At 38.9% G+C, this 137,892-nt stretch overlaps 4 protein-coding genes and 2 pseudogenes across 7 annotated transcripts; 5 read left to right on the top strand and 1 right to left on the bottom strand.

The window, feature by feature from the left end:
* The first annotated feature begins 47,897 nt into the window (after nucleotides 1–47,897).
* On the top strand, nucleotides 47,898–52,591 carry LOC143621147 (uncharacterized). Of its 3 annotated transcripts, XM_077092660.1 has the most exons (3): nucleotides 47,898–48,043; nucleotides 49,129–49,192; nucleotides 50,777–52,591. In XM_077092660.1, exon 3 carries the CDS (start codon nucleotides 50,837–50,839, stop codon nucleotides 52,475–52,477), a length of 1,641 nt encoding a protein of 546 aa, XP_076948775.1. In that variant the 5' UTR covers nucleotides 47,898–48,043; nucleotides 49,129–49,192; nucleotides 50,777–50,836; the 3' UTR covers nucleotides 52,478–52,591. The 3 variants fall into 3 exon arrangements, with proteins under 3 accessions (XP_076948775.1, XP_076948776.1, XP_076948777.1); XM_077092661.1 differs by lacking the exons at nucleotides 47,898–48,043; nucleotides 49,129–49,192 and adding an exon at nucleotides 50,070–50,177; XM_077092662.1 differs by lacking the exons at nucleotides 47,898–48,043; nucleotides 49,129–49,192 and adding an exon at nucleotides 50,076–50,157.
* Nucleotides 52,592–73,530: 20,939 nt separating this feature from the next.
* On the top strand, nucleotides 73,531–77,217 carry LOC143621048 (peroxisomal membrane protein 11D-like). The gene is made up of 8 exons (XM_077092581.1): nucleotides 73,531–73,668; nucleotides 75,331–75,532; nucleotides 75,619–75,693; nucleotides 75,783–75,857; nucleotides 75,968–76,048; nucleotides 76,542–76,616; nucleotides 76,721–76,894; nucleotides 76,980–77,217. Exons 2-8 carry the CDS (start codon nucleotides 75,341–75,343, stop codon nucleotides 77,013–77,015), a joined length of 708 nt encoding a protein of 235 aa, XP_076948696.1. The 5' UTR covers nucleotides 73,531–73,668; nucleotides 75,331–75,340; the 3' UTR covers nucleotides 77,016–77,217.
* Nucleotides 77,218–77,738: 521 nt separating this feature from the next.
* On the bottom strand, nucleotides 77,739–80,338 carry LOC143621047 (F-box protein PP2-A13-like). The gene is made up of 3 exons (XM_077092580.1): nucleotides 79,931–80,338; nucleotides 78,355–78,473; nucleotides 77,739–78,280 (listed from the first exon to the last, which is right to left on the bottom strand). Exons 1-3 carry the CDS (start codon nucleotides 80,282–80,284, stop codon nucleotides 77,863–77,865), a joined length of 891 nt encoding a protein of 296 aa, XP_076948695.1. The 5' UTR covers nucleotides 80,285–80,338; the 3' UTR covers nucleotides 77,739–77,862.
* A 13,379-nt stretch (nucleotides 80,339–93,717) lies between these two features.
* LOC143621204 (putative methyltransferase PMT16) lies at nucleotides 93,718–126,585 on the top strand (annotated as a pseudogene). The gene is made up of 7 exons (XR_013151473.1): nucleotides 93,718–93,761; nucleotides 121,228–121,865; nucleotides 124,801–125,011; nucleotides 125,112–125,409; nucleotides 125,502–125,899; nucleotides 126,025–126,106; nucleotides 126,184–126,585. The product of XR_013151473.1 is annotated as a putative methyltransferase PMT16 (transcript).
* A 1,832-nt stretch (nucleotides 126,586–128,417) lies between these two features.
* Nucleotides 128,418–132,163, top strand: LOC143621203 (uncharacterized). Its single transcript, XM_077092715.1, has 3 exons — nucleotides 128,418–129,286; nucleotides 129,435–131,001; nucleotides 131,936–132,163. Exons 1-3 carry the CDS (start codon nucleotides 128,418–128,420, stop codon nucleotides 131,960–131,962), a joined length of 2,463 nt encoding a protein of 820 aa, XP_076948830.1. The 3' UTR covers nucleotides 131,963–132,163.
* Nucleotides 132,164–134,009: 1,846 nt separating this feature from the next.
* LOC143621045 (zinc finger protein ZAT3 pseudogene) lies at nucleotides 134,010–134,746 on the top strand (annotated as a pseudogene).
* The last annotated feature ends 3,146 nt before the right edge of the window (nucleotides 134,747–137,892 follow it).

The following is a 137,892-nucleotide window of genomic DNA, read 5'->3' as shown; positions in this document are numbered from 1 at the left end:
ATGCACAGTTCTATTTTAAATTAAAAGTCCAGCTATCATTCATTCAAACACACAACACCATTTTCCCAAGTCCTTCACGAAGCACCAATTTTCTTCATTTACCTGAAAAGTATGTTAAACTAATTTTGTCAACACGAATGTTGGTGAGTTTCTCAATTAAAAGCCGAGATGTAACAGTTCTTGACTTTACTCTCATTTATTCATCATTCTTATCAATGATAAATTTCATTATTCACCATTCTTATCAATGGGAATTTAATTGTCCACATTTTCAAACATAGTTATATATTTCTTAAACAAAACGCGTTAGTTGATACGAGCAAATAGTACAACACATGTATGACTATCATTTATGATAAACCTGATGCATACCAAAATCAAAATATTCCCGCCTTTTCAACCAGAGCGACTGGAAGAGCGGTGGGGCGTCGCCCCGATAGATCTACCAATATTTTTAGGCCCTTTCTCCCTGTGTTAACGGTTTTTCCTTTCATAATGACTCATCCTGTTTAACACAATTTGTAAAATATATAGCCTAATCTTTACATACTTTTCCCCAAAAAACATTTATAAATCATTAAAATATTTAAAAGTGGGGATTTTACGAGAAAACTCACATTTGCCTCAGCTAAACAAAAAATCAAGTGTGATAATATGCCAATCGACGTCAAGATCTTATTAACAGTAATCCAAATGATTGCCGGATTCATATGTTTAATACCAAATATATTAATACATAAACATCGATACAATATAATCTTATCATAACTTAATTTATTTATCCTCATGTGCCTTATTTATGATAATTCTAATAATTAAATTACAAACTTTTATTGTTTAAACAAAATTGTAACTGAATTGAACGTTTCAGAATATCCTAATATATATATTGGAACATCATAGTTTCAAATAACAGTTGTAAAACTAATAAATGTTTCCGAAACTAAACTTTGACGTTATATATATATATTGTAGATTATAATAACCTTTTATTAACCTATTATTTGAATAAAGTATTTTGTCCAATTATCATATATATATTTTTATATCATAAATTTACACGAATTCGTCCAGTCTCGATTGTACTATTTTTATCACTCGATATTATCTAGCGGTTTTCTAAATAATTATTAACAACATTTTGTCCAAGTTATTTCCGATAACAATATTTTTACTAATATCTTGTTATCTATCTTTTTCAACACTTAAAGATATATACCTCCTCGCGTACGGTTCGAGTCTAAAAATCTGCTCAAAATCCGCATGAAATGCGTTCTGGATATACTTACGCGTTCTTTTTTGCAGCACGAATGTTTCTCTGATCTCAGATCGTCCGCACGACACATCAAAACCTACACGTAACTCGTTTTAATAAACTATTTTCATTCAAGAATCTGACCAGTAAATTATGGAGCTTATAACTCACCATCCAGACATCTGATCATCGATTCCTTTGGTAGAATCAAAGATCTGCATTTTAGGAAGATTCACCGAAAATTTCAGCTGGATCCGACGGTAAGATCTTCGGCAATCTGCATTTCTTTAAAGCTGTGTTTCCAAAATCCGCCCAGGGAGATGAACACGAAAAATGGTTTAGAAACCCAACTTAAACAACTCCGATCTTCATCTCCACCACTCAAATAATTATCTATGGGTTATGTACCCTCTGTATAAAAATAAAGATGATCGGACCGTTAGATCGTTATAAACTGCTCTTTGCGGACATGAAAGACTAATACAATATGTCAAGATTTTAAAACATGTTTTTAACAAACTTAAGCTCATATTTAGGACAAACAGAGCTTACCATCGTGTTCGGAATGTCGAAAAATGTTTCTGGGTAGAAGATGGGTTTCGGCCACCAACGGACCACCACGCCGGACCACCGCCGGCCACCGGCCATCTTGCCGTTATCCTCTAACCTCTCTCTAACTTTCTCTCTCTAAAATGTAGAAATATGAAGTAAAAATGAATGTAAAGTGCGGGTAGGCCCACTTATATAGGGCGGTTTTAAACGCATTTTGCAATCGCGTTTCGGTCTCACTCCAACGAACCGCTACTTCAAGTAACGTTATATTTTCGAAATATATTTTGTCAAAACATTTATTTCAATCTCGACTTAAAATTGTCTCGCTAGCTTATGATTTCCGCTAAAAATTGGTGCCGGTTCTGTGTTATTCCGAACTTAATAAAACTTGTGTAGTTGTTTTTCCCAAAAACAACCCATCCAAACTTATGGTGTCTACTTGATTTATTTTATCTAAATAATAAACCTCAAATACGGAGATAATATCAACATTTACAAGCTCATCGGTACATGTGCTTTAACAACCGTATTCGAAAATATTAATTTGCATTTTCCCGCTTTGTTATAACTCATAATTGAGCCACGTTTTCGCTTGCGTTCTCGATTTTCGATCCTCTAAAATATTCAAATGGATACACCGCTGGACACTTTCTCGAATATCAGGTTGAATATTCACACGTTTAACCGAATACGTTCGTTTATCCATTACTTATCACCGAAATTTCTTTATCTCGTCTCACTTCTCACGTGTTTTACAATGTATATATTCCGTTCATTCTTAGCTTAAAATATTATAGTTAACTTATGGGTCTTAATCTTCACTTAACTTTTATAACTCACAAATTATATAATCTAAAAGAAGTAATAGCCAAATACATGAAAATTAAAACCCAGACACTCTTTATATTAAAAAAAAAACCCTAAATTTAAATTGATAACATACAAAAAAAAAATTATTTGTGTGTTGTCACTGTAGTGTAGTATAAAGCTATCCTCATTCACTTTATTCGGTACTCACAAGCATGTCTTGAAAACAAACAATGAACTATCTTCATTTTTTGAAAACAATACAACATACATTAAACACCAGCTAGCGGAATAAGTTATTTGTCTATGTTTTCTTATATTTCTAATCTCAGGCCAGGTCGAGATTTTGCCGAGTCGATCCTGGTTTTCCTAAATGATCAGCCTTAGTTTGTAGACAAGCCGAATAAGTCAAACAAGGTTTATAAAATTATTCTTTTAGTGAGTTTCTTATAAATATATATTATATGTATAATAAATGTCTTACATGTCAAAGGACAGTAAAATAATAATAATAATAATAATAATAATAATAATATTTCGTTTTTTTGTTTCTTATGCTGTACTAGCTTTCACCATAATGGTGTTGATAGTATATGAGGATAAAAGTATTTGTTAACCTTACCCCTTCCACTTAGTTTAATTTTGGAATATTTGATTTTAATAATCCCTATTGAACAGTATTAACCGATAATAATCCCTGTTTATTTTATCGTCACTGGCGATCCCAAATTTAAAAAAATTGGTACCCAATGGTCCCCCGTTAAAAAGGACTTAACGACGTTATACTTTTTTCAGAATTTCAAACCAATGTTTTAGGGCTTTTGATCGTTAGGAGGATATGAGTCGATTGGTGTAAAACTTAGTTCGAAACAGTGCTTTAAAATGACAAAACAATGCTTCAATTCGGGTGTTGGAACTTACAATTAACCAAAATCAAGTCGTTTGGATCATTGTTTGGAGCTAAGTTTTATATCATTCGACTCGTATCTTCTTTCCGATTAATAGCCCTAAAAAGTTAGTTTGAAATTCAGAAAAAACTATAACGTCGTTAAGTCATATTTAACAGGGGACCATTAGGGGGCAACTTTTTTGAATATGGGACCGCCGGTGGTAATAAAATGAATAGGGATTATTATCGGCCAATACCATTCAATATGGATTATTAAAATCCAATATTCCTTTACTTTTTGGTCTTTTTAAACCATCCAGATTGCAAACACAGCTCTAAGCTGAGTCCAGACCCTGATTGTTCCTACTGAAACATGCAAGTTTGTTTCCTTACTTTTTTATTATTATTATTATCTTTTTAAATAAATAACTATATACTGAATAAAAGGATTAAATTACAATAAAGTGGTTGGTAAGCGAGTAACAGGTTGCATCGCCGCCCCCTTTTGAATAACAAAACTGATCCTACTGAAAACAAAATTATCGTTCTTCGACGCCATTGAACAGCAAGCAAGCATCGATCATCAGTTGAAACAACAAAATAAGAAATCATGGATTTCCATGAATTATATATTATTATTTAATTGGTTAAACTCTCTTACTTTATAAAAATGGTTAACGGGCAATATTATAAGAAAAAAATATAGGAATATTGGATTTTAATAATCCCTATTAAATAATATTGGTCGGTAATAATCCATATTCATTTTATCGCCACTGGCGGTCCTAAATTCAAAAAAGTTGGCCCCCCATGGTCCCCCGTTAAAAATGACTTAACGGCGTTATAGTTTTTTCTGAATTTCAAATCAATGCTTTAGGGCTTTTGATCGTTAGGAGGATACGAGTCGATTGGTGTAAAACTTAGTTTGATATAGTGATTCAAAATGACGAAACAATGCTTCAATTCGGGTGTTTGAACTTACAATTAACGAAAATTAAGTCGTTTGGATCATTGTTTCGAGCTAAGTTTTACACCAATCGACTCGTATCCTCCTCACGATCAAAAGCCCTAAAACATTGGTTTGAAATTTAGAAAAAACTATAACGCCGTTAAGTCATTTTTAACGGGGGACCATTGGGGCCAACTTTTTTGAATTTGGGACCATTAGTGGCGATAAAACGAATAGGGATTAATATCGGCCAAAACCATTTGATAGGGATTATTAAAATCCAATATTCCAAAAATATATTATTCGTTTATTACACATGAAGTTAATATGAACCGTTTCAGTTGCGAAACGCCAAACTCGTTTTCAGAACATATTTAAAAAATTGGTACGCTTATAGGATTTTTAATTTTTAGGTTCAAAACCCAATTAAGTGAAACTGACTATTAAGAATCATAAAAATGAACGCCAAAACACATACCTCAAACTAGTTTTCAAACTTGAAAATACGAAGCTTAGCTCGTGGCTTAGAAAAAACTCGTTAGAAATTGGTTCGGTCTGAAACCGAAACAAGTCTATTCATTTAGTCAAACACGATACATTTAAAGCTCGTCTACCAAAACGCATAAACCTATTTTTCCAAAGGGGTGAGTAGTAAAGTGTCTCTTGAAAGAGAAAGACCGTAGAATCCATAGGTATGTTTCCGTTCATTGAAAACTATTACAGATATACATAAATGGTGATTTTTTTATATATGTGCGTATTCGTCTGTATAGTTTCATATCGAGGATAGACAGGTTTATAAGACATAAAACACTTCATGAAAGAAAAAGAGTTATAGTACCTTAACTATGATTTGATGAATTTTTTTTTGTCATTTCCGTATTATATCTATTTTAACGTTTATAGGTTAATGTCTTAAGTTTCATCAAATTCAACATATGGTGATCATTGTAACTTTGTAAGATTTTTATTCTCTTGAGAAATTACAAGTTACACACCTCCCTATGGACGTATCAATCCAAGCTTGTTATCAGCGTCGGTTTCGAGAAAACAAAAAAAAATTGGGTCGAAGGAGAATAATTTTTTAGACCTTAAGTAAAATGAGTTTTTTTGTTAGGTTGAAACAATTTAATTTTTATATGAGTTTACTTGGTTATAATTGGGTTGTGTAAAAAACTTTTGTATAAAAATATAATTAAATATGCTTCAACTGAGAGTAGAACACATAACCTTTGGGTTGGGAGTAGTACCACTTTTGCCACTAAATGAAGCTAATAGTTATGTAATTGAGTTTAAACACTAAATATACATATTATTTTTATAAAAATACATAGATTTTTTTTTTTAAAAAAAATTTATAGGCCTAGCGGGGTGTCGGGCCTATGGCCGTCGACTACTCGGCCACACCTTATGGCCGGCCTGCATGTTGCATTTGTAAATCAATGAGTTTTAATTTCGATTAACGATTTCAGCTATTTTTAAAATAGTTTTGAATGGCTAATTACCTTTTCATGATCATTAGTTTTGTCGATTGGAATGACAAGCTATCATTGTTTAAGAGATATGGTCCGACCCAAACCGAAAAGTAAAACATCAAGTTAAGAAATAAAATTAAAATGAAACCATAGTTACGACCAATTAATAAATAAATACTTGTAAAACGGTTATAAAATAATTACTAAAAATAATGTTATATGTCAATGAGATGGTGGTGAAGTGGTAAAAGAGAAACTTGGTGTTTCATATGACCCACGTTTGATTCTTGTCATCATCATTATCATTTAGTTTCGGCTGCAATGGGTGATGATTGGAGACTTGGCGAGTAGGTGACGCTCATTTGTTGGATCCTTGAACTGAACGAGCTTTATCTCACCACATTATCGTGCCTTCTGGTGAGTGTTCGCAAGCGTTAGCCTTAGGTGAAGGTTTTATCCGAATCGAAAGACGAGTGTATTTCAATGTTGTTAATTTAGTCAGTAGCCCAATTTAGAGGTGCACAAAAAACACGGACTTGGAACCGGACCCGAAATAAAAACCCGGAACTTGTTTTTTTATACCCGAACCCGTACCCGACCCTACCCATAGGGTACGGATAGGGTATGCATTTCGGTACTAACACCTCAACCCGAATCGGACCCGATTTGTAGCCGGTAATACCCGAAAACCCGAACCGGTTCCATATCCGGAATCGGGTTTTTCCAATACCTGAAACCAGGTATTTCAAATACCCGATCTATACCTGAAAAATACCTTAAAAACCCCTAGAAAGTCCAACCTTTTTAAAAATACAATTTATACCCGAAACATACCCCGGAAAAACCCGAAAAAACCCGAAAATAGGTTTTTTTTCAATACCCAAAAATAAGGTATTCAAATACCCGGTTTTAGAAAACCTGATTCTATACCTGACCCGAACCCGATGCATAAACCCGACCCAGATATTACCAATATCCGATCATACCCGAACCCGATTCTATACCCGAAACCTGGTATTTGAAAAACCCGATTTATACACCTCTAGCCCAATTGAAGAATTCTTTTGACAAAAAATAAATAAATAAAATAATGTATTAATGGATTTTATTTATTTAAACCAAATAAAACAGATGGGCCTGGGCCTGGGCCGGTAGGGGCTTAAAATCAGCATATAAATAGGCATATAGCCAACCATTTTACTTATACTTTGTTTCGTCACTCAAAATTAGGCTTGCGCGATGGTTCTTATTCGTTCCACCAAGGTACTTACTTTATCATCATGCATCACGTGTTTGTGTTTAATAGATTAATTGATTGATTACAAATAAACACGGACACAAAATTTTCTTCGGTTATGTGTCCGATAAAAGCTTAATGAATGAACATGAACCAAACTTTATTCGATTCGTCTACAGTCCTAGTTTTGATATATAGTTGTTGGTTTCTAAAATGCGTTTTGATCCCAAAATCCGATGCACAAAACGACACATTATTTCTCCCAAAAAAAATTACAAATAAATTAGTTATACATAACAAATTTTATACTGTTAATAAGTAATCATAAAAACATACTTAGTCTTAAAACATAAAAACACATTACTTATAAAACCTACATAGTCTTAAAACATAAAAACACGCATTGTTTACAATGTGGGCATATAATGTATATATGTGTGGGCTCTCGGGGGGCAAAAGTGAAAGTGCACTAATTTTGACGTTATTTTATTAATTTCGTGAAAATAACGTTAAAAGTGACGGAAGGTTAAGACCATCTCCAATGGTTAGTTTTTATATGTTTGAACCAAGCTAAATACCATCTAAACCATTGGAGTGGTTGGTTCAAACCAAAAAACAAGGTTTGAGGTTTGATTTTTCAAACCAGCAAAAACATTGTGAGTCCCAAACATCACATCTTTCATTCCACACACACACACATACACACACACACACACCCATATTTATATTTATAAAATAATTAAAATATTATACATATATACATATTTTTTATATTTATTTCAAAAATCATGTCTTTTTGTTTGTGTATTACTAGTTTAACGGTTATATTTTTTAACGGCTAGTTTTTTAACGATTTTATTATCGATTTATTAATTGGCATTTTAAATTATGTAATTTTTTTGTTTATCTATTTGTTATATTTTAGTTAATCTACTTTTCCCTAAAATTTTATTATATTGCTATTTATTTAAATAAAAATTATAAAAATAAATATTATATAGTATTATGAAATTCTTATTTAAAATAAATGTAAAAGTAAGTGATAATGTGGATATGTAAAGATGGTTTGAGAAGATGTATTGTTGGAGTAAAAAAGATAGTTTTTAAGAAAGCTGATGTGGCAGTGATGTGGCTGGTTTGAACCAAAAACTGCTGGAGATGGTCTAATCAGGCATCATGTGGTGACATTGATGGTCGAAAGACAAAGGTACATGCACCAATCAGCCAGTGTCCGAATGGTTGAGTGTTATGCGCCTTATATCCAAGGCTTGATGCAAAACTACTATCGAGCCCGGGGTCTCACTGGAAGCAGCCTCTTTATTCTTAAAGGGTAGAGGTAAGGCTGTCTACATCTTACACTCCTTAGACCCTACCATAGCTTTGCTGCTGGTGGGATTTACTGAGTACGATGATAATGATATGATGATGATTAATCCCAGACATCTTAACAAAATTATTATTGTTATTATTATTTTTAAGTGTTTGTGTTTTGGTTTATAATTAACTGTTATTTGCCAATTTCTATTGCAGCTAGAGGGCAAGTTTGCCAAACTGCGTCTTACACCACCCGAAAGTGATGTTATGGGGATCAGTTGGAAGGCGAAAAAGAAGAGGAGTCGAAAAATCGCATCCATGGATATCGTAACACACTTTTTATTTTCATATTTATTCGTTAACCGATTCCATCTAAGTATGCATGTTATGTTTTTACAGGATAAGTCTGCTGCTAAGCCAAGTGATGATAATATTTCAATTTCATTTCTTTTACCTAAAGTTTAAATAATAATGCATGCTGCAACATGAATAAATTTTCTAATTGTCTATGCATAATATATATATGTATATATATGCAGTGTTTCCTCTCCCAATTCCACTTGATCTGTATAAGTTTGTTAAGGAGGCAGTAGAAATCTTGAACCGTCCTGACTGGTGCAATGACATGCGCTCTTATATTAATTTGGGTTCAGCTGAGTATAAAATTGGTGTCTTATCTCGCTGCTTCCGCAAGCGTCTGTCACCTGGCTGGAAATAGTATGTTCCTGTTTTGAAACTAAATCTTTTTTATTATTGAATAATTAATCAACTTCAAGCTTTTTTTTTTTTTTTTTTTTTTTGCGAACGTGAGAATGCCAGCTCCCTTATTGCCGGTCGTAACAAGGTTTTCAGAGAGAATGGGATAAAATACATTGTGTAGAGTAGTTTTATATAGTTACATATTATTGTTTGCTATATCAAAGATTGTATGAAAGATTACTTGTGATTGTAGAGTCACCCAACATTGTTATATGCAATGTTTTCAAAACCGGTATTTTACCTGTACCGGATTGGGCTAAAAAATCGTACAACCGGTTGAACCGAGTTATATACTGGGAGGTTCAACGGTTGAATAGCGAGAACATACATGGTTTCTCTTGGGGTTTTGTTTTTAATACTCGTATATGTTTTCGAGTTTTAAAAGTGGTGTCCAATGATCCAATGTTATAAAGATAGTAAAATAACTAGCATGGAGTTTTCCAGTTATAGGTTACCATGTGTTCATCTATGCCACATGTTCAGTAAAATTCACAACTAGATTTATTAGTTAGACGTTTCAAAATTTTAAACGTCGGTCAGTGTATTGGACGAAAAGATTGACAGCATACGAACTTTAGCGACGTGCATTGTACTTATGGAATTTAAAAGACATGATTCATAGAGCATAATCTTTATTGTAAAAATCAGTTTAATCATGAAAAATAATGTAAAAAAATCTATATAGGGGTGTAAACGAGCCAAGACGAGGCGGCTCATTTTGATTTACGAGGGCTTGCTAGTTTTTTTTCAAGATCGGGCTCGACTCGTTTATTAATTATGAATTGATTTATATAAATGTTTTTATATTTTGAGAAAAACCTTAAACGAGCCTAAGCTCGTTTCGAACTCATTTAGTACATTAAAAGTCAAATCTAAGACTTCACATTATAAACATGCCGTGAAAGTTTAAAGAGGTAAAACTTAAAATACAAAATGCTCGTTAAGGCTTGACGAGCCTAAATAAGCTTTCCATCAAGGAAGACTGGAGCTCGAAAAGCTCGGCCCATTTGCACCCCTATGTTTAAGGCTGTTTGAGAGGATTTACTGTAACCCTAAGTGCAAAATATGTTGTTATTTACAAAAACTTACTGGATTATTCAGCATGAAACAACAATTAAAGTACATAACTACAGACTAGGAACCCAATGTAACGTAGTACTTATTTTATATTTGTTAATCACAATACTTATTTTAATATTTGTTAATCACAATTTTGGTTGATTTTTGCACTTTGGATTTGATTACTACCTTGGTTTAAATGAATTTTATATCTAAATCTTAATTCAAGTTAACAAATCTTAATAGACTATTATGTGCATGAAGAATCCTTGGAGATTTAATTGGTCATATTTCAAGGATTTTTATGTTGCAGATTACTAAATGATGTTGTAATATATTTACATTATATGCAACTATTTGAGTATTTAAAGATCTATTGGGCTCTAATATCAGTTTTAGATATAAGCATAAGTGCTGTAAAAATCGGTCTAGGCGTTAGGCCGAGTACTAGCAACTCCCTAGTCAACTGACTTGGCAGCACCTAGCGACTTCTGCAACCATGATTGTAAGATCAAGCTCAAGTTAAGCTTGTGTTCATCTTGAAATTGAATTATAAGAAAAATAATTAGTATTACGCTCTTCGTTCCATGATGTTTATTATTTGGCTAATCTACGAGTAATAATTAAAATGAACTCTAATACCTCTCTTTTTTTAGGATATTTTATACATTCTAGATTTATATCATAGTATGCTTATAGTAAGAAAAACCGCTATATATATGTGTGTGTGTGTGTGTGTGTGTGTGTGATTTTTTGTTATATTATAATTATATGCATAGCTTAAGCTGCCATTTTTTTTCTAGTTGTAATTAGGCATGTAAACGAACCAAACGCTCAATGAACTGTTCGGCTGGAAGTCATTTTATGTTCACTTATTTTTACTAAACGAACGAACATGAACAGTGTTTGTTTAACTAAACGAATGAACGTGAACACATGCTTTGTTCATTCATTTATGTTCCTGAACGTTTGTGTAATGTTTGTTCATCTAAAAGCGTTTATTTACGTTTTATATTTGTTTATTTGTGTTCGTTTATGTACTTAAATATTTTATTTTTGTTTCTTTGTGCTCATTGAAATGTGTTCATTTATGTTTGCTTATGTCCGTTTTCATTTGCTCATATACATTCGTTTAAGTTTGTTCAATTATGTTCGTGAACTGTTCGTTTAAATTTTTACAAACAAACATTAACAAATACAAACATGCTCATTTCTTAAATGAACGAACATGAACACAAATATTCGTTCGATTAACTCTTCGTTTTCGTTTAAAGCTAAATGAACAAATACAAACAAGCCATTTGTTCATGTTCGTTAGGTTCGTTCACAAGGCTAATCATGATACACTCACCTGGATTAATATTTGGTACACAAATTCTTTTTTTGTCAAAATTAAAAAAATTTCTAAAAATGCATTTGCATTTGCATTCACATTGTTAATTGCTAGTCTTTCTCTCTATCCTAATCAGCCTTGTTATAAATGTTGCACCTTATATCACAGCAGTATGCTTATATATATATGAACTTAAGGAAACAAAATGACAACCATCATATCTCTTAATATTTCACAAAGCATGCCCTGTGTATCCTCTGCCTCCAAATCAATATAATCTTCATTTTACATTCTCGTTACCGTTTTCTTTAAACATAAAATGAGCAGAAGAGATTTACTTGGAAACTACACTCACACTCAATCTACTCGAGTCAAAGATATATGCATATTACTTGTGAATGATGATTATCTTTGTCAAAGTATTGTTGCAGATATGCTTGATCACTGTCGTTACGAAGTTTCACGTATATGCTTCGATCTGTTTTATCAAGATATGAAAAATATCAACTTTGTTATTTTATTTATTTATTTTGTTTATTTCATTTTTTTTTACAGATTTTCCTTATGAAGAGAAATGGATGCAGTGAATAAGATATGGGAAAGAAAAGATATGACAGAATTGGTTTTAACAAATGTTCACAGAACATATGCAAAGCGACACGGGATTATCGAGCATATAGAAAAACAAATTCAACTGAAAGTCCTTTGTAAGTTTAATATTTTTTTTATAGTCTAATATAAAGTTACAATCTTTTTGGTCCAAGATCCATTTTTTCATTAGTTTTTTTTTTATGAAATAGTGATGCCTTGGGGTGTTGATGATACTAATGTTTCTACGCTTGGTGGGAACGGATTTGCGGTGTATTATATGAAATGTAGTGTGAATGAAACGGACAATCTATGGGCAAATGCATTGGCACGAGAAAAAAATAAACGAGAATCGTCGTCTGGGAAACTTTTACTTCAAGAAAATTCAGGGAGTAATAAAAGAATGTTGGATGATAATGATCAACTTGGAAATATAGAAAAGAAACCGCGGGTTAATTGGTCTCAAGAAATGCATCAAAAGTTCTTGGAAGCCATTGCACAATTAGGAGATGATAGTAAGATAATTATTGATTCTTATTTGGTTGCAAAATAAAAATAAGTATTATTATTTTTCCTTTTAAGAGTTTGTTTTCTGTTAATTTGTGTCCAAATTTGATTATATTTGTTTTCTTGTTTTGGGAGTCAGAGGCTTTTCCAAAGAAAATAGTCGAACTCATGAACGTCCCAGGATTAACGAGAGCGAACGTGGCTAGTCATTTGCAGGTTTGTTGATTTTCGACGTTAATATTATCGCGTGGTGCGTTTTTTTGAAAGATTTATTTGGAAATAAAAGGAGGAAAAGGAATAATATTAAGCATGCTTCATGATGATACCTTCTAGTGATCAATTAAAATGAATATATTTTTTATTAATTAGTTTACCATTTAGACAATCATGAAATATACGCATTTAATACGAATTAAAAATCAAGATTTCGAAGTAATTAGTCGCGTGATTAACATTTTGGGAATGTCGTTTGTACACGTAATCGATTATAATGTATATTTTTAAATTTTTTTATTTTTTTATTTTTTTGTTGTTGCAGAAGTACCGAATGTGTATGAAACGGGCTCAAGAAGGATTAACGAGTTCTTCATATGATTATACTAACAAGTTCGGTTACAAGAAAGTTTCCAACAATCCCGTTGGAACCCGTTTCAAATGGGATTAAGAAACACAAGTATACCACATTATAATTTTGATTATTTAAAAGCAAGATCAAGACCACATCATCATAGTCTATCGCTTTTAAAGACCATCCGTTATAAACCTTCGCATAATTTTAGCGTGTACGGTGATCAAACGAAAAACATTCTTTTAAGAAGCATTGAAGACACCAGGATGCAACCAAACAAAAAGTTTTGCTGGTTTTAGATTAGCCCGTGACGGGAAATCAGTCGTGTTTGGGCAAGATAGTCATTTAACACCATCAGTTCAGCAACAGTTTAATTTTCCCGAAATGAGAAATGACGATTCTACCCTTTTCTCGCCTCTTTTAGGCGGCTTTACTCAACAATCATCGGTTAGCATGTCCAGCCAGCTGCCGTCTTTAGCCGATCTTCTAGCAGTTGATGATCCAGTGCCAGCCACCATGACTCAACCGCAGCCTTCTGCAGCACCGCTAGAGTTCGAGTGGAACAAGGTGAAAGCTCAGCCGTCGTCACCTGTTGTCCCAACATGGGCTGGTTTGGATGAGCAGCTTAAGTTCACATGTGAACCAAAGCAAGAGCCAGTTGCTGCAGGACCACAGTGGACCGAGTGGCATGAGCCGCAAGCGTTTTCACCTCAGCAGCCGATATCTGGAAACACGGGCAATGCTGGTTCTGATATTTTGAGTGATTTTGCATCATCTGTTGTGCTTCCAGAATATTGTGAACTCGGGGCGATCGCGGACGACATCGGTGGTGTTGATGCAACTGGATTATCTGATTTTTATGCTTCACTCTTTGATAATTAAGAGTTTAATTAAGGGAGTTAAACATGTAAATAGTAAACTATATATATATCATATATACATTATATCATGTTTCCCAACATTTCTTTTTATTAAGTTTGGGGTATGCACTGTGCAGTGAAAAAACTCAAAAAGTATGCAAGTCATAGATTCATAGTAGAATAAAGTTATGAAATTATATTTAAGGTCTTGAAGGTCAAATGTTTGACCCCTTTGACTTTTCTATGTATGTAGTCAAACTACAAGTTTGTCCAATTTACCACTTTATCCATCAAAGGTTTATGCTTTCAATATTTCCTTTAGTTCTGTTTTGTTTTAGAACTATGGTCATTAGTTTTGTTTTATGCCCTGGTTGCGGTGCGTGCATATAATATATATATATGCGTGGGCCCTCGGGTGGGCAAAAGTGAAATTGCACTAACTTTGACGTTATTTTACTAATTTTGTGAAAAATAACGTTAAAAGTGGCGAAAGGTAAATCAGGCATCATGTGGTGGCGTTGATGGCCGAAAGACAAAGGTACATGCACCAATCAGCCAGTGTCCAAATGGTTGAGTGTTATGTGTCTTATGTCCAAGGTTTGATGCAAAACTATTATCGAGTCAGGGGTCTCATCGGAACTCAGAAGCAGTCTCTCTATTCCTAGGTGGTAAAGGTAAGGCTGTCTACACAAAATAAAAATTAGATTCATTTTATTCCGAGTATTTGTTTACATTGTCTTATATTTTTCGTTATCCTCACAAGGCATTAAGGTCCGACATGTTTTTCTTTTGTGCACATGAGATTATCATTGCTATATACAAAGGCTTTTCGGGAAAACATACAATAATGCTTGAGATTTAAAAACATCATCATCATCATCATCATCGTACTCAGTATATCCCACCAATAGCAATGCTATGGTAGGGTCTGAGGAGGGTAAGATGTAGACAGCCTTACCTCTATCCCATAGGGATAGAGAGGCTGCTTCCGGTGAGACCCCCGGCTCGATAGTAGTTTTGCATCAAGCCTTGGACATAAGGCACATAGCACTCAATCATCGGGACACCGGCTGATCGGTGCATGTGCCCTTGTCTTTCGGCTATCAACGCCACCACATGATGCCTGATTAACCTTCCGCCACTTTTAACGTTATTTTCACGAGATTAGTAAAATAACGTCAAAATTAGTGCAATTTTACTTTTGCCCACCCGAGGGTTCACACATATATACATTATATGCGCGCACCGCAAGCAGGGCGTTGAGATTTAAAAACATTTGTTATAATAAATGTACCTATAAAATGAACAATTGTAATATGATTTCAATAATAGTCACATTTTACTAACTTGTTATACTATCAATCTTAATTTAATACCTCTACTAGTAAAAAATTTTTGAAACAATTTCATACATGGAGATTTGACGAAGAGACGCATAATGCAGCGAAATTATGAAATACAGGGATGCAAGTTGACTCCGCCCATAAACCAGAGGACGCAAATAGCAGTTTACTCTTCTTATTTATATACAAACTAAAAGAAACTGGAGAACCAGTAATCAACTAATCATGATGTTCATGATTTTAGCAACTGATTACATGCTCCCATAACAAGTATTCATTGTGTTAAATTGGAGAAATATAAATATGTCAAGCAATAATATAAAAAAACAAAAGGCAACCATATACACACTCCAACCCAATGCCATCAAGAATGATGATATAACATCCCTAAATGTGTCATCTTCCTGCTTGATATGATCCTGATTCTACACCTCCCATGGCTGAATCTTCTCTTTGACTTTGACTTTGACTTTGACTACTTCCTTGACCGGGGTGCGGTAGCAGCCACTGGCGTGACTGCCCAATTGAGAGCTCCCTTGAAATCTCAGGGCTGCCTGTGGCCACAACCGATAGACGACACACTGGGCAAGTTGATTGCCTTCTTAGCCATAAATCTCTACATGAAAGATGATAACTATGCCCGCATTTTGGCATGATTCTTAACACCTCTTTCTCTTGGTATTCACCTAAACATATTGTGCACCTGTAAATGTTTCAAAAGAAGTTAAAAAAATGTCACCTTTTGGTGGTTCTAACTTCTAACATCTAAAGATATTAACTTGTGATCTCGGCTGGCAGTTATGACACGGGTCGTTTACATGACACAACGCAAAACGGAGCTGAACGTGCTAGTGTTTTGGGAAACAGGTTCGGGTCATAAACAGGTCGACACGTTAATGACATGTTTAAAAACATGTCTAAACGGGTTCAACCCGCTTAACATGTTTGTGACACGCATAACACATTTAAGTTATCGTGTTAAGAAAATAGGTAGGCACGACATGCTTATGGCTCGTTTATCAAACACATATGTTACAACGACATATTGATTGTGATATTTGGTAATGTTCATATTATCATGTTAAATGTGCCTTACTATTTCTTATAACAAAGAATTGTGCTAAGCGTGTCGTGTTATTGAACTGTTTACCTTTAGTCATTTTAAACGTGTCGCGTTATTGAGCTGTTACCTTTAATCATGTTAAACGTGTCGTGTTTTTAAACTGTTTACCTTAAATCGTGTTAAATGAGTCATGTAGCCAGCTTATTAAAACATGTCCGTGTCAATGTTAAAATGACGCGTACGCTTAGTTAAATGTGTTGTTTTCAGGTTCATTAGTTGTGTTAAACGTGTCTTGTTCAACACGTTTAACACAGCATGACACGTTCACCATTATATAATTTTTTGAAGTTTTTTTACACTGCAAATTATTACAGCCTTGGTAGCTAACTATTCGCAACTTGCAATTTAAAAACATATTTTTATACAATTCAATAAAATGAAATTTGGTTGTGCAGTGAGTTATTAGGACCAAACTTACTGAGCATCCTCCATGGAACCGAAGGCTTCGCGGTCAAATTTCATAGTGGGAATGGCTGCAACCACGGCTGGTTCAAGGCCTACAACCCGGTGCTCTTGCTGTCATTATGTTTCCAAAATGGTTAGGTTATAATAAAATTAATAATAACACACAAACACAATTACAAGTTCCAATAAATGAACCAATCTTAAGCAAGAAATCAGTTAGTTCTTTATTCTAGTTGATCAAAAATCAGACTCTAATTCAAGTAAATATCAAACAACCTTAATAACTTCAAACATCCATGGTTATTTGGAAGCACATGTTCATTAGTTCATGTGACATAGAAATCTGGGTGAGGTTACTGTATAATAATTGCTCAACAAATGATAGGTACGCGACACGCTCAAATGCAAAAAACAAAAACGCTCAGCCAAAAACCTAAAACGCTTAAAAACGGTTTTCGTGAAGAAAATTAAAAAAATGATCGATTAACGATCCAAAACTGTTTAAATAAATATATTACCCAAAATCTAATTTTCTTTATTTTTATCATGTCCGAGTACTCCCCGAGTACTCCCTCCAAGGGGGTTGGCCCCATACGGTTTTAGTCTAATAGTTATAAATTTGTGATTTTCGTCCCTTTGGTTTCATTTTACTTGCAATTAAACTCGAATTCACTAATACAGTTAAGTCTGGTCATTAAACTCATCAGCGTACCCCTCACGTGAGGGGCAGTTTTGTCCTTTTTTACCCCGGATAAACCCCAATCATAATTCGCAAGCCCCCTCATCTGAGGGGCTGGGGTGTATTTTGGGGGGAAAAGACAAAACTGCCCCTCACGTGATGGGCATGCTAATAGGTATAACGACCAGACTTAATGGTATTAGTGAATTCGGGTTTAATTGCAAGTGAAATAAAATCACAGGGTCGAAAATCACAAATTTGAAACTACTGAACTAAAACCGCATATATAAACAAACCACATGAACAAAGATCACAGTTCACTCTTTTATATATAATTGTTTTGATACTAACAAAATCGTATATGAGTAATTTTCAAAATCATTTTATGATCTCAAATTATATTCTTAAACTTGGTCAGTATTTTTAGTACTGTACTATATAGAAAAGACCCAACTCGAGTAATTGTCCTTCCGTCTTAGTGAGATGGAAACCTTTGTTTGGGCATTGTTGTCTCGATCGTAATCATAAAAAATGCAAAGCTATGCCGATGTATGGTCTCAATCGTCACGGGAACTCCTTTTCAATATTGTTCAATGTAAATAATATTCATATAATAATATATTACAGTATATTGTATGAACAATATAATATATTATATTGTATAAACGATATAACAATTCTATAACTAATAGGTTCATTTAGGATCGCACGCCTAATAATGCTCGAAGAGTAAAGTTTGGGTTTGAACTCGTCTATAAATCTAGTTGACCATATGTTTAAACATGACATAACATACATTCTTTAACATGTTGATATCAACTATCAAGTAATTTGCTAGTAGCTCAACTCATTTAGATCCCTCGTATTAAATGATATTATTTGAAAGTTTATATAATTTGTAAATAATAGGGGTACAATATAATTAAAAGTAGTGTCCGTGCAGAGTGCACGGCTTTCAGCCGACATCGTATATGCACCGTCACCCAATATCCGAAGTCCCTAGAAACTCACGTACATTTATAAACCCACGCGCCATCAATATTATTAGTTTTTGACTTTGTTGTCTTTTTTTACCTCGTATTAATTAAAATATTAAAATTCATACGAAAATATTTAAAAATAAAATGAAAAGTGTAAGGCTAAGGCTATAATAAGTAGTAGTGTGGTGATAAGCGAGATTTGGTGTTTCATGGATTAATGTTCAATTTCTATCCCTATCATTTAGTTTTGATGGCACAGGTGATGATATGAGACTAGGCAAGTATGTTGAAGAAACACTAAGTGAACCCTGGACAGATTATAGATAATCTGGGGGTTAAGTAATGTTTCCCACGGATGAGATCTAGCTGAGAAGGCTGTTCTTCAGGAGACCTGCAAAACAAACACCGTAAGCTCGTCACTGAGAAGGGGGGGGTTCCTCCTTGTGACCACCCTCCGGCGTGAGAATCAGACTAGGTTGCTCTGAATATAAGAGTATATTAAGAGATTGCTAGATAACTGGATAGCAGATGATCTTACCATTCCAAGATGTTGGAGTATTTATAGCCGAAGGTAGGTTTCCAAGCAGGTACAGCCGGCTGAATAGTATTCCTGTTCTACCAACAGTGGATTATGCACAGGCCATACTGGTTGGTGGATAAGTTACGGCCAACAGTAACAAAGTCGGCTGCACTATTCCACCAACTGTAGATTATGCACGTCCCACCTACTGTGGATTATACGCAGGCCATACTGGTTGGTGAATAGGTTACGGCGAACAGTAACACTATTCTACCAACTGTAGGCTACGCACGCCCGTCAGTAAGAGTTGGTGAGTAGGCAGCGGCTAATAGTGACAAACAGTACTAGAGGGTGCTCCTCCTCGTACTGTTGTCGGTGAGCTGTCACCCTGTGATTGGCTCATGGGTTGTTCTGGTCAGATCGTCTGTCCTATCCATACCTTGGTAGGTATAGTACAAAAGATCTTTCAGAATCATACAGACTGGCTCATTTTGGCGGGATTGTTCCCGCCTTGCTCATTCCTTCATGTGACTACTGAAGTAGCTATTGCCTTGTGCGTGTAGCCCTGCTGTCTGCGGGTAGCCTTCCCTGATGGCTTGTATCCGCAACTGCGGGAACAGGCGGGATACTTCACCACTGGGAGGCTTTCCCTGCGTGTACAGCTTGCGTACTGCGCGTAAGATTCTATGAGCACGGTGGGTCCTGCGGGAGCAGATGGCCTTTGCGCAGACGTCCCTATTCAAGGTGAGTCTTGCGGGACCAACTGGTCTCTGCTGGGACCTACCTCTTCAAGTCCCCCCAGTCCAATGTTCTTCTCATGAATGTTTAATAAAGTGAGGTGAACTTTTGGACTTTAAGCAAGGGGTTTTGAAAAGGGTTTTTAGTTTTAAGGTTCTCCGTGGGGATTCTTCCCGCGGGTTTCCTAATGTCACTTGCAAAAATTCCCGATTTTTTTTGCTTGATCTTTGGGTATGATGCGGGTAGGTATGTAACCTTCTTGCAAGTCAGGAGCGTTGAGTCTCACTTGTGTGGATTCTCCTTGAGGTTTTAGTGGTTTTGAACATAGTGATCAATTATGTTTAAACCACCAATTCCATCCTGGAGCCTCAAACAATGTAGTTCTCGACGTTCCCGCTATGCGGGGATGTTACTTCCGTTTCCGCAAGCATTGCCCAGAAGATCCTTCTTGGTTTCAATTCCCTGCGGAGCGCTAGGTATGTGAAGGGTTTTGCCTTAACACTGTACCCGCGCTCGTCTTACGGTTACTTTACTTTCAAGGTACCCTTGGCGTCAATTCCCTGTGGGTGCTAGGTATGTGAAGGGTTTTGCCTTAACACTGTACCCGCACCCGCCTTATAGTTACTTTGTTGCCGGGGTATTCTTGGCTTCAATTCCCTGCGGGTGCTAGGTATGTGAAGGGTTTTGCCTTAACACTGTACCCGCATCCGTCTTATGGTTACTTGGTTGCCAAGGTAAGGGGTATTTTCCCGCTTATTTTTGAATATTTTTGAATTTTGAATTTTGAAATTCGAAAGGTTGGTGAGGATAAGAACAGTCCAAACATCTGAAACGTCGTGCGACGGTTTCTTCTGACTGTCAGGACGTGCAGGAAGTTATGGTGACGTGACAGTACATGGTCATTCCAGACGCTTTTTCAGGCGCGTGGGCGCGATTTTTCGGGCGCGTGGCCGCGAAATTTTTGGCACGCGTACTTTTTACAGCTGTTGCCAACTTGCTTTTTGCCACGCGTCATAGTTTCATTGCACCCTCGATTTCTCTCTCCTCCGCATTAAATTCACCGCATTAATTGCGATTAGTATATAAAGGGGGAGAGGGTCCTTTTTAATTCACACCTTCACCCTTCTCTTCCTCTTCTTAGCGATTTCCGGCAAATACTCCCCTTTTCAGGCAAGCATTTTCCCGAAATCGCTTTCTTTCTGCAAGATGTCTTCACATGATCTCGAGTCTACCACCGATGACAGGAGTACTGCTGGTGAGTGCCAGTGTGCTCTGCCCGGCGATCAGTACCGGTATGTTGTTAGGAAGTTCATGCTCGATCCTTTCGAGCCTGAGTTTCCTGAACCCCATCAGACCGTGTACGATGCCCCCACAGGCAAGATCGGGGTTTATGCAGCATTCTTTGTCTATGGGAATCTTAGGTTCCCATTGACAAAGTTTGTTTACCGTGTCCTTGAGAGGCACGGTGTTCATCTGACCGAGTTGCACCCCATGGCGATCGCCAAGATTCGCCATTTCGAGTGGGTGTGCCGGATTCTGGGCATTGAGCCCTATGTGGACCGCCTGATGACCTTCTATACTTGGAGGTGCATCCAGGGGTGGTACACCCTGACAACCCGGATCAAAGGTTTGAAGATTTGCGCGACCGAGCGCAGTCTCCGATCGTGGAAGCGGGAGTTCTTCTACATTTCTGCCCGCGCCATCCCCATTGCCATGAAGTTTAAAAATGGCCAAGCAATTCCGAGCCACCACGCCACCAACTACCAGGAGGCGGAATGGTTTGCAAAGATATCCCGGGTCCAATCTCCGGTTTACCGGTTTGCGGAGTCCGGGATGGTGATGCTGGGGATGAGCCGGGTATGGAAGGATGCGTCTCAGGTTCCCATCCTTCTCGAATACGGTTTGAACTCTACTCCTTATGGTATGTCTTGTCTTTCTTGCTGATATGAGTTTGTCTTCTAACTGTTTCTTTTCTTTCAGAGGGGAACAATTTGGAGTCGCTCCTGTACCCGCGGGAAGCTGACGATCCTGTGCGGGTGGGTACTCGTGCTCTTGACGAGAATGAGTTGCCCATCCTGGAGCAAACAGCGGATCGGTTTGTGGAGGTCTATTCGCTGGGCCACGAGATCCTGAGCCACCGGCGGCCAGGTAAGGCATTATTCTCTCCTCCACCCCTCAGTGCTGTACCCGCTGCTGGAATTCCTTACATCCTGTCTTCTTCTGAGGAATCCGCAGATGGTCCTCCGTTAGTGCGGAAGAAGAGGGCTGCCGGCGGGAAAGGGAAGGAGAAGGCGGCCTCCACAGCCGATCTAGTGCTCCTATCTGACACTGAGTCAGATAGTGAAGAAGTGGCGGGGAACCCCGGTGGTGAGAAGACCACTGTTCCGGAGGCTACGACTGTTACCTCCGGAGAACCAATGACGACGACGGTGACCGGCATCAAGAGACCGGCTCCATCGGGTTCGTCCCCGCCCGTCCGTACGTTCAAGCTCAAGAAAACCCGTAAGTACGACTCTCTTAGCTTTTATCTTCGTAGTTTAATCTTCAAGTCTTTTTAACACTTTTCTTCTTTACGCAGGTGTGGATGTTGGCGCATTCCAGGGTGAGGGGCCGAGTACAACCTCTCCGCCAATGACGGTAGGCTTGGTCAGCCTACCTGAGGCGTCGACCCAGGCGCCTGCGCCTGCTTCCGCTGGTTCAGTTGCTCATTCTGAGCCGACTGTTCCAGCCGAGATGACGTCACCGCCGGCTGTGAGTGCGATTTTTACAGCATCCTTCACAGAGCCGGCGGTTACTTTTGCTGCTGAATCTTCGGCGGCGACCGCGGCGGACCCCATGCCTCCGCCATCATCTGCGGCGGAAACCATGCCGCCCCCGCCATCGGCCTCGACGGCCGAACCTTCAGGTACGCGCGGGGCTTCTTGCCACTCTTTGTTACCTTCCCATCTGCCTGACCTTTTGGATGGATTTCCTTTAGGCTTAGGTGATGGGTTCGGTGGTTATCGGCCTGTGATCGACCCTACAGGTGCGTAGGGTTCTTTTGGCCTTTTTGTATTTTTTATCATCTTTTCCTAACTGCTTTGTTTCTTTTGCAGTGTCGGATTCCAATGAAGTGTATGTTCCAAGATGGAACATACGCCGAGGAACAACCCTCCGTACCCCTGTGGAGTGCGTGGAATGGGCTCGCCACGCTGCTCCCCATGGTGCGTTGGGGGAAGCCATGGCTAGCTACCAGGAGGGTAGGCTAACCAACGAGCTTCGGGTTCTCCAAGCCCGGATGCAGCCGCGCGTCGAGCTGCTTTGTCGTGAAAACGACAAGTTGAAAGCAGCTCGCGCCAAAGAATTATCTCAAGCGCGGGCTCTTCGGGAGGAGAACCAAAAGCTGTCCGCAGCTTTTACGGAGAAGGAGAAGGCCTTCAAGGCCCTCGAGGTTGAGGTTCAAGCGCGACTCGAGGCCCGCTCCAAGGCTGCCCAAGCTGTTAACGAACAGCTGCGGCTAGCTAAGGAGACTGCGAGGAACGCGACCGAGAGGGCCACCAAGGCTGAGGCCGTTGCTGAGCCTTTACGCATGGAGAACGAGGAGCTCAAGGCCAAATTAGAGGCTCTCCAACGCGCTCATGATGCCTTGGCGATGGAAGATGCCAAGAAGCTCCAGGAGATCTTGGACCAGAGGGGCGTGCTTGACCATACCGAGCGGAAGCTTAAGGGCGTCGAAGAGGCTGCCGCAAAGGAAGTTCTACTTGCCAACCTTAACAAAAGCGAAGCCGAACGCGCCTGCACCCAAGCTCAAGCCGCCCTTAAAGAAGCTCTGGTTGCCAAGGAATGGCTTCTTCGGGAAGCGTTGTCTCAGGTATGTCTATCTTCATGTCTTCACGCTTTTCTTTGTAGATAGGGTGCTGACACTTGTATATTTTCTTATGTAGGTTGTGCATCGGGTCTTCTCAGAGACATCCTACGACGATGCAATGAGCGCAGCCCTCAACGCTTCTCACGAGGATGGGGAACGGGTCGGCTTTCTGCTTGGTCTAGGGTTTGTTGAGAAAGGCGTCCCGCCATCCAACTTCCCTTTGTACAATGTAGATACCGAAGCCATATATGACCAAGCAGTAAATCAATACGCCGCCTTCCCGCATCCGGTGGTGGAGAAGGTGAATGAAATTGCTGCTGCTGATGACGGGCTACCTATCCTTAAGGCTTACCTTGAACAGCCACGCTCTACTGACGGCGCTGGTCCAAGTGGAAGTGGCCCTGAAGCCTGATCCTGAAGATCCCTTCCCGCTACTAGGATAGATTTAGTTTGTATAGATTTACTTTCTTGTAGGCGGGTAGTTACCCGGCCATTCTTGTAACGAATATTTATGAAATGTAAATCTTTGCGCGGCTAAGACCGCTTGATTCATTGGATTCCTTGCTTTATAAACGTTATATCACTTACATACTTAAGTTTAAATTAGCAATTTTCCAAGTGTTTAGAATAAGTTATCCTTTGAACGTGGTAGATAGGTGTGAAGTTTTGTTTCCTCTTCCGTGATTGTGCGGGTAGGACCGTCACTTGCACGTAGTAGGATGGCTAAACTTTACCATCTGACCTGCGTGTAGGTTTACCTTATTTGAGGATAAGTTAACCTTTGAACGTGGTAGATAATAGGTGTGAAGTTTTGCTTTCTCTTTCGTGATTGTGCTGGTATGACCGTCACTTGCACTTAGTAGGATGGTTAAACTTTACCCATATCTGACCTGCGTGTAGGTTTTCCTCATTTTTTTTTTTTTTTTTTTTTTTTTTTTTTTTTTAGGATAACCTTTGAACGTGGTAGATGATAGGTTGAAGTTTTGCTTCCTTGTTCGTGATTGTGCGGGTAAGACCGTCACTTGCACTTACAAGGGTGGCTAAACTTTACTTACATCATACCTGCGTGTAGGTTTCCCTTATTTTTAACGTTGTGTTTATGCGGGTTTTGCCGCCTTCCACACGTAACGACTTACTTCTTCCCGTTTATGCGGTAAATACCGACCAGTGGGAAGTTCATAAGTATAAAGGTAAACACATTATGAAAGGAGAATCATTTCCATTAGAAGTGGCTCTAGGCCTTTTCTTTACAAGTTTTGGAATTGATCTACATATAACATTTGCGTAATTGAGCTCCATTCCATGTTCTTGGGATGGGAGTGCCATCGAGCCTTTCGAGCCGGTATGCGCCCTTTCCCAGGACTTCTTTGATAATGTATGGCCCTTCCCAAACCGGGGCCAGCTTTCCCGGGCGCTCTTGGTTTGAAGCCTCGTTGTTACGCAGTATGTAGTCTCCTATCTTGAAGTTGCAGAGTTTTACCCGCGTGTTGTAGTACTTTTGCATTTGTCGTTTGTAGTTCTCTTCACGCACTGCGGCTAAGTCTCTGCGTTCCTCGGTTAGCATAAGATCCAACCGTCTTTCCGCATCATTGTCTTCTGGCTGAATCAAGACTCTTGGTGAGGGTAGACCAATTTCGACCGGGACCATGGCTTCAGTGCCATAAGTGAGGCTGAACGGGGTTTCTCCCGTACTGGCCTTCTTCAGCGTTCTGTTTGCCCAAAGGACGTGCGGAAGCTCGTCCACCCAGCCGGATCTGTGTTCCGATAGTCTCTTCTTGATGCCTTCGACGATGCCCTTATTTGCTCTTTCCACCTCACCATTACCTTGCGGGTGTGCCACTGAGGTAAAGGTGTGGGTGATTTGAAGTTCTTTTAGCCACTGTTGTAGCTTCTTTTCAGCAAAGTTGGTGCCGTTATCGCTCACCAAATTCTGTGGAAGTCCAAAACGACAAATAATAAATTCCCAAATAAATTTTTTGATATGTTTCGCGGTTGTTTGGGCTAAAGGTTTTGCTTCTATCCACTTGGTGAAGTAGTCGATGGCTACCACTAGGAACTGAACATTTCCTGCTGCTGTAGGAAATGGGCCTGTCACATCGATGGCCCACTTCTGAAATGACCATGAAGAAGTGACTGGGACAAGTTCATTCTTCGGGCGGTGCGTGTTGGGTGCGTAAAGCTGGCAAGACCTGCATTTTCTGATGTATGCCAGTGCATCCGTATGCATCCCCGGCCAAAAGTATCCCGCGTTGTTTAGCTTGGCTACAACAGCGCGAGGACCTGCGTGTACTCCACAGATGCCTTCGTGTACCTCCCTTAGGAGGTAGTCAGCATCTTGTTTGTCCATGCATCTCAAGAGTGGGCCAAGAAAGTTACGTCTGTAAAGGATGTCATTGACGAGCTGATAATTCAGTGCTTTACAGCGTAGTTTTCTTGCTTGTGTTTTTGATTCTGGTAGTATTCCTGCTGCAAGGTAATTTATTATTGGTGTCATCCACGTTTCTGTACCAGTTTGGATGACACAAATTTCCTTGTGCGGGACTGATGGTGCTTCGAGGAGTTCAATGCGGATGTCCTTTTCCAAGTGGGTGAAGGCTAGTGATGCAAGCTTGCTTAACGCATCCGCAGATTTGTTTTCGCTGCGCTTGACGTGTATGACTTTACAATCACTAAAATCACGCATAAGGGTTTTTGCCTGGGCGAGGTACAGGGCCATTGTGTCGTTCACAGCCGTGTACGTCCCATTTATTTGGTTGGCCACCAGCATGGAATCCACGTGGGCTTCCAAGTTTTTCACTCCCATCTTACGCGCAATTCTCAAACCGGCCAAGAATGCTTCATATTCGGCTTCGTTATTCGTACTTGGAAAATCCAACCGAATAGCGTAAGTATATTCTTGGCCTGCTGGGTTGGTTAATTTTAACCCTGCGCCTGAACCCTCGTTACTGGCTGCTCCATCAGTGTAGAGTCGCCAGACATCATTGATGTCCTGTGCTGGGGAGGGTTGAGCCTCCTCCTGGCACTCTTTCTCCCGCGAAGCGGGGACTTCTGCAATAAAATCGGCCAGGACCTGGCCCTTTATGGCTGGTCTTGGCTTGTACTTAATTGCATATTCTCCCAATTCAATTGCCCATTTGGCTAGACGTCTCGATAATTCGGGTTTGCCTAGAACGTTTGAGAGTTTGAAGTTGGTGAGAATGGTGATTGGGTGGCCCTAGAAATATCGTCTTAACCTGCGTGAAGCGTGTATGAGTGCTAAGACCAATTTTTCGAGGGTAGAGTACCGGGTTTCTACGTCTGTTAGTACACGGCTAACATAATAGATTGGCATCTGGATGCCTTTTCGTTCTATTAGCAGGACTGCTCCGGTTGCTCTATCTGTTGCGGAAAGGTATAGGATTAACTCCTCTCCCGCTTGTGGTGCTGTAAGTGTTGGGAGTTCGATCAGGCGTGACCGAATCTCCTGAAAAGCTGCTTCCGCTTCTGGTGTCCAGGGGAAGTGCGTTTTCTTTAAGCAGTTTCTCAATGTTGACACGAAAGGAAACGACTTATCCGCATGGTTTGCCAAAAAGCGATTAAGTGCGACTAGTCGTCCATTCAGTGTCTGAGCCTGTTTGATGGTGGTAGGTGATTCCATTTTAATAATGGCTTCGACCTTTTCAGGGTTCGCTCTGAAGCCATCTTTAGTAACAATGACTCCCAAGAACTTCCCTTCTTCCATCCCAAATGAACACTTGCTCGGGTTAAGCTTCATGTTTATCTTTCTGAGCGTGTTGAAAGTTTCTTCAATGTCTTTCAACATCGCTTCTGGCTCGGGGCTTTTGATGACCAAATCATCCATATAGACTTCCAAGTTTCTCCCGATTTGGGCATGAAACTCTTTGTCCATCAGTCGTTGGTACGTGGACCCTGCATTCTTAAGTCCGAATGGCATCATTTTATAACAAAATGTACCATCGGGCGTCCGAAATGCGGTTTTGTCCTGATCATCTACGGCCATGTGGATTTGATGGTACCCCTTATACGCATCCAAGAAGCATTTAAGGCGAAATGGTACCAACGAATCCACCTTAAGATCAATTTCTGGTAACGGATAACAATCTTTGGGGCATGCTTTGTTCAAATCTTTGAAATCTATGCACATGCGCCATTGTTTGTCATTCTTCGGTACCATTACGGGATTTGCAACCCATGTTTGATATCTGCTAACGCGTACGATGCCTGCATCAAGGAGTTCCTTGACTTGGGTTCTACACGCGTTAGTTTGTTCAGGCCCCATTACTCTGCGCTTTTGTACGACTGGCGTAACAGCCGGATCGCACTTGAGCTTATGCTCCGCCTTACTTCTGGGTACACCAATCATGTCAGCTGGTGCCCACGCAAAGATGTCAGCGTTTTTCTGCAGTAAGCGTTTGAGTAAGGTGCGGGTGGGATCAACGATTGTTGGTCCAATGGTAACGGCCTGGTCGGGGTATTTGCCATTGAAGGCCCATTTTTCCGGTTCGGTGATGGTTGGTTTAGCCATTTTGGGTTTGGGTTTAGATGAGACAGATGCGATGCATACCTGGGGAATGCCCGTGATCATCGCCACACCCTCAGCTGTTGGCCATCCCATCATGCCGTGGACTGAAGATACCACGGCGTTGAATCTTGCCATCCCGTCTCTCCCGAAGAGGATGTCGTACGTGTGGTATGGCTTCCTCATCACGACAAAGTCCACATCCTCTGTGCGGGAGTGTTTTCCATCTGTAAGAGTGACGGGGAAAGATAGGATACCCAGGGGGGTTTCTGTACTGCCGTCAAACCCTTCCATTGAAGCGTAGACCGTTTCCAGGCGTTCTTTGTCTTCATCATCCAGCTTGTCAAAGAACTGTCTGTACATCACTGTTGACGAAGCGCCGTTGTCAACAAGAGTGCGGGAAGTGATGTAATGCCCCAGCTGGCTTTTGATGACGATGGGGCCTTCTTTGCTGGGGCCTCCTGGCACTCGCGGGAAGCGCACCTCAGCTTCCTTCCACGCGCATGGTTCTGTCATTCGTCTTTTTCTTCCTCCGACCTTGCCATAAACCATGTTGATGCTGATGTCGACGGGCTTTCGTCCGTTACCTCTGTACCGGTTGTCATTCCTTCCTCCCTTCCTGATTGATGCCACGAGATGTGCAAGTCTTCCATCCTTGACAAATGTCTCAATAATATCCTTCAAGGATGTGCACTCTTCAGTACCATGACCCTTTGTCCCGTGGAAATCACAGGATTTGCTTTGATCCGCATTAGGTTTCTGCCGGATCAATGGGGCTTTTGGCCATGGCAATTTTTCCGTGGCAAATATCTCCGTGACGCTCTTCGTGAGTGGCGTCCACCGGTGTTTTCGGTTTGAAGGGTGTGTGTTGTCCCTTCCGCCAACAAGAGGGCGAGAGCTGGATGAGGTGTCAAAGTTTACCCTTGACTGCCAAACACCTAGCCTCCTCTTTTTGTTCTGCCGGGCGATCCGGACATTGTTCTCTCTTGTCCTCTGCGTGTAGAGGTGTGTACTCTGGGGAAGATCCCTTCCCAGTTGCTTTTCCGTCTCGGCAAAGCGTTTTGCCGCTGTCATGATGGCATCCCAAGTTGATGGCATGCCATCCTTACCCGTCAATGTGCGGATAAGTTCTGGGTATTCGGCGCCTTGGATGAAGGCGGCGCGAACCAGATCCTCACTTATGTTGCCGAGACTTAGCTTTTTGGAGTTGAAGCGAGTGATGAAGTCTAGTAAAGATTCATCCTCCTCTCTCACGCAGTTGAGGATCGTCCACTGCTCTTCAGTGTACTTCCTCTGTTGGCTGAAGTGCTGGCTGAACTTGTTCTGAAAGTCCGCCCAGTCATATATGTGGTGGATCGGTAAACGATCGAACCATGCCCTGGCCGCTCCGACCAGAGTCATCTGGAACATGTAGCACCACGTGGGTTCCGTCCAGTTGCTGACGGTAGCCCCCGCAATGAACCTGTTCAAATGGTCGTCTGGGTCGGATAGACCATCATAAGTGCCAATGTTGGACATTTGTTTGGCACTTCTCGGGGCGATTGCTTCCGCAATGTCCCTTGCGAATTTTGACTTTCCTGCATTTGTAGCAGTTGGTCTAAAGGTTTTGGAGAAGTCACGCGGGTTTCTCTCCGCGATTGGTTTAAAAGCTTCCCCAAAATTCCTTTTTGGTTGGACGTCCGTTTCCTTACGCTTCCCTTTCGCCTTATGGCGAGGGTTTGCGTCGGTATCGGACTCCAACTCGTCGTCCGAGTACTCGCAGTCACTGCTCATATTGAGGTGTTGGCGAGTACTGGCGAATTCGTCAGCCTGTTGAGCTGAACGCAAGCGTTCATCCAATTCGGCTTGGAATTCTCTTTGCCGTGCTTCGGCCCACGCCTTCACTTGATCTAGTGTTTGGCGAGGGACCCTCGTTCGTTTTTCCAGCTGGGTATCGGTGAACCCCAGTGGAATATTTACTGCACTTGCCCCGGCTTGGGTAGTCGGGGTAGTGTTCGTAAGGATTGTATAACCGCCGGTGTTCCCCCCAATTGCTGGGGTTGTTACCGGGGTTTCCTGGTCGGTTACTGGCCTTTGGACCGAAGTAACGTTAACCATTTCTTCAGAAATTGTGAAAAAACTAAAATAGTTCTAGCTTTTATGCACGGATGGCGCCAATGAAGAAACACTAAGTGAACCCTGGACAGATTATAGATAATCTGGGGGTTAAGTAATGTTTCCCACGGATGAGATCTAGCTGAGAAGGCTGTTCTTCAGGAGACCTGCAAAACAAACACCGTAAGCTCGTCACTGAGAAGGGGGGGTTCCTCCTTGTGACCACCCTCCGGCGTGAGAATCAGACTAGGTTGCTCTGAATATAAGAGTATATTAAGAGATTGCTAGATAACTGGATAGCAGATGATCTTACCATTCCAAGATGTTGGAGTATTTATAGCCGAAGGTAGGTTTCCAAGCAGGTACAGCCGGCTGAATAGTATTCCTGTTCTACCAACAGTGGATTATGCACAGGCCATACTGGTTGGTGGATAAGTTACGGCCAACAGTAACAAAGTCGGCTGCACTATTCCACCAACTGTAGATTATGCACGTCCCACCTACTGTGGATTATACGCAGGCCATACTGGTTGGTGAATAGGTTACGGCGAACAGTACCACTATTCTACCAACTGTAGGCTACGCACGCCCGTCAGTAAGAGTTGGTGAGTAGGCAGCGGCTAATAGTGACAAACAGTACTAGAGGGTGCTCCTCCTCGTACTGTTGTCGGTGAGCTGTCACCCTGTGATTGGCTCATGGGTTGTTCTGGTCAGATCGTCTGTCCTATCCATACCTTGGTAGGTATAGTACAAAAGATCTTTCAGAATCATACAGACTGGCTCATTTTGGCGGGATTGTTCCCGCCTTGCTCATTCCTTCATGTGACTACTGAAGTAGCTATTGCCTTGTGCGTGTAGCCCTGCTGTCTGCGGGTAGCCTTCCCTGATGGCTTGTATCCGCAACTGCGGGAACAGGCGGGGTACTTCACCACTGGGAGGCTTTCCCTGCGTGTACAGCTTGCGTACTGCGCGTAAGATTCTATGAGCATGGTGGGTCCTGCGGGAGCAGATGGCCTTTGCGCAGACGTCCCTATTCAAGGTGAGTCTTGCGGGACCAACTGGTCTCTGCTGGGACCTACCTCTTCATATGTGACGTTCACTAATTGAATCATTGAACTAAACATGTTTTATCTCACCATAGCACCATGCCTTCGAGACAACTATTTACATATACTGGCCTTAGATGATGGTTTCCCGAATCAAATAATCCACCCATCCATCCAAGTGGAGAAGAGGGATATCAACTTTCTCCACAACACTGCTGGATCTAAAAATATACAAACTGTATTTTATTTTAAAAGTAAAAAAAATACATGTTATAGCCACGTATGTAGATAAGGTTTGAAACAACTATTTGACAATCTGTAGTGGGGGTGCAGATTTGGGCGAAAAGGGGCGACATCTTGGTGGAACACCTCCCCCCCCCCCCCCCCCCGGCGATTTTTGGGCGAAAAGGGGCAGGGGCGGGATGTTTTTATCGCCCGGAAGAAGAAGAAAATTGTTATTATTTTGTTAATATGTGTGTTATACATACACACACACACATATATATATATTATATTACTATTGTAGCCCCTACACCATTACACCCAAAAATAAATTCTCACCCCTTACTGACTGGGCGCCACACGACGCAAAATGCCCAATTTATTGCCCCTCCACTACGCATAGCTTAACTTTGACTTTAAAAAACACACTTTAATTTATTCTATATTTCTGAAGTTGTGCCTCTTTAAAAATAATTTAGATTACTTTCTTGCAAAACTAAACTTAATAAATATATACTAAACATAATAAATAGTCGACAAATAACGACAGCTAGTACCCAACCACAAGTTAAAACTTTCAAAACCCGAGCAAGACAAAAAAATAAAGCATCTTCAAGCTCACCCCTCGGTTAGGCCATGTATAGTGGGGCTACAATTGGAGTGATTTTGGGCACGAACACCGCCCCCCTGGGCGATTTTGGGGCGAAAAGGGGCGGGGGCGAGGTATTTTTGTCGCCTGGAAGAAGGGGGTGGTGGGGCCGGATGTATGGATGTGTGTGTTATATACATATATATATATTTATATTATTATTATATATATATATATATATTATATTACTAGTTGTAGCCCCTACACCATTACATCCAAAAACAAATTTTCACCCCTTACTGACTAGGCGCCACACGGCGCAAAACGCCCCAAATTGTAGCCCCTCCACTACGCATAGCCTTATTGACACATGTTTCAGAAGAAACAAAGAAACTAATATAAATATATAAATTTAAATTTTAACTTGCTCCATTCATTTGAGTCGACTTGTAGAACACTAGAAAGTTGAATGATAATAGGTCTCTAACAAGATTTAAGACAAATGTTCTATAACTGTAGTACATGATCATTTAATGGGAAATCAAGAAGACATAAGCATAAAGCATGAAAGTTGAAGGTTGTATAGATGGGGTGTTGGGTTGGATGTGTGGCACACGAGGTTAAGGTTGGATCGGATTAGAAAAAAGTTTGTACGAGGCATTTTAGGGATTACACGATTTTCAGATAAGACAAGAGAGGAAAGGTTTAAATGATCTGGACATACGTTGAGCAGTCAGGTGACCACACCATTAGACTACTCACTATGGGGCTCCGTTGGGTGATGTGGCGGGCGCCGTTGGACGTGGAACACCATAGGGGGCTCTGTTGGACCATGGGCGCAGAAGATTTGGCCATTGCAATGGCTGGCGCGGTTAAGGGAATTTGGTGGGGCCCCTCACTTTCCTCTCTCAACCTCTATCTCTCTCTCTCACACACACACACACACATATATATATATAGCGGGACATTATTGGTTGGGGCTTCGAAGCCCCCGGTGGTTACGTGGCGCTGACGTGGCACTGGGGAGGGGCTTCGAAGCCCCTCACCATAGAGGATAGCCTTAAGAACTATGAAAATTCTCACAGTGGAGTGGATAAATAGCTGAGACATGCCCAAACTAACACTGAATGAGCATGTTAGACATGATTTGTTAGCATTAAATCTCTATGTGGACATGAAAAGATTTTTAAAACGACTTTAGATTTATTTTATGGTGGCTAGTGATCTTTTCCTTTTCAATTATTTATTTCTTTTACTCGTATCACCAGTATTACTGCTTGTTATCACTATATTTTGTTATCAATAGTCGAATACTTCTATTAACACCTTTTATGTGTTTCCTGGCTTCCTGCTTATATACGATGTATGTTATTTACATCTTTATACTTTTTATACTTTGAATGTTGATGTTTTGTAAACGGTGTGTCACTAAGGGAAGCCTCTTTATTTCCGTAATAAATAAAATATTTACTCATATCTCACTCTTCATGAGTCATACTATGAGTGGGATCTTATGTATGTTTGCTTGTTTGCAAGTTACAATATAATTTATTACTAAAAAATCTAGTTTGGTAACCAGTCCGACTATAAAAACATTGAGGACTAATGCTAAGGTGATTGTTACTACCACTATCACAACTACTACTATTATTGTATTATTTTTAAATTTTCATTTTGTAACAACATACCTAATCGATGGTTTTGGGTTTTATATTTAGGTTCGCTTATTATAATTCGTTTATAGGCATGTTTAACCGCTTGAATTGTATATTGCATAGAACATTTACATTGTCTTCTCTATCTCTGTGTATATAGTTTAATAAAAAAACACATTTTCCTCTCAAATTTATTTATTTTTTAAAAGCCCTCTCATATGTTTTTGTCGTACTCACATATGTTTATTTTTCTTTTTTCCTTTTTCAAACATTCACAATAATTTATAGAGTTTAATTTTTTTTTCCATATAAACCACTATTTTAGAAATTGAGATGTGAAAGTAAATTAAGTGTTTTTTTTTGTTGTAATTTGAAGATAAATCATTTTTAACAAATGAGATGTGAATGCTCTTACATAATAATCTTTTGAGTAAATTACATGAATCTTCTAAATAGTTTATTTCAGGTTTTTCACTTTAGGATTGTTATATGAGTCTATTTTTAAATGTTAATATGTACTTTTTTATATTTTCAACACATATTTAATATCAACATATGAAAGATTTTCTATTTTTCTTGTTTTAATATATAAAAGCAGCTAAATAATACTAATTTATTAAACATTTAAATACCAGCCTCCCTTGAGGAATTTAAAAGATGTTCAAAATAATATTATTTAATAAACATTTAATATTTAATAATTTTTAAACATTTTAAATTAAGTTGAGTGGTCCCTACACCTTGTCATTGACTCAGAGTCTTAGAGGTGAATTTTGAAAAGTCTCAACTCTCAACTATCACGATTAAACAACCATGTCCAACGGTCTGATATCCTATTTGTCACTCATTATTGACCGTACGATCATTTTATGAAACACAACTAATTACCAACTATTGTTTACCCCTTCAACTTTTTTAGAACTACCCTAAAAGTTGAAACCTTTTAGGTAAAATCATGTGACTTCTTATTGCTAAATTACATTATTACATTGTTCAAATAAGAACTTTTATAAGTGTAAGTAAATTAATTATTTTTGGTATATTGATAACAAAACTGGATGAAGCAATAGACTTTTTTAAATCAATCATATAGTAATAAATGTTACAAAAACCAATTAACAAACATGTAAGAAAAGGTAACTACTAGTAAATTCACTAATAAAGTAGTTGTTAATTAGTTGATACATTTAAATTAATGTTTCAGAAAGTAATTAACAAACAAACAAGCAGTCGTGCAATAATTAGTAAAATCTCACTAATATAGTAGGAAATGAGAAATGAACATGAGAACATCCATTTTCTATATCCCAAGTTAGAAATACTGCTTCACATAAGAATACACTGAACTTCAAAAACACCTTTTAATAGTATAGAACATAACATTAATTTCTTACTAAGAAAAAATATACACAAATGATAGTAGTAAACTACTATTAATTAGCACTAATAGTAAAACTATTAGTATTAATAACAGTAACAATAGTAAAGGAGAAAGAAAAAAAACATAAATATTTCAAAAATCATCTAGAATGTAACTGTTCAGTAAAAAAATATTTAATTAAATTCGTATAATCATATCAGATCATATTATGTAGGTTCCCAGCCGGAACTACACGGAATATCACGTTCTACGTAGGTGCGGAATCCCTACGTAAGACGATACGAGCGTAGAAGTCGATACACGTTAACACGATCAAACACACGTTACAATAAACAAAGACACGTTGTATTGCAACTGGAAACACGTGATTCACTGATCACCGATTACACGAAACTGAAGTAAAACTAATGATTAATCGATTACCAACCTAGCCGTATATAACAGACGACAACTTCGCCTAACATGTTTAGGCGAAGTTGTTCCTAACTTCGCTTGTTCCACAAGTTCGCCTATATCAGCAAACTTGTGAGAACTTCGCTTAAAACCAAATACAAATCCAACTAACTCGATTACAGACACTAGACACTGAACTACTGACATCATGTACCAACAGACTCCCCCTTGGCAGTAGCTTCATATCTCTATCTTCAAGCACGTGTCTTGTAATCTCAACAATCTTGTATCTTTCATCTTTAAGCATGAACGTCTTCTCGTACACAAACTGAAACAACTCTTTGATATTTCTTCGCTTCTTCTTTCCAAGCAGGAATATAAAATATCTTTTTCTTGTTCAGCACCTGCAGATCAGCTTGAGACAAGTTCACTAAATGCATAGGATCATATACTCTCATCAGCTATTGTTCATATTCATCCTCCATTACTGCTTCAGCTGTTTCACAATCAACGTACCACCACTTCAGATCTTTGAGCACATCCTTGGGCATTTGTTTCATCGGCACTTCTTTTAAACACCGGATTGGCTTATACTTCATTATCATCCAAGGCTTGTCATCTGCTCTCATTCCTCTGTCTTTGTCTTCAATGAGTTTTCCTTTCTGTGGTTTCAACAGCTCGAACTTTTTCTCCTTTATACTTTCCTTCCAGACAATCTTCCCAATGACCCTAGCCATGTTATCATCACTCCTGTTTATCAACCCCAACCAGGCTAAGTCCTTCACTTCACATTCAGGCAATGTATTCAACGATCTCAACAGCCTCTTGAAATACTGAACCCCATCATACCTTTTAATCACAAAGAGCCTCAACTGTTCATCATATAACCAGCATATAATCCCCTTTTTCGATTCAGCATAACCTCTAATGTTGTAACTTTTCTTGAACATAGTAGGGACCGCCGGTTTCTTAGTCTTTACGAACCACTGAGCGTAGCCTTCTTTCCATCTTGGCTGCTCCTCCCATTCGGTCTCATCGCTTCCCATATCTTGAGCCATATCTGACTTATGAACTTCCGGAATCTCGTGCTCAACATTCTCCTCTACAATCTCTCCCTCTTCAATCTCACTATCAATAACAATCTCAGCCCCAATCTTCTCTATCTCTTCAACCGGTAACACATCGTCATCACCTATAACATCATCATCCATCATCTCCTCAACATCCACAACTACCACATCATCACCGCCAGCTGCACTCGTTGACTCCCCCTGAGATGTGGAAGTCCCAAGAGCTTGTTCAGTTATTGGCAACTCTCCACCTGCACCTTTCGATGCATTGGGACTCGTTGACCCCCCCTGAGATGCCAAGAACTGTTTCAAGGCATCAATTATTTTACCATGCTCGATCAGGAGGGACGACTGAATCTGATTCTCCGCTACGAGGCGCTGAATAGCATGGGTCTGGATAAGATTTACCCTTGATTGTTCTGCCACGACCCTTTCTAGCGCTGCTATTCTCTCCGAATCGGATAAGGTTGCATCGAAATCAAACCTCAGATGTGTTATGTCCTGAGCGTACGGAGGAGGAATTCCCAATGTAACCGGCACCTCAGAAGTAGGTTGAAACGTAACCGCAGGTGGTATCGTAACCGACAACCCTGCAGTAGCCACAACTGTCGACTCAATAAATCTTGCCACGACCTCCGTTGGAGTAAGAGTTGGAGGTGGCAAAGATACAATCTCCGTAGCCGAAAGCTGGAATGAAGTGGGTGGGATGCCAAACGAGGATGAAGTAGTCACCACGGGAACATCCGTGGCACTTGGCCCTGTAACTAGTAATGGTGGAGGGACTATCGTCATACCAGACAGTGCGGGTGGAGTGAAACTAACCACCCTTGAGCTTTCACCAGCTCCCGAACCTGCACCTGCCCGTTCCCTTCTTGATCTACGGACCAACTGATGTAGATCTTCTTCAAAATCTGAATCACTGTCATCATCGTCTCTCTTTCTCTTCCATTGAACCCTTTCTTGTGTAACTAAGATCCGTCTAGCTTCAGCCACATCATCGTCTGAAGAATCAGAACCAGCCACCGTCGTAGCTGCCCTAGCAACATTCACACTAGTAACCCGTGCAGCCGAGACTTGCACATTTTCCTTAGGATCAACACGCTCCATATCAAAAAATCCTTGACCGCCAAACGCAGCATCAAGGTCTACATTTTCCTCCGGTGCCACAACAGGAGCAGCAGGTAAAGCTGGTTGAGGTGCTTCAGCCTGTTGTGGTGACGGATCCCGAAACTCGTCCCCACGAGCTGGAACATACTCTGGGTTGATCAGGTACCCGAATAATGGAGTATGTCGAGGACGGAGCTCAGGTTTACTCCTCGCACTGGATGATCTGCACTGGGCGAAGATTCTCTTGCTTACACTCTCCACATATCTGATCGGGCGGCGCTGAGGTAACGTGGGAGCAACGTGATTCAAGATCATCTGAAGGAATCTTGGATACATAAGAAATCTCTCACGCGCCACCGCTCGTCTTTGACGATCTATCTCGTAGAATACCATCTGACGAAATCTGTCGAATCGTCTCTCGTTTCATCCCCAAACTGCAACGCCACCCTGATCTGTTCAGACGAGAACTGTACTATCTGATTGTTGACCATTGCACGCATAACCGGGGGCTCGACTCGACAGTCATATTCCACTGTCTGCCATAAATCTTCAATGTTTGGCAAAGATATCGGCAGTGTTGTGGTAATAGCGTGGAAGATACGCGAGCGAAGTAGAAACGTGATGATTTCGCGGAAATCATCAACACCGCTCGCATCCGGGTCCAATGTGATGTACATGTTATGCCCCGGGAAAAACTGTCGGTTGTTGTCTCCTCCTTCGTCACCACCTGCACCACCTGCTCCAGCTACAACTGCCATTTCTGCAACACAAACAGTCTAAGTTAGAGAAACGTCAAGGCAAAACACAAGTTCGCCTGTTACCATGAGCGAAGTTATGATTCATTCTGTATAGGCGAAGTTAGAGGTGGGGCGAAGTTGGGAACAACTTCGCCTCAACTTGAACTTCGCCTAATAAATGTTAAATAAAAAGGGCCAGGCGAAGTTAATGATAACTTCGCCTAACGACAACTTCGCCTCATATACTGTTACATAATTAATTATCAGGCGAAGTTAAACCTAAAGCGAAGTTAAGAATAACTACGCCTAAACTGTAACTTCGCCTGAATATGAATCGGCAACAGTTAGACGTTCAATACGACGTGTAGTTGGTGAATTTGGAGATTGAGGATCTCGTAAAACATGTTTTTAAGACGATCTAGACGATCAAGTTGATTACGACCACGTGATAACAAGTTTGAAAATCGGGTGGTGAGGTTTCGAAAGAACGAGGTCATGAAACGGATCGAAACGACCTTAGATTTACATCAATGAAAGTGAATATACTTTATATCGACACTACACACCTTGAAATCGGATTAGTATTGAGAAAAATAACATAGATTGGATTCGAGAGATAAGTTCGCTTAGGGTTAACTGAGAATATAAGTTCGCCTGGTTTGAAAATAATGAAAAGCTTTGACCAAGAATTTCTTTATATAGGGTCAGAGTTATACAGGCGAAGTTATGGATAACTTCGCCTATTGCAGGCGAAGTTATGGATAAGTTCGCCGATATTAAACTTTAAAAAACAAACCTCTATAATTTGAACAATTTGCACTTAAGTTATAAAACATCCTATAAAGAGTTAAATGATACGATCAAGACCAAGTAACCAGGTATAAAATCATACAACTGCATAAGTAAAATAAATTTTAACAATAAAGTACACGGGGATCAAATTTCAGTCTCGACAGGGACTACCACGTTGTAGAAAAGATCCGAACAGGAATCATACTAATTACGTGACTGTCACACAGATCCATGTTCAGCTGTATTATGACATAAAGAAACAGGTTGTAAGCAGGTAAATAACTTGAAATGGTTTTCATCGCTTCTGTGATACGGGTTAGGTTCAATTAAACTCAAAACTTAAATGGGCAACACATCAGAGATTGTGATGCCTCCTATCTATTCTCAAAGCATATTTGGCTTTCCCCATGTCACCCCGAGTTGACCTCGACCTGTAGTGTCTGATTAAATAGAAAGTTCTCTTCGATCTTTAGACTCTTCTTCCCGTTCTCTTTCTTACATCTTGATTGAGAAGTATTAACATTATAAGCTCTAGAATGTCTCAGTAACACATAATTTTTTTTTAAGTATTTACATAGTTTCAGAGTCGTAAACAACTGCAAGTCCCGAATCTGGATCACTGCAGTTTCTTGACACGCTATCTTCACGGGAATCAGAACACTCACGGGCTCGTGTATGACTGGGTAATCGCTTTTCTGCCTATCATTCAGAAAGATATATATGGAGACATGCACAACTCTTAAGAAGTTTCCACGTAAAATCGAGGAGATTTAGTTAGTATCACTTCTACTTTTACGCACCATAAAAAGCTACCATGACATACAATGACTGTTCTAAAGTCTTTTAGGCCTAATAACTTCACTAGTTAAGCACACAGAATCAGTATATCTATCACTTTCCAAGGTTGGATCAATTTTCTGTTAAACATAGTAAAGGAACTTCTTACGAAGAAGTAGACTTGAAAAATAATTTCATCTCCCGAAAAATTTTTTTTAACTTCTATCGCCCCGATCAAGTCGAAGTCTTCAGGTAAACGGCTATCCGGAAGATCCAATGGATCAGCTGGACCGACCACATACGAGTATGTGTCCTTCTAACTAAGTATGAACGACTAATTTTCAGCGAAAGAATAAAAATACATCATAAACCGCCCCGGTCACTTTCAGTCATCTGGTTAATGGCTATCCTCATATTCTACAAGTAGAAATGAGGACCAAACATATCCGAAGATATGTCCTTCAAACTGTGGCAACCGACATAATTCTAAGCGATAGTGACGTTTTTTTTTTAAACAAAAATGAAAAACACAGTTACTCGGGATTGATCATTTCATTCAGCTCAACAAGGTTTTGAAAACGAGTTTTGTCAAACGCTTTAGTAAACAAATCAGCGAAATTATCTAACGTATCAACCTTTTCGAGCACAATCAATTTCTTCTCAGCACAATCCCGTATAAAATGATGACGGATGTCAATGTGTTTAGTTTTGCTATGCTTTACGGGATTGTTAGTTACTGAGATAGCAGCGGTGTTATCTATGCAAATAGGAGTATGAGTGAAATTCAGACCATAATCGCGCAATTGCTGTTGTATCCAAAGAACCTGGGAGCAGCAGTTGGATGCTGCCATGTATTCTGCTTCACAGGTAGAAATGGCGACTGAGGTCTGCTTCTTGCACTGCCATGACACTAATCTGCCTCTAAGAAACTGACATCCACCTGTTGTTGACTTCCGATTCTGATTGCATCCTCCATAATCAGAATCCGTGTAGGCGACTAACTCCAAGTCTCCTCCCTTCGTGTACCACAACCCTAGCTTAGGTTTGCCTTTGAGATACCGCAATATCCTCTTCGCACCCTTCAAGTGAGATTCCTTTGGGTTTGCCTGAAAGCGAGCACAAAGACAAACTGCAAACATAATATCAGGTCTAGAAGCAGTTAAGTACATTAAAGAACCTATTATTGCCCGATATTGGGTGGGGTCCACGTCTGCATCGCTGTCTGAATCAGCACCCAATTTATGGTTGACGCAAACTGGAGTATCAAATGGAGTGCTGTCCTCCATCTTGAAGCGTTTGAGAACGTCATGGACATATTTAGTCTGATGAATGAACATCCCATCTTTCTTCTGATCAACCTGCAGTCCTAAAAAGAAAGTTAGTTCACCCATAGCACTCATTTCAAACCTCTTTTTCATGACGGCCTCAAATTCTTGACACATGGCGACTTTTGATGCAGCAAAGATGATGTCGTCCACGTAGACTTGCACCAGAAGAAAGTCGCTTCCTTTTCTCTTAAAGAACAGTGTGCTATCGATCTTTCCACTTTCAAATTCATTCTCAAGCAAGTAATCGGATAGAGTTGAGTACCAGGCACGAGGGGCCTGATGTAGCCCATATAGCGCTTTACTTAGCTTGTACACGTGATCAGGAAAGTCTGGGTCAGGAAAACCCGGAGGTTGCTCAACGTACACTACCTCATCGACTTTACCGTTAAGAAACGCACTTTTCACGTCTAACTGGAACACCTTCATCTCCTTGTATGCAGCAAATGCCAAAAACAATCGAATCGCTTCCAATCTCGCCACAGGAGCAAACACTTCATTGTAGTCGATCCCCTCTTGCTGATTAAAACCTTTTAAAACCAGCCTCGCCTTGTTCCTGATAATTATCCCTTTTTCATCTCTCTTGCATTTGAAAACCCATTTTGTGCCAATCGCATGCACATTTTTCGGTTTTGCAACCAAATTCCATACCTCCATCTTCTTGAACTGGGCTAACTCTTCTTGCATGGCTTCGACCCACGAGCTGTCCTTGAGAGCCATTTGATAGTTCTTTGGTTCAATCTGGCTAATGAAGCAGGTGTACAAGCATTCGTTAATGATGCCTGTATCTTTAATGCTTGTGTAAACACAGGTGTGCTCATTCAAGCTTTGTCTTGTTTGTACACCGTCGGACAGATCACCTATCACGTTCTCCAAAGGGTGATTTTTGTGAACTCTCGTAGTCGGAACCGAACTGACTTGCAGATTGTCTTCCAGGTTCGAAGGTAGCTCATCAATGGGTGATTGTTGTTGAGAGTGAAACGGATTGAAGAATTCCTCTTCTGTAGAGGCAGCAGGGGTATCGACAGCATTTGACGAGGAAGGTTGACATTCATCGTACTGCGGTCGTTGCACAAAGTTGTCTTCCTCATCATAAAGCATCTTCGTAGCAATTCTCTCTTCTACTTCTGCACAATCCAAGTAAGGCATGTTAAAAGATTTAAAAAGCCTATCATAGTCGAAAGCCCCAGCGGGTCCCGTGCTTGGTTTTGGTGATTTGTAACTTGTGATATCAGTGTTACACACCACCTCAACCTTGCTGGTCGATATATTAAAGACTCGCCTGTTGGGAGTCCCAACAACATATCCGACTAAAATACATTCGTCGGCTATTTCACCAAATTTTGAGTTTGTCTTTAATATCGAACACGGGGACCCGAATGGTTCGAGACCACTCAAGTTAGGCTTTCTCCCATGCATAAATTCATAACATGTTTTATTCAATCTTTTAACAGTTAAAACTCTATTAAGGATATAACAGGCTGTTGCAACAGCTTCAGCCCAGAACACCACAAGAAGTTTAGAATCAGCCAGCATGGTTCTGGCTCCTTCAATTAACGTTCTGTTCTTCCTCTCAGCCACCCCATTTTGTTGCGGAGTATACGGAGCGCTGTACTGGTGGTCTATCCCTTTCTGTAAGCAGAAAATCTCCATCTGATAGTTTTTGAACTCTGTCCCATTGTCACTTCTGATGTATTTAACCTTTTTCCCCATAATATTCTCAACCTTGGTAATCAAATTTATTACCATCTGAACCGTTTCATCCTTTGACTTCAGGAAATATACCCAAGAATATCGAGAGAAATCATCAATTATCACCAAGCAGTATGATGTTCCACCTAGGCTTTTTACATTCACGGGACCGAAGAGATCCATGTGAAGTAGGTCTAGGGTACTGACTATTGAATTAACCTTCTTGGTGTGATGGGATTTCTTGTGTTGCTTTCCCTTTTTGCACGATAAGCATTGGTCTTCAAAGTTGAAATTCTTCAAGGGAACACCCAACACCAGCTCATTCTTGACAATGTAGTTCATTTTTTGAAGATGAATATGCCCCATTCTTCGATGCCATAACTCGGACTCCGATTCAGTTGCTTTTGATAGAAGACAAGATTCTTCTGTTGCCATCTCAGTCGACCTCATGTCCATAACGTACGTATTCTTTTCCCTTGGAGCCTTCATTACTATCCAATCCTCTGGTATCTTGAAACCAGGATACAGTACGATCGCTTCATTCTTGGTAAAGTGCACCGTGTAATCTTTGTCACAGATCTGAGATACACTCAGCAGATTATGCTTCAGTTCTTCAACGAAATTCACCTTCTCTAACTTCATTTTACCATTAGTCACCGTCCCAATTCCAGTAATCCTTCCACCACTCTCTCCAGCAAAACTTACTCTTCCTCCCTGAACAGGTTTCCATTCGTGTAACAAATTCTTGTTACCCGTCATGTGCCGGGAACAGCCGCTATCCACAACCCATAGATTGTTTGCAGCCCTGTTCAACTGTTCCTGCACGATTAAAGCAGAGGATTAAAATCTGGGGACCCAAGACCTATTGGTCTTGGGTCGATACATCCCGTACTTTGGCTGTCCAAAGCTAGTATTAGAATGATTTCTGTAAGTTCTAAAAGGATACCTTCTTGTAGATTGACTATGAGGCCATCCAAACCATCGTGAATTAAATGAATTATTACTAATGATTTGTTTGTTAACAGGGAAAACCTGAGATTGATTTCTTTGAAAACCTGGATTAGTCCAATGCCTGAACTTTGATGAGTTTTCATTTTTACCATTATAGTAATTACTGTTAGTTCTATTCTCAGTTTTCGAAGGCCTCATACCTTTGAATCTCTGCTTCAGAGGGCAATCAGCAATCAGGTGTCCTATTTGATTGCATCTGAAACAACTCCTGTGTTCAACTTTCGTCTCAATAGTTGTTTTAGATGTTGAGGCTACGTTACTGCCCGTTTGTCTAACATATGGTGGGACTACGGGTTTAGTGGATAATTCTTTTCAGTTGGTTTATGTTCCTCTCCACGTTTTAGTAACACAGCCTCTTCTTTTGTCTTACTAGACTCGGATGCCTTGTCCGAATTTGATGAGACAGGACTAGGAACAGACATCTTAACATTAGAAACAGGCTTACTCGTTTCGCCTTTACTAACTTCTGGATCTTTAATTGTAACCTTAACAGGAACCGTCTGACCAATTTCAGCATCAACAGATTTCTGATTACTAGGATCATAAGTATAGTTATGATTATAAGGTGGTGGAACTTCATTATATCCAATTCCTCCCCTTTTAACTGGGGAACGTTGATCACTAACGAGGTGATCAAGTATAGCGGAGGAGTTTCTAAATTGCTCAAGTTTTCTGTTTAGTTCCACCACTTTCACCTGGTGATCAGCTATCTGTTTATCCCTTTCAGCTATTAGTTTGGTTTTCTCTTCTAACACTTCATAGCTAAGATCAATTACTTGTATTTTTTCAGCTAGACTGGCTTTAAGACTTCTGATATCTTTCTCACTAGCTTTTATTTTTACTTTGTAACTGTTTTCTCTAGCTTTAGTGTAATGATGATCTTCTTTTAATGTTTTAAATTGAGCATCCAAAATAACAAACTGATCAGTTATTGTTTTCAATTGTTCAGACAGGTTTTCACATTTCGTACAAGGGAGTTTAGTACTTACCTCAGAGAGCTGATCTGTCACTTCTGCCATGTAAGCTTGATTTTCTCCAGTTACTTTCTCACTTCCTGCAGTTTCGATGTTCGCCAAATTGGCCTGTTCAAACACTTCCTCAACATACAGATTCCAATTGTATTCCCCGTTCTGTCTGGATATCATCGCCCTATTCTCACTACTTCCACCACTCTGTTGTGTAGACCTGTTCTGACTGCGTTCTACACGTTCATTTGTGCACTCTTTAGCAAAGTGTCCATTCTGTTGACAGTTATAACACCGCACCTTTGACTTATCAAAACCTGGTCTTTCACCAACAAACTTTCTACCAGTCTTCTTCATAAACCTTTTAACTCTTCTTACAATCATCGCCATCTGCCACTGTAGATCCATCTCCTCCAGATCATCAGCATCGATCTGATCATAGTCTTCGTCTAAAGTTGCAGGGTCAACAATTTTACCTTTAATGTAGTTTTCGTAAGAAGCAATGAAAGATGCATAGAGAGCAAACTGCTGTTCAGCAGATTTAACACTCATGGGCATCTGAGAGTAGTTGGTGTTCGGAACACTTGAAGAAAAGCTACCCTTTGTTGTTTGAGGTTTAGAAGTGTTTGTTCCACCAGATACGAAACACACATCACCATCCATGTTGAGAGACACGTGACCTTCATGTGTTGAGTTAGCGCCCGAGTCTCCCTTTGAGTAGTAAGCAGATGATTCTGGCTTCGAACTTGAACTTGAATTAACTTTCTCACCATACATTCCCGGATCCTGAACCTGATCAGTTGGTGTCTCTTTTCGAACCATGTTAAGTTCAAAAGTTCATAGTTTGTTGACTGCTGTTTCCAAGTCATAGTCGGCAAACTCTTTGTCTTCTCTCATCAAGACAGTGTACATCTCCCATTTCGGTGGGAGAGCATCAAGGAGTTTTTCTACGATCTACTCTTCTTTGTAAGCAATGGAATAATTGCTGAGTTCGGTCATCAGGCGATAATATCTCGTGATGATATCATCAAGTGATTCATTCTTCAAATACTTGAACACCGAGAATTGGGTTTTGAGTAGTTTAATCTTGGATGCACGTATCCCCACATTACCTTCAAATCGGTTTTCAAGTGCTTCCCATAGCTCTCTGGCGGTTTTATACTTCCTGAAGGTGTGAAGAATCTCTTGTGGAAGAGCTATTGTTATCGCAGCATGAGCTTTGCTTTCAGCCTCATACATCTTCTTTTCTTCCTCTTCCATCTTGTTGTATTTCTTAATCTGTTCACGACCCTCATACAAAGCAGTTGGTGGAATGTATCCATCTTGAATGCACACCCACATCTTAGCATCTTGATATTTAACATACTGTTCAAACCGATCTTTCCAAGCCACAAAATCGGTACCCTTAAGCATTTTCGGTGCCTTAGTAGCTGAACCTGCTTCCACTTCCATCTTCACCAGTTCCGTAATATTTATCGAAGTCATCTTTTACGAAACGAAAACACAAAGAAACCCGAAAAATAAAAAATTTATCCTTAACAGTACTGTAGGCGAAGTTGTGGATAACTTCGCTTAAGTCTTAACTTCGCTTGAATTCTTAACTTCGCTCTCCTTTTTAAATTCGCCTGATTTGGCGAAGTTGTGGATAACTTCGCTTAACCTTATATCTTCGCCTAAACCCTACAAACAGTAGCGGCAACTTCGCCTGATGAACACGATGATTTTGCAGGTTTGATTTTGACGTTTTGCGAGGTATGCTAAGGTGTAATGGGTTGTTTTTGATGGGGGGAGGTGAGTAGGACACAAAAACTCGGTAAACTCGTCCTGCGAATAGTCGAACGGAACGATTTCTACACCCGCGTGATAATCCCGAACCACACAATCACGAGCAAATGCTCTGATACCAATTGTAGGTTCCCAGCCGGATCTACACGGAATATCACGTTCTACGTAGGTGCGGAATCCTACGTAAGACGATACGAGCGTAGAAGTCGATACACGTTAACATGATCAAACACACGTTACAATAAACAAAGACACGTTGTATTGCAACTGGAAACACGTGATTCACTGATCACCGATTACACGAAACTGAACAACTCGTAAAACTAATGATTAATCGATTACCAACCTAGCCGTATATAACAGACGACAACTTCGCCTAACATGTTTAGGCGAAGTTGTTCCTAACTTCGCTTGTTCCACAAGTTCGCCTATATCAGCGAACTTGTGAGAACTTCGCTTAAAACCAAATACAAATCCAACTAACTCGATTACAGACACTAGACACTGAACTACTGACATCATATACCAACATATTACACTCACTCATCACTCATCCAATCGATTACCATGTGAACACAATGTTTAACCAATCAAAATTCTCATACTATTGAATTGCATTCATATGATGGGATTAGATTACACTCATTCATCCAATTGATTACCATATGAACACAATCTTGATTTTTGAATTGCAAGTTGAGGGTAAATAATACAAGTCTCATACCATCAAGGACTAATATTGACCACTTATTAATCATAAAGGATCTAAACATTAAGTTATCACTTACTCCACACTTATAATCACACATATCAAAATCCCATGCATTAACGACTCGTACACTATGCATTAAAACTTGTACAATCACCTAAAACTCAATATTTTACTCTTGTTATTATAATTATTAATATTATTATTATCACAATCCTTTCATAAAGTGAATGTTGGAGCTTGTGACTTGCTTCTGACATCAGAGAGGTATTCGAAGCAGAAGAAAGAAGCATTTTTTTTTCTTTTAATAATAGTAATAATATTATTAATATTTGAATGCAATAATCCTTCACTCAGTTGATAGCTTCAAGATTGATCATCTTGCTGGTAAAAATCCAAACTTTTTTAATTTTAACTTCAATTTTCTTCATGATTCATGACTGGTTTTGGTTTTCTTGATTACCCATTTTGAATTTTGCATTTGACTGTTGTGTTTTTTATTTATTCTGCATTTAATGGTGAAATTTATTGTTTTCAAAATTATTTTTTTGGTGGGTGTTTTTAAAAAAAAAAAAAAATTGTTGCAGATAATCAGATTCATCTTTATTTGTTTAAAAATGGTCGTTTTAGATCAAATCTTTGGGGAAAAATTATTTCTTGATGTGTTTTAAGATCAAATATTTTGTGGGAATTTGACTGTCTTTCTTGCAAGATTTTACATGTAGTTAGTAGTTGTGCTTTAATTTGGGGGTTTTAATTTTAATTCAAATCTTTGATGGTATTCCCTAAATTCCAAATTTGCTTGAAACTAGTTTTTTTTTTTAACATTTTTTAGGAAAAATATTGTTTAATTTATCAAACACCTGGTGGGTATCTTTCAATTTGCTTAAAACCAGTTTTTTTTTCTTTTTTTAAATATTTTTTGGGGAAAATGTTGTTTTATTTATCAAACACCTAGTGGGCATCTTTAAAATTATTGTTTTGAAAAAAATAGTGTTTAGTGTTTAAAAGCTGTAATAATTTATATTATTTAGTCTTTGATTATACTCTGTAAAGTAGAAAAACTGTGTTTTGAAGCTTAAAAATGGTATTTCTTTAGTACAAAGCAACAATTTTCAAATTCTGTTCATTATGCATTAAGAACTTGTATATTATTCTGTGGAATATAAGGGCTAACCTTAAATCTTTGATGAGTTTGCATTATTATGTTTGAAATTGGTAGTTGAATCAAGTTTATGCTTTCTTTATTGGGAAAGTATTGTTTTTTAGCATAAAGTTCAAATTTTTTGGAGTGAATATGAGTTTAATAAACATCTTTTATATTAAAGATTTGTGCTTGAAGTGTTTCTAGTTCAAGAATCATCAACAACCTATTACTTTTGCCAAAAAATAAATAAATAAATTATTTTTTAATTCAAGTTTACCTTAGTTACATGTTAAATGTTACTTAATCATTGGTGTTATTATTGCAGAAACAACAGCTTTGAATGAATTTTGGAGCATTTGAAATGGTGGTAGGAGACTAGTCACAATCAGGTATAGAATTGTTCTTGTATTAATTGTCAAGAAGCTTAATCTTCATTTTATGGGTCCTTTAGTAGTTTAACTTGGCATATGTGTTATTAATGAAATTATGATATAGGACCCATAAAATATATAAAAAGTGGAATAAAAGAATGAGCTTTTAATTGCTTGAAAAATACATTGATAGTTTGGTGACATTTCAATTTGTAAAATACTTGTATTGTAGTGAAGGTAGATGAAGACTTCTTTAAGTCATCACTTCAAAGTAAAGTCTCACTTAAATTTCTTCACTTTTAAATAATCCACTACGAATATTTACGATTTTAAAACCGATATTACTATTTGAAATTTTGCAGCCTGTCGCGTATTTATAATGTAATAATCAATTTTTGAGCTCGAAATGTTTTTAACGCATTTGAAAAAACGAGTACTATTTCACAAATGCATAATGCATATATAACTTTTGGATAATCTTTTGAATAGTTTCAAAGTAAAGTCTCCCTTAAACTTCTTTACTTCTAAACAATTTACTTAGCATATTTACGATTTTTAATGCACATAACTATATGAATTTGGCATTCCCGTCGCATATTTATAGCGTAATCATCGAATTTAGAGCTCGAAGTGCTCTAACACGTTTAAAAAAACGAGTTCTAAAAGATTTCACAAATACATGTCTAATTTTTGGGAAGAAATTACCCTTTTTTTATTTTTTTTCACAAAATGAAAAATTGGCATTCATGAATATGTCATTTTCATAATCTAAAAGGTGATAACTTTCTTGATGATAGCCTTAAATGGGCGGCTATTTCATAGCCATTGAAAGGTTTTCCTTTCACTTTCATCATCTATACATCTAAAAATACATAAAAAAGGAACTACGGATGCATTTTTTTGTGTATATATAATATATCATATATGTATGTATTTTCTGCATATTACTACTTTACCAGCACTTGATGGAGCATTATATACATGTGGGGTTTCCATCTCATTTGTAATAACTTTGTCTCTCTTATATAATCATGCAAGATTCTTCAATGTTTTAAAATCTTGTCCCTTTTTCTTTATTTATTTTACTATTTTATTTTATTATTTGATAAATAAAAGTTGGGTTCTGCCAAGTGCCAACTTTTCTTTATTTTAATAAAAAAAAGTAGGTATTTTTCAATTTTTAATCTCAACTTAACTTGAAGATAATGGCTTCTTAAAGCTTCAAGAATCAAAATTTGATTTTGGTTTTGATTTCTTTATTTTTCTTGATCTTGGTCTCATTTTCTTCATATTTATGTTGGTTTCTTTAACCTTAAAGATTGAGATTTAAACGGAAAAAAACGCCTAGAAATTCAGTTTTTTGATCTATAAATACCTTATAAATCGATTCGTGCATCGTTTAATTCTTAAAGTTTCAATTTTTATCAATTTTTTTACTCTCTTTAACTTCAAAGTTTTAAACTTGATCTCAGATTAGTCAAATTCAAGTTATTTGATCCTTTGATATATTATATATATTTATATATCATTCACTCTACTCTTTGATCATTTTAGTCTAAAAATTTTAAAATAATGTTGGTGTTTTGTTTAATTCTTTTACAGATTAGACTTGTCTGAATTCAAGCTAGTCAAAAAGTTTGGTCAAAACTAGAAAAAAAGTCAATGGCTGACTTCCAAACAGCTGAAGAATGGCTTTCGTACGCCAAAGATCTCGTTCCAGTGGCTTTAGAAAAGGCCCGAGAGGTTAAAGAGTTCCCAGGAAGATGGAAAATGATTATAGCCCGATTAGAACAAATCCCGTCTCGTTTATCAGACCTATCAAGTCACCCATGCTTCTCAAAGAACACACTATGCACCGAGCAGTTAGAAGCGATTTCCAAGACTTTAAACGACTCAATAAAGCTGGCGGAAATATGTTCAAAGGGAAAGTATGACGGGAAGCTGCAAATGCAAAGCGATCTTGATTCGTTATCGGGAAAGATAGATTTGAACTTGAGAGATTGCGGGCTTTTGATCAAAACCGGGGTTCTTGGTGAGGTTACGATGTCGTCGGATGCTGAAGGTTCGAGTCATCGAAGTAGTGATATTCGGGAGTTATTAGCTCGTCTGCAAATCGGTCATTTGGAAAGTAAACATAAAGCTCTTGACACCCTTGTTGATGTAATGAAAGAAGACGAAAAGACGGTTTTGTCCATCGTTGGACGGAGTAATATCGGGGCTTTGGTTCAGCTCCTTACTGCTACTTCTCCGAGAATCCGGGAAAAAACCGTAACGTTAATATGTTCTTTAGCCGAATCCGGTGGCTGCGAAAGTTGGCTTGTATCCAAAGGCGTTCTCCCACCTTTAATACGGTTACTAGAATCCGGAAGCTCGGTTGGTAGAGAAAAAGCAGCCATTACTCTCCAAAGACTGTCTATGTCGGAAGAAACCGCTCGGTCGATAGCGGGCCACGGCGGTGTGGCGCCACTTATCGACATATGTCGAACCGGTGACTCGGTTTCTCAAGCTTCTGCCACTTGTACGTTGAAAAACTTATCGGTTATTCCCGAGCTTCGTCAAACGCTAGCCGAAGAAGGGATTGTGAAAATCATGATTAGCGTGCTCGATAGCGGGATATTGTTAGGTTCGAAGGAATACGCAGCCGAATGCTTACAAAATATGACCTTGAGTAATGACGAACTTAAACGGGCCGTGATTAACGAAGGTGGGGCCCGAAGTCTTTTGAATTACCTCGATGGCCCGTTACCGCAAGAGCCCGCGGTCGCAGCATTACGGAATTTAGTCGGGTTGGTCTCGGTGGAAACATTGATCTCACTCGGGCTACTCCCGAGACTAGTCCATGTACTAAAGTTTGGATCACTCGGGGCGCAAAAGACCGCCACGTCATCGATATGTCGTATATGCAACACGGTGGAAGTTAAAAAGCTCGTGGGTGAAAGCGGGTGCATACCGTTATTAATCAAGTTACTCGAAGCTCAATCAAACGGTGTGCGTGAGGTGGCGGCTCAAGCCGTTGCGAGTCTAATGACGGTTCAACATAACCGTCGGGTGGTTAGAAAGGACGATAAGAGTGTCCCGAACTTGGTTCAGTTGCTTGACCCGAGCCCACAAAACACGGGTAAGAAATATGCGATTTCTTGTTTGGGTTTGCTGTCGTCGAGCAAACAGTGTAGGAAACTGATGGTCTCCTACGGGGCGATCGGGTATCTCAAGAAACTCACGGAGTCCGAGATACCCGGTTCGGGTAAGTTGTTAGAGAAGTTGGAAAGAGGGAGGTTGAAAAGTTTGTTTGGGAAAAAATAGATTGTATTGTTTCATTGTCATGTATGAAACACTAGCTGTCAAATGTATGAATGTATTAACTTTGGATGTTTTCATAAATTTCTGAAAAATAAATAATTTTTACTTTTTTTTAAATCGTGTCGGGTTAAAAACGAGTCGAATTGGAGATCGATAAAAAGCTTGGAAGGGGTGAAAAACAAGCTGAGCCGCTTGCCTCAAACAAAAACTCGTTTAGTTATAGTCTAAGCTCGAGTGCTGTATTGTAAGAACGTTTAACGAGCCTACTATATTTTTTTAGTTTTAAGTTATTTGGGGATTCTATGTATTAATTTCAGATTGCATAGTTGATCTCGAGCCGAGCTTTAGCTTGTTTAAGGTAGTGGACACGAGCTCGGGTTGACGAGGTTAGCCTTGATTATGGTTTTTCTAAAAATGATATAAACTAATTAAAGTGTATATAAGTTAGTAAATAATAAACGGGCCAGGTCCGATCCCAAGTTTGAAAAAATGATTCAAAAACCAAACTTGAGCTTAAAAAAAATCTCAAAACAAGCTGAGCTCGAAATTTAGTGACTCAAAAAGAACTGATTTCAAGCCTTGTTGAACTCGGTCTTGACTCGACTCGTTTATACACCACTTATGTTTTTAAAAGATTGGAGATGCCTTTAATGACTTATGACAAAAATAAAAATTAATAACGTTCCTATCATTTTCGTCACGGATTTTTTTTACAAATTATTGTATTATTAGTATCACGTAATCAAATTAATTAAGTAATTTAAATGCTCTTATTTTTTGTATTATAATTTTAAATTAATTAGTCTTATAAAAAATAATGTATCCAACTTGTTGGTTGTTTGTGGGTTAACTTCATTATGGGTTATCTACTCATTATTATATGTTTCTACGAAGTTTATATATAAGACTACAACCATTGGCATTCTCAAGATTGCAATTTTGAAATTTTAAGAATAAAAAAAAAGAAAAAAGGAGTAAAGGTGGCAATCTCGATCGGAATGGCAAATCAGATTACAAACCCAATTTGTTTGTCTCATTCACACATGTCACATTTTCATTGGTTACTTTTTATTTTGATTTTTTCTTTTTAATTCATAACAATTATTTATCTATATATTTTGGTTTTTGTTTTATAACTTATTATATTTGACTTTTTAAAAAAATCTAAAAACACAGTCTTACTTAGTTTTTTTTGTGAGCATTCTGGTATAAATTTCGTTAAAGAAAATCTAAAAACACAGTCTTACTTAATTTTGTATTTCATGCTACTATTGTAATTTATTTTTATCTATTTTATAAAATGTGTTTGATTAATATATATATTTAAAGTTTTTTATATTTAAAAAAAATATAATTACTTAATTATATTTATATAGTTAATCAAAACTAATTATAAATTGAATTTATTTAATAAAAAAATGATGAGATTGGGTTGTTAATGGGAGTAAAAGATTGGAGTGGGTTAAATTTTGTAGATTGAAGAGTGAGAAATTAATTTTATAACGTAAGATTGAGATTGTGAGATTGTTGATGGGGATAGTCTAACTAGTATTTTACCCGGCGCGTTGCGCCGGGCTTGTTAGTAAAACTCAGGCGTTGGTAAAACCCAAACATTATAGGTCTCACTTTGAGGCGATAAGTCGACGCGAATTCAGTCAGTTTTGGTTATGTGAGCTATGACATCAGAACTAAATCAAAAACAATTTAAAAACTGAGGTGGACCAATGAGGTGACGTCGGTCAGTAAAGCTCGGGCTTTGGTAAAACCCGAGCGTTGAGGCGACAAGTCTACACAAATTTGGCCAGTTTTCATCACGTTTGTTACGATACCGAAACTAAAAAACAAAAATAAAAACAATATTGGTATCCTGTCAATTATCGTTACTGTACCGATGCTAAAACAAAATACGGTGATTGTACGCAAAATCGATCGGTTTCACCTAACAACACAACTATTCGGTCCACTGCAAAGTTAATATTGAAAGATAAACCATTCTACCATAAAAAAGACATAAATAACACAATTAAAAACATAAAACATTAATTTGTGGCATCAATGATTCAAACTTGGGCAACAAACCGGAACAAACACTCTTATTTACCAACATAACCACCCAACCAACACAATGTTTATGTCATCTTTCAAAATCATTAATACATATACAAAAACATAAAGAGGCCACTTTGTGGCATCAAACTCTTCTTTTATACTATAGTTATAATTATAATAATTTATAAAATTAAGACAGAATTACAAATTTTGTCGTTTAAAAATAGCCAAAAACCGGTTCGTGTCCTTTTCTAAGTTTCCTTGCAGGCGGTGTACTTTAAACTTTTTTTTCCTACAAGTTTTGTCCTTTACGCTAACTGGGTTAGAAAAAGTCAGTTAAATGCCCTCACGTGAGACGCATGTGAGGGCATTTTTGTCTTTTTGCCTACCCTTCTTCTTCTTCTTCTGTATCTATTAACACATTGATATAAACTCTCTCTCTCTCCTCTCTCTCCCTCTCCCCCTGTTACACTCCGGCAGCCACCGCCATCTTCACTCTCTCTCACACTTCTTTCTCTCTCTCTGGCCACCACCAGGTCCACCGCCATCACAGCATCCGGCGACCACCCACACCACCGGACATTCAATCTCCATCTCTATTCTCTCTCTACTCTAGCTGCAACCTCCATAACCATGGCCGGATTGATGAAACTGGCCGCTGGAAAACACACACCTATATCACCTACCTTGTTCATCCACCCATCCCCACCATTGCTCCACATCATCTTCATCATCGTCATCCAATCTATCACCACCACAACATCGACCACCATCTAAAGGATTTCATCAACCAAAAAAAATCGATGAATCTGTGAGCTTTGGTCTAGGTCGCTACCGCCGCGGCTTGTTGCCGACTGCCACCACTACCCACCACCTACCGCCGCCACCATCACCTTCAATCTCACCCACAAAATCAAACCATCATCATCCCAATCCAAATTCATTTCAATTCAATCGAAAACCCTAAAAATGATCGGTTCCGATCACCACAAACAACAACCCTCAATCTACAACCGATCTTACACCATCAATTCAACCTCAGCCATCGATTACCCACTAAAACCCTCACCTAATTCCACCCTTAATCGCTCCGAATCCGTCAAGAAACCCTCCGATTCAATTTCAACCTGAAACCTGTTTTGACCTGGAAAAAAGAAAGAAAGAAGAAAACCCTAAAATCACAACCGTCTTGTAACCGCAACAATCGAAATCAGAACCACAATCGGACTACTGCCACCGTCACACCGCCGCCTAGGGTTTCCCAAAGATACCCGGCAACAGTAGATCAGATGGAAAATAGGCGATAATAGCCAGGCAAGATAACAGTGGTGGCTAGAGGTGCAAGATGACGGTACGGGGGACAAATACAGTTGTAACCCGGCATCAGTAGAATCGAAATCGATTAGGGTTTGTATGTTAAAACCATGCGATAGTAGAACCGGCGATGGTGGAGGCATCGATTAAGGTGATGGAGAAGAAGAGTGGGAGGTATGGTGATGAAATGTGTGTGTGTGTTAATAGATACAGAAGAAGAAGAAGAAGAAGAAGAAGAAGAAGAAGAAGAAGAAGAAGAAGAAGGGTAGGCAAAAAGACAAAAATGCCCTCACATGCGTCTCACGTGAGGGCATTTAACTGACTTTTTCTAACCCAGTTAGCGTAAAGGACATAATGTGTAGAAAAAAAAAGTTTAAAGGACACCGCCTGCAAGGAAAGGACACGAACCGTAATTTGGCTTTTTTTAAAGGACAAAATTTGTAATTGGGTAATAAAAAATGAATATGACGGTGTTTAGTTTTTTTGGTTGAACAAGCATAGTGATGAATCAATGTTAGGTTTACGTATTGACATTTAAATCCAAAGAAGCTAATAAATATATGTAGACGGTTAGCTCAGGGTTCGGCGAGTTTATAACAAAGTTAAGTATTGTTTGTGCCCCTCGGTGAATGGACGGATATAGATTGTGACCAAATTTTGTAAGTAGCTCACTTGACTACTTGACGTCTGCATTACCCTATACTTCGTGTCCAATCGTTAGTTCCCTGTTTTACCATACGTTAGAGAAAAGGGTATTGATATACATACTTATAATGTTTTTTTCTTTATTTTAAAAATATTTAGTTGTGTATATGCATTATAATCATACACAGTCATTGTTGTTTTAATGCCTTTAATACAAAGTAATGATCTTGAAAACTAAAATCGTGCAACCTTTAAAAATCACAAAACGAGCTTGTCCACCGAAGGGTAGGCGACAGTGTTACCGAGAACCCGATGAAACTAACCACTACCCATATACCCCGAAAGGAGATTTATGCCTCCAATTCAAACTTTTACTTTTCCCAATGAGTTTTGTAAAAATCCCTAGTCGGTAGTCTGGCGGTGAGGTGGGGACTAGCGATTAAAAGATTATTCGAGATTAATCGGGATTAATCGGATCGGATTTTAATGTATAATTTTCAGTTTTATACACACGCAAACATATTTTGGCCGGAAATTGGTTGAAATCTCATTGAAAATCGCTGGTTTTGCTAGGATATCGTCAGAAACCGCTGATTTCCTACAGAATCTAGCCGAAAACCACTGATATTGGTCGGAATCTCGTTGGAAATCGCTGATTTTGGTCGTAATCTCGTAGGAAACCACCGATTTTGGCCATGTTTGACCGTTGACCGACTAATTAGCCGACTAGTCCAAAATTAATCAATAAAGTATGGACTATCAATTAATCAGGGATTAATCAGTGCCTAACCGAGATTTATGCAACACCGTTCTCAAGTCATTCAAGATATTTAAAAGAAACTGTTTTAGAAAATAATTTAAATACTATGTGTAAAGTTGAACTTTTGGTAGTTAAATAATAGGTTGTGGTTAGCTAGCAACATCATCATATCACAATGTGGGTTCGAGGACCACATAATTTTGCATGATTAATTTTTTATCATTGCATTAATAATTATTATTATTATTGCAATGGAGAGATCATTATTTGAAATTCTAGTTAAAACCATAGTAATAGTTACAATAATCAATAATGTCTATAAATTTAGCAACGACGTTGGTGTCCATTGATAATTACAAAACCTTTAAAACATCAAATGATTAGGAGAGCTTGAATTTAAGTCTTCTAGATAGAAAAAAAATTAGTAATTTTAAAAAAATAATATATACTTTCAATGTTAAATAGTTATTATTTTACAACAAATATTAAATATTAGCTTACAACATAGATGGATGCTGTCTAACTATTTAACTTTTTATATATTAAAGTCACCAAACTATTAAATTTATTTTAGATCACAATCATCACACTATAAATATATGTTTAGTTTTGCTTATAAAAAATAAGCAAAAATACAAGTTTTGGACTACGTATTACAAAACTTCCTTAATCGTGTATAACACTTATAAATCAAAATAATTATAAGATTTAAAAAATTTTGAATAGCTAATCTAGTTAAGTTAAACATTTGGAAAAACAAAGATGTAGAGATATCGTTTATATCAATATAAAACATACCACGTGTTCTTGTAGTTTTGTGTTTTCAATATTGTTGTTTTTGACTTGTCATTTACCATTATCAAAATGTCAAACGGTTAAGAGAGTGAAATTCAAAATCTAAGGTATAATTTATTTACTCGAACATCCAAAACTGATTTGACTTGTATATAAATTTAAACCGTAATAACTTAGATGTTTATAATTTTTCAAAAATTTAACTTATCTGTCATAATTTAGTAAAAAAATCACGTGTTTGAATAACAATTTATTCTACTTAGTATTATTGTATTATATCAGTGTATTAGCGCTCAAACACCCAATTTTTTTAAAAATGGAAACCACTTTACAAAAATCCTGGATACTAATACGCCAAAGACCATTGGGTGTCGAAAAGTCGTTATTAGGTATAAAATATTATCTTTTAGAAATCTTACACGTGTTTCCTTTTATTTATCGTAAGAAAATGGTCTATAAAACTAAAATAAAACAACTATATATTCTATACAAATTATCATGAAAGAAGTGTTGTAAGTTATTAAGTGAATACAACTTTCAATATACTATATTTGCAAGAACAAGAAGAAAACACAGTAGGTAAGCTCGGATTTATGTTCAAATTGCAAGTTAGTATAAATTAAATATTCCACATTGGACTAACAATTGAAACAATTTGTACTATTTGCAAGTTAGTGAAAACCGAATTATACCTTGAAACTAACAATAGGATGATCAAAAGAATTATATAATGTTTCTTGTGTTTTTATGAGAATTATAGTGTCTTCTTCTTAACTAATGAGCATCATAGTTTAGAGTAGAGGTGTACAAAACCGGTTTCAAACCCAAACCGAACCGGTTTGGTCAACGGTTGGTCAAAACCGGTTAGGTTTATAACCGATTTAAAAGCAAGATAGTTCGGCCTGGTCACGTCGGTTTGGTCCGGTTTTTCTTAAACCGGTTCGGTTTTACAACCGATTTGGTAGGTCTTAAGAGGAACCGGTCCTGAAACTGACTGTTTGAGTCGGTTTGGGTGAAACCGGTTTTAAACTCAAACCAATTTAATTCGGTTAGCCTAAAACTGTTCCCAACCCGGTTTTTTTTACACCTCTAGTTTTGAGTGAGGTGAAATTGAAAAACTCAAGGCCAATAATTAAATAATCAAAAGAAAATATGTTATACTAGCCTGAATTAGTGTGCATTTGAGCCCAATAGATAAAAGCCCAACAGGCCGACATAGTCAATCAATCAATCAATCAATCATGCCCAGTAAAATCCCACCGACAGCAAAGCTATAGGTAGGGTCTGGGGAGGGTGGGATGTAGGCACACCGTACCTCCATCCAAAGGAATGAAGAGGTGGCTTCCAGAGAGACCCTCGGCTCTAAGTACATGTGTATGAAGCAAAATAAAGGAAATCAAAGTTAACAGTTATATACAAACTACTACTAATTATAATAATATTAATAATAAGATCACAGTTTAACAGCTATATAAAAGCTAATAATAATTATAATAATAATAATATATGTAAGGGAACTACCATTATGGTATGCGACCTAAATAAGTTAAGTCTAAGCCATAAGGTATTCAATTCTCTCTAAAAATCCTTAACTTTAATTCTACTTCTCCACGAATTCCTATCCTCAACCATGTCCTCGGAGAGGTTTAGGTCTATCAACTCATGCCTAATCCTCTTAACCCAAGTCAATTTCGGTCGTCCTCTACCCCTCCTCCCCTCTATAATAATGTTTTCTACGGATCTAACAGGATTCGTCGTCTGTCTTCTCTTTACATGTCCAAACCATCTCAATCTCCACTCTCTTATCTTGTCTGCTATGTTCGCCACCCCTAATCTCTCGCGAAACACAACGTTTTTTATTCGGTCTAGCCTTGTGTGCCCACACATCCAACGTAGCATTCTCATTTCTGCTACCTCCATCTTCCGCACTTGTGCCTTCTTGATGGCCCAACACTCTGTTCCATATAGCATTGCAGGTCTAACTGCCACCCTATATAATTTTCCCTTTAGTTTAGTCGGGAAACTCTTGTCGCACAATATACATGTGGCTGCTTTCCATCTACACCATCCTACCTGAACTCGGTGGGTGACATCACTGTCTAATTCCCTATCTCTCTGTACAAATGATCCTAAATACTTGAACTTCGTTACCTGCGGGACCACCTGCCCTTCAATTGTGATCTGTGCGTCTTCATTGTTGTTTATCCCACCAAAATCACAGTGGAGGTACTCCGTCTTAGATCGGCTAATCTTTAAACCTTTTGTCTCTAAGGTTGTTCGCCACTCCTCAAGCCTCATGTTTAGATCTTGTTTTTTCTCAGCAAGTAACACAATATCGTCTGCGAACATCATGTACCACGGGAGAGTCCCCTGAATCGACTTTGACAACTCATCTGTAACATCCTAAAATTTTTATATTGATAAATAAAAGAAAGTTATGTTTAGTAAATTCACGTTTTAGTTATTTAATGTCGAGTAAGGAACGGGTCTTGGGCTTAGTCATTTTATGAACTCGGCCTGTCTCGACCCGTAGGAAGCCAACCCGAGCCTAACCAAACCCGTAGTATATAAACGAAAGTTCTTGACACTTCCACCATTTTCACCATCTTCCTTCACTTACACCCACCCAAACACTCTCATTTCTAGAGAGAGAAGCTAGAGAGAGAAAGTTCTCAAATCACAAATCCGAGTCCACAATCTTGTTCCTAATCGTTTTTGGTAAGTCCCTCTCGAAAATCATCCGTTTTCATAACCATTTCGGCCTCAAATCGAGCAAAAACGTAACTTGAGTTTTCGGGTCAAAAACCGCCTTGTTTTGGTGTCAAAATGCAAGCTTTTGTGTTTAAAAGTACTAGGAATCGATAGCCCTTTCAATCCCGAGCATTTCCATGTCAAAAACTTCGATTTTGGGTCAAAAAAATCTGGAAAATCTGGAAAACCCGTGGGTTTCTCCGTCGCCCAGCTTGAAGGAGTCGAATCAGACTCATTCGATCGAACCAGTCGATCGAATCAGTCCATTCGATCGAATGCGTAGATCGAACAAGTCCAGTCGACCGAATAGGGAAGCAACCGAATGGTCTCCAACTCATTCGATCGAATGAGTTTTGTATTCGATCGAATGAGTGTTGTATTCGATCGAACGTGTTGTATTCGATCGAACGTGTTCCTGTTTGATCGAACGTGTTCCTATTCGATCGAACGTGTTCCTATTCGATCGAATCAAGCCAGAACCAAGTTGTTTCCAAGATTCGCCTGAAGTGAAGTTCGTTTATGAAATAAATTAAAAACCTAATGGAAAATGTGTTAAGGCGGTTATCGAAAATGAGTAGTAGTAATAGTAGTAGTAGTAATTGATATGTGTAAATATTATACAGTTAGCCGAGCCCAGTTAAAGAAAGGAATTACAATCAACGGCGAGCGTAACAGGATCCAGGTGAGTTTCTAGCCCCATTCCTTGTTATGTTTTCGGGGCTGTGTGCATACTTGATGTGTTGTTAATACATTTATCCTAAGTGATAAGTGTATGCCATATGTGATATATGTGATATGTATGAATGATTGCTTGATGGTACGTGAACGATCTTCGGATATTGCACGTACTGTCAGGTTGTAACGTTATAAATATGGTAAGTATGATATGTATGAATGATTGCTTGATGGTACGTGAACGATCTTCGGATATTGCACGTACTGTCAGGTTGTAACGTTATAAATATGGTAAGTATGATATGTATGAATGATTGCTTGATGGTACGTGAACGATCTTCGGATATTGCACGTACTGTCAGGTTGTAACGTTATAAATATGGCAAGTATGATATGTATGTTTATGTGTATGAACGTAATAAAGTTAATAAAAAAAGGAAATAACGGTTGTATGGTTGTATGGTTACGAAAAGGGTACCGAGCCCTAATAATACTCGAGGTATGATGTATGGTTGTATGGTAACGAAGAGGGAATCGAACCCTACTAATATTCGAAAACAAGGGACCAGACCCTAATAATATCTGTGATGTTAGGGACCAGACCCTAATAATATCTGTGATGTTAGGGACCAGACCCTCATAATATCTGTGATGTTAGGGACCAGACCCTTATAATATCTGTGATGTTAGGGACCAGACCCTTATAATATCTGTGATGTTAGGGACCAGACCCTTATAATATCTGTGAGGTTATAGGGCGAAAGGCTCTTTAAAACGTATGATTATGAATGTAAAGAAAGTATGTAAGTAAGAATGAAGGTATGAGTACTTATGTGTGTATGAAAGAAAGTTATGAGGTTAAGTACGTATGTATGTAACAAGGTATTGTATGGTAGTGTATGATTAACTAGAACTCACTCAGCGTAGCTGACTTTTAGTATGCACGCAGGTGAGTAGGATGAGACAGCTGGCTTGAGTGGAGGACACATGGCAGAAGACTAAAGCCTGGCATCTGAAGATCTGATATGTTTATTAAGTTATGTTTTGATTTTGAAAGACAAGAGGAATGTTTTAAGACATGATTATGAATTGATATGTAATGTTTTATGAAAGTTTTATATTCCGCGTAAAGTTTTTAATTAACTCTGATATTTAGAACTGTGTTTATGAGTAAATCCAACACGAAAGTAGGGTTACCGGTAACGGGGCCTTACAAGTTGGTATCAGAGCAAAGTTCAAGAGATTTAAGCATCCTACATGCTTAGACTTGAACAGAGAATGGGATTTAAGTAAGAAAAGAAAGAAGATGCCAGTTCAAGAATGCCATGTGTCGCTCAAGCAAGATCAGTAAAGGTGAAAGGTATGATTAAATGATATATGTTAATGAGAAAGAAAAGATATGAGAATGGTACGGATAGGAATAATTGATTGTTTGAATTGACTAACTACTTAAGTAGAACCAGCACAAATAGACTCATAAAAGGAAGTGTATAGGACACGGAAAGTAACGTGATCAGCTAATCACAACTGGCCACTGTTATTACCTGTTAGCCTTACTATCCTTGTACTAGATAGTTCCTTGAGTGATGATGTTTGTGTTTTCCCCTTTAGAATACTAATGGCTGGAGCTGGAGAATTTGTTGAAACTGGGGGTCGCGCTGGGCGTCGTGGCAGGCCTCGTCTTGTCCGGCAACCCTCGGTGGAAGAAGCTTCCCACACCGAAGATGAAGGAAGCGCAGCTGGAGGAGACCAGAACAACAACGAGGAAGTTCAACTTAGCCCTGCAGTTCAAGCAGCCATCGTTCAGGCTGTAGTTGCTGCTGTGAAGAACCTGAATCCCGAAGGATCTGCTGGAAGCCGTGAGCGAACTGCTGAAGGGGCGGGTGGTGATGGTAGAAGGGATGGGGAAGGTGAAAGAGGGGCCTCGAGTGGGGATAAGTCTGTGAAAGTCGATGATAGGAGAGGAGGACAAGGTGGGTGCAGCTATAAGTCCTTTAAAGGTTGTGACCCGCCAAAGCTGACTGGTTTAGGAGACGCAATCGCTACTCTCCAGTGGATAACCGCTATGGACAAGGTTATCCGCATTAGCGAATGCCGTCCCGACCAAGCTGTGGGTTATGCTACTCAGTCATTCGTAGATGAGGCTATGTATTGGTGGGAAAGTGTGGAGCAGAGAAAGACTAAGGATGAGATTGGAGCAATGAAGTGGGAAGATTTGAAAGAGTTGGTAATGAAGAAGTTCTGTGCAGATGCCGAGGTTGAAAGAACGGAGATGAAGTTCCAGAATTTAAAAGCCGGTATGATGACGCATCGTGAGTACACCACCGAGTTCAATCGAATGTCTAGGTTGGTGCCTGATATGGTCAACACCGAGGCTAAAAGGATCAAGTGTTACGTGAGGGGATTACCACAGAGAGTCCGCATGCTAGTCAGGACAAGTAAACCTGCTACTTTCGATTCTGCTGTCGAACTCGCAGAAATGGTCTATGCAGACTTAACTGCGGATGATGTGGTGGTGGGAGATGAGAAGAAAGAAAAGAAATGGGTCGCTCCTGCTAAACGACCCGGTACCCAGATGTGGAACCCTAAGAACAAGCAGCCGAGAGTTTGGGAGAACAGGTCGTGCAAGACCTGTGGCAAGGCACACAATGGTGAGTGTAGATGGGGAAAGGGTTCGGATACATGTCATAAGTGTGGAAAGATGCATGCTGGAGAGTGTAGAGTTGGGTCGAATGTTTGCTATAAGTGTGGGAAGGTAGGACATTATGCCAATGAGTGCAGTGCAAAACCAGCATGTTACAAATGTGGCAAGACAGGCCACATGGCGAGGGAATGCACCGATGGTGAGGCTGGAGGTAGCGGGAAGAAGGATGCTGGTCAAGCTAGGCAAAGAACCAGAGCCTACATGCTGACTCAAGAACAAGCCAAGCAGATTCCGGATGTTGTCACAGGTACGTTTCTAGTGAACGGTGTTTCCGCTACTGTATTATTTGATTCGGGCGCAAACAAAAGTTTCGTAGCCACACCATTTAGTAAACTAGCTAAAATGATATGTTGCCGAGTGTCTGAGACCCTGATAGTAGAAACCGCTAGTGACACTTCGGTTAAAATAACGAATATGGTTAAGAACTGTAAAATAGAATTGGAAGGGCATGAGTTCCCGGTTACCTTGTACGTTATGACCTTGGGAGGGTTCGACGTAGTTTTGGGTATGGATTGGTTGTCTGAGTTTGAGGCTCAGATAGTATGTAAAAGTAAGATGATAAGGTTAAAGTCATTGGATGGTAGTGCGGTGACGGTTTATGGTGATAAGGAGAGTTGTGGGCTTAATGTCATTTCGATGATAAAAGCCGAGGGTTTGTTAAGGCGGGGGTGCGGAGCCTACCTGGCGTATGTTGTCAACGCTACGGCCGAGACGAAAGAAATGAAGAATGTTCCTATTGTGCGCGACTACCCAGAAGTATTCCCTGAGGATCTTCCGGGGTTGCCACCTGAGCGAGAGATAGAATTTCAGATAGATCTAGTACCAGGAGCCCAGCCCGTCGCAAAAGCGCCTTACCGTCTAGCACCGTCCGAGATGAAGGAATTGATGTCACAACTGCAAGAACTCCTCGACAAAGGTTTCATAAGACCGAGTGTTTCTCCGTGGGGCGCACCGGTTTTGTTTGTGAAAAAGAAGGATGGAAGTATGAGAATGTGCATAGACTATCGTGAGTTGAATAAGCTTACGGTAAAGAATAGATATCCTTTGCCAAGGATCGATGATCTGTTTGACCAACTGCAAGGTTCAAGTTGGTTCTCACGAATAGATCTCAGATCAGGCTACCATCAGCTGAAGGTGAAGGAGGCAGACATCCCTAAGACAGCGTTCCGAACGCGGTATGGACACTACGAGTTCCTCGTAATGTCATTCGGTCTAACAAATGCTCCTGCAGCATTTATGGACATGATGAATAGGGTGTGTCGGCCGATGTTGGATAAGTCGGTTATCGTCTTCATTGACGATATATTGATTTATTCAAAGAACGAGTCTGACCATGCTGAGCATCTGAGAGAGGTATTGGAGACACTGAAGAAAGAGAAGTTGTACGCCAAGTTTTCGAAGTGCGCGTTCTGGCTAAGAGAAGTGCAATTTTTAGGTCACGTGATTAATCCTGAAGGGATTACCGTGGACCCAGCTAAGATTGAAGCGATAACGAATTGGAAGACTCCGCAAAATCCGACTGATATACGAAGTTTCCTAGGGTTAGCCGGCTACTACAGGAGATTCATCGAAGGTTTCTCCAAGATAGCCGCACCGCTGACCGGTATGACCCGAAGGTCGATAGTATTCAGCTGGGGAAAATTTCAAGAAGAAGCCTTTGAAGAATTGAAGAAGAGACTCACGCAAGCTCCAATCCTTACTCTACCCGATGGTGACGAGGATTTCGTTGTTTGTGCTGATGCTTCGCATCAAGGATTAGGTTGCGTGTTGATGCAACGAGGGAAGGTGATAGCTTACGCGTCCAGACAGTTGAAGGTCCATGAAAGTACTTATCCGACGCATGATTTGGAGTTAGCAGCTGTAGTGCATGCTCTTAAGATATGGAGGCACTATCTGTACGGCACTAAGTGTACTATCTATACCGATCATAAGAGTTTAAAGTACTTCTTCGAGCAGAAAGAATTGAACATGAGGCAGAGAAGATGGTTAGAATTGATAAAGGATTACGACTGTGAGATTAAGTATTACCCCGGTAAAGCTAACGTGGTTGCTGATGCGCTAAGTCGTAAGAATGAGGAAGTCCTTGCAACAGTGAAGTCATACAAGCTGATTGTGAACTCAAGTCTTTTTGAAGAAATCATCAAAGTGCAGTCGGAGGTGTTAGTAGATGAAGGGTTAGTAAAGAAAGAAAGGATTTATGGCCAGCAAGATGAGTTGGTGGAAAACACTCATGGAGTTAAAACTAGGTTCGACCGTATGTGGATCCCACGCCATGGTGATCTTAGAAGTCGAATCTTAGATGAAGCTCATAAGTCAAGGTACTCAATCCATCCTGGAGCTACAAAGATGTACCAAGACCTGAAGAGAGATTACTGGTGGCCAGGAATGAAGAATGATGTAGTGGATTATGTTAGTAAGTGCTTAACTTGCTTACAAGTCAAAGCCGAGCATCAGAAGCCTTATGGGAAGATGCAACCGCTAGAGATACCTGAGTGGAAATGGGAACACATCACCATGGATTTCATAACTAAGCTACCTCGTACGGCTAAGCAACATGATACCATCTGGGTGATTGTGGACCGTTTGACCAAGAGTGCTCACGTTCTGCCCACACGAGAGGCCATCTCGTCAGAAACGTTAGCAAGCTTGTTCATCAAGGAAGTGGTAACCAAGCATGGAGTACCGTTATCGATCGTGTCTGATAGGGATACACGGTTTACTTCGAGGTTCTGGAAGAAATTTCATGAAGCTTTGGGGACGAGGTTGAACATCGGTACGGCGTATCATCCTCAAACTGATGGACAGTCCGAACGGACGATCCAAACCCTTGAGGATATGCTACGTGCTTGTGTTTTAGATTTTGGTGGAAGTTGGGATGATCATCTGCATCTGGCAGAGTTCTCCTATAACAACAGTTACCATTCAAGTATCGGTATGCCACCGTTTGAGATGTTGTACGGTAGACGATGTAGAACCCCGGTGTGTTGGGGTGAGATTGGTCAGAAAGAAATGGGAAGCCTAGAAGTGGTTCAAGAAACGTCTTCAAAGTTCGATCAGATCAAAGCAAGAATGAAAGCCGCTCAAGACAGACAAAAGTCTTATGCAGATAAGCGGCGACGACCAATTGAGTTTGACGTTGGTGACAATGTGATGCTTAAGGTCTCGCCTTGGAAGGGGATTATCCGTTTTAGGAAAAGAGGAAAGTTGAGTCCGAGGTACATTGGACCGTTCAAGATTGTAAAACGTGTGGGTGAAGTAGCTTACAAACTGGACTTACCCGATGAGTTAGAAGGAATTCATTCAACCTTCCATGTCTCTCATCTGAGGAAGTGTCTAGCTGATGACAAGTCTCACGTGCCATTAATGGACATCGAGGTTGATGAACAATTGAACTACATCGAGCAACCGATAAAGATCGTTGATCGCAAGGAGAAGCAGCTTCGTCATAAGGTTATACCCTTGGTCAAAGTGATATGGAAACACCGCAAGGGATCAGATGCTACTTGGGAAGTTGAGGATGAGATGCGCAAGTTTTACCCTAGTTTGTTTATGTAATAGTTAGGTTTCGGGGACGAAACCTCTTTAAGGGAGGAAGACTTGTAACATCCTAAAATTTTTATATTGATAAATAAAAGAAAGTTATGTTTAGTAAATTCACGTTTTAGTTATTTAATGTCGAGTAAGGAACGGGTCTTGGGCTTAGTCATTTTATGAACTCGGCCTGTCTCGACCCGTAGGAAGCCAACCCGAGCCTAACCAAACCCGTAGTATATAAACTAAAGTTCTTGACACTTCCACCATTTTCACCATCTTCCTTCACTTACACCCACCCAAACACTCTCATTTCTAGAGAGAGAAGCTAGAGAGAGAAAGTTCTCAAATCACAAATCCGAGTCCACAATCTTGTTCCTAATCGTTTTTGGTAAGTCCCTCTCGAAAATCATCCGTTTTCATAACCATTTCGGCCTCAAATCGAGCAAAAACGTAACTTGAGTTTTCGGGTCAAAAACCGCCTTGTTTTGGTGTCAAAATGCAAGCTTTTGTGTTTAAAAATACTAGGAATCGATAGCCCTTTCAATCCCGAGCATTTCCATGTCAAAAACTTCGATTTTGGGTCAAAAAAATCTGGAAAATCTGGAAAACCCGTGGGTTTCTCCGTCGCCCAGCTTGAAGGAGTCGAATCAGACTCATTCGATCGAACCAGTCGATCGAATCAGTCCATTCGATCGAATGCGTAGATCGAACAAGTCCAGTCGACCGAATAGGGAAGCAACCGAATGGTCTCCAACTCATTCGATCGAATGAGTTTTGTATTCGATCGAATGAGTGTTGTATTCGATCGAACGTGTTGTATTCGATCGAACGTGTTCCTGTTTGATCGAACGTGTTCCTATTCGATCGAACGTGTTCCTATTCGATCGAATCAAGCCAGAACCAAGTTGTTTCCAAGATTCGCCTGAAGTGAAGTTCGTTTATGAAATAAATTAAAAACCTAATGGAAAATGTGTTAAGGCGGTTATCGAAAATGAGTAGTAGTAATAGTAGTAGTAGTAATTGATATGTGTAAATATTATACAGTTAGCCGAGCCCAGTTAAAGAAAGGAATTACAATCAACGGCGAGCGTAACAGGATCCAGGTGAGTTTCTAGCCCCATTCCTTGTTATGTTTTCGGGGCTGTGTGCATACTTGATGTGTTGTTAATACATTTATCCTAAGTGATAAGTGTATGCCATATGTGATATATGTGATATGTATGAATGATTGCTTGATGGTACGTGAACGATCTTCGGATATTGCACGTACTGTCAGGTTGTAACGTTATAAATATGGTAAGTATGATATGTATGAATGATTGCTTGATGGTACGTGAACGATCTTCGGATATTGCACGTACTGTCAGGTTGTAACGTTATAAATATGGTAAGTATGATATGTATGAATGATTGCTTGATGGTACGTGAACGATCTTCGGATATTGCACGTACTGTCAGGTTGTAACGTTATAAATATGGCAAGTATGATATGTATGTTTATGTGTATGAACGTAATAAAGTTAATAAAAAAAGGAAATAACGGTTGTATGGTTGTATGGTTACGAAAAGGGTACCGAGCCCTAATAATACTCGAGGTATGATGTATGGTTGTATGGTAACGAAGAGGGAATCGAACCCTACTAATATTCGAAAACAAGGGACCAGACCCTAATAATATCTGTGATGTTAGGGACCAGACCCTAATAATATCTGTGATGTTAGGGACCAGACCCTCATAATATCTGTGATGTTAGGGACCAGACCCTTATAATATCTGTGATGTTAGGGACCAGACCCTTATAATATCTGTGATGTTAGGGACCAGACCCTTATAATATCTGTGAGGTTATAGGGCGAAAGGCTCTTTAAAACGTATGATTATGAATGTAAAGAAAGTATGTAAGTAAGAATGAAGGTATGAGTACTTATGTGTGTATGAAAGAAAGTTATGAGGTTAAGTACGTATGTATGTAACAAGGTATTGTATGGTAGTGTATGATTAACTAGAACTCACTCAGCGTAGCTGACTTTTAGTATGCACGCAGGTGAGTAGGATGAGACAGCTGGCTTGAGTGGAGGACACATGGCAGAAGACTAAAGCCTGGCATCTGAAGATCTGATATGTTTATTAAGTTATGTTTTGATTTTGAAAGACAAGAGGAATGTTTTAAGACATGATTATGAATTGATATGTAATGTTTTATGAAAGTTTTATATTCCGCGTAAAGTTTTTAATTAACTCTGATATTTAGAACTGTGTTTATGAGTAAATCCAACACGAAAGTAGGGTTACCGGTAACGGGGCCTTACATCATCCAAGACTACTGCAAAAAGAAAAGGGCTCAACGCTGACCCCTGGTGAAGACCTACCTCTACAGGAAAGAAATCAGTATCCCCCACTGGCGCACGGACACTTGTTTCACTCCTGGTATACATATCCATAATTATCTCTATGTATTTCCTGGGCACTCTTGTACCCTCCAAGCACTCCCAGAGCACCTGTCGTGGCACACTGTCGTAGGCCTAATTCCCCATGAGGCCATGACCCATGGAATTTAAGTTATAACCAGGCTTTTCGGCCTTTTTTACGTTTATGAAAAATGATTCTAGTAATAATTTACAACATATTTGATATTTCCATCCAATTTTTTTTCATTATTGACAAAATGTAAACTTGGTGGATGGAATGGATCGGACCGGATCAAGTTGGACAGGGAACAATTCTGGTGAGGTTCCGGTGTTCGGCGTAAAACATAAGATTCAAGAGTTAACCCTTAATGCACCAAACTGCATCAAACTACACCAAACTATAAGTTCGTGTGAAATAATTGGAGTGGCTAAAAGAAGCATTGAAGTAGCATCGTTGGTTTGCCCGACTTGTGGAGAAATGAAGGTTTCGGCCGAATATCTCTCTGTCTTGCGGATTGACACAATCGGTATGGTACATTGACAGGTGGTATGGTTGTGGTGCAAGATCCCACATATATTCGCCTTTAGTATTTGTGATCTATAAGTCATAGGACCTTCACAAAGACAATAAATTCCAAAAAAGAAAAGCGAATGTATTTTACGCCAGCTGTCTTGTTTCGTTCCGGTGCTATGGAAGACGAGAAATGATATGGTGTTTAATGAAAAGATGATTATGGTGATAGTGTAGTGGGATATATTAAAGCACTTAGTTACCTTTTGATAAAAATAGGCCGGGGTGTCATTATCATTGAAAGATTGGTGTGGTTTCAAAGTGTATTCGTTTAAGCTAATAAAATTTTTCGTCGGTTTTTTATTGAAAAACATAAAAATCGAGTAAAGTTTTAAACATTTTAAAACTGCAATAAATCTAAAAAAGAAAATTACTGTTTGTGTCCCTGTGGTTTCAGGGAGGAGGCACAATGAGTCCCCAAAAGAAAATTTGAACTGGTTAGGTCCCTGTGGTTTAAAAAATGAACCATTTGAGTCCCTGTCAAATGTGGAATTACTAGTTTACCATTTTTTATGATCCATATGAGTCCCTGTGGTTAAGTGATTGCTCAGTTTTAGTCACTCTTTAAAAATTACCTCTAAATTACATAATTTTTTTTAACAAAAATAAGAAAACGAAACTTTTTTTTAACGAAAATAAACGGACTGAACTAATTTTTTTAACAAAAATTGATGAACCATACTTTTTTAACAAAAATACGAACCGAATTATTTTTTACAAAAATAAACGACTCGAACTACTTTTTAATACAAATAAACGAACCATACTACTTTTTTTAACAAAAATAAATGATCGAACTACCTTTTTAGCGAAAATAAATGAACTATTCTTTTACTAAACTAAATGAATGCAACTACTTATAAAATACGCAATCAAATCGCACTCCACCTTAGCACAAGCTACGACGATATTTTCGTTAAAAGATAAGTTTGGTTTGTTTATTTTTATTAAAAAGAAGTTTGGTTAAAAGATAAGCTTTGGTTTGTTTATTTGTGTTAAAAAACAAGTTTGATTCGTTTATTTTTTGTAAGAAAGATAGTTTGATTCGTTTATTTTTGTTATAAAAAGTTTCGTTTTCTTATTTTTGTTAAAAAAATTATGTAATTTAGAGACAATTTTTAAAGAGGGACTAAAACTGAACAATTACTTAACCACAGGGACTCATATGTATCACAAAAAAAGGTAAACTAGTAATTCCATATTTGACAGGGATTCAAATGATTCATTTTTAAAATCACAGGGACCCAACCAGTTCAAATTTTCTTTTGAGAACTAATATGCCTCCTCCCTGAAATCGCACAAACAGTAATTTTCTCAATCCAAAATATATTTTGAAAATCAATAATGTAGATAATTTACCTTGGATAATGGATTAGTAGCAATAATTGAGTATATTGGACAATGAGACATTTGTTGATTGGCCATTTTGCCTTTTCCTTTTTTTTCCCTAACGAAATATGTTTTGGCTCTGTGTCGTCAGAAACACGCACTGGTTAATTAATGTCCACGTTGCATTATAAAAAGATTATGATATAACTTTAGGTTTACTTTTATTTCAAACAGCTATATAATACTTTTAACGACAGAATTACAGAAATTGTCCTTTATATTTACGTTGTTGTTCTTTATTTTTCAAAGTAACATATATTGTACTTTACGTTTTCAAATGCGACACCGTTAGATTTTTGCCCCAACCCAGTTATTTTTCTCGTTAAGTCAGCTCATGTGTCTTGTACATGAGGGCGGTCTTCAAAATATATACGTGCATGCATAACATAAAATACTTATAAATGTTTGATTGAAAAATTCCCTGTGAATATTAAACGTTTAATAGTTGTTTGGTAGCCTCGGGCTATATCTGCATCGGTTAATATCAAAGTATATTTGAAGGCTCTGATCTGTCATGGAGATAGTACTCTGAATCGATCAGATTTATAAACATTTGAATAAAGCATTTAAAGCGATCGGATTTATAAGTATGTTTATCATTATAATCATAACCACAACCGTCACACAACATGTTATAAATTTTGATGTCTATTGTTAAAAAAAAAATGAATTACAACTCCATTTAGTTGATGCTTTTGCTATTTTAGTATCCTTTTTAAACCCAAAACAAATGAGCTAATAAAAAAATCAAACGTGATAAAAAACAAAATCTCTTAAACTCAATATACAAACATAAAGAATCAACATTTTTCCGAACGAAAAACAAACCATTTATACCTGCATTTTGCAAGATTTAAACTCTTAACCTCTAAAATATAGAGAAGATACGTTACCACCACACCTAAAGGCAAATTCGATTCGGTTTTGTTAATTAAAAACATAACCTTTTCGAAAATCCAAAGTATAACGTTTAAAGCTGAAGTATTTCACGAATCGAAAACTAGGTGAACATAAACCAGTTAACGCCTTATACACCCCGACCGATAACACCAGTTATATAACCAGGTCCTGAGAATACAATTAACCATGTCCGACCCGAATATGACGGGTAAGATCCACAAGACCCTATACACCCGGTTATATTACAACATGATCGGCTTTTGTGTACTGAATAATATTAACCGAGTTCAGGTCAAGTATGTTAGGTAAAACCCGTTCGCGACTTTGCTCCCTCTACCATAACCCTTTTTTTTCATTTGCTATTTTTTATCTATTTGTAGTATAGAAAATAGAGGACCAAACATAACCTTATCAATCATCATCTATCTTTTCTTTTTGTTTGATAAAAAAATATATTATTATTAATAAATAACAAAATGAAAAAAAAAACAATTTAATAATTATATTATAACTTTTATTATGTAACGTTACAAGGATAAACGTCTAGGCACAGTCGCCAATACAAATACATAACAAATTCCTCTTTCATACACTGACTGTGTGCTCTTTATAATTTTAACGGCGATGATTTTTTGATTTTGATTCATAATAATAATAAACCTTCTGCCTGTGCTCTTCATCTAAATCTAACCTTACAAGTAAGTAATTCAATTTCTATCTATACTTCATTATTATTATTATTATTATTATTATTGTTGTTGTTGTTGTTGTTGTTGTGTTGTTCAGTGTTAAGTTTGTTGTAATTAGTGATTAACTGATTATGTTTGTGCGTGTTCTACTTTCGGATTTGAGTTTATTTATTGATTTGATAGGTTATGTTAATATTATGTGACGTTTTGAGTGTTGATTTATTGAAGTTTTATTTGAATAATAAGTGGTTAATCATCTGTTGACCTTAGTTTGTTCAATTTTGACTTTAATTGATTGTGTCGATTTTCGATGAAACCTTAGCTGGCAAGTGACATGTCACATGTGCCATTTTAAGGGTGTGAGCAAGCCAAGCCTGAGCTCGGCTCGTTTTGACTTACGAGAGCTCTTTTTTAAGCTCAAGCCTGACTCATGCTCAACTCGTTAAACAATTACTAGTTAATTTATATGCATTGGAGCTCGTGTACAGTACCTTAGACGTGCCAAAGCTCGGCTAGTGTCGATGCCTTTTTTAAAGTTCGGGCCCAGTGGATGCTAGGCTCGAGTTCGACTCATTTTTTATTTACTATTTAGTTTATATACGTTTTAATTATCTATATATTTTGAAAAACAAACCTTAAACGAGCCTGAGCTCGGTTCGAGCTTGTGTTTAGTACCTTAAATGAGTCAAAGCTCGGCTAGTGTCGATGCCTTTTTAAAGTTCGGGCCCGGATTGTTTTGGTGTCTTTTCTTAAAGCGGATGCTAGGCTCGAGTTCGACTCATTTTTTTTTTCTATTTAGTTTATATACGTTTTAATTATCTATATATTTTGAAAAACAAACCTTAAACGAGCCTTAGCTCGGTTCAAGCTTGTGTTTAGTACCTTAAATGAGTCAAAGCTCGGCTAGTGTCGATGCCTTTTTTAAAGTTCGGGCCCGGATTGTTTTGGTGTCTTTTCTTAAAGCGGATGCTAGGCTCGAGTTCGACTCATTTTTATTTAATATTTAGTTTATATTTACTATTTAGTTTATATACGTTTTATTTATCTATATATTTTGTAAAAGAAACCTTACACGAGCCTAAGCTCGGTTCGAGCTTTTGTTTAGTACCTTAAATGAGCCAAAGCTCGGCTCGAGCTCGGCTCGTTCCGATATCTTTTTTTAGAGTTTAAAGCTGGAGCGGTTCGTGAGTCGTGTTTTCAAGCTCGAGCTTGGCTCATTTATTATTTACTAATTCGTTTATATGCATTTTAATTATTTTTATATTTTGAAAAAAGAAAAAAAAAACCTTAAACGAGCCCGAGCTCAGGTTGAGGCGTTGAGCTCTTGTGAAATACCTTAAACGAACCAAAGCTCGGCTTGCGCTCGGTTGTGCAGTTTGGAACTAATACATAGAAGAGGTCAAACTTACAAATACTGTAGGCTTGTTATTTTCCCATACAATGCTCCAGCTCGGGCTCGATAACTAAACAAGCTTTATTTGAGGCTCGGGCTCGATAAGTCTCGGCTCATTTTGAGCGTTTTGTCTATCCGATCTCAACTCGTTTGCACCCGTACTGTGCATATTGCTACTTCCGGCGCTTGATTTTTACATATTGTATAATTATCATAGTTACACTTGAAAGCCTTGTTATCTTATTTGATTGATGATTTGATTTATGGGAACAATACAGAATATAAAAAATGAGTACACTAGATGTTGCCCGAACCGAACTTGCTCTAGCTGTTCTGTATTTGAACAAAGCCGAAGCCAGGGACAAGATATGCAGAGCAATACAATACGGGTCTAAGTTCGTGAGTAATGGCGAGCCAGGCACCGCTTCAAACGTTGACAAGTCAACGAGTTTGGCTAGGAAAGTTTTCCGTCTTTTCAAGGTGTCATTTTTGTTTTTGTAAAAAATAATCAAATTTTCTGCATATAATGAAATGAATTTGATTTTAGTTTTGAATCGTATTTGCAGTTTGTCAATGATTTGCATGCTCTTATCAGTCCTACCGCTCCAGGAACTCCCCTTTCAATTGTTTTACTCGGGAAGGTATGTTTTTCTATAATTAATAACCGTTAACCAATACATCAATTTTATATTTTCATTTCAAATATACTGATCTCGGTATTTTGTCACAGTCGAAAAATGCATTAGTGTCGACTTTCTTGTTTCTTGACCAAATAGTTTGGCTTCATAGATCAGGCATCTACAAGGTATGTGCATGAGTGCATCATCGGTGTCAAGATTTTATTCATTTACCTACAAAATGTAAAATGATTTAGAACAAATACAATATTTATAAGTTTTGTTTTGGTTTCTTTAGAACAAAGAGCGTGCAGAAATTATTGGCAGGGTGTCGCTCTTCTGCTGGATGGGCTCTTCAATATGCACTACTTTAGTTGAGGTAAGTACTTCTTGACTCGGATGTTGAATGTATGCATAGGGGTGCAAATGAGCAGAGCTTGAGCCTAAAATAAAGTTCGTTCAATTAACGAGCCTGAGCTCGAACCTTGTATGGGCAACTCGTTTAGGCTCGTCGAGCCTTGTGTAGTTTTATGTTTGACCTCTTTTGGACTTCTATATATTAATTTACACTTCATAGCCGAGCTGTAACACGTTTAAGACTTTAAGGTATACTACACGAGCTTGGACCGAGCTTAGGCTCGTTTAAGGTTTTTCTCAAAGTATGTAACAATAATTAATAATGTATAAATATTAATTAATAAATAGTAAACGAGCCAGGCCCGAGCTTGAAAAGACAACTCACGAGAGGAGCACGAGCTTTAGAAAAAGATCTCGAAATGAGCCGAGCTCTGCCTAGTCAAGCTCAGGCTCGGCTCGGCTAGTTTACACACCTACATATATACATGGTTGATTATTAAATTTGTGTTTTTCAGATAGGAGAGCTCGGAAGGCTTTCAAAATCAATTAAGAAATTGGATAAGGAACTCAAGGGTAGCGATAAATACAAGGTTAGTGACTTAGTGTACATCACTATACCATCAACCTTTTTTAAACAAGTTTATAATTTGTTTATGTCGATATTTATTCGGTTATTTGACTGTTCCAATTGCAGAATGAACAATATTGTGCTAAACTTAAAATATCAAACGAGAGGTCATTGGCTTTGATCAAAGCAGCTATGGATGTAGTGGTTGCAGCCGGGCTGCTTCAGTTGGCGCCCAAAAAGGTCACTCCTCGTGTTACAGGAGCATTTGGATTCACCACCTCACTCATATCTTGTTATCAGGTGCATTCGGTTACCACTGTCTCAATATTTTTTCTTCATGAATTATTTAAAAACAGTAAATTAATATTTGATTTGTTTCTTGCAGTTGCTTCCATCAGCACCCAAGTCAAAAACATCTTGAAGCCGACGATGCCGGTTACTACAAAACCTAGCTTTCGATGTCGTTAAATAAGTATAAATATATATATTAATATATTATGTTTACATACGTTGTCGGTTTTTCGTCTATGATTTTTTATTTGCAGTAAACAATTGCAGTAATGTATGCATCAAACTCTTTCATTTTAATAGATGTGTATGTCTCAATTATGTTTTGTGTTTCGGTTTTGCCTGTTTACACATTTAGATTTGTCACACAGTTGAACACGGTTATTAAACGAGCTCACATTTATGCTCAAATTTGTTTAAGCTCGACTCGATCAAGCTTTTTCACTAGAGCCGAGCCGGTCGTTAGCTAACCTTGATCGGATCAATAAAAATCTCGAGATCGGATCAATAAACCTCGAACGAGCTGATCCTTAACGGGCCCGGGCCCAATCCTAAAAAAACTCGTTTATTAATTGAACATTTGAACTTGAGCCCGAATCCATTATATATTTAACAACTATGAATAATCCGGAGACTCCAGATTATTCATACCTAGGGGGGGGGGGAGGAGTTAGGTTTGATGACTTAAATAAGTCATAAGTTACAAATTAGACTTTTTATCAGTCAACATAACAAATTCAAAGATCAACAAATAATCAAACCTTGCTTAATTCAGTAACCTCAAGTCTACATAAAATACATGCCGAAAACAACCACATTATAACTTGTAGACGAACACGGAACCCCAAAACACATATTTCGGTCAAAACTCAACTCGGGTATCTTACAGCGTTTACAACATCAAACAACGCCATTGCGGCAATGCTTACACTAGAAACTACTGCATTCACTAAGGTCTAAAATCACACAAATTATGCCTATCATAACAGAGCTTTAAAATCTTTAACCAAGTTACTAGGACATATAAGAACCGAGTCAACGCTCAGACCACCTTTCGTGTGCGTACAATCGATCTGCGTCAAAGAGTACTTAACATTAGTCGGTACGGACGAATCATCAACCATGAAATCTCCCACATGGTGATATTCCCATATCCCATTTTTCTCCAAGAAACATTTTGAAACTGCGTGTTGACCTTCGGGTGTGCTGAGCTGGAACTGGGCCGGTTTTATGTCCCACCCATGAACATGGTTAGACAATTGACGGTTAGATGTCTTGGTGAACCTCCCGAGCCGAAGCTTGAACAACAAGGAATACGTCCCGGCTGGAAAGCGAAACTCTATGTCGCCTCCCACCTCAAGCCACCAAATTTGATGAAGGTATGCAATTGTACGAAATCTAGTCAAAATTAAGAAATTATTAATCATCTAAAGAGGTCAAACCCTTAAACACAATTGTTAAAAGAAGTTTACCTCGATTCGTTGGTCGGGATAATATTCCAGTATCTCCGATCATCGATTCCGGTGATATTCATTGCCATGGAAGAAATTGACAAACACATCCCTCCTGTTCTTTTATCCAGCCAAAATTCCTGTAATAAAATGCCTCAAGATTAGGGGTGCAAATAGGAGTGTTAGCGGGCTCGGATCATTTAATTTACACAAAGCTCGAGCCCGGCTCGTTTCAAGCTTTATTTTTAAAGCTCGAGATTGGCTCATGAGCAGTTTTTCATGCTCGATATTGGCCCGTGAGTAGTTTTTTAAGATGGAGCGCGGCTCGGTTAACTTACATAGAGCTTGAGCTTGGCTTGCTTAACTGACACAGAGCCGTAGCTCGGCTCGTTTAAAGCTTAAGATTAGCTCGTGAGCAGTTTTTCAAGCTCAAGCTCATTTACTATTAATTAAATAATTTTTATATATTTAAAAATATTTATTTACCCATTTTTCAATAGTAAATTTATGTCTAACATAATATATATTATATTAGCTATTTTCTCATAACTTTCGAAAACAATAATAACAATTATTAAAAATATAAGCATTAAATAAAAGTTATATAAATAACAAGCTCGTCAAGGCTCGCGAGCCGGCTCAAGCTCGATAACTAAAGCTCCACCTTCTTCATTAAACGAGCCTACTTTTAAGCTCAAGCTCATTTAAGCTCGACTCGATCAACCTTTTTCACAAGAGTCGAGCCGCTCGTGAGCTACTCAAGCTCTGATCAACCTCGAACTAGCTAATCCTTCACGGGCCCGGGCCCGATCCTCAAAGAAAGTTCATTTATTAATCGAGCCCAAGCCCGAGCCTAAGCCTATTATTATATATATATTTAATAACTATGAATAATCCGGAGAGTCCAGATTATTCATACTTTCATAGTATTCATAGTTACAAATTTGACTTTTAATTTATTAAATAACTTTCTACTTTTATACATTAGTAACTCTTTTTATAGATACATTTTCAATTATAATTTATTAATTTTATATATAACATAATAAATATCATTTAGTAATTTTTCTCGTAAGTCATAAACTCATAACCTTATAAACAATTAATAATAACTATTAAAAATATAAGTATTAAATAAATATTATAAAATAATAGGCTCGTTAAGGATTGCTAATCCGCTAAACCTTGATAACTGAAGCTCATGCTCAAGCTCAGCCTGCTTATTAAACAAGCTTATTTTTACCTTTTTAGGTTCAAACTCATTTAAGCCCGACCCGATCAAGCTTTTTCACAGGAGCCGAGCCCTCGAGCTCTGATTAATAAAAAGTAAAACCACCGAACTAGCCGGTCCTTAACGACCCGGGCCCAATCTTAAATAAACAGCTCATTTATTAATCGAGCCCGAGGCCGATCTTAAAAAAATAGCTCATTTAATCGAGTCCGAGCACGAGCCTATTATATTTTTAAGTATTTAACAACTCCGAGTAATCTGATGACCAGATTATTCATAGTATTCATACTCATAGTTACAAATTTGACTTATTTAATTAGTCAACAAAACGAATTCAAAGATCAACAAATTAATAATCAAACCAACCTTATTTCCGTCGTCAAATCGAACCGGCTTCGTCAACCGTGAATAAATTTCACTTTTACCCAACTTACTACAACACCCACTACGGTTATTATTATTATTATTATTATTAATCAGATACCCATCAACCAAAGAGCGGTAATTAACCGGCAATTTATCTTCCCATATGAAATCAGCCGAAGAAGCAGCTCTAAATGACCGATTTAGCCTGGCCAGTTTACAAATCTCCGGCGGATCTAAATACGATAACACCAGAGCGATACAGGATTCTGGGATGTCACCCAGTTTCAGCTTTGATGGGTGAGTTGACCCGTCTGAGGATTCGGGTGATAATATGAGTGATGAGCTGGCACCCATATGGTGGTGGTTGTACGGTGGTGTTTGGATATGGATATAGAGAGAGTGATGATGATGATAATGTGTTATCTGGTTATATTGAAATGGTGACGTGGATGTTTTAATATTTTATAATGTTGTATTTGGGGTTTGGTGGTGGAAAGAAAGTGTGTGTGTCAGTTTGACGCGCGAATGTGGACTTTATGGTTTTGGTCCTTTGAGAATATTTTTTTGTTGTTTGTTTCTTTTTTGAACTGCAAATTTCATTTAACAAAAATCAGAAGTTTTTCTATCGAGACGTTAGCAAGGGCCGGTACTAAAAAAAAACTGTAAACAATTACACAACAAAATATTTTCACTTATTCCAATCTAGATTGATGCAATTCGTCCTATTTTTAATTCACAAGGAACTCAAAATCTTTATGTCTCTAAACACTTTAGCGATCTTTACCGGCTTGTTTTCGACAATAAAATCATTTCGGACCTTCCATAAACACCAAATGGCCACCATAACATTGGAGTGAACCAATTTTCTTTTACGCCCCACCGAATATTTGTTGTTTTAAAACTAGATATTAGCTTTTTATTATTATTATTATTTTGAATTTGAAAATGAGACTGGCTTAGAGGTAGGATTCTTGGGGGTTTTTAGTGGAGACTCAAGTTCAAACCCTGTTAGTGTCACTTTTGGTGGATTATGACAATGAGTGATTTGAGTTAAGCCTTGGCTAGGTTGTCGGTTCGAATCCTGAACTCACCCAGGTTTCTGTTCAATTGTGTATTATGCTAGAGAGTTCTGTTCTTGTAAAGGCGTAACGACTGTCAAGTACCAGCCAGTGGTATGGTTTCCCGAGGGAACAATCAAGCAAAACTTTGAAGCAGCGTTGGCCCTATTAAGACAACATTGTTTGGCGAGAGGAATTGAACACAAGAAAGTCTTTGCTCTATAAACAAGTTGATTTTTGAAAAAGTGTCAATATATGTACAAACTATGTTAGGTTAAGTGTGATTGAAGGTATAATCTAGTATATGTTATTTGAAACTATTATCTAACTTTTAGATCTATCTACTTGTTGTTGATAAATCTAAGCATGAAATTTCGGTAGAACATGTCAACTTATTTGGTAAATGATGATACCGACTTTACAATTTGGCAAAAACTCAAAATTACAATCGACGTATTCAAACTTCAAAGTATAGAAATAAAACAAGAAAAAGATAAATATTGTGACATAATAAGAGGGTCATTATGCAACTTTAAATATCTAAACTTAAAAGAAAAAGTGCTCCACGCGCTCTTAACTATATACTTCCGGATAAAGTGATGAAAATATCAAGATTTTTGATATTTTGTTTCATCTATTTATTTTACTATCATTTCTCATTTAATTACATACTTTATATCATCACCAATGAATCAATGATCCATGGATTAAAGTTTTGAGTCACTGAGTTTCCTCACTTAAGACGGGTTTTCTTTTGAGTTTTGAGAGAGTCAGGAAATACTTAAGGCAGGCCCGGTTCCGAGAAGTCAAAAAAATTTTTGGGCCGAAGGCGAAAATTTCTTTGGCCATTAAGTTAAATGAGTATTTTGTTAGCTTGAAACAATTAATTTTTTAAATGGTCATACTTGGTTATGATTTGAGTTGTGTAAAAAAGTTTTATATAAAAATAAACTTAAAGATGTTCCAAATGGGACTAAAACCCACAACCTTTTTGTTGAGAATAATATCTCTTTGTCTCTAAGCCAAACTAGTTGTTATGTAACTGAATTTAAACATTAAATATACATCTTGTTATTCATAAAAATGCATAATTTTTTTTTTTTAAATTTCGGGCCTAACGAGATGTCGGGCCGAGGGCCGTCGACCACCCCGCCCTCCCTAAAAGCCGGCCCTGACTCAAGGAATGGAAGTGATCGGGTAAGTAAGTAGCTCTTCAGTGATTCAAATAGCAGCTAAAAAATATTGTTTATATTATCTTATCTTCATTTGCACTCAATCTTTGAAGCATAAATTGCAATAACTAAAATATTAGCTATTTTATTATTCAAATTGTTTCTCTTTTATTTAAACTGATATATCATGTTTGTTGACTAACCTCTTTCTAATATAATACAACTAATCAATGTAGTAAACTATTAAGTAGCAAATAAACAAGTGTGTAATTGCTACAAAAATTGGGCCATAATTGTGTAAATATGAACGGTCAACTTCTACTTGGCTTTAAGAAAATAAATAAACAATATCACTACATAGGGCGTTAGGATAATCTATTTCAAAGAATATAAATATATCAAGAGGTTATTTAAAAAGGTAAAATAATTTAGTACTCAATCTCAAAAATGAGCTCTTATCTTTCGACTATCAAAAAGTAAAAATATATAAATAGGTTAATTTGAGAAGTATACATTATTTAAAATGATGATCAAAACTTGGCCTCTTTCACCATACATTTTGAAAAAATCACATGACAACCACCACAACTTGACCACCACTTGATCGCCACCGCCTGACCTCCATCACCATCGCCGCGCCACTACCATCACTGGCACCACTTGACCACCAGCGCAATACCACCACCAATTTAAGGTAAATTTTACATCAGTCGACTCGTATTATTTCTTCTTATTAAAAGCCTTAAAACATCAGTTTGAAACTCGAAAAAAAAACTTAACAACGTTAAGTGTTTCTTAATGGAGGTCCATTTAGACAAAAAAAAATAGTTAAAAGGTTGTACCGTTATCGGCTAATACACATAGTGGTAGGATTTGTTGTTTCCAATTTAAAAAAAAAAAGTATTAGCAGTGATATTCATTATTGAAGGATATTTTAAAGAAAACTTATTACAAATTTGAACAAAATGAGTAAAAGTTGTGAAATATTAACCTTTTGAAACATCAAGTTCTAGTTTTAAATAATTTACTAGCAAAATGTAGGAACTTTTAATTTAATATTAACATAATATTGGTGAAATAGTAAAATTCATTTAAATAAAGGTTATGTCTATTGGCACACCCTTTATCTATTTACACACCCTCAATATGCTCCATATTGTTCAATATGAGTCATATTACTCAACATCAAACCAACAAAATATGCTCCATATGATCAATATGAAGCATATTGAAGGTGTGTAAATAGATAAAGGGTATGCAATACGCACTAAATTCATAGATTTTATTTCGTGAAAAAGAACGACTTTTAATTATGAGAGAGCACTAGATCCATATGTCCATGACTACGAAACATAATCTAATAGTATTACTTTTTAATTGTTTTTTGTATTTTTAAACATTTTAATTGCAGACATCGCTTTTGTGTCCTTTTTGACACTTTTACTTATAAAAAAATATTTGTTTTCATTCAATTAATTTATATATCCTTACCTTTTCTGACCAACCCGTTTATAGTTAATAAATAAACTATAAACTATCAATAAAATAAAAATGATTGGTAATTTAAAGTTAATAATACGTGGAGTGTTTGTTTCTTTCTAATTTTAATAATTATGTTTTACAATCATTTGTTTTCTGAGGTGATTATGAAAATATATATTCGGACAACCCAATAAGCAACATATTTTTAAAATATTAAAAGGTATGTCATCGTGCATGTGTACAAAATTTTAACAAATATACGAAGAGATGCTATGTGATTTGGACATTTGGGGTTAAACGTGTCAATTTGAGGTTGATTGTTGATGGGTTTCTGGATTAGAGGTTTGCGGCTTAATATGTTCAATCCAAATGTGACCTATATATTTATCGGCGCCGTGTTAAACACAATTAAAATCGTACCATGTTTGAAATGTGATTCAGGTTAATCATTTTAAGAGTCATTTGCAAATTTGAGTAATATATGATGACATGGTAGCAATTTCAACAACCGATTATTTTGTCTCGAATACACCTTTATGTAATTGGTATCCTTTTTAACTGTTTTTGTTATCATGTCTCTTGTTCTCAATTAGCATAACTGTTTTTGTGTATTTAGTTTGAGATCAGAGTAAGCACATGAAATAGTTGTAGAATGGATCGTTGAAAATAATGATTGAAACTAGAAATTAATAGTTGAAAATAATTTTACTTTTGAAAGTTCATAATTAGAGGGACGAAAACCAACACATTAACCTTTAACATTTGTTAATTCTTAACATAAAAATTGTTAAACGGATTTACTTATTTCATTTACCGAACAAACGGATTAACCTACTTATTAAACAAGCCATGTTTAAGTTAATTTGTTTAATCAAACCGTCTATTTGCGGACCTAGAACCATATAATATTTGTGGTTTGTAAGTATTTGCCTTCCCTTTATTTATTTGATCCTTTGATCCGACCTTATAAACTTGTTTTCAACATATTGGATTATGTCTTTAGCTAAAAGAATGATTATAATTAATTGTGGCTTAGGTTTTTCTTAATTAAAAGAACGAGGACCAACGAGAAGTCGCCACCTGTAAAAAGTGCAAGAATATGTTCTTGCCAATGAGGCAGTGAGTCATCAAAAAGCACCCATGGCCACAAGTGGCATGTATGCCTATCCAAAAATTATTCATATATTCATATGCCACTTAAGATCATCCACTAATTGCATAACGCCAAGGCAAAAGGTGCAAATGAGCAAAAGTGGACACAGAGAATAACATATTATGCACTTTTATTTATTTTAAGTTTGATATTAAAGAATGGTTTGTTTAAGAAATATATTAATCAGTTTATCGATACAAATTATGAATATAGGATAAGGTCAATAGTTTATGATTGATACATATATTAATCATTGTTTAAGTTAAATTGTAATCAATTTATTGACACAAATAATGTTACATGTATATAGGATAAGTAAATAAGGATGTATATAGTGTAGGTGTTTATCGGAATTTATTTACTTGTAAATAAGAAATCATAACAAGCCTTGATACGAGTTATGAAATACGTAATACAACTGTACAAGCTCATTCAATATTATTATGACTTCAGGACTAAAGTACCTATACGGCTATATGGAACTTGGAGGTTTGAGGTAGCACCTAGACGGCTAGTCATGATAAAAGGGGCTTGGCCCAACGGGGGTGGCAACATGGTTACTAAAGTTTGCTCGGTAATAACTTTGATAGTAAAAGTCATTAGCCGATGAAGGTCGGTAGTGACTTTGTGCTACTATAGGCTCTATAGCCACTTTGAAGTGTGGTAGCAACCTAGTTCATTGGCGGCTACTATATCTATTGGTAGCCAAGAAGCTAAGTAGCAAACAAGATGCAGTATCATATTATACTGCAGTGGGATCTTATAACTTTAGTATATGCTGCTACAAAATGGAGTTTTTGATACCAATTTAATTGTAGAGGTTACACCCTAACTACCATAACTATTTATGATACGTTGCAACATTCTGCTCCAACTGAAGTAATTGTTGGATACTTATTTAAGAAAATCACCTAGTTTAGTTTCAAGACATCAATTTAACACTTCAAATTTTACAAAGAGAAAACTTGTCGTTCTTTGTAAATGATTAGTGCCTTATCAGATTATTAATTTCGTTTGACACGAAATACTTTAATCTGAAAATAAATTCCACACACAATTCAAAAGATATCAAGAATATATCAAAACTACACTTTGCATATTTATTTCCAAGTCATACTCATATCATGGGTGGTTTTAGAATATATATAAAAAACGACATAGTTAAAAAAAATAATAAAAAAAACGATGTTACTTTTAGAATATATTTATTGTCGATGAAGTCCGGTAATCCGGTTATAAACTTAGAAGCAGGGGTCTCTGGGCTCAAGAGATGTGGCCCAATCTTGTTATTGCAATGGGTAAGGGCTTTCTTGTTTCTGGTGGGCTTTGGAAATAAACAGAAAGCAGCAATATACAATCTCTTCCAATTTGAGGTATTGAACCCATATATCAATATAATTTGTTGATAAACTTAAGATACATGAAACAAGAAATTTATAAATCATTGTTTATTGTAATGTTCACCTGAATATTGAGATGTTGTTATGAAATATATTTTTTGCTTGATAAATTTTTATGCTAACCTTGCATGAAATTAAATAAACGTACTAGGCTATAGACCATAGACTACGCCGCCTAACAAACTATACCACAAGAAGTAGCAACAAATGGATAGCGAAGACGTGGATATCTACACAACAAAGTAATACCAATGTTGTCGTCCTTCATGTTTAATATGCTACAACTAGTTAGTGTCATTGTGTCTACACTCTACACCATCATGCTATCTAGACTCTTAATATGATCTTGGGAGAAATACATTATAATCTTTTATGGATGGTGTAGAGTTTTTAGGGTATTATAAGTCACAATTTTCCCTCTACGAGACACATATGTTGTGTGGACAAAATTATATCTCTTATCAACAACATTCTACTTCATTATCTCGAGACAAACATTGTTCAACCATGGATATATATCATCTATGATTGCTTATGTTTCACATTGATACATGGTTACACATTGTAAAATTCTTATTTTGACAATGATAAAAATGTAAACATGTAATACCAATCTTAAATATAAATATTCATATGTAGGGTTAAGATAAAACAGGAGTTAGTTTTTCTTAGAAGAAAAATAATAATCATAGCCATGTAAATTTGTAATTGATGGCTAAGATGATGAAGTTCATTAAGACAAAAAGATGCTAGGGTATTATGGTCTATATTGTTTTCTTTTGATTCTGTTTTACAAAAACTGTGTTTTATCAAAATGTGTTATACAATTGTGTTTTCTGGTGACGTTTATCAGGCGACCATTTTCCGATGACCTTTCCTGGTGACTTTTACCGGTGATCATTTTCCGATCCAGTGCGGTGGGCGGTGGAGTGGTGGCGGTGGATGGTGGAATGGTGGCGGTTTTTTGAGATCTAAGGTTAATTGTAGGAGGTAGGTGAAGACTTAAGTGGGCTTTAAGAGGAATTATCAAACTTCTTAGATGAACTTAACCCTTCATGTACATTAGACCATTACGAAGAATTGTCAAAATATCAAACAAGAAAAACAAGTCAATAAAAATGTTGGACATCCGTCTATCGACCGTGTCAAAGTCTGGTCAAATTTAAATACTCCGTATTAAGTAACACAATAACCTTTGTAGAAGGACGAGTATTTAAGTGTCGTACTGTATAGTTGCAAAGAGTTGAACTCATGTTTTGATGTGAGTTTTGCACCTTCTCTATGTTTAGGTTTCATAAATTCTACAAGTTTTTGTAAAACTTTTTGGGCCAAATACTTACCCACTTTTTAACCAATGGCTTTTAAAGGTTGGTGTTTGCTTTGGTTGCAAAAGGAAAAAATGCAATGAAATTTGAAAGATTGGTGTTTGATTTGGCAACAAAAAGGCAATGGTTCAATTATTTAAAGTGGTAGTTTTTCATCTTTGAGAGCCATCTATGATATTTAGATTTTGGTTTTCCTTTTTCTTTTTAAGGTAACATTATGACTTTCTCATCATGTTAGATTTTTGGGGAATTGTGAATGGTTGGTTATCTTGATTTGTATATGGTGGATTAAAGTGGTGGTGAATTGTGAATGATTATAGTAGATACGGTGGTAGATGTCGTAGGGATAAGATTGATACCGAACCTGCATCATACTGAGAAATATTGATATAAAAAACGAGTCAATATAAACCGAATACCGTTTTGATTTTGTCAGTGCGATATCATTGAAAATATCTAAAAGTATCGAAAATGAATGTTACTGATATCAAAATCATGAAAAACAAATATTGGTACCAGATGTTTTTGGTCAGTAGTGGTTTGTTACCGCCCTATCGATACGGGTACTTGATAAAATAGATGTTCTATCCCTAGTAGAAGATGGGAATATGTGATTTTGGAATGAGAAATATAAGAACAAAACAAATAAGTATACAAGACTTTATAGAATATAGATACAAATATTTTGGTGACTTTTTTGTATAATAAAAATGCATGAACCACAAGTTAAAATCAAGAACCATATCTTGTCTTTTTCGTCTTAACATCACATCAATGAAACTGATGCATCACAATGTCTTGTAATTGATTTTTATGTGTTTGAATAAGTTTGATAAGTTGCAAGTAGGAAGGAATATATGATTTACGTTCAACTAATGGCTAACTTTATCTAGTTTATTAGCAATAACAAGAAGATTAAACTATAAGAAAGTTGTTAACGAATTTAACGGAAATCATATCGATTAACACCGAAGAACACCAACTCAACACAAATTATGAACTAGAAAAATTATACATGAAATCCGAAATTGAATTAGGGCTAACATTTTTTTGTTGATTACGGAAGGAATGAAAGAAACAATAATGAAAACAATACAGAATTGAAATCAAATTGTACGAACTAAAACTACGTCTAAAACAAACCTTATATATGCTCTGAAGTTTTCCCCGTAGCGAACGTTTTACATGGAGTAAAGTCTAACACGTATTACTACTTGTAAAACATTACCAGAAAAAGTAACACTCCATCCATAGTACACAACATCGGACATGTATCATTATTTATGCAGTATTTAACTACTCCGAAGAAGTAATTCCCTCATAGCAACCTCCGAAGATGTTTAACTACGAATCACTTCCAACAAAGAAGATATCGTTAAATAGCCATGTTAATTTATTAGTCGATCATATTGCTTAATACCAAAATTTAAAAGTAAAATGTAACAATGTAACAAACATACAAGAATGGAAATGGTCTATACTCTATACATAGACGTAGGGGTGTCCAAAATACCCGAACTCGAATAAGCTAATTCGGGTCGGGTTAATAGGGTCAAAAAGTATTAATTGGGTTATTCGGGTTAACCCGAATAACCCGAATTGTAAATAGGGTCGGGTTTCGGGTTCATTTTTGGAAAAAATTCGGGTTTCAGGTTAACCCGAATAACCCGATTAGTGGTGATACTTAACTTTAAATACAATGATGAAAAGATGAAATAAACACTATTAAGACAATATTAAAAGCTTTATAAAGAAGTTAATTATTCTGATTGTTCATGAAACGTTCAATGGAAAGTTTATTTATGTTGTGCTCATTTAATTAAACAAATAAACATGAACACATGTTTCACTCATTCATCTATGTTCGTGAACGTTCGTTTATGATCGTTCTTTTAAGTTTGTTTACGTTCATTCGTGTTCGTTTACATATTAATAGAAAATTATTAAGCATTATTTGCATTTAGAAATTATATCACCCTAATATGTTTTATATTTGTTTGTTTTTGTTTATTTAAATGCGTTCATTTATGTTCGTTTATGTATGTTTGTGTTCGTTAATGTATGTACATATATGTCATTCATGTTCATTTATCTTTGTTTAAATATTTTCGTTTATGTTCGTGAATTGTTCGTTTAGATTTTAAGTAAACGAACATGTTTAGTTTTTAACTAACGAACATGAACACAAATATTTGTCCGATTAAGTGTGCGTACGTTAAAAGTTAAATGAACGAACACGGACATGCATTTGTACATGTCCGTTTGGTTCGTTTGCAGGCCTATTTATGTAATTATAATATAATTATTTGTAAAAGAAATTAAAAAGCGAGTGTAATAAGAAATTTTGCAACTTACAAGTTACAAACATAAAAAAATAGCTTAAAATTATAAAGTAACATGGCTAACCCGACTAACCCGAACCTTAATAGGGTCGGGTTATGGGTTAGATATTTTTTAAGAGAAACCCGACTAACCCGACCCGATTAACCCAAAACCCGATCGGATTAACCCAATTAACACCCCTACATAGACGTTTATGACCCCTCAACTTCATATTTGTCTATCCTAAATCCTGACGCATACCAAATACTACTACTTTTGTGCATGGTGGGTTGTACTTAAACAAACATTTGACCATTTATGTTACTATTTTGACAAAGTACAAGTATACATTGCGCAATGCTTACATGTGGCCATGTGGGTGGGCTACCTAACTGGTTGAAATCTTGTGTAAACAAAGGAGTAAAGCTAAATTAAAACTATTTAAACTTTTATTTTAAACTTTTTTATAAAAAACTTTCATGGCATAGTGAAAGTTGCAAGCTGATTGTAACTTAAGCAATCATCATTGGCCAATAATAGTGTTAGTAAAGTAATATCATCATTTTATTATAGAACAACAATAACAAACTCACCATAGAGTTGTAAAAAATCTGGGTTCTTTAATGAAAACTCTGGTTCGATTCCCACAAACGACACTTTGGGAAGGGTATGTGCGACTCAATGAAGGAATACCAAGATTTCTTGATTTCTGGTTCGATCATGAGTGCGTCCGGGTTTTACCACCAGTGGGTCTTCGGACATATGTGTTTTCCGCGGAATTGAAGCTAACTCGGAGGTGCTTAAGGGATCCGTAGAACTGGTTTGGATCAACTGACAGTGACCTTTTGTCATTGGTTTACCTCGTACGAAGTACGTATAAAATTCTTTGTTTGTTAGCCGTTCAAAAAGAGTTATTGTTCGAATGCATAACATCTGATTGAATTAAAATCGACCAAATTAGTTTTCTAGTTACCTTTAATGTAGACATGTATGCACTTGTGACCAAAATGTTAGTTTCAAATATTTTTCATGATAAAAATATTTATTAGCTTTGTCCTTAGTTGATATAAGTCCGTGGTGTTAAATTTGTTGTACCAGTTTTTGTCATGTTTACTTTTAAAAACAATAGCTACAATTATCAAATATTTTGGATCCTTTTAAATTTAAGAGGACTTAAAATTAATTGTAATTTGGTTTTTTATTAACCTACAAAGTTGGCCATGTGCGCTCGATTACTTGAATCGACTTCCTATATATAGTCGTATGGACTCGTATAAAACAGTCGAAATTAAAAAGAACCAACAATTCGATTTAAAATTGGAATTAAATCGACTTTATGAAAAATAGCAATAGAAAAGTTTATAAATGGTAATATTATTAAGAACGTGAATAAAATACAAACACTTATTATTTTATTTATTTGGTGAACAAACCAGTGAACCAAAATAAAAAACATTCACATCTCATTCTTTATAATATTTCATATTCTTAAAAAATGATTAAAAATGTATTATTTAATTGAATAAACATAAATATATAAATGATGATGCAGATTTATTAAATAGATGAACAAAGTTAAAGATTAAAGTTGTTTTTTACTTAATTATATGGATGAAGATAAAAAAATATGGGATGTGAATGTCCTAAAATGTTATTTTTAAAAGAATATATAACACTTTTCCAACATACAATATAAAAAAATAAAAAATATAAATTTTGGTTTTGTTAAGTTAATTCAGTCATTTATACATGTTTAATCATAATCAAACAATTAATTTTCCAATTTTCCAATCAGTTTTGTTATTTCGGTTAAGTAAACCATACACATAAATCAAATTTAGATATTCAAGTTGTTTCAGTTCAAAAATCACATTAAATAAATAAAATAAATAAATCAAATTGGAATAGGATATTCAAATAGTGATGTTTTGAGACACGTACATGTAAGCATAAGATATGAAAGGACATGGTTTTGAAGACTTGGGCATGAGCAAGTTGCGTAAATCAATAAAATCTGAATTTTGTCTATTTTGTTTTATTATATGAACAAATTAATTAGGAAAAAGATAGTTTCAGAATTCAGGTTAAAAGGAATCAGAATATTTACATAAACAATATAAATAAACCAACACTAAGAAATAAAATAGAAATAATTAATATAATCTAACATAATACTGAACAAAATGATCTAATTACAACAGAGATGCATGAGCTAACACAACAAGAATTTTCTTACATGTTTGGTGCTTGACTAGGACGTGCATATCAAGTTATCGATGGACAACGTCACACCAAGTATTTAGGAATCTGGATTCTTGTAATGTAAAAGGTAAGTATTCAAGATTCCTAAAGTTCAAAAGATAAGAATCATCATGCTTCTATTAGGACGGATTGTTAATAATTATATCATAACCCCATGAAAGTGGAAGATGCATGAATATATGTTTATATTACTTAGTAGAAGCACTTATTTTAATCAAATAGGATTATGCAAGTTTTACATTAAAACTCAAGACAAAAGACAATGTGTGATGATGTGATCATCATACGTTGCGACGATGTGATTATCATACGAAGTTGTTAACTTTACCCGCTTTTCAAAACTCAAATTGACCCATTCGTGTTTTCTTCGAATATGTTTTTCCCCTTCAGCTTTGAAATGTATAAAACCGGCCACAATGATAGTTTTGTTAATGCATTTTGTTTGTCATTCCTTATTCTAGCTAGTTACAACATGTCCTAAACCCCTAGTGTTTTGCTAGTATCCTAAGTAACCAGGATTCTCTTAAGAGTAGGAAGTCGACATACAACTACTATTTCTAGATTCACTAGTAAATCATTATTGATTTTTGGAAGGAATAAAAGGTAATGCAAATTATAGAAAGACTTTCCATCAAAGTATCTTACAAAGTGCGAAAATCCAATTGGTTTGAAGACAAACGTACCCTCAAGAAAAAGGCCGAGACAACGGCATTAGTTTTAAATTTACGCTCTCATTTTTATCTTAGTTGTATTAAAGGCTTAAACTGTACAACATAACACGTACTAGTGTACTATTATCCTACATTATATATTATACAAGTATATAATGTTAGCGTGACAAAAAAAGACCTTGAAAGTGGAATAACATATCTCTGACTCTTTCGACACGTATATGTTCATACGTTAAAGTATGTTAAATGCTTGTCACAGTGACGACATTGTTAAGTGCATTATCGAGTAACCGAATATGATGTGAAGAAGAAAAAGGAGGATAAGGTGAAAAGAAAAAGGTATACAATGCACAAATTTGAATACTATGTGCAAGTTAGAGATAAAAAAGAAGATATGGTCTTTAAATGAGCACTATAAATGTACCAAAAATATAACAAAAGCTAAAGACCATATTAAAAGATGAGGAGATATCTGTTATGCTTTAGGAGGGAAAACTTGTAGTACGAGGAAAGAATTAAAAGATGTAGGACATGCTATAATTTGAAGTAAATTATATAAAAGTGCTTTATAGTATTCCTACTAAACTTGAGTATGTTAAAGAGTTTAAATTCTGTGATAATCTTGAAAGTGACGAATACTTTTTACATGTTTTTCTAATTCATTATCTTAATAAAATAATAATGAAATGTGTTAAATGTTTCTAATTACCCTTATTCATTTTTCCAGAGAGTGTACTCAAATTTTAATTTTTTACGTTCATATGAAAAATGAGTCTTTACCTTGCTTCAAAAACGATTTAGATGATTCTTCTCATACATAAACGATTTGGATGATTGATCATTTTGCTATGTTCGTCTACGATTTCATATACTAGGGTAAACTATGTCCACATCAGGTATTTTTTTTTCATTTAAGATAAAAATAATAAAAAAAAAAAAGAAATGGCAGATAAGCAAAAACAACCTGGAGTGTCGGCTACTACCAGGTGTAATTATATTTTACCATTTCTTGAAATTTCACGTATAGAGTGACTTTAACACGTAAAAAACTGTTGAGTGACCTTTGTAATAAGAAAACACAAAGTATGTTGGTTTTATGGAATTTGCCCTCACAATTACAATAATTAAACCACCTAAAGTCTATTAGTTTTTGACAAAATATGTTATGAATTGCTAGTTGCTCAGGAGTAATATAAGCCTTATCCCTAAAATACAACTATTTGGGGAAAAATTCCAAATTTCCAAATTAATTTAAAACTAAATATATAAATTATTAAATTTAAAATGTAAACTTTAACAAATGTTTCATACACACAGGTATATACACACATTATCATTTATTTTTAAAATAATTATCAAACGCTCGTCCGCATCATTGCTTTTTAGACAAAAGCAAAGGCCTAAAAACAAGAAATTAAAATCAAATTCCGCAGTGAAAAACCGATAAAAAAAAGGCCACATAGTCACCTAAAACCAAAAACACACACATATTGGGTGCTTAAGAGATACTAGAAGTCTAGAACTATCATACAACCATATAAGCACATTTGTAATCAACGACATGTCACAACATTTGATATCCACTCCACATACCGCAACAAACCCCATAAAACTCTTTCTTACAAAACGCTCATCCCACCGTTCGTTTCCACACACAAATCATCCTCTCTCCTTTACATCAACCTTCTTTCTTCTTCACATAAGAGTGCATATGACCTTTAGACCACCCGTAGTGGTGGCTTTGCCCGTAGCGTTATGAAGCAAAACGCGGGGGTACACCGCCCCCCCCCCCCCCCCCGCGTTATGTTGATTTCCATTTTGTGTGTGTTGTATACAAAACGCTGAGAATGGCACGTTAATCAAAATTTGACCGTTTTTTTTTACCGTTAGATAATTAAAAAAAAAATTATTTCCTATATATTAAACCATTTCATCCCCAATCAAACCTCATCAAATTTATAAAAATTCTCTTTCAACTCTATAAAAATTCCTTTACACCAAATTCACCATATATGGATCCTCCATCTATATATAAACAGTTTTTCGGGCCCGACCAACAAGCCGAGGACGTGGAGGAGGAACAGGCGGTTACGAGTGCGATTATGCTCGCGACACAGTATATGAGTTCCGTTACGGGTGCGATTAGCTCTCCACCCCCGTTTCAACAAGAGCATATATCGAAAGAGATCGTGCCGAAGCCAACAACCGGTTGATGGCGGATTACTTCTGCGACACGCCGAGATACAAGAACCCGAAGACCTTTAGGCGCCGTTTTTGGATGTCTAAAAATTTATTTATGCGCATCACCAATGATTTGGAGCGTGAGTTTAATTACTTTAAGCAAAAGCCTGACGCTCGAGGGACGCTAGGATTCACGGCTATTCAGAAAGTTACGTCAGCCGTACGCGTGTTCGCCTACGGAAACACGACCGACATCAACGACGATTATTTAAAGATGGCCGAAAAAACAACCCGGGACACCTTGGAGTATTTTTGTTACGGTACGTTTTGTTTTTTTTAAATAGTTTATCACTTGTTTACTGTGATCATTTATTTTATAAAAATTTTGTAAAATATAGAAATATTTAAACTATATGGACCACATTATCTGAGAGAGCCCAACGTTAACGATCCACAACGTCTTTACGAGGCACATACAAGGGTGCATGGTTTCCCCGGCATGATAGGAAGTGTAGATTGCATGCATTGAGAATGGGCTAATTGTCCAACTGCATGGCGAGGTCAATTCACACGAGGTGACCAAATGGGACCAACGGTCAGCCTTCAAGCGATCGCTTCATACAACCTTTGGATTTGGTCGGCATTCTTTGGTGTTCCCGGTTCCAACAATGACATAACCGTCTTAGAGCAGTCTCCTGTGATGGAGAGTTACATATCTGGGACTGTTCCCGTCGCTTCGTTTTGGGCTAACGATAACTTCTACGATCATGGGTACTATATGGGTGATGAAATATATCCAGAGTTCGCGATAATTGTTAAAACATTCAGAGACCCGATGGATGACAAAAGACAGTATTTTAAGAAAGTGCAAGAGTCTGCGAGAAAGGATATCGAGAGGTGTTTTGGTGTTCTTCAACAACGATGGCATTATGTTAAAAATCCTTGTCGTCTGTTGTCTTTAGAAAGAATGAGATGTGCTATGTATGCGTGTATCATAATGCATAAAATGATCATCGAGGACCAGGGAAGAGAAATATGTCCAACTTTCATACCGGACCCGGATCCACCACGGACTCCGGCAAGTATGAAGCAACGACTCAAAAACTCAGATCACGTGCGGTCAAGAGAGATACATAACGCACTAAAGGAGGATTTGGTGTAAGGCCTCGAACCCGGTAGCCTTACTTTAGCGTCGGATTTACTCATAAACACAGTTATTACAAATCAGAGTTCATTAAAACTTTCGCGGAATATAAAAGCTTTCATAAAACATTTCATAACAAAACACGTCTTGTCTTAAAACATCATTTTGTCTTTCCAAATAAACGAAACATTAAACTTAAACGTCTTGAGTCTTCCGATGCCAGCCTCTTATTCAGTGCCACGTGTCTCCTCAAGCGAGCTGCCTCATCCTACTCACCTGCGTGCATACTAAAAGTCAGCTACGCTGAGTGAGTTCTAGTTAATCATACACTATACAATACACATAAACTTATATTCTTACATTCATACTTTCATACTTTCATACTTTCTTTTGTATTAACTTACTTTCATATCTTACGTTATAAAGAGCATTACGCCCTACATTCCTCGAGTATTATTAGGGCTCGGTACCCTCCTTCCTCGAGTATTATTAGGGCTCGGTACCCTCCTTCATCGAGTATTATTAGGGCTCGGTACCCTCTTTCCTCGAGTATTATTAGGGCTCGGTACCCTCTTTCCTCGAATATTAGTAGGGTTCGGTTCCCTAGTTCTCGAATATTAGTAGGGTTCGATTCCCTCTTCGTTACCATACAACCATACATCATACCTCAAGTATTATTAGGGCTCGGTACCCTCTTTCCTCGAATATTAGTAGGGTTCGGTTCCCTAGTTCTCGAATATTAGTAGGGTTCGATTCCCTCTTCGTTACCATACAACCATACATCATACCTCGAGTATTATTAAGGCCCGGTACCCTCTTCGTAACCATACAACCATCCTTTCCTTCTTTTATTAACTTTATCACATTCATACACATAAGCATACATATCATACTTACCTTATACTTAGCGTTACAACCTGACAGTACGTGCAATATCCGAAGATCGTTCACGTACCGTCAAGCCATCATTCATACATATCACATTATTCACATAAGGCATACACTTATCTCTTAGGATAAGCGTATTAACAAACATATCGAGTATGCACACAGCCCCGAAAACATAACACATAAATGGGGCTAGAAACTCACCTGAATCCTGTTACGCTCTCCGTTAATAGTTATTCCCTTCTTGAGCTGTGCACGGCTAACTGTATAATATTTACACGTATCAATTAACTACTACTACTCATGTTGTATTTCTATCTTTATATGACCCACAACGAACGGGGTCCGGGGGCAGCGCCCCTGGCAGCGGGGTCTAGGGGCGGCAGCCCCTAGCAGGGTCCAAGGGGCAGAGCCCCTGGCTGGGGTCGAGCTGCCAGGTCAGCTTGGAAAAATTTTATTTACATTAACTGTCTTAACACATTTTCCATTAGGTTTTTAATTTATTTTTTAAGCGAACTTAACTTTAGGCGAAGTTAAACCTTAGGCGAACTTAGCTTTAGGCGAAGTTATACCTTAGGCGAACTTAGCTTTAGGCGAAGTTAAACCTTAGGCGAACTTAGCTTTAGGCGAAGTTAAACCTTAGGCGAACTTAGCTTTAGGCAAAGTTAAACCTTAGGCGAACTTAGCTTTGCAGGCGAAGTTGTCATCAGGCGAACTTAGCTTTGCAGCGAAGTTGTCATCAGGCGAACTTAGCTTTGCAGGTGAAGTTCATCAGGCGAACTTAGCTTTGCAGGCGAAGTTGTCATCAGGCGAACTTAGCTTTGCAGGCGATGTTGTCATCAGGCGAACTTAGCTTTGCAGCGAAGTTGTCATCAGGCGAACTTAGCTTGCAGGCGAAGTTGTCCAGCTGCAGGTACTGTTCGTCCTTAAATCCCTTAATCATCTTCGTTTCTTAACCAAATAACTCGATTTAGGTATCCACGGAATCGTCTGACCAGCGCCTACAAACCCCAACCATCAAATCGACCTAACATCGATGTTTAAAGGGTGCGATTTAGGCATATAGGTTACGGGTTCTTTTGTCAATCGATTAACCCATCAAATCATAACCATTTTCAGTAAGTTTAGCTTTGTTGGATTCGTTTTTACCATACAAACACAAATCTATCATTTCTATACTAATCCAAACCTAAACGAACAAGTTCTCGATATAAACGTACCGTAAATGAGTCGAACTACGAACACGAGCTGGTCTTGTTGCTTTGGTTCGTCACGACGATCTAGCACCAACGAGCTCGGGTCCTCGCCTTTGGATCTTGGTTCGGGTTGTGTGTGTTTTGGAGTGTGCAGAGATTAGGATGGATAAATGGATGGAATGGAAAGGATTGGGGTTTAAGGGGGTATTTATACTTCCTTAAGCCCATGGACCGAAGGCCCATATTTCCTTTTGGTCCATATCTAATCCCATCTAATTATCCTACTAAGTCTTCATATTTTGCTATTATTATTATCGTTCCACTAACTCGTTTATTTCACCCGACAAAATAATATAATAAATATTACTTTAGAAATTTCGGGATGTTACATTTGGTCCAACATCTTTGGATGTATCGACCTCTGCCTGGTGAAAACGATGATCAAAACGAGGGTAACAATGAAGACGATGATGAAGACAACGACGACGATGGCGAAGACGATGAAAACGACGACGAGGACGACGACGAAGAGGGCGAAGACGACGACGACGACAACAACGACGAATAGTTTTTTTTTATTTTCTTGTAATATTTATTTAATAAAATATTATTGTTATTTGATTATTCTTATTAAAAATTTAAAAAAAACAAAAACTGTAAAAGTGACTGGGCGTCACGTGACGCATAACCCCTGGATGCGGAGAGTTATGACTACAGCCTGTTTTTGTACAAAACCATAACTCTGACTGGGCGCCACGTGTCACATAACCCCTAGATGTGGAACTTTATGACTACACATGGTCTTAATATACCATAATTAAACATGGTTCAAATGTAACATAAACATAATACTTGAAAATTGCACAACCATCTTATTTTAATAGCACAAGTTACAACCACCACCGAAGCCACACCGAAATTTTCCTAGTTCCAAAATTAGCAACATAGTACGAGACTATACTTAGCGCGTGCAGGCGCGTGTAGTTATTACAAAACTACAAAAAAAATAATAAAATAATAATAAAATAGAATAAAATAAAACACACACACACAAAAGCTGCATATAAAATCTTCTGTCATAGCCTCTGTCTTCAACCGCACCCACCCTCTTTCTCTCTACAAAACACAACACATGTGAGCATCACAAACAACCACACATCACCAACCTTAACCTACAAGCCCATACTCACACTCTAGTCTTGTGTTATTGTTTATTATTCACCTTATTATTATTATTATTATTATTATTATCAACCTTCATCAATGGTTTCCAATAGATTATTAACCTATTTTACTAGTTTAAGGATGAAGAAAAGAAACATGTTCTTCATGGCTATCACAACTGAAGAGGTAGGTCCCAGCAGAGCCCAGTTGGACCCGCAAGACTCACCTTGAAGAGGGACGTCTGCGCAAGGACCAACTGCTTCCGCAGGACCCACCATGCCCAGAGAAGACCTTACGCGCAGTACGCCAGCTGTTCCCGCAGGGAAAGCCTCCCAATGGTGAAGTACCCCGCCTGTTCCCGCAGTTGCGGATACAAGCCATCAGGGAAGGCTACCCGCACTAATAGCAAGGCTACACGCACAAGGCACTAACTCTTGATACTTCAGTAATGTCACCTGAAGGAATGAGCAAGGCGGGAATACTCCCGCCCAAATGAGCCAGTCCGTATGCTTCTGGAAGATCTTTTGTACTATACCTGCCAAGGTATGGGCAAAATAGACGATCTGACCAAAACAGCCCATGAACCAATCACAGGGTGACAGCTCACCGACAACAGTACGAGGAGGAGCACCCTCTAGTACTGTTTGTCACTATTAGCCGCTGCCTACTCACCAACCCTCACTGTGGGACGTGCGTAGCCTACAGTTGGTGGAACAGTGCATAGCCGGCAGTAAAGGAACAGTATATAGCCGGCCTTGTCACTATCAGCCGCAGCCTATCCACCAACCAGCATGGCTTATGCGTAGCCCACTGTTGGCAGAACAGGAATACTATTCAGCCGGCTGTACCTTCTTGGAAACCTACCTTCGGCTATAAATACTCCAACACCTTGGAATGGTAAGAGGATTATCGGATATCTCATTACCTTATCTTCTCTAGCAATCTCTTAATATACACTTATATTCAGAGCAATCTAGTCTGATTCTCACACCGGAGGGTGGTCACAAGGAGGAACCCCCCCTTCTCAGTGACGAGCTTACGGTGTCTGTTTTGCAGGTCACCTGAAGAACAACTTTCTTTGCTGGACCTCATCCTCGTGGGAAACATCTATTTAACCCCCAGATTATCCGTAATCTGCCCGGGTTCGATTAGTGTTTCTTCATTGGCGCCATCCGTGCATAAAAGCTAGAACTAATTCTTAGTTTTTTCAAAATTTCTGAAGAAATGGTTAACGTTACTCCGGTCCCAAGGCCAGTAAGTGACCAAGAAACCCCAGTAACCACAACCCCAGCAACTGGGGGGAACACCGGCGGTTATACAAATTTTACAAACACTACCCCGGTTACCCAAGCCGGGACAAGTGCAGTAAACAATATTTCACTGGGGTTCACTGATGCCCAGTTAGAGAAACGGGCGAGGCTCCCTCGCCAAACACTCGATCAAGTTAAGGCGTGGGCCGAAGCACGTCAGAAAGAGTTCCAAGCTGAGTTGGATGAACGCTTGCGTTCACTTCAACAGGCTGACGAATTCGGCAGTACTCGCCAACATCTCAACATGAATAGTGAGTGCGAGTTCTCGGACGATGAGCGGGAAGAATCCGATACTGACGCAAACCCTCGCCATAAGGCGAAAGGGAAGCGTAAGGAAACGGACTTCCAACCGACAAGGAATTTTGGAGAAACCTTTAAACCAACGAACGCGGGGAGAAACCCACATGACTTCTCCGAAACCTTTAGACCAACTGCTGCAAATGCAGGAAAGTCCAAGTTTGCAAGGGACATTGCGGAAGCAATCGCCCCGAGAAGTGCCAAACAAATGTCCAACATCGGCACTTATGATGGTCTATCCGACCCAGACGATCACTTGAACAGATTCATTGCGGGGGCAACCGTCAGCAACTGGACGGAACCCACGTGGTGTTATATGTTCCAGATGACACTGGTTGGAGCGGCCAGGGCATGGTTCGATCATTTACCGGTCCACCACATCTATGATTGGGCGGACTTTCAGAACAAGTTCAGCCAACACTTCAGCCAACAGAGGAAATATACTGAAGAACAGTGGACGATCCTCAACTGCGTTAGAGAGGAGGATGAATCTTTACTAGACTTCATCACTCACTTCAACTCCAAAAAGCTGAGTCTGGGCAACATAAGTGAAGATCTTGTTCGAGCCGCTTTCATCCAGGGCGCCGAATACCCAGAGCTTATCCGCACGTTGACGGGTAAGGACGGCATGCCATCCACATGGGATGCCATCATGACGGCGGCCAAGCGCTTTGCCGAGACAGAGAAGCAACTGGGTAGGGATCTTCCCCAGAGTACACACCTCTACACGCAGAGGACCAGAGAAAACAATGTTCGGATCGCCCGGCAGAACAAAAAGAGGAAGCTAGGTATTTGGCAGTCAAGGGTGAACTTTGACACGTCATCCAGCTCTCGCCCTCTTGTTGGCGGAAGGGATAACACACACCCTTCAAGCCGAAAACACCGGTGGACACCACTCACCAAAAGCGTCACGGAGATATTTGCCACCGAAAAACTACCATGGCCAAAAGCTCCAATGATCCGGCAGCGACCTAATGCGGATCAAAGCAAATCCTGTGACTTCCACGGGACAAAGGGTCATAGTACGGAGGAGTGTACATCCTTGAAGGATATTGTTGAAACATTCGTCAAGGATGGAAGACTTGCACACCTTGTGGCATCAATCAAGAAGGGAGGAAGGAATGATAACCGGTACAGAGGCAACGGACGAAAACCCGTTGACATCAGCATCAACATGGTTCATGGCAACATCAGAGGAAGAAAAAGGCGAACGACAGAACCATGCGCGTGGAAGGAAGCTGAGGTGCGCTTCCCGCGAGTGCCAGGAGGACCCAGCAAAGAAGGCCCTATCGTCATCAAAAGCCAGCTGGGGCACTACATCACTTCCCACACTCTTGCTGACAACGGCGCCTCGTCAACGGTGATGTACAGGCAGTTCTTCGACAAGCTAGATGACGAAGACAAGGAACGCCTGAAAACGGTCTACGCCTCGATGGAAGGCTTCGACGGCAGCACAAACACCCCCCTGGGTATCCTATCTTTCCCCGTCACTCTTACGGACGGGAAACACTCCCGCACAGAAGATGTGGACTTTGTCGTGATGAGGAAGCCACACCACACATACGACATTCTCTTCGGGAGAGACGGGATGGCAAGATTCAACGCCGTGGTATCTTCAGTCCACGGCATGATGGGATGGCCAACAGCTGAGGGTGTAGCGATGATCACCGGCATTCCCCAGGTATGCATCGCATCTGTCTCATCTAAACCCAAACCAAAGATGGCTAAACCAACCATCACCGAACCGGAAAGATGGGCCTTCAATGGCAAATACCCTGACCAGGCCGTTACCATTGGCCCAACAGTCGTTGATCCCACACGCACCTTACTCAAACGCTTACTACAGAAAAACGCTGACATCTCCGCGTGGACACCAGCTGACATGACTGGCGTACCCCGAAGTAAGGCAGAGCATAAGCTCAAGTGCGACCCAGCTGTTACGCCAGTCGTACAAAAGCGCAGAGTAATGGGGCCAGAACAAACTAACGCGTGTAGAACCCAAGTCAAGGAACTCCTTGACGCAGGTGTAACATCTGCCCTGATCCGACCCGACCCAGGTACCCGTTTCTCTTACCCGATCTCTTTCTTTTATGATTTAATATTTATTTATACTTATATTTTATTTTTAATAATAATAATATATATTTCCTTCCCGCCTCTTTCTCTCTCTTTCTTTCCGCCGTCCCGTCCCTCTCCTTCTCTCTTTCCGCCTTCTTTTCCCTCTTGTCGCCGTCCCGCCCTTAAGCCTTGTTTCCCTCTTTTTCTTCTAACTCTTTGCTTGTCCTTTGTTCCTTCCCGCCTAAGGTTGTCTGCGCAGCTCCACGCGCCAGACCCCTTACAAGAAATCCTGCGTGAAGACCACCTGTTTCAGCGTTACGCGAGACGAACTCTTCTCGCAGCGCGCTAAGAACGGTAGTTCTTCCCGCGACGCGCTAAGGATTGTAGTTCTTCTCGCAGCACGCTAAGAATCGTAGTTCATCCCTCGACGCGCGAAGAATTATAGTTCTTCCCGCGGCGCGCTAGGAATTTTAGTTCCTCCCGCGGCGCGCTAAGAAATGTGACTCTTCCCGCGGCGCGCTTAGAAATGTAGTTCTTTCCGCGACGCGTTAAGGTTAGTTCTGTCTGCCTTCGCGCTCGCGCTCTCTTGACCTTCTGTGTCTGCCTTCGCGCCTTAGCCTTCTCGCGCTGAATCCTTCGAGTTTTCTTCTGTTTAAATCTAGCCGTTTGCTTTTGTGTTGTCTTATCTTTTGAGCTGTTGACCTAATCTGCTTTATGTCTGAAAAGTTACTTTCGGCGCAGCATGCGCACCAACCCCATTGGTTGACAGATAAAGTGACTGACATAATCTTTTGAGATCTGCTTTTTCCATGCTTGACCTGTACCTTTTTCTGAACCGCCCATGCCTTTTTTACTGTTCCCTGACAGCTTTATCTTGCCTCTGCAGCTGCCATATCTTTCCATATCTTTTGCTTTTGGATTCTTATGCTTTTTGATATCTTTTGCTTGATCCTGTTAAGATCCTTTCCCCTTTTCTAGGGATTATGTCTCCTAGGGTTTTCTCTATAAATAATAGTATTATTTTCCTAACACTACACACACAAAACACTTAATCTCTCCTGTCCTCCTCCTTGCTCTCTCTGCCGCCTCCCTCTCTGCCTCCGTCTTCCTCCCTGTTCTGCCCTGCTTTTCCGGTAATATATATATATATAATAATTTACTTATTAATTATGCTAACTTGTAATCAAGACTTAAAACAAATCATTAAAACAATAATCTTATTTATAGGTTAACTTGTGCTTGTTTAAAGTTGGTTCTTGCTTTATCTTACACCGCATCGTTTATCAAGTGAGTAATCTCGTACCTAATCCCTTTTTGCTTTTAATGTTTTGGGATGTTCATGTGTTCATACAAACTTAGAGTCTTAAACTTGTTTATGAACTTTAGTCGCGCAGTATCCCATGTGTTGAGGACGTAGACTTGGCTGTTTATTTGTATGTGTGGATCATTAACCGTCTTGTCGGTCTATTCCGCAGTTTTCATGGTACCATTAGATGAACACGGGAGAACTATCGTTTATGATTTTCTCTTTTGTTACACTTGCACAGTTAGTCTTGTTTGTGAGCTCAATTGTGAGCACTGGCAGTCTTGTCTCTTAGAGTTGGTCCCGATCAGATTACACCCTTGTTGAAACCCAGACATACACATGTTGCGCGCAGATTTATGGTTATCTATGTATTGTATTAAACTTGATTTCTCACCAACACGCAAGTGTTTGACGTTTATTTTAACACATGTTCAGGTTTGCAGTAGCTGTTTTGGAGCTTGTGGACACATAGGAAGTTTTCTTTATTTTGGACCTAGATTAAAATGTATCAAGACAAGTTATTGCTGTTCGAATATTTTGATTGATAATATATTGATTTATGATGATTTATGTTATCTTACTTTTACTTTGCGCGTGCGCGAATGAATGTATTTATTAAATATTGACACCCAATAGTGTCACGAGTAAGGAAACAATATGTGGCGCCCCGATGTATAATCCGCCTTTGGTCGGGGTGTTACAGATTGGTATCAGAGCTCGTTGACTTTAGGATAGGTGGTTAGACGTAACGGCCTAGAATACCTAAGAGTCCCCTCTCGCGCATGAGAGAAATCTCATGTTTGCGCGCTTATTGTTAATTACTCGTTATTTATGAATATGCTCGCGCTTGCGCAGTATATGATTTTATGTTTTATTCCGCGATATTTCGATTTTTGCTGAATTTCGATTTTTATTGATTTTTCTTACATATTCGTTTGTTGGATTTAAAAATCCGAAAAGTCATGGTGATACATGAATAGTTGATTTTCAATTTCCATTTACGATTATGTTCTGAGGTTGGAGACTTGAAAAGTCATGGTGATACATGAATTGTCAACCTCCAATACTCATTTTCTTGTATGTTTTATATTGAAGATTGAAAAGTCATGGTGATACATGAATCGTCAATCTCCAATACTCGTTTACTAGTCATTTTAAATTGGGAATTCGGAAAGTCATGGTGATACATGAATTGCCGATTCTTGATTCGAATTTGTTACCTTTATTAAGTCTGCATTTAGGGTCATTTATTTTACTCTAACTTTTGACTGTAACTGACTCCGTGAAACCAAGCTTTATAAGATTAAAACTTTGCGCTAAAACCAAGATATTAACTAAAATTAAAATTTTTATAGAATGCCTCCGCTATCTCGCCGATTTCAGAGAAGAGAAGCCTCGCGCATGCGTAGACAGCAACGTTCCCAGGAAATGGCCGCCGTGATAGCCCAAGCCTTGAGCCAAAACAATACCTCCAGTTACAACATTAAGTCCTTTAACGCGGGTAACCCTCCAAAGTTCACAGGTCTTGAAGGAGCCACCGTGATGCTCCAGTGGCTTGAGAAAATAGAAAACACTTTCCTCCACACCCAATGCCCCTCAGACAGACGAACCCTATATGCTTCCAGTGTCCTGGAATCCAGAGCGCTTACATGGTGGAATGGAGTAGCTCATGCGCGTGGCGCAGAGGCTGCTTCTAGCATGACATGGGAGGAATTCAAGGAAATTCTTACGCGAGAATTCTGCCCTCCCAACGAAGTTAAGCGCCTGGAGGAAGAATTCTGGAACTTGAAGCAATACAGCGGAGAAGCGCGCGAGTACGCGACGCGCTTCCACGAGCTAAGCTTACTGGTCCCTCACCTTGTTACCCCTTCCCGCCGAGCCATAGAGAAATTCCTTGGGGGTCTCCCCATGGAAATTCAAGATTCTGTATGGGCCAGAAACCCAGTTACCCTCTCTGACGCCATCGAGTTGGCCGCTGTGCTCAGCGACAACCATGTCAGAGCAGGAACCCTGTTCCTGCGGGGAACAGAAAAGACCAAACTCACCAAGACTGTCCCTGAACCAACAGAAACCAAACCTGAACCCTCAAACCGTAACAACCTCAAGCGCAGGCGCAAGGCCTATGCGCTTACCAACCCGCCCATTGTCCAGCAACCCGCATACCAACCCCCAGTTTATGCGCCTAACCCACTGTCAGCCTACCCAACTCCCCCTGTAGTTCACAACTATGCCCTAACCAATCCAGCACTCCCTGCCCCGCCAACTAAGAAACCTTACACAGGAAACCATCCCTTTTGCCCAACCTGTAGATTTCACCACCCAACCCAAACCCCGTGTCGACTTTGTAACCGATGTGGCCGTACTGGTCACACTGCTGAGAACTGTAGAGTCCTTCCCGCCAATCCAATTGCGCCAACACCACCAGTCTACCCGCAGAACCCACAATCAATCTACCAAAACCCACTACCCAGATCGTGCTTTAACTGCGGTGATCCCAGTCATTTCCGGAACGCGTGCCCGAGACTACAAGTGCAAATCACACAAGCGAATCCGGTGAACCAGATTTCAAACCAAGTGACGCGTGGACGAGCTTTTAACATAACCACGCACCAAGCGCAAGCGAATAATGACGTAGTTAATGGTACATTTTTGCTTAACGGATTTTATGCTTCTGTACTTTTTGATACTGGCGCCGATCGAAGTTTTATCTCTCGCGCCTTCGAGCAGAAGCTTGCGCGACCGCGCAACGATTTAAAAGAAGATTTTTCAGTTGAATTGGCTAACGGTGAAACTGTTTTAATTAACTCGGTGATTAAAGATTGTACGCTTAACCTTAACGAAAACGATTTTCTGATTGACCTCATCCCCATGCCTCTTGGAAGCTTTGATGTTATTATTGGTATGGACTGGCTCTCGCATAATCGCGCCGAAGTTAATTGCGCCAAGAAGTTGATTCGCATTCCTCGAGAAAATGGTGATCTTCATATTTACGGCGAAAAACCCTCCAGTGGTCTTAAACTTATGTCTTGCGCCGAAGCCCAAAGACTCATGCGGAAGAAGTGTATTGCATTTCTAGCCCATGTGGTTAAACCTGCTGAAGAGAAGAAGCTTCGCGATATCCCTGTTGTGCGTGATTTCCCTGAAGTTTTTCCTGATGATCTTCCTGGTATCCCTCCCGCTCGTGAAGTCGAGTTCCGTATTGATCTTGTCCCTGGTGCTTCCCCCGTGGCTAAATCTCCTTATCGTCTTGCACCCGCTGAGATGCAAGAATTGGCAAGCCAACTTCAAGAGTTGACTGCTAAAGGATTCATCCGCCCTAGCTCTTCGCCCTGGGGTGCTCCGGTGTTGTTCGTTAAAAAGAAAGATGGATCGTTTCGCATGTGTATTGATTACCGCGAGTTGAACAAACTCACCATTAAAAACCGGTATCCCTTACCGCGTATTGACGACCTCTTTGATCAACTCCAAGGTGCCTCTTGTTTCTCGAAGATTGATCTCCGCTCTGGCTATCACCAGTTGCGCATCCGCGATGAAGATGTTCCGAAGACTGCTTTTCGAACTCGTTATGGCCATTTTGAATTCTTGGTCATGTCCTTCGGTCTAACCAACGCACCCGCCGTTTTCATGGATCTAATGAATCGGGTGTGTAGGCCTTTCTTGGATAAATTCGTGATTGTGTTTATCGATGATGTTCTGGTGTATTCTAAGACCAAGGCCGAGCACGAGCAACATCTTCGGTTGGTGTTGCAAAAGCTTAGAGCTGAGCAACTCTATGCTAAGCTTTCCAAGTGTGAATTCTGGTCTGATGAAGTACAGTTTCTTGGCCATGTTGTGAACAAGATGGGTATCCATGTCGACCCATCCAAAATTGAAGCAATCAAGAACTGGATTACGCCATCCACTCCTTCTGAGATCCGTTCCTTTCTGGGCTTAGCTGGTTATTACCGGCGTTTCATTTCGAACTTCTCAAAGATCGCTTTGCCTTTAACAGCTCTAACGCACAAAGGTAAACCATATATTTGGGGCTCGAAGCAAGAAGAAGCCTTTCTAACGCTCAAACGTTTGTTGTGTGAAGCTCCTGTTCTTGCGCTACCTGAGGGTAATGATGATTTTGTAGTGTACTGCGATGCCTCCAACCAAGGTCTCGGTTGTGTTCTTATGCAACGAGGCAAGGTTATCGCTTACGCATCAAGGCAACTCAAGGTTCATGAAAAGAATTATACAACTCACGATCTCGAACTTGGTGCAGTTGTATTTGCCTTGAAGATCTGGAGACACTACCTTTATGGTACTAAGTGTATCCTCTACACTGACCATAAAAGCCTTCAGCATATCTTTGATCAAAAGGAACTTAACATGAGACAACGCCAATGGAACGAACTCATCAGCGATTACGATTGTGAGATCCGGTATCATCCTGGTAAGGCTAATGTGGTAGCCGATGCGCTCAGCCGAAAACCCTGCCAGCTTAACTGTATCTTGCCGCGCACCCAGCTTCACTTCGCGCCGATTCAAAGCAACCTTGAATCGCGTATTCGTGACGCGCAGCGCGCATCCATCAGTAATGGTAACCTTCGCGCCGAGTTAGCGTGTGGCGCGGAAGCACTCTTTGTCCCTAATCTGAGTGGAATTCTCTGCTATCTCAATCGCATCTGGATTCCCTTTGATGAGAATCTTCGCGCTGATATCCTGAGTGAAGCGCACAGATCTCGGTATTCTATTCATCCTGGCGCTGATAAGATGTACAAGGATTTGCGCATAACTTATTGGTGGCCCGGTATGAAAAAGGATATTGCTGTGTTCGTAGCTAAATGCCTGACTTGTTCTAAAGTAAAAGCTGAACACCAACGCCCATCTGGTTTGCTCGAACAACCAGAAATTCCTACGTGGAAATGGGAATGTGTAGCGATGGACTTTATTACCAAGTTACCTTTGACAGCAAGCAAACATGATAGCATTTGGGTAATAGTGGATCGATTGACTAAGTCTGCTCACTTTCTGCCCATATCGTGAAAACTACCGTGTTGAGCAACTCGCGCAGCTTTATGTCAAGGAAATTGTCTGCCGCCATGGTACTCCTTTGAGCATCATATCCGATCGCGATGGCCGTTTTATATCTCGCTTTTGGAAATCTCTCCAATCTGCGCTAGGAACTCGCTTGGACATGAGTACGGCATATCATCCTCAGACTGACGGTCAGTCTGAGCGAACTATTCAAACTCTTGAGGATATGCTCCGATCTTGTGTTCTTGATTTTGGAGGTAATTGGGATTCACACCTGCCTTTGATCGAGTTCTCTTATAATAACAGCTATCATTCCAGTATCGGTATGGCCCCATTTGAAGCACTTTACGGTCGTAAGTGCCGCTCGCCGATTTGTTGGAGCGAGGTGGGAGAAGCTCAAATCACAGGACCCGAACTTGTTCAAGAGACAACCGATAAAATCGCCAAGATCCGTGATCATCTGCTGACTGCCAGGAGCCGACAGAAGAGTTACTCAGATCGTAGGCGAAAGCCTCTCGAATTTCAAGTTGGTGATCTTGTTCTCCTCAAAGTGTCGCCTTGGAAAGGTGTTGTCCGCTTTGGGAAGAAAGGTAAGCTTGCTCCTCGATATGTTGGTCCCTTCAAGATTCTCGCGCGTGTGGGAAAAGTTGCCTACAGACTTGACCTGCCGCCCGCGCTCAGTAATGTGCATCCAACGTTCCATGTATCCAATCTCAAGAAGTGTTTAGCTGACGAGAACCTTCACATTCCGCTTGATGAAGTTCAAGTTGATGAAACTATGCATTTCGTTGAGAAGCCTGTTGAGATTATGGATCGCGAGGTTAAGCAAACCAAGCGCAGTCGTATCCCTATCGTGAAAGTTCGCTGGGAGTCCAAGCGCGGAGCCGAGTTTACATGGGAAAGGGAAGATCAAATGAAGATCAAGTACCCGCACCTGTTCTCTGCGCAACCTACTTCGAGATAAATTTCGGGACGAAATTTCTTAAAGTAGGGGAGACTGTAACATCTGCCCTGATCCGACCCGACCCAGGTACCCGTTTCTCTTACCCGATCTCTTTCTTTTATGATTTAATATTTATTTATACTTATATTTTATTTTTAATAATAATAATATATATTTCCTTCCCGCCTCTTTCTCTCTCTTTCTTTCCGCCGTCCCGTCCCTCTCCTTCTCTCTTTCCGCCTTCTTTTCCCTCTTGTCGCCGTCCCGCCCTTAAGCCTTGTTTCCCTCTTTTTCTTCTCTTTGCTTGTCCTTTGTTCCTTCCCGCCTAAGGTTGTCTGCGCAGCTCCACGCGCCAGACCCCTTACAAGAAATCCTGCGTGAAGACCACCTGTTTCAGCGTTACGCGAGACGAACTCTTCTCGCAGCGCGCTAAGAACGGTAGTTCTTCCCGCGACGCGCTAAGGATTGTAGTTCTTCTCGCAGCACGCTAAGAATCGTAGTTCATCCCTCGACGCGCGAAGAATTATAGTTCTTCCCGCGGCGCGCTAGGAATTTTAGTTCCTCCCGCGGCGCGCTAAGAAATGTGACTCTTCCCGCGGCGCGCTTAGAAATGTAGTTCTTTCCGCGACGCGTTAAGGTTAGTTCTGTCTGCCTTCGCGCTCGCGCTCTCTTGACCTTCTGTGTCTGCCTTCGCGCCTTAGCCTTCTCGCGCTGAATCCTTCGAGTTTTCTTCTGTTTAAATCTAGCCGTTTGCTTTTGTGTTGTCTTATCTTTTGAGCTGTTGACCTAATCTGCTTTATGTCTGAAAAGTTACTTTCGGCGCAGCATGCGCACCAACCCCATTGGTTGACAGATAAAGTGACTGACATAATCTTTTGAGATCTGCTTTTTCCATGCTTGACCTGTACCTTTTTCTGAACCGCCCATGCCTTTTTTACTGTTCCCTGACAGCTTTATCTTGCCTCTGCAGCTGCCATATCTTTCCATATCTTTTGCTTTTGGATTCTTATGCTTTTTGATATCTTTTGCTTGATCCTGTTAAGATCCTTTCCCCTTTTCTAGGGATTATGTCTCCTAGGGTTTTCTCTATAAATAATAGTATTATTTTCCTAACACTACACACACAAAACACTTAATCTCTCCTGTCCTCCTCCTTGCTCTCTCTGCCGCCTCCCTCTCTGCCTCCGTCTTCCTCCCTGTTCTGCCCTGCTTTTCCGGTAATATATATATATAATAATTTACTTATTAATTATGCTAACTTGTAATCAAGACTTAAAACAAATCATTAAAACAATAATCTTATTTATAGGTTAACTTGTGCTTGTTTAAAGTTGGTTCTTGCTTTATCTTACACCGCATCGTTTATCAAGTGAGTAATCTCGTACCTAATCCCTTTTTGCTTTTAATGTTTTGGGATGTTCATGTGTTCATACAAACTTAGAGTCTTAAACTTGTTTATGAACTTTAGTCGCGCAGTATCCCATGTGTTGAGGACGTAGACTTGGCTGTTTATTTGTATGTGTGGATCATTAACCGTCTTGTCGGTCTATTCCGCAGTTTTCATGGTACCATTAGATGAACACGGGAGAACTATCGTTTATGATTTTCTCTTTTGTTACACTTGCACAGTTAGTCTTGTTTGTGAGCTCAATTGTGAGCACTGGCAGTCTTGTCTCTTAGAGTTGGTCCCGATCAGATTACACCCTTGTTGAAACCCAGACATACACATGTTGCGCGCAGATTTATGGTTATCTATGTATTGTATTAAACTTGATTTCTCACCAACACGCAAGTGTTTGACGTTTATTTTAACACATGTTCAGGTTTGCAGTAGCTGTTTTGGAGCTTGTGGACACATAGGAAGTTTTCTTTATTTTGGACCTAGATTAAAATGTATCAAGACAAGTTATTGCTGTTCGAATATTTTGATTGATAATATATTGATTTATGATGATTTATGTTATCTTACTTTTACTTTGCGCGTGCGCGAATGAATGTATTTATTAAATATTGACACCCAATAGTGTCACGAGTAAGGAAACAATATGTGGCGCCCCGATGTATAATCCGCCTTTGGTCGGGGTGTTACAGCAGGCATCGTACGCGTTAGCAGATATCAAACATGGGTTGCAAATCCCGTTATGGTACCGAAGAATAACAAACAATGGCGCATGTGCATAGATTTCAAGGACTTAAACAAAGCATGCCCCAAAGATTGTTATCCGTTACCCAAAATTGATCTTAAGGTGGATTCGTTAGCACCGTTTCGCCTTAAATGCTTCCTGGATGCGTATAAGGGGTACCATCAAATCCACATGGCCGTTGATGATCAGGACAAAACCGCTTTTCGGACGCCCGATGGCACATTTTGTTACCAAATGATGCCATTTGGACTTAAGAATGCCGAGTCCACATACCAACGCCTGATGGACAACCAGTTTCATGCCCAAATTGGGAGGAACTTGGAAGTCTACATGGATGACTTGGTCATCAAAAGCCCTGACGCAGAAGCGATGTTGAAAGACATCGAAGAAACTTTCAACACGCTCAGGAAGATAAACATGAAGCTCAACCCGAGCAAGTGTTCCTTTGGGATGGAAGAAGGGAAGTTCTTGGGGGTCATCGTCACTAAAGATGGCTTCAGAGCGAACCCTGAAAAGGTCGAAGCCATTATCAAAATGGAATCACCTACTACCATCAAACAGGCTCAGACACTGAATGGACGACTAGTCGCACTTAATCGCTTTTTGGCAAATCACGCGGATAAGTCGTTTCCTTTCGTGTCAACATTGAGAAACTGTTTAAAGAAAACGCACTTCCGCTGGACACCAGAAGCGGAAGCAGCTTTTCAGGAGATTTGGTCACGCTTGATCGAACTCCCAACGCTCACAGCACCAGAAGCGGGGGAGGAGTTAATCCTATACCTTTCCGCAACAGATAGAGCAACCGGGGCGGTCCTGCTAGTTGAACGGAAAGACATCGAGATGCCAATCTATTATGTCAGCCGTATCCTAACAGACGTAGAAACCCGGTACTCTACCCTCGAAAAATTAGTCTTAGCACTTGTACACGCTTCACGCAGGTTAAGACGATATTTCCAGGGTCACCCAATCACCATTCTCACCAACTTCAAACTTGCAAACGTTCTACGCAAACCCGAGTTATCGGGACGCCTAGCCAAATGGGCAATTGAGTTGGGGGAATACGCGATAAAGTATAAGCCAAGACCAGCCATAAAAGGCCAGGTTTTGGCGACTTTATTGCGGAAGTGCCTGCATCGCGGGAAAAAGAGTGCCAGGAAGAGGCTCAACCCTCTCCAGCACAGGACATCAATGATGTCTGACGACTCTACACTGATGGAGCAGCCAATAACGAGGGTTCAGGCGCAGGGTTGAAACTAACCAACCCAGCAGGCCAAGAATACACTTACGCTATTCGACTGGATTTTCCAAGTACGAATAACGAAGCCGAGTATGAAGCATTCTTGGCCGGGCTGAGAATTGCGCGTAAGATGGGAGTGAAATACTTGGAAGCCCACGTGGATTCCATGTTAGTAGCCAACCAAATAAACGGGACGTACACGGCCGTGAACGACACAATGGCTCTGTACCTCGCACAAGCAAAAACCCTTATGCGCGATTTTAACGATTGCAAAGTCATATACGTCAAGCGTAGCGAAAACAAATCTGCGGATGCGTTAAGCAAGCTTGCATCATTAGCCTTCACCCACTTGGGAAAGGACATCCGCATTGAACTCCTCGGGGCACCTTCAGTCCCGCATAAGGAAATTTGTGTCATCCAAACCGGCACAGAAACGTGGATGACACCAATAATAAATTACCTTGCGGCGGGTATACTACCAGAGTCAAAAACACAGGCAAGAAAACTACGCTGTAAAGCACTGAATTATCAACTCATCGATAACATCCTTTACAGACGTAACTTTCTTGGCCCACTCTTAAGATGTGTGGACAACCAAGATGCTGACTACCTCCTAAGGGAAGTACACGAAGGCATCTGTGAAGTACACGCAGGTCCACGCGCTGTTGTAGCTAAGCTAAACAACGCGGGATACTTTTGGCCGGGGATGCATACGGATGCGCTGGCATACATCAGAAAGTGTAGGTCTTGCCAGCTCTACGCACCCAACACGCATCGCCCGAAGAATGAACTTGTTCCAGTCACCTCTTCATGGCCATTTCAGAAGTGGGCCATCGATGTGACATGCCCATTTCCCACAGCAGCAGGAAACGTTCAGTTCCTAGTGGTAGCCATCGACTACTTCACCAAGTGGATAGAAGCAAAACCCTTAGTCCAAACAACCGCGAAACATATCAAAAAATTTATTTGGGAATTTATTATTTGTCGTTTTGGACTTCCACAGAATTTGGTGAGCGATAACGGCACCAACTTTGCTAACAAGAAGCTACAAAAGTGGCTGGAAGAACTTCAAATCGCTCACACCTTTACCTCAGTGGCGCACCCGCAGGGTAATGGTGAGGTAGAAAGAGCAAATAAGAGCATCGTCGAAGGCATAAAGAAAAGACTCTTGGAACACAGATCCGGCTGGGTGGACGAGCTTCCGCACGTCCTTTGGGCAAACAGAACGCTGAAAAAGGCCAGTACGGGAGAAACCCCGTTCAGCCTCACTTATGGCACTGAAGCCATGGTCCCGGTCGAAATTGGTTTACCCTCACCAAGGGTCTTGATTCAGCCAGAAGACAATGATGCGGAAAGACGGTTAGACCTTATGCTAACCGAGGAACGCAGAGACTTAGCCGCAGCGCGTGAAGAGAACTACAAGCGGCAAATGCAAAAGTACTACAATACGCGGGTAAAACTCTGCAACTTCAATGTAGGAGACTACATACTGCGTAACAACGAGGCTTCGAACCAACAACGCCCAGGAAAACTGGCCCCGGTTTGGGAAGGGCCATACATTATCAAAGAAGTTCTGAGAAAGGGCGCATACCGGCTCGAAAGGCTCGATGGCACTCCCATCCCAAGAACATGGAATGGAGCTCAATTACGCAAATGTTACATGTAGATCAATTCCAAACTTGTAAAGAAAAGGCCTAGAGCCACTTCTAATGGAAATGATTCTCCTTTCACATTGTGTTGATAGCCTTACCTTTATACTTATGAACTTCCCACACTGATATGCCGGTATTCACCGCATAAATATGGGAAGAAGTAAGTTGTTACGTGTGGAAGGCGGCAAAACCCGCATAAACACATAAAACGGTAAAAATTTCAAAAGAAAAGATAAGGAAAACCTTCACGCAGGTCAGTTATAGGTAAAGTTTGGTCATCCCACTAAATGAAAGTGACGGTCCTACCCGCACAATCATGATAGAGGAAAATGAACATTAACCTATTAACAACCGTGCGTACAAAGGCTAACTTATTCAAAATACTTAGAAAACTTCTAAGGAAAAGATGAGGAAAACTTCCACGCAGGACAGATATAAGTAAAGTTTAGCCATCCTACTAAGTGAAAGTGACGGTCATACCCGCACAATCACGAAAGAGGAAGCGAAACTTAAACTTATAATCTGCCACGTTAAAAAGTTAACTTATCTAAGTACCAAAGAAATTGCTAAGTTAAATCAAAATATGCGTAAAATAAACAAGGCAAGGAATTAGCAAATAATCTTTATTCAATCGAAATTCAAATATTACAGATTGCTGGGTACATACCCGCATACAAAAGAAGCTATACAAAAATAAAAATCTACTCTAATGGTGGAAAGGGATCTTCAGGATCAAGCTTCAGGACCACTTCCACTTGGACCCGCACCATCAGTAGAGCGTGGCGGTTCAAGGAAAGCTTTAAGGATAGCTAGCCCATCATCAGCAGCAGCAACTTCGTTCACCTTCTCCACCACCGGATGCGGGAAGGCGGCATACTGGTTCACTGCTTGGTCATATAAAGCTTCAGTATCCACATCAAATAAAGGGAAGTTGGAAGGCGGGATGCCTTTCTCAACGAACCCTAGACCAAGCAGGAAGCCGGCCTTTTCCCCATCCTCATGAGAAGCGTTGAGGGCTGCGCTCATGGCATCGTCGTATGATGTGTCCGTGAAGACTCGATGCACAACCTACAAGAAAAAATACAAGTATCAAAACCTTTTCTATTTACAAAGAAAAGCGTAAAGATATTATGAAATTACGCATACCTGAGACAACGCTTCTCGAAGAAGCCATTCCTTGGCAACCAGAGCCTCCTGGAGGGCGGCTTGAGCTTGGTTACGGGCGCGTTCGGCTTCACTTTTATTAAGGTTGGCAAGCAACACTTCCTTTGCAGCAGCCTCTTCAACGCCCTTTAGCTTCCGCTCAGTGTGGTCAAGCACGCCCCTCTGGTCCAAGATCTCTTGGAGCTTCTTGGCGTCTTCCATAGCCAAGGCATCATGAGCTTGCTGGAGCCTCTCTAGCTTGGCTTTAAGCTCCTCGTTCTCAATGCGTAGAGGCTCAGCAACAGCTTCAGCCTTGGTGGCCCTCTCAGTTGCGTTCCGTGCAGTTTCCTTGGCCAGCCGAAGCTGTTCGTTGACAGCTTGGGCAGCCTTGGAACGGGCCTCGAGACGGGCCTGAACTTCAACTTCAAGGGCCTTGAAGGCCTTCTCCTTTTCCGCAGCCACTGCGGTAAGCCTATTGTTCTCCTCCCGGACAGCCCGCGCCTGAGCTACTTCTTGGATACGAGCTGCTTTTAACTTGTCGTTTTCACGACAAAGCAGCTCGACGCGCGTCTGCATCTGGGCCAGGAGAATCCGAAGCTCATTGGTTAGCCTACCCTCCTGGTAGCTAGCCATTGCTTCCCCCAACGCACCACTGGGAGCTGCGTGACGAGCCCACTCCACGCACTCCACAGGCGTGCGAAAAGTTGTTCCTCGGCGGATGTTCCATCGTGGAACATACACTTCATTGGAATCCGACACTGCAAAAAACAAAAAGCAGTTAGGAAAAGATGATATATATATAAAAAAAAAAAAAGGCCAAAAGAACCCTACGCACCTGTAGGGTCGACAACAGGCCGATAGCCGCCAAATCCATCACCTGAACCCAAGTAAAATCCATCCAAGAGGTCAGGCAGATGGGAAGGAGGCAGAGGTTGGCGAGAAGCCCCAAGCATACCTGAAGGATCGGCCGTCGTTGCCGATGACGGAGGAGGCATGGTGGAGGCCGCCGCGGTATAAACCAATGGAGGTGAACTCACAACCGTGGTCGCCGCTGCGGAGGAGCCCGCAGAAATAGTCACCGCCGGCTCAGTGAAAGATTCAGTAAATATGGCACTGACAGCCGGCGGAGATGTCGTCACAGTTGGAACAGTTGGCTCATCCTGGTGAGCAACTGAACCAACTGAAGCAGGCGCAGACGCCTGGGTCATCGCCTCAGGTAGGTTGACCAAACCTACCGTCATGGGTCCGGAGGTGCTCCTCCCCGCTCCACCCTGGAATGCGGTAGCATCCACGCCTGCACAAAGAAGATATATAAGTATAATGATGGAAAGCTATGAAGTTAAAAGTAAAGGAAGTTTGTACTTACGGGTTTTCTTGAGCCTAAAAGTGCGAACAGGCGGGGACGAACCCGATGGAGCCGGCCTCTTTACGCCGCTCACCGTCGTCATCCTGGGTTGCCCGGAGGTGACAGTCGTCGCAGCCTCCGGAGCAGTGGTCTTATCACCACTAGGGTTCCCCGCCACCTCCTCGCTTTCGGTCTCTGAATCAGACCGATTCACCGGATCGGCAGTGGAGGCAACCTTCGCCTTCCCCTTCCCGCCGGCAGCCTTCTTTTTCCGCACCAAAGGAGGACCATCTGCGGATTCCTCTTCAGAAGACAAGATTAGAGGAATTCCAGCAGAGGTTTCAGCATTGAGAGGTCGAGGGTTGAATAACTCCTTACCTGGCCGCCTGGCGCTCAGGATCTCGTGGCCTGGCGGGTAGACCTCCACGAACCGATCCGCCGTCTGTTCAAGGATGGGCAACTCATTCTCATCTAGAGCACGAGTACCCATCCGAGCGGGACCATCAGCCTCCCGCGGATGCAGGAGCGACTGCAAGTCATTCCCCTCTGAAATAAAAAAATAAACAGTTAGAAGAAAAACCTATATCAACAAAGAAGACAGAGCATACCGTAAGGGACAGAGTTCAAACCGTATTCGAGGACGATGGGAACCTGCGACGCCTCCTTCCACACCCGGCTCATCCCAAGCATCACCATCCCAGACTCCGCAAAGCGGTATACTGGAGTCTGGACCCGGGAGATCTTGGCGAACCACTCCGCCTCCTGGTAGTTGAGAGCGTGAAGGGCGGGGAGTGCTCTCCCATTCTTAAAGGTCATCGCAAGGGGGACGACGCGAGCGGAGATATAAAAAAACTCACGCTTCCACGACCGAAGACTGCGCTCGGTAGCGCAGATCTTCAACCCCTTGATCCGATTGACCAAGGTGTACCACCCCTGGATGCACCTCTAGGAGTAGAAGGTCATCAACCGATCTACGTGGGGCTCCACGCCCAGAATGAGGCACACACACTCAAAGTGGCGGATCTTGGCGATCGCCATCGGGTGTACCTCCGTCAGATGCACGCCGTGCCTCTCCAAGACACGGTATACAAACTTCGTCAATGGGAACCTGAGATTCCCATAAACGAAGAATGCAGCGTACACCCCTATCTTGCCCTTGGGGGCATCGTACAACGTCTGGTGTGGCTCCGGAAACTCAGGCTCGAACGGCTCGAGCATGAACTTCCGGACGACGTACCGATAGAGGTCGGCCGGAAGAGCACACTGGCACTCGCCAGCAGTACTCTTGTCATCCTTATCAGAAGTGGACGACGGATTCTCGACGAACACGTCAGACTCCTCGGCAAAAGAAGACATGTTTCGGATGTACAGAAACGATTTCAGAAGAATGCTCGACGGAATAGTGAGTATTCGCCGGAAATCGTTTAGAAGATGAAGAGAGAAGTGAAAGTGTGGATTACAAAGGACCCTCTCCCCCTTTATATACTCATCGCAATTAATGCGATGAATTTAATGCGGAAGAGAGAGAAATCGCAGGTGCAATGAAACTATGACACGTGGCAAATAGCAAGCTGGCAACAGCTGTTGAAAGGACGCGTGCCATTAATTTCGCTGCCACGCGCCCGAAAAATCGCGCCCACGCGCCTGAATAAGCGCCTGGAATGACCATATACTGTCACGTCGCCATAACTTCCTGCACGTCCTGACACTGTCAGAAGAAACCGTCGGACAACGTTTCAATAGTTTGGACTGTTCTTACCCTTTCACCAACTTTTCGAATTTCAAAAAGATTCAAAAGTAAGCGGGAAAATACCCCTTACCTTGGCAACCAAGAAACTATAAGACAGGTGCGAGTACAGTGTTAAGGCAAAACCCTTCACATACTTGGCACCTGCAGGGAATTGAAGCCAAGAATACCTCGGCAACCAAGTAACCATAAGACGGGTGCGAGTACAGTGTCAAGGCAAAACCCTTCACATACTTAGCACCCGCAGGGAATTGAAGCCAGGAATACCTTGGAAGTAAAGTAACTATAAGACGAGTACGGGTACAGTGTCAAGGCAAAACCCTTCACATACCTAGCACTCCGCAGGGAATTGAAACCAAAAAGGATCTTCTGGGCAGTGCTTGCGGAAACGGGAATAACATCCCCGCATAGCGGGAACGTCGAGAACTAGACTGTTTGAACCTCCAAGATGGAATTGGTTGTTTAAACATAATTGATCACTATGTTCAAAACTACCAAAACCTCATGGAGAATCTACACAAGTGGAACTCAACGCTCCTGACTTGCGAGGAGGTTACAGACCTACCCGCATCACACCCAAAGATCAAGCAGAAAAGTCGGGAATTTCTGCCTGGCATTAGGAAAACCGCGGGAAGAATCCCCACGGAAAACCTTAAAACTAAAATCCCTTTTCAAAACCCCTTGCTAAAGTCCAAAAGTTCACCTCACTTATTAATAATTCATGAGAAGAACATTGGACTGGGGGGGACTTGAAGAGGTAGGTCCCAGCAGAGCCCAGTTGGACCCGCAAGACTCACCTTGAAGAGGGACGTCTGCGCAAGGACCAACTGCTTCCGCAGGACCCACCATGCCCAGAGAAGACCTTACGCGCAGTACGCCAGCTGTTCCCGCAGGGAAAGCCTCCCAATGGTGAAGTACCCCGCCTGTTCCCGCAGCTGCGGATACAAGCCATCAGGGAAGGCTACCCGCACTAATAGCAAGGCTACACGCACAAGGCACTAACTCTTGATACTTCAGTAATGTCACCTGAAGGAATGAGCAAGGCGGGAATACTCCCGCCCAAATGAGCCAGTCCGTATGCTTCTGGAAGATCTTTTGTACTATACCTGCCAAGGTATGGGCAAAATAGACGATCTGACCAAAACAGCCCATGAATCAATCACAGGGTGACAGCTCACCGACAACAGTACGAGGAGGAGCACCCTCTAGTACTGTTTGTCACTATTAGCCGCTGCCTACTCACCAACCCTCACTGTGGGACGTGCGTAGCCTACAGTTGGTGGAACAGTGCATAGCCGGCAGTAAAGGAACAGTATACAGCCGGCCTTGTCACTATCAGCCGCAGCCTATCCACCAACCAGCATGGCTTGTGCGTAGCCCACTGTTGGCAGAACAGGAATACTATTCAGCCGGCTGTACCTTCTTGGAAACCTACCTTCGGCTATAAATACTCCAACACCTTGGAATGGTACGAGGATTATCGGATATCTCATTACCTTATCTTCTCTAGCAATCTCTTAATATACACTTATATTCAGAGCAATCTAGTCTGATTCTCACACCGGAGGGTGGTCACAAGGAGGAACCCCCCCTTCTCAGTGACGAGCTTACGGTGTCTGTTTTGCAGGTCACCTGAAGAACAACTTTCTTTGCTGGACCTCATCCTCGTGGGAAACATCTATTTAACCCCCAGATTATCCGTAATCTGCCCGGGATCGATTAGTGTTTCTTCAACAACAGTCCTATGTTCATGTTTTTATCTCCTAGGAAACCTTAAACCAACAACAACAACCCCCCAATTCATCCATTCCAATTCATGTAACAATATTAATCCAAACAACCCCGTTGTCACTACGACACACGCCTCAGTACTAGACTTCACCCCACACCACCTCGCTGAGCTACACGACGGGCGTGTGGCGCGTGAGACCAACCGCTTTCCACCCTGCGCGTCAAAACTCAGCGAGTACACACCGTGTGAGGACGTTGACCGGTCGTTGAAGTTTGACCGGGAGAGATTAGTGTATAGGGAAAGACATTGTCCGGATAAAGAGGAGGTGCTGTTGTGTAGGATACCCGCCGTACGGGTACCGGCAACCGTTCCGGTGGCCGGAGAGCCGTGACGGCGCGTGGTATGCGAATGTGCCACATAAGCATTTGACTTTGGAAAAGGCGGGTCATAATTGGGTCCGGTTTAAAGGGGACCGGTTTAGTTTCCCGGGTGGCGGGACGATGTTTCCGAATGGTGCGGGTGGGTATATTGATGATATCGGGAAGTTGATTAATCTTCGGGATGGGTCGATTAGGACCGCTATTGATACCGGCTGTGGGGTACGTAACTTTTTTTTTCATTACCTCAATATTATTATTTTCACCTTATTTTCACCTTTTTTCATATTTTCAAATATATTCAAATTTTAAAACATAAAACTTTGTATTGTTTTGTTACCTGATTTTACTTGCTACTTGCTAGTGGGTGTTGGGCATGTGTTAATGAAGTTTGCAGTTTAGAAAAAAATAAAACCTTTTTTTTAATCTACGGAATGGATCGATTAGAACCATCATTAATACTGGCTATGGGGTACGTAACTTTTTCTTCAATAGTATATACTACGTTAACTTTGTTTACTTTGAGACCTGAACTCTCAAATGCACTTTTTGAAAGGTTAAACATTGAAATTGAAAAATGGTAATTATTTTTTATGGTTATTGAAATATGTTGGTTAATAATAAAGATATTTTAAAAACAATGCAAGTATACGAGTGATGATATCTCTTTTGTACTTATGCTTTCTTTACTTTGTTTGTTATAGTATATTGATTTATTTGTTTGTTTTTATTCAATGATATTTTCGTAACTATTTAAAGTATAAATATGGATATGTGTTTGTTCTTGATATTTGTATATTGAAAACTTGAGATATTTGTATATTAACAATTGTTGTATATTAGATATTAAAAAGGTAATAAACAACAAGCTAATTTGCGTCGTGTTTAATCATTTAAATTATTTTTATTTACGAATGAGACGTATTTCATTTTTAGCAAGAAACTTAACGTCATAAAAGCTCGAAAGTTCTTTATAAATCATAGAAATATGTTAACGATTTTTGTCTACTTAATTAAGTACTTAACTATCATTTATGTGTTTATTATTTGAAGAAACTTGTTGACTATTATACATATCGATATGGTGTGCTTACTAGCTAAAAACATAACGTTTTACGAATTTAAAGTTTCAATTACTTATAGACAATTATGATTTTTCAATAACTCAATAACATGAAATTGACAAAATTGACAAATGTAAATATCTTTATTAATACTATTAAGACGTAGTACTCGTTTTAACTTAAATTGTCTATATGTATATTATTTTTTAAATACATATTATATTGAATTAATTTAATTTTAAAAAAGTAATATACTCTTGATATAAAGTGTTTTTGACTTTTTCTGATTTTCCAGAGTTGGTTAGAAGTATCCTTTCGAAGGATTGGTTCAAATTATCAAAGTATGAATTAAAAGACACAAGTGGATTAACCTATTTTTATTCATCTAAAGTTTTTTTATTTGAAAACTAATAAATTCTTTATTGTAACTTAATGCAATAAGGAAGTGAACATTTTTAACACCCTAGGATTCATGTTATGCCATATTAGGTTGATGATTATGCTAGTCAAGTTATTACTTTCGTAGCAAAAGAATAAATAGAAACACGCTCAATATCAAAAAAAGTTTAACTAGAATACAGTTATATTATTATTTTGGATTTTTGGTGATTTAACGAAAGAAAAGAAGAAAGTGAGATGAACAGTTAAATAACAGTCGTATGCATTATAGTTTAAAACGTATTATGTAGGTGTTTATGTGGTTTTCATAGTTTTCTACTAGCTAACAATTGGTTCTCTATTAAACACCCATCAAATACATGTATATATTTAAAATGTAAATTTAAATATCATGATATATATAAGATGTGCCAAAGCAAAAGATTCTCTAGAAAAATCATTGACGTGGTAGTTGTTAGGCATGAAAAATCTATTCAGAGTGGTTGGATCTGATCATTATAATAAGAAATTAGTTGGTCGTTGTAGTATCATATTGTTTGGATGTAGAAAAACAACGTTAAATAACCCAATCCAATTAGGGGTGTTTATCGGATTATATAATGGGTTATTCGGGTTGGATTCAGATTTGAAAATTTTAGAACCCTATTTGAAATACAATCCGATCCGAATTAGGGTCATTCCTATCGACATGAATTGAATTTGGATGGATTCAGATCGGATTCGGATAATACGAGTAATTTGTATAACAAGTACACAAACTTAAGGTTTATTAACTAAATATGCAAAACGGGAAAATAAAAATAAAACACTACAAGAGCAAGGAAGTTAAGTAGTGTTAGAATGTATAATGACGGAGTGTTTTAACATTTTTGTCTATGGAGTGTTAGGTTGATTTAACGAATAATGAAGTTATGGTTATAAGGTTATTGTAAATGCTAATGGACTTGGCTATATACACTAATAGCATGTTACATATTCGGATTAGTCGGTGAATAAACCAAACTATCCGGGATTTTTTTTAAATCCATGTCCGAATTCGATTTATACGGGTTTCAGTTACGGTTCGGATTTCAGTTTTTTCGGAAATTTTCAGCACCCCTAAATCCAATGGTATAATACCAAAAATAATAATATAGTAATAAATAAATAAATAAATAATAATTTTTTTATTAACAAATCAATGTAAAAAAATCCGGGGTTTTAATACCATAAAACAATAACTATGTGTGTTTTTTTAAAGTTATTTAAATAGATTGATGTCATGATTTATTTAGAGAAACTTGTAAAAGGGTTGGTGGATTGATTGGGCCTACAAATGTCCATTTGGAAGGAAGCAATTTGGACAAGCAAACTACTCACCTTTAACCTTTTAGGCTTCTTGTCATTTAAATTAAAAGATTTTAATAGTTAGTATAATTTTATAAAATTTATGAAGTAGTTATTAGTACTCTGTTATATCATATAATATACAAAATGGTATGAAAAGTAACTTTGATAGTCTATAAATCACGATAGTTATTTACTTATTTATTACCATGCAACTATTAAGAGCATAAAGTAAATGTATGTGAATTGTTTTTTTTTTAAGTAAAAGTAAAAGTCTAGGAATCAATGTTTTTGACGCTATTGTATCTAAGAGTAATTTTTAGTAACATTACTTATTTACATGGGTTTTTAATATATTATTTCTTTAGGTGGCTAGTTTCGGAGCTTATCTTCTATCAAGAAACATTCTAACAATGTCATTTGCACCGAAAGACACTCATATAGCTCAAGTACAATTCGCACTAGAACGTGGAGTTCCTGCTTTGATCGGCATCATGGCATCAATTCGGTTACCTTATCCTTCTCGAGCTTTTGACATGGCTCATTGTTCTCGTTGCCTCATCCCATGGGGGCAATATGGTAATCAAACCACATTTTTGTATTTTTCGTTTTAGTTTTGCACATATAACATATTAAAGAAATTAATAATGCACACTTTTTGTTTTTTTTTTAATTGTAGATGGTCTGTATTTGATTGAAGTTGATAGAGTTTTACGCCCGGGAGGATATTGGATTCTCTCCGGCCCGCCTATCAATTGGGAGCGTCGTTGGAAAGGTTGGGACAAATCAAGGGAAGAATTCAAAAATGAGCAAGATAGGATTGAAGGAGTGGCAAAAAGCTTGTGTTGGAAAAAGTTAATTCAAAGGGATGATATCGCGATTTGGCGGAAACCTTCATATCATATTCATTGCAAAATCACTCGTAAAATCTTCAAGAAGCCACAATTTTGCGAGAATCAAGATCCAGATATGGCATGGTAATATTAAAAACACTTTGATATGCCATATTTTACACGACCTTTTTTGACACGTGTGTTTTTTTTTATTTACCAAAATACTTCATATATAGGTATACTAAGATGAAGACATGTTTGACTCCATTACCAGATGTTACCAATATCAGGGAAACATCTGGGGGAGGGCGGGTGGCAAAATGGCCTGAAAGGTTGACGTCAACTCCACCGAGAATCATTAGTCAAGATGTTGGAGATATCACAGAAGAAATATTTAGAAGTGACACAAATCTTTGGAAGACTAGATTATCATATTACAAGACACTAGGCCAACAACTAGCAGAGAAAGGACGGTACCGTAACTTGCTAGATATGAATTCCTACTTGGGAGGCTTTGCAGCTGCGCTTGTTCTCGACAATGATCTAGTATGGGTAATGAACGTCGTACCCGTTGAAGCTAAAGTAAACACCCTTGGAGTTATATATGAATGAGGGTTGATAGGAACTTATCAAAATCGGTAATCGTTAGTCTTTTAATTTACTAATTTAACTTGTTAAAAAAAATAAAAAAAAAACTTGTTAAATAATCATTTTTATTTTTATTTTCTATTATAAATTAAATGTTTTTGTTTAACTAACGTTATTTTTTGGTTTATGTGTCATATCCAAGAACATATGATTTCATTCATGGAGACACAATTTTTACTATATATAAAGACAAGTAAGATCTTTGAGACATTTATTTCTATATTTATAAGTACACTTTCACAAATGATTTACATATATTTGGTATTGTAGATGTGAAATGGAAGACATATTGTTGGAAATGGACCGGATTTTAAGACCACAAGGAAGTGTAATAATTCGAGACGACGTTGACTTACTAGTCAACGTACAGAGTATCGCCGAAGAACTCCAATGGGAAACCAGATTGGTCGATCATGAAGACGGACCACTTGAGCGAGAAAAACTACTCATTGCCACGAAGCAGTACTGGACGGCCCCGGCCCCTGAAAGTAACCAATAACGGGTTTTTTTATAAGCGGTTTGAAAATTCATAATAAACATATTCCAAAAGTAAAGGGAAAAATTATATTTTTTGGTAAAAACTGCGAAGTAAGTACATGTTGATTATTACGTTATGAATAAAACTCTAATTGTTTATTTAGTGGAAAATGGAAATCATTATGAATATTGAAAATGTAGAAATTATTGTCTTGAATCCTTTTCTTGTCATAAATATATTTCTTCATATTCTAATTTGTTGCATATGTCTTATCTAGCCAGAATTAAATTATATCTATTAGATTATAAACTATTAATGGGTTGTTTTAGTTTCTTGTATAATTGAACCATTTAGGCAAATAATCCCAAAAAGAACGATGTTATTACGCGTTAAGTTGTTCTTACGTTACACGAGTAAAGATAGATTTAAGGATAACTCGATGGTAAAATTAGCCGTTAACTTAAAAGAGTTTGAGGCCTGTTTTAGACTTCAACAAACGACTCTTTCACTCCTTCACAATGTTGCAATGCCATTAATGTTAAGTAGTAAGCACTGTTGTAAAAGCCGGCATAGGCAGCCGAGTACACGGCGCCTAGGTGCTCTTGGCACTTCATCACACTGCTTTTCTTCTTCAAAGTCAACAAAATCGATCTCGGTCTTACGTGGTCCAAGTAGGTCCTAGATGGTCCAAATCGGACCTGGGCGTCTCTTATTTGGCCTAGGCGGCCAACTCGGTCTTAAAATTTTTTCGACTTCTATTAAAAAAAATGTAATTTCTCCTAGAGCACACCATTGCCATTTTTTTCGGTTATAAATTAATTTATTTATAAAATACCACGTCTGAGTACTCCCCGGGTACACCATGCCGTCCACGCCTAGACCGAGTACTCACAACTCCATAGTTGACCGCCTTGGGAGCGCCTACTCGCCTAGCGACATTGCAACCTAGGTAGTAATTGTGTCATATCATAGAATATTAATTGACGGTTCCAAATCGGTTTCCTATTTCAAAGCTCAAAATGGTTCTGAACTAAGCCATACCGCCTGGTTCTAGCTCTAATAACCCACTTTTTGATATTTTACCGTTATAAGTGACTCAAAATTGAACAGGCACGTTTAAAACATGCACGCATCCTTCAATTTTTCTAACCACTCGAACAAGGGGGTTTGTGAAAGTTTATTGTTGTAGAAAAAGTTAGGGTTTTTGAGAAAAGTTTGGAATATGATGTGGCTATTATTTGATGGTTTGTGGATGTTTGTCGTTGTGGATGCTCTAAAAAACGACTAGGGCTGCCACTTTTACCCGAAACCCGAAACCCAACCCGAGAAATACGTACCCGAACCCGAACTAACCCGACTTAAAATACCCGAACCCGAGAAAGAGAAAAGACTAACCTGAACCCGAACCCGAACCGAAGTAAGTCGGGTTGGTTCACGGGTTTGATTTATAAGTTTCGGGTCAACCCGAATAAACTTTTAGTTTTGAAACTAATATATATTTAGGTATAATAAGCTTAGTTTTAGCCACTAAAGTTATCAAAATCTAGTCATAATTGATGTTTTCATTACAACTATTATAGATCGATTGTTTATTGTTAATTTATGTTTTCCATTTATTACTAATAGCAACCGTAATCAAGCAACTAAATCACGCCCGATTGAAAGCGATTATGGTTTGTGTTAGTTTTACTTTTCTTTTGGATTGTTTTATCAAGTTATGTTGATTTATTATTTGATTATTTGCTTACGAGCAAAAAATAATATGTTAATTTAATTTGAACATTGTAATTTTTAAACTCTTTTTGTTTTTTGTTTTGTTTTCTAGGATACTCGAAACCTGATTAACCCAACCTGAATTACCCGAACTTGAAAAATCCGTGAGAGATTCGGGTTAAGTTTCGGGTCAAGTTTAAAACTTTTAAAACCTGAAAACCCGACCCGAAAAATCTAAAACCCGAAGAACACCCAAATAAGTAATAAATACCTCAAAACATTTAACCCTAACACAATTCTTGTTTTGTTGACGATGGCTACTCCACCAGACCAAAATCAAAATGAAAATGAAAATGAAAATGAAACCCTAGAACCCCCAAATTCACCACCACAATCAGATGAACAACAACAGGAGGCTGGTAAATCCCAATCTCAACCGCCGGCGATGATGACGTCATCACGCAACACCACCAACAAGCGTCGTAAAACATACAAACGCAGAAAACCCAGCAAGAAAATCATTCACTTGACCGATAGCTTAAACCCAATCCCCTTTGTCCCACCCAAAACCCTAGATCTTGATAAACACCAAGACGTATTGAAAAAAGTAGGGCTTTTTGAGTTTAGTAGAATCGACTTCGACTTCGACCGGGTTCGGGTTCTGAAAACCGATTTAATCGTGCAGTTGATTGGGAATTACGACCCGAAAAGACGGTGCAGTTATGTGAATGATATGAGGGTTGGTGTCAACAGGGCGGATTTAGCCAGGGCGTTGAAATTGCCGCCTGCGAGACAGGATCGGGATCGGGCCGCTGTCGAAGAGGTTGATTTGGATTCCGAGGTGTTTTCGTACGAGTCGATTGAGTTTCTTGAGGAATTTGTTCATAAGTGGATTGTGTTGCGGGATGAGCCGCGTGTTGTGTCCGGTGAGATGGTCGGTTGGGCGAGGTGTATTCGAGATGGGCATCCCGAGAAGATGGATGTTGCTAGTTTGATTTGGAGCAGGGTTGAGAAGGAGTTGAGTCTAGGGGATAAGCTTGTCGATTGTTATTATGCGTCACATTTGTTGTGCTTGATTCGGTCCCAAAAACCAGATTTTTTCATCGATGAAGAAGAAAAAGAAGAAGAATGTAATTTAGAGACGGAAGTTGAGGAACCGGCGGCACTTGAAGAGGTTACGATGTAAGAATAAATATATAGATATGTATATTTATATATGGCCATCATTATCATTTATATAATATTTAGATCAAAATATTAAATTATATCTTATAATTATATTAGCTGGGTTAATCATAATATTCATGTTTTCTATTTTACATACATGAAGAACTGATCAACATACGAAAGATGATGAAACAATGGCGGATGCTGATCTGGATGAGCAGGTGGACTGCAATGACGTATCGGGTGATCATTTCTTGCAGCCTTGTCGAAACAGCAGTTTGGTTAATGTTGAACAAGTCGAAGACGAACACGTTGAAGAAGTAAAGGTTTTGGAAGTCGAAGACGAACACATTGAAGAAGTTAAGGTTGAGGAAGTCGAACACGAACACATTGAAGAAGTTAAGGTTGAGGAAGTCGAGGAAGAACACATTGAAGAAGTAAAGGTTGAGGAAGTCGAACACGAACACATTGAAGAAGTTAAGGTTGAGGAAGTCGAGGAAGAACACATTGAAGAAGTAAAGGTTGAGGAAGTCGAACACGAACACATTGAAGAAGATAAGGTTGAGGAAGTCGAAGAAGTGGAGGAAGAACGAAACATTGAGCAAGTGGATGATGATGATGTGGATGATGAAGAGGAGGAGGAGCACGAAGGCGGTGAACGAATGGATGAAGGGTTTGACATGGAGGCGAATGACGACTCATTTGATCGTGACGGATTAACTACTGACAACTTCCTTCAAGGAGTTGAAACGTCGCACAACCCTTACAACTCTCACGGGATGTCGTCAATGGACCTCTTCGGTTGTTCGTTCTACAACAATGGCGGGAAGCGAGTAATGGAGCCTGAAGAAGAAGAAGACATCCAAATGCAGAATGGTATCCAAAACAGTAAAAGAATAAAAACCGAAGAAATAACGTGGGATCAAAAACAAAACGACATTGACATTGGTTTCTGCTTTGACCAAATCCAGCAGTTAATGCAAAAGGCCAAGATGATCCACGAGTCAAAAGAACGAAGCTATGAAAACGTGCAATATAGTCAGCAAATAGCAGTGGATCAGCTTCAAGAACGCCTGCATATATTGGAAATGATGATAAAATCAAAAGATGAAGAGTTGGCGAAGAAGCATAACGAGGTGTTTCGTCTTGAACGGGAGCTTTATCTGATGAGTGATCTCGTATCCGGGTATAGAAAGGCTTTGATCGACACGCGCTCTAAGTTTTCTGACTACAGAAAGCGGGCTCAACTTAAAGAAGAACCGCTTTATAGAGATGCGGGCCCGGGTGGTTTGGTTTTGAGCGTACGGGAAATAGAGAGGCAGCGGTTGAAGCAAGAAGAGGAGATGATGAAGATTCAGATTGTTGCAAAGAATTTTGAAGAAGAATGTGTTTATCGGTTGCAAATGCATAGTAATAGGCTTTCACCGATGTTTGATAAGCTGGTGGTTATTGAGAATGAAGTACACATGCTTAAAGAATTATCTGCAAAAGCGAAAGAGGCTCAGGTCGAGCCGAGTGCTGAGCTTGCACCATCTGTTGAGCCTGAAGAGAATCAGAAATCAATGGTTGAAGATGAATCTTCGGTTGAGCCTGAAAAGGATCTGAAATCAATGGATGTAGATGAATCTTTGGTTGAGGCCGAAAAGAATCAGGATGCACCGAATGAAATCACCGAGGAGAATTATGTTAGCATGGATGGTGTTCTTCCTGATGCTGCTGGTGAATCAGAGGTATGAACAAAACCTATTTATAAAATGCTCTTGGTTGATCATTGGTTTTCTTTAGTTTAAATTATTCCTATAAGATGTTTGAACATTATAATCAGTGGCGAAGCTTGGGCGAGTTCGTCGGGGGGGGGGGGGGGCTCAAATTTTCGGTATAAAACGGGTAAATTTACACAACGTATACAAATTTTCGGACGGTAAAAGGGTCGATTTTCACTACCACGCAAAAAAACAGGGGGCCGGGGCCACCCTTGGCCCTAAGGAAGCTTCGCCCCTGATTATAATTGTTTATTTTTTAATATTAGAAACTGGGTTCGGGTTAGGCCTCATTCGTTGTCTATGTTCCTTTACGTTCATTTATTAAAATTCGTTCGTTTACCTTTCGTTTCATTTGATTAAAAAGCATGTTTGTTAACATAATCGTTTTTTGAAATAGAATATGTTCACATATTCATTTAGAACTTTTTGGCCCGTTACAACTTAGAATGGTTTTAGTAACTTTTTAGTTTACTTATGTTAATTCATCTATGTTCGATTGTGTTCTTGCGTGAACCGTTTGTTTATACTTTTAACGAATAAAACATGTTTAATCGTCTTTACAATAGAACACGAACAAGCAAATCCCGTCCGTTTAATTGTTCTTGTTCGATCGTTGTTTGGTCAAAGTTAAATGAATGAACACGAACAGCCTCATTCAGTTTGAATGGGTCATTTTCTTACAACTTAGTTTCAAAAGGCACAAAAGTTTTGAACCAAAATGGGTTTGGAGGTTAAAAATATACCATTCCATTTTTGGCGACATTTAACCGGTTTGATCTGTTTCTTTTTATAGCTAATTGCACGTTAATTCTAACACAATCTAACTTGAACCATATATGGATATAATCGCGATCTCTGTTGATTTGAATGGTGTTGACAGTTTATGGTTCATGTGTTGCAGGAAAAAGCAGATGGTGAAGAAGATTGATGATTCTGTTTGTGTATGGAAGATTCTTATCGTTCGTTCGTTTATGTTTTGATGGAATCTGAAATTGTGTTGGATTTGGTCGTTGTTTCTTTCATCGTTGTATGCTCATTTAGATGTCGAGATGATTCTGTTTTATCTAAGCTTGGATGCAGAAGAGTTGTTTATAGTCAACTTGAAACTTTTTATCGCATCCTATTAATAAATAGCTCAGGTTTATTATCTTCGAACCCGCGTGGTAAACCTTTGTCACATAAACCCACACCATTCTCCTCAATTTTTATACATAAACAAACATTTTTTTATACACATTTCATATTAGTAAGTTTAAGTACATGTACACAAAATACATTTATGGTTCAACTGTCCAGACTCGTGTGGGTAGCAGAAATCTGTTTTTACGCTTTTAAACGCGCTTAGTTAAACGTAAGCTTATATAGATATTAAGTCGACCATGGTATTTGACGAAAGTACACTGTTTTAGTCTTTTAGACTCGTTTTTATGTGCTAAAACTTTTTGGAATGTTGGGTTCAGCGCTTAGGTTGGGCTTTAGGATTTTAACGCTTGCGGTTCAGTTATTAATCAACCTAGGTTACACAAAAACATTTATTTTACAAATATCATATTATAATAACATTAAGTAGCTATAAAGATAATACTTTTATAGTGGAAACGTGTTTTTGCGCTTTTAAACACGTTAAACGTGTAATTAAACGTAAGCCCATGCACATATTAATCAGTCAGACCACTTTAATGGACCAAAGTAACCGGCTTTACACTCATTTTTATGCCAAATTTTATGGAATGTTTAGGTTTGGTGTTAGCTTGTTTGGATGGTTTTTAAGATTTTTAACGCTTCCGGTTGGTTATTATTTAAATTAGGTTACATATAAGCATACTTTTTATACATATTTCATATTAAGAACTTTAACTGTAAAGATAATATTTTTATGGTGAACTTATGTTGATACATATTTCATGTTAATAACTTTAAGTGTAAAATAATATTTGTATGGTTTAATAGTTTATCATTATTTTTTGGTAGCAACTACGAAGCAAGTACATGTTGATTATTACATTATAAATAAAACTCTAATTGTCTATTAAGTGGAAATCATTATGAATATTGAAAATGTAGACATTATTGTCTTGAATCCTTTTCTTGTTATAAATATATTTCTTCATATGCTATTTTGGTTCAATATATCTTGTCTAGTCATAACGAAATTATATCTTTAGATTAAATTATTGATGGGTTGTTTTAATTTCTTGTATAATTGAACCATTTAGGCCGATAATCCAAAAAGAATGATGCCCGTTACTCGTTTAGCCGTTCCTACGTTACACAAGTAAGGATAAATTTAAGCATCACTCGACTAGAATAATAATTTATGATAAGAATATGAAACCAAATTAAAATTTTGGAAATTCATTTAAAGATTTTAGAAAAATAAATTCAAACCTGCACAATTAGACTAGAATAATAAGTTAGTTTGTTATCAAGCAAATTAAGTAACTTTGCTAGACATAATTGATAATCTTTTCATCTATTTTTCACCAGCCTTTACTTGTTGAATCCAACAAAATAACATAAAAACAAAACCCAAATTACCATGAATTCAACTATGGAAGCAAATAAATGGTTTCATATACTGGGCATCATGTAAAGTAAACAAGACCACAAGAATGATATTGAATTATGAGTCAAAGTGGTCAAAGGATTTTATACGTATATATTTATTTTAAAATAGAGGCCTTAAATAATCAAATCTATTTACATGCACGTTCTTCACCGTTGTTTTTCATTTTCAAAGTCTGTATCTTTTTTCCAGTTTCCCGCGGTAGACGTTTACGCCTTTTTTAATATAATTCTTCTATTGCCGTGCAAAAAACAAAAAAATAAAATAAAATAAAAAAATTTACATGCATGTAACCACCGAAAATAACTGACTTATTCACATCCTCTCTTTGTAACCGTTCCCACCACCATAAGAACCCCAATCAGCCATTCATTCAACTTTTTTCTTTTCTTTTCCAAACGGTAAAAAGATGAACAAAGACTTGATGATCATGAGCAGTGGTGTTGGTGCTGCCACTAGTGCTTCATCCGACTTCCAACTCTACCCGGTAAACCCGAACCTGAAAAAGAAGCGAACGAAGATGATGAGACTCCAGATTGTTGGTGGTAGCAGCAGCCAACCAATTACCAAACCTAAATACGCGAAAAAACCAGACCCGAGTGCTCCGAAGATCACACGGCCGTGTACTGAATGCGGGAAGAAGTTTTGGTCATGGAAAGCGTTGTTTGGTCACATGCGGTGCCACCCGGAGAGGCCGTGGCGGGGGATCAATCCGCCGGTTGATCGCGGTTGTTTAACTTCCACCAATGAAGAAGAGCGGTATGTGGCGTCTTGCTTGTTGATGCTAGCCAACGGGGCTCCCGATTATGAAGAGTTCGAGTGCACCAGTTGCAAGAAGGTGTTTGGTTCGCACCAAGCGTTAGGGGGCCACAGGGCGAGTCACAAGGGCTGTTTCGCAATAACGAGAAAGGAGGACGGGGTGAACAAGTGGAGGAGCACAAGTGTAGCATCTGTTCGAGGGTGTTTTCGAGTGGGCAGGCACTTGGTGGACACAAGAGGTGCCATTGGGAGAAAGAAGACGAGGCGGCTGCTGCGGCTTCAACGTTTGTACTCTCGCATATGTTCGATTTGAATTTGCCTGCGCCTCAGGATCAGGATTACTCAAGTTGTTCAAATGTGGGGTTGGATTTAAGATTAGGACTTTGATACAATACACTAGTAATATATTATATAATGTGTGTAAGTAATTGTGTCGTTATTATGTTTGTTACTGATGATCAGGTATTTTGTATATATATTAGTGTATTAATTATGTAGTTTTATTGAATATATTGTTAGAACTTTGGTACTTCATACATGCTTTTGTATTTCAGGTCATTGATCATTAAAGATGCTAAATTGGAGACTTGTACGAGCATGGAATGATATCCCTGGAAGACCGAAGCATGATTTGATGTCTTGGGAAGTGTTACAAGGATTCGGGAAGAGTATGGATGAGAAATCATAAGCCGATGCTAAAACTGAACAAGATGGGTTGACAAAATGCGACCTTAAAGTAAAACGACCATATCCTAAGCTAGGAAATGAGTTAGCCATAATATATGAATTATGGGTTTCTCGACGAGAGGAATCTGAAAATGAGGTTTTCTTAGGTCGCGGTACGCGATGGGATGGTCATATGGCCATCGCGTATCGCGATGGACATAAAAACGGGATTTTTAGGTTTATATCTCATTCTTCATAAACAAGAACCCTAACTCTGTTTTTACGAACCAAAGGCGATTTCCAGCAGTCCTATAGGCGATTTCCACTATCCTAGCTCGTGTCAAGACCTCCTGCATGATCCCTATCATCCGTATCGAAGATTTGATGATGTCTAGGCTCGGCTAATCTCCTAGAATCGCACCCGGGATGTATAGTTTGTAACCATTCACAGTTTTTCTCATGTGATTAAGAATACTTATGTTTTGTTATTGATGATTGATATATGATTATTGATATTTAGTATTTCTGTGTGTTCGGTCGGTTTAGGTTTACGTTGGTCTGAACGATCTGTTACCAGTTGCTAGATAATTAGTCATATTGTTTGGTTAGATTGACTACGATAAAACGTACAATTACCCTTAACTGAGTCACACTGGCAAGGACTGTTTGATAACCAGTGCCGTGTGTAAAATAATTGTTGACGTCTAAGGTTTTGTCTGGTTGATCAGTTTTCAGTTAGTCGTTGATAATCAATCTGTTAGGTTGCATGAGATACTGTTTGGTTGCTTACTTGAATTCCCGGGTGTGATTTGCTTTGTTAACTGCTTACAACTCGTTTACTTGTTCGTTGCTTAGTTCTATAAACTCACTTTAATTGCTTGTGTGATCAGCACTAAAAACCAGTGACTTCATAATTAGAAATCTGTTACACGAATTCATTGACCACATACTCCTTGTGATACGATACCCTACTTGCTCTAACTATTTAGAATAATTAGGTTTTTGATTGATTAAAACGACGGTCATCAGTTACTAATAGCCATTATCTTATATTAAGTGGCCTTGGAAGAAGACGAACCACCAAACTCCTAAACCAAATACGGGATCATGGTTTGGTACTTTGGTTATTGGTTTAATACATCAAAATCAATGTAGTTCACATTATAGAGGTGCACATTCTAACCGGTTAACCGGTTTCTAACCGGTTTGTAACCGATTCTCTAACCGGTTAGTAACCGGTCCAACTCTAACCGGTTACTAACCGATCCTAACCGCCGGTTAGTAACCGGTTTATATATTTGATTTCAAAACCGGTTATAAACCGGTTAACCGAACCGGTTAACTGATTTTTTTAATTATTATTTTATAAAAAACCGGTTATTAACTGGTTCGGCCTAACCGGTCAAAACCGCTTCTCCAGCCAGTCAAAACCGGTTATTAACCTAACCGAAAAACCGGTATAATCGGTTAGTACCTGTCACAAAAAAACCGGTTACAGGTTAACCGATTTGTGCATCCCTAGTTCACAAGAAGTAAGTTAATGTCAGGACTAGGCCCAAGCCCAAGCCCATTTCAATTTAAAATGATCTTAGTATATTTGAAGTAGAAAAATGGTTGAATGTAAATTTGGATGATTGAATAGATTCATCCTGTAGATCAATGTATGGTGGTTCTGTATTAGTTTGAAAGATAATTATAGTTCATGTGGTTTAGAAAGTTACGAGTGGTTTGGGTGGGTCTTAAAATGAACTCTTGATAGTTTCCGTTTAATCTTTTTTTGTTTAAATAAAACGACTAAAATACCACTTAAAAAATAAAAGACACTAAACAAATAACCTTCCACCCCACAAACACAATCTGTTGGTTTTACGTACAATCTATATCAATTGTTTCATCTATTAGGAAACCCGTTCGCTCGTTGTTAAAGATGACGTTTCATTTCTATTTTTAAATGATTTCTTAGAAACATGTTTTGTTGTTAATTTCAATTTCAAACTGACTATAGGTGCTGGTCAAACGTTTGGATTGTGTTACTGTTTCATGTTCGGTTTTAGGTTTGCATTTTGATTGTGATCAAGTTTAAGCATATAGATCTCAGTTGCTAGAAAAGCCCGTGGTTGATGGGGTATGTGTGTGTCAAAATCCGTTCGCAAAGGTCATTGTTGTCGCCTGTCGGTGCTTGGTGGTCGTAGTGTTGAATAGCGATGATGGTGAGCAGAAAGAAAACAATGATCACACTTGGAATTATTTTTTTTTTTACTTGATTCGAACCCGAAAACCCAAATTTCGAACCGAATTCGAGTAAAGCTTGTTTGATTAACCTTTTCGAATCTTATTCACACTCGAATTCAATTTTAAAATTATCAAATTCGAATAACCAAAATCCAGCATGTGGTAATCATAAGACCTCCCCCGAGCATTTTACGCCATGTGACATCCGGTCAGCATTCCAACATTTTGCAAAAAATGAGTGTAGTCAAAACTCTTCAGCAATCATGGCACAGTTATTACTTTTTTAAATTATTTAATATAAATAAACATATAAATTATAAAAAGATAAATAAATTATTGTAGGAACCCCCATCTCCACGTTTTCTCTACAAAGTTCCTCACCAAAAAGTCATCCAAAATGCCTAAGGGGCGATGTAACCAAACATTACGGACCTATAATGCCTCACTACGGATATAATCCATAGTAAAAGGTTTTTTTTTTTAATTTCTTTTTAATTTAATTGTAAGGCCTATTTTTATCATTTTAACCCTAGTAGACATAATTTTAAATGCAAGTTAGTGTTAGATACCAAACTTGTTATAAATCAAAAACCACGCAAGCTAAACGTGCACATTTTTTACTAGACCCTTAAAAT

The sequence above is a fragment of the Bidens hawaiensis genome, unplaced genomic scaffold (assembly GCF_021521415.1).
Source record: "Bidens hawaiensis isolate Kalapana, Puna unplaced genomic scaffold, B.hawaiensis_p1.1 tig00002772_1, whole genome shotgun sequence".
Taxonomy (NCBI): Eukaryota; Viridiplantae; Streptophyta; class Magnoliopsida; order Asterales; family Asteraceae; genus Bidens; species Bidens hawaiensis.
Note: the sequence above shows the minus strand (reverse complement) of the source record. Positions and strands in the feature narration are given on the sequence as shown.

Coding starts and splice junctions, on each gene's coding strand:
- LOC143621147 (XM_077092660.1), top strand. CDS start 50,837: ATGGCTGACTTCCAAACAGCTGAAGAATGGCTTTCGTACGCCAAAGAT.
- LOC143621048 (XM_077092581.1), top strand. CDS start 75,341: ATGAGTACACTAGATGTTGCCCGAACCGAACTTGCTCTAGCTGTTCTG. Junction 75,858..75,967: donor ATAGATCAGGCATCTACAAG/GTATGTGCATGA, acceptor TGGTTTCTTTAG/AACAAAGAGCGTGCAGAAAT. Junction 76,617..76,720: donor AGGGTAGCGATAAATACAAG/GTTAGTGACTTA, acceptor TTCCAATTGCAG/AATGAACAATATTGTGCTAA.
- LOC143621047 (XM_077092580.1), bottom strand. CDS start 80,284: ATGGGTGCCAGCTCATCACTCATATTATCACCCGAATCCTCAGACGGG. Junction 78,474..79,930: donor GATTTGACGACGGAAATAAG/GTTGGTTTGATT, acceptor ATTTTATTACAG/GAATTTTGGCTGGATAAAAG. Junction 78,281..78,354: donor ATCCCGACCAACGAATCGAG/GTAAACTTCTTT, acceptor AATTTTGACTAG/ATTTCGTACAATTGCATACC.
- LOC143621203 (XM_077092715.1), top strand. CDS start 128,418: ATGGCTACTCCACCAGACCAAAATCAAAATGAAAATGAAAATGAAAAT. Junction 129,287..129,434: donor GCACTTGAAGAGGTTACGAT/GTAAGAATAAAT, acceptor ACATACATGAAG/AACTGATCAACATACGAAAG. Junction 131,002..131,935: donor ATGCTGCTGGTGAATCAGAG/GTATGAACAAAA, acceptor CATGTGTTGCAG/GAAAAAGCAGATGGTGAAGA.